The sequence below is a fragment of the Puma concolor genome, chromosome B3 (genome assembly GCF_028749965.1).
Source record: "Puma concolor isolate L17-30 chromosome B3, mPumCon1.1.hap2, whole genome shotgun sequence".
NCBI lineage: Eukaryota > Metazoa > Chordata > Mammalia > Carnivora > Felidae > Puma > Puma concolor.
Window position 1 is genome coordinate 36,302,410 of NC_141672.1, and position 144,179 is coordinate 36,446,588.

Genomic DNA, 144,179 nt, shown 5'->3' on the forward strand with positions numbered 1-144,179 from the left:
ATCCCCAGGGTGCCAGGTGTGCCTGGGCTCCAAGTCATTAACACGCACTGCCTAACCCTGTCCATCTTTATTTAACCCTGGGGAGAACATCTGCCTTGCATTAAAGATGGTTCTGGAATGAAGTTTAGAGAACAACTAGCCTAGAAAAAGTGAGAAAGCATGTCTCCTCCACTTGGAACTTTACAGGAGAGTTTTTAAAATCATTATCTTCCAAGCTGCATGGTATTCATCAGGCTTCAGCTACAAAGACCATCCCTAAAAGAAACACATTATCATAATTGAATAATCTTTAATTACTGATTCCAAAATGGAAAACAGCAAAACAAAATCCAAACCCAGCTCTCAATTTATGTTTAGTGAGGATTACATAAAGTTAATATCTTGTGGAAATAGCTCAGTAAGTTTAATTACTCAGCAGTGGTGTCTTATAAATCTGGAAGCAAATAGCTAAGTCAATTAGCTGCTCCAGCCTGGTTCACAATACCTTCTCCTTCTATGGGCAAGTATCTTTAGTGACCCTAAGCTGTTATGTCATAATGCTCAATCACACAGGCACACTCCTAGGGCTTTGAAAGGTGGTGACAGTCATAGGGACACATCATGTTCCTTTGATGAACCCCCATCACAGTAAGTCAGAGAGGACAATGAAGCCAAGTGCAGCCAGGCAACCTGGGGCAGGGACTCAATGAGAGGTGGAAATCAATGAGGCTCAGACAACACATTCGTGAGGTCAAGGCAACATTTATTCCCTTCTCCCACTTTGTCTCTGCCCTGCAAATCCGGATACCATTTAAAGATGTGTGTTTTCAGTGAGGGTTATGATGACATTTGCAAAGTAAAATAATTTTTTTGAATAGTGGAAAAATGTGAAGAAGAAAATAAAGATCACCTGTAATCCCACTACCCATACATAACTACTTTTTAATGTTTGGAAAACTTTGTAGTCGTTTTTTTTTGTTTGTTTGTTTGTTTTTTTTTTTTTTAATTTTTTTTTCAACGTTTTTTTAATTTATTTTTGGGACAGAGAGAGGCAGAGCATGAACGGGGGAGGGGCAGAGAGAGAGGGAGACACAGAATCAGAAACAGGCTCCAGGCTCTGAACCGTCAGCCCAGAGCCCGACGCGGGGCTCGAACTCACGGACCGGCGAGATCGCAACCTGGCTGAAGTCGGACGCTTAACCGACTGCGCCACCCAGGGGCCCCTGTAGTCGTTTTTAAAGAGACATACAAATTTTAAAAATCTGCATAGTTTCCTTTCTTGCTTTTTAATTGTGTCAAGAATATTTCCTCCTGTGATGAAAAGTCATTTAATGGATGGTCAGTATTCCCTTGTAAGGTGAAATCACAAGTTAGTTAACCAGTTTTCTATTACTGGATATATAGGCTGTTTACAACTTTTTGCTATACAAATAAATACTACATCTACATGCTTTATTTTACATAAATTGTTGTCCTATTTACTGATAATTTTCTTAAGATAAATTCCAAGAAGTAGACGTTCCTGAGCTAGAGAAGTACACATTTTTAAGTCTTTTTAGGCATACTGTTAAAATCACTATTTCTCTAGATACTGGACTGCCATGTTTCGTTGTATAGTTGGAACACTGCACAAAGGTGCCCAGCTGAGAGGTTGAATTAGGGCTGAAATCCAGTCTGCATTTCCTTTGCCCAGCCCGGCATCCTGCAAGTGGGGTACCACATAGCGAAAAGAATGGTTTTTTGCCTTGCCCCAAAGCTCCACTGATTGTTACACCATTCACCTATGGGGGCTCTACCTGATCAAAGGGGACTTGTCTTTTCACCTTGTCTGCCTATGTGGGGTCTTTTTGTAAATCATATGTAGATGCTGTACGTGCTCTTTCAAGGCTGACTTAACAGTATGATTTTTATTTTAAGTCGACAAATTGATAGGAAAAATCAGTATCTCGTTTAAATTTACATTGGATGTCTATTTCAGTGGTTTGGATCGCCAAAAGCCTCCCTTCACACCACCTTCACTATTATCTTGCGTCTCCTTATCAAAGCACCTTTAAATAATTGTTCTCTGATTACAAAATTCTCCAAATTGGGCTTCCAATCTTATCTCGGTCACTGTGATCCTAACACTAAAGAAGTATGTGTTTCTCATATTCACTTGGGTAGAGATGGATTTACTGTGAAGTTAATGTGGTTGAAGCTTTAGGGTCCTTTCCAGGGCTCTGGACCTAATTTGGTATTAGAAATTTTTTTTTACGATCACCCAAATTGTAGAACCATCAGATGCTGCAAAATATGGACTCGCCCCTGTGTAGAGACTACTGGTCTCATATATTCCCAGTCTCAAATTTCATTTGAATGTCTATTAGCACTAACTGGGATCTTTGGAAGCTATGGATATAGGAAACTGCTATTTTAAAATATTTTCTTAAGAATAGTATGTCCTTTTAGTACTTACTCTGTACTTTCTCCAGCTATTCCCTTAGGACTATAATCTCTTCTGTCCATAATGAGTCTAAATATCATATGTGTGTGTATATATATCTATTTATATCGATAGATATAGATATAGATGTATAGATATATATAAAACATACTTTTAAATAACTTTTAGCTTGTCTGTCCTTTGGCTGCCTATTCAACTCTAGTAAGCTTTAGCCCTGCATTGCCAACTACACACATTCTACATTTTTCTAGGATCGCCAAACCATCTCTGGTTAACCAAGTCGTCAGCACCCTCTGATTATATTCATGCTGACCTCAAGCCTTTTGGCCACCGCAGTTAACCTCCAGGTCTACTTAAATATATGCACATTTCCAGACTAATTTTTTGTGAGACATCTGTTCACAATTCAGTGGTGTTGCATGGTCTAATTTTGTTTTTAGATGTTGAATCTAAAGTAGTTTAGTCAAACCGTATGATGTTACATCTTGTCTTTGCCTCTCCTTGCTTGGGCAAAATACTTAGGTGAATTTTGGTTCAGTTTTCACATTGTTTTGAAAGCAACAATAGTTAGAATTGCCCTTTTGGAAGAGGATAAATTAAGATGAGACCTGTTTTGTTCATGCTATATCCCGTCCCTAGACTAGTGCCTGGCTCTTAATATATGCTCAATAAATGTTAGTGTTTAAATGAGTGAAAACACAATGTATATACATCCAGAACTTGCTGCATTTGAGCTGAAGTGCCCCAGAGAAATTGAAGTTGTGTTCACGAGACTGAAGCAGCGGATGGCTGATGCAGCAGTTTATGATCTAATCGGGGATTCTCAAGCCTTCAAGTGGAGAAAATCAATAACAAAGACACAATTTGCTTAAAGGAATCTGGCTGTTTTCTCTAGACCCAGGAAACCACTGTTGAGAAGTTCATGGTGCCAGTTCAATGGGCAAGCAGTCTTATGCTGAAACCTAGCCAGCTGGAGAAAGTGGGAAGGAGCTGGGGGGATGAGGATCACTCAGAGTGGTGCTCTCGGAGGGCACAAGCGCGAGAGTACCTGCCTTCAAACAGGGCTTCTGAGCCTCAAATCCCTAGAATCGGGTCTACTGACTCTGATTCTGGGGATCCCAGTACTTTGGCAATTCTTAAATAGTTCCAAGACCCAGAAAGGGTGAAGAATCATTTGAGTTTCTGCTTACAATCAGAAAGCTAGAGGGAGAAAGTAGAGGGTTCAAGGTGGTACCTGCCATGAACGTGCAAGAGGAAGCAGCAGCATTCTGCATGGCACCTTCTGTTGCCTCTGCCTTCAGGCAGGGAGAAAAAGGCTGCTTTTCAGACCAAATTGTGCCATTCTCTCCAGATTGGCACCTTTGGGTGCTCACCAAACATTAGCAAATCTTGCTATTCTTCCTAAGTCCTCAACTTGGTGATTGTCTTCTGCACAGGATTTAGACGAGACAACATGCCCTAAATGTACATAGCTGGCAGATAAGGAAAAATGTCTAGAGTAAGCATCTGTGACTGGAGGAAAAGAATGGATATGGATTCATGTTTATCTCATGTCATAGCAGGAGATACCTACATTCTTGTTTCCTTTATTTGTTTCACCATAGGAGATCTGGAAGGAAAAGCTTCATGCAAAGACATTGAAGGAAGGGGTTTTCAAGAGGGACAGTTGTTGACTTTGATGTGAAAGTTATGAAACTCTCCCCTGGTCATCAGGCTGGATTTTGATGACAATGAGACAGTTTCTTTAGGGCCAAGAGTTATCATGCAGGTTTAAATTTAATCTCACAGCCTCCCCAACTGCTTTTATACCCTGCAAGGGTGAAGGGATAGAGAGGAGAGAACAGATGTAAGAGGAAAGGCAAGCTCTGCCTTGACTGGGTAATTTTTGCTCTCTGTATGGAAGAGTCAAACTCCTTCTTTCTCCTGGGCTCTGTAGACATGGTCATCACTGGGGACCTCTCACACACACGTCTTGCACTGTGGAGAGTGCCCTCCATTCCCTGGGCAAGCCACATCCCAGTAGCCCCTGGCTCACTGGTGGTCCACCCCATGGTGTTCTGGAGCTGGCCCATACCACCTCATGAAGCTAATTGTGCATATCCATTCCTGACTGTATGTTCGGGGACTCCAGACTGGTAACTGGAAATTGGCCATAGTGAGAGTATTTACACTCAGGTACTCCATAGCCACATGTGGCTAGTGGCTTCTTTATTGGACCAAACATTTCCATCATTGCAAAAGTTGCATCAGACAGTGTTGATCTGGATGGATGGTGCTGTGAGAAGTTTAAACTGGTAGGGATCTATAATTTGGCTATTGTTGAAAGCACTGCTATAAACAGTGGGGTACATGTGCCCCTATGAATCAGCACTCCTGTATCCTTTGGGTAAATTCCTAGTAGGGCTATTGCCGGGTTGTAGGGTAGTTCTATTTTTAATTTTTTGAGGAACCTCCCCACTGTTTTCCAGAGCGGCTGCAAGAGCCTAAATGTCCGTCAACTGATGAATGGATAAAGAAGATGTGGTTTATATATACAATGGAATACTACTTGGCAATGAGAATGAATGAAATCATGCCATTTGCAGCAACGTGGATGGAGCTGGAAGGTACTATGCTAAGTGAAATAAGTCAATCAGAGAAAGACAGATATCTTGTTTTCACTCACATGTGGAACTTGAGAAACTTAACAGAAGACAATGGGGGAAAGGAAGGGGGAAAAGTAGTTACAAACAGAGAGAGAGGGAGGCAAACCATAAGAGACTCTTAAATAAAGAGAACAAACTGAGGGTGGATGGAGGGATGGAGGAGAGGGGGAAATGGGTGATGGGCATTGAGGAGGGCACTTGTTAGGATGAGCACTGGGTGTTGTATGTAAGTGATGAATCATGGGCATCTACCCCCAAAACCAAGAGCACACTTTACTCACTGTGTGTTAGCCAATTATATAAATTATACAAAATTATATGAATTATATAATTAGATAAAAAATAAAAATAAAATAAAAACAAAATGGTGGGGATGCTATAAAAAATAAGTAAACTGGTAAGGATCTGATATGAAAATGAAGGAGAGCCCTAATTCTAAACAAACTCCAGTGTACATTAAATTAAGGTCTTGAAGTTTAGTTTGTACAACTATATAACATTTCACAATCAAGATGTTATGAAGCCTCTAGAGAGGGACAAGAGACAAGATTGTACCATCTTATAGCCTTCAGTCATAGTGCCACAGAAAACAGATTTCTGGGCAAATGTCATACACATTTGTGAAGGTTGATATGTGTGTTTTTGACTTTGTCACTTGCTTTTAAATCATCGCTGGGTTTTTGACACTGTCACCCATCAGCTTTTGCTAATCTGCCTAGAGGTCAAAGTTGGGATGTGGGACTGAGAAGGGGAAGCTGAGGAGTCTCAGAAGGCAGCTTCTAGGCCAAGGGCCATTGAAATTTGGTAGTCTCAGTAGAGCTCATATTTTATGGGCACTAAGGAAAAATCTCTTCTCTACGAGGGTGCAGAAATTTTTCCTAGCTATAGAAATTGGGGGATTATTAGACTTGATTTAGAGGTCTTGGATTTTTACCACCCTGATTATTTCTTCCATTCACCTAGTGAGTGGATTCTTAAACAGTAGGTGGTGAGTTTTCCCCAGTCAGGAGTAAGAGGAATTGATATTCATGTTTCAGTGTAATGTGTATGAATGAGTATATATTTTGATCTGATCACCAGTTTTGATATCTGAGTAATGGGCCATGCCTGGGTAATACCCCAGAGCTATCACTATCAGCATTTGTGCAGCATTTGGAGCCCCCCTTTGACAGAGTCCTTGAGTGAAAAATGGCTTTGGTCTTAGAAGTGGCCTTCTGAGCACAACACATCAAGTCCAGTGCTCGAGGGGCCTGTGTGTGTTGTGACATATCTTTATAACCTGCAGCAGAGACAGCAGTGAGGCAGTTTTGCTGATGTATGTAGGCTTAATGGTTTTTATATTGTCATCCTGAGTTATGAAGCTTTTCCAAGGCGGATGGTGGTGCAGTGCCTGATGGCAAAGGAGGAAGTCAAGGTGGGGAAATGTGAGGAGCTCCAGTGGTGAATCAGGGAGACCACCCCAGACATGGGAGAGCTAGACTTGACCTGGAAAGGCATGTTTTCCCCTGGAACACACAGAAGTCTTTCAAGAAAGATCATTAAGCCACTGAGAGAGCAAGAAGGGAATGATGCAAGGATCACGTGGAAGTTGATGGTGAATGGAAGGTGGTTGTATTTTTTTTTTCTGGGATGCAAATGTGGAATGATCAAGTTGCCTGATTTCTAGCCACCACCCACTAGAGGCAGTCCCTTTCTTTATGTTTATGTTCTAGAAGATTTTCTCTGCCTTTTTTTAGGAATATATAAAGAGAACATGATTGCTCTTGGAGAATATAAAAAATAAATCAGAGTATATTCTTTGGAAAACATTTTTTCTTGTTTAGTTTTAAAGAGAGAGGTGTGTTATTATCTGCCTGAAGGGAGCTTTGGGAACACATCTCAGTCAGGTGGCTCCTGGTTCCTGCATAGCCTGGAATCAGACCAGAATTGATGCCTGACTCTACAGATAACACATAAAACTTGGAGCCTGAGTTAGAAGACCTGATTCTGTTATAAAGGCCTTCTTATGGGTCTCTGATTCTTTTTTTTTTTTTAATTTTTTTAATGTTTATTTATTTTTGAGAGAGAGACACACACACAGAGTGTGAGCAGGGGAGGGGCAGAGAGAAAGGGAGACACAGAATCCGAAGCAGGCTCCAGGCTCTGAACTGTTAGCACAGAGCCTGACGAACTCACAAGGCATGAGTCATGACCTGAGCCGAAGTCCGACACTTAACTGACTGAGCCACCCAGGCGCCCTGGGTCTCTGATTCTTGAACCTATTATCCAGATTCCTTTTTGGGATCTTTCACCCACTCTCATATCACTTCCATTGGGAAATAACAGGACTTCTATCCCATATTTCTATTTTTACTACATTTTTCTTCTTGCCACGTAAACTCTATCCCTGGATTCTCAATATCTGGATGTTTGGGTCTGGATCCTCAATTGAAATCTCCAGTTGCTCCACGGATCATCTGCTTCCAAAACTATTACAAAAAGGACACTGCATTTGCTATGGACACAAACTTAGCTTCTATCTCTGTAGGCTAGTACTTTGCAAACACCAAAGGGAAGAAAATGATAGCTTAAATTTTAATTAGATATATGAAACTGGAACACATGAAAAAGTAAATGATAATAATAATTAATTAATAGAAGTAAGTGATACAAGTACTAAATGCCTACTGTATGCCGGGTGATTTACATATGTCTTTTGAAATTACCCTACAAAGTATACTATACTCTTTGAAATTACCCTACAAAGTATGATTATCTGCATTTAACTGATGAGAACCCTGAGTCAGAGAAGGTAAGGAACTTTCTACAACTCACTCAGTTAACAAAGATGAAACCAAGGCCTGTCCCCAAAGCCAGAGTTCTTTCTTTTGAAATATATTACCTTTATATTTGTTTGTTTTAGTTAGGATAGAGATTATCGCTATGCATAAAACTGATGCTTAGTAAAAAGAGTTATAAGGAATCCTGAAAGAAGGAAAGTTCTGTGGCATGAATGGTTAAAGGATACTCTGGGTAGAGGTGGACTGATTTTATCTAAGATCTGAAGAACAAGTGGAAGGAATTTGGAAGAGGAAAGAGAGACCAGCCTATCTGCGAGGGGACTGGTTTGATATCCAGCATCCTGGAGTGGACTTGCAGGGTGCATTTGGAAATGTAGCTTAGCCTCATCTCAGTTCCAATTGAGAGGTTCCTTAAGGGCTGCAAAAGTCCTGAGAACAGGAAAGAATTAAGACTGTTATCCCAGTGCTTGGGTCACCACTCAATGCCAAGGTTCGCTCCTGAAAGGATCTTCCTAGTTGGTTGTTGTCTGTGACCGTATTCTAGATAAGCACAAAGGTTTTGGATGTTAAACAGTGTTGATAGCCTCCATTCTGTTGGTGCAAGTTCTGACGCCTGAGAATTGCCCTAGGAGTTGAATAATTACTGGGTTTATGGTTTCTTTGGCTTTACCAAAAATATTAGACTTTTAGTCTGTCTGTATGCCTCTGATCCAGAGCCAAAAATCTTAACTACACAGAGCTCTTAGGCAGAAGAAATGCTGTCTTGCAGCCATGGGCCTGTGCTCTGGTGTCTCCCAGGTTGTCAGCTTAATTGTTTTGGGGTACTACTTGTAATCCTATCCCATAATCCAATCTTTCCCACCTTCATTCTCACAACCACCTCAAGAGGTGGTACTATCATTATCTGGATGGCACAGAGGGTGAAACTGATTCTTACAGAAGTTAAGACACCAAACAGAAAAGACAGAGGTCATCGGGATTCTCCTTTCTTCCTAGGTTGGACCATAACCTGGTGTACAAGTTCTTTAGGTTTTCTCCAGATGCATTTCACACTGCAGTTCTTTCTGTCCCTTTTTCTCTGTAAATTTTTTTGCTTGTGAAGATTCTCTTATGGCATCCCTCTGTGATAGATCTGTGAAACCACAGAAACCCAGCCAGTCGGCATTAGACTGCCTGACTCATGGGTCCTCCTTTTCGGAAGTGGTCAGTAGTGTCTGAAGCATCTCAGAGTGCACCTGGCCCCCTGTGCCTGTCAGAACCACTGGGAATAAATCCCCTCTTTGCCCAGCAGTAATCAGCTCACCCCTTGAAGCATGAAATTTGATTAGCGCTTTTATCTCTGCTGCATCACTGGGACTGTTATTACAGGTCATAAAATTTACTTGTGTCCCACCCCATCTACCCCTCTGTCAGTGTGACCCTGATGTAGGACTCAGCGACCTCTGGGAAACAAGAACCGGGGTGGCTGCTTACTGGGGGAGGAGCTTCACTCTTTTTCATTTATGTGAACTTGTATATGGTAATGCTGCCAGAAAAGGGAGCTCACTTCTCAGGGAAACCTAAGGGTTATCAGGATTGGGTTTTGTACCTTTAATATATCTTAAATGAGGGTAGGAGATGATACAGGTGTATGTACTAAGATCTGCCTTATTGTATTTGCAGTGCAAACTTTGTCCAAAATTATAAAAAGAACTACATGCACACTGTAGAAATGAGTTAAGGGTCTGTATGTGGAATTGGCAGCCTATAGTGATTTCTCAACTGTTTTGCAAATTAAAATATTTTAGGGAGGTCTTAACAACACATGTTATCAGTCCTTATATCCTACCATTTACATGTGAATCCATATTTCTGAGAATTCAGCCCAGGAGTCTGTACTAGTCATGTTGGACCAGTGTTCTGGGATGCACTGATGGAAGGGGAGGCTGGCTGGATCTGCCTTCATTTGAATGCCCCCAAGGATCAGGCATATCAGAGCTTGGGTACCTTGGTCTGAGGATGCCTTTTCAATGAACACAGAATCACTGAAACTTGAGTAAAGAGGGTTTATTTTAAGAATTTAGTGAAGCATCCAAGGCCAGGAGAGAGTCCTGTTGGACCATGTGGGAACAAGGACTCTAAGTGGGACTAGAGTCAGGACAGAGTCTGTTCTCTGGTTCCTCAAATGCCATACTCTCTGCCTGTGCAGGACCCAATCTATTCAGGTCAAGTATCTACTGCACTGACTGGTTTCTTGTTTCATGGTCCCAATTCTTGAAAGATGAAAGGTGACTGGTCAGATTTGTCCTGGTCTGCCAGTGGTATGGCTTCTCCTGTGTCCTGTGACTGTGTCCAGTCAAACTGACTGGAGCTGAGGAAGCCAAGTCAACCAGGTTCAGCTATGGTCAGAATATGTCCCCCCAAATTTATATGTTGAAATCCTACCCCCCCCCCCCCAAGATGATGGTATTAGGAGATGTGGCTTTGGGAGGTGATTAGGTTATCAGGATGGAGCCTCATGAGTGGAATTAGTGCCCTTCTAAGAGAGACTCCAGAGAGATCCCTTGCTCCTTTCATGATGTGAGGATGACCCAGAAGAGAGACTTAGCTGACCATGCTGGCACCCTGATCTTGGACCTCCAGCCTCTAGAACTGTGAGAAATAAATTGTTTATAAGCCACTCAGTCAGTGCTACTTTGTGATAGCAGCCCAAACTAACTAAGACAGGCCCCTAGATCTTCCCCCTCGAGGGCTCTGAAGATCTTCCACATTAAAATAAACAGGACAATGAGAGTAACAGGTACATTGCTTATCATTTATTATACCACCAAAGATTGACATCTGTCATTTTAACAAAAACACAACTCTTACATGGTCCAGAAGCAGTTATGGTGGCATGGGTAGCACCTTCTTTTTCTGTAATTAGGATGCATGGGAAGTCAAGACAGAATCAGGCTTCTTTTATTGCACTGTTTTTCATTCATTGATTCATTAAACAAGCATTTATTGAGCACATATTATGTACCAGGTACTCTTTGGGGACTTTGTTACTATTTTAAATGCTTGGGATACTTTGGTGAGTAAAACAGGCAAAGATACATGTTTTTGAGGAGCTAGTATTTTAGGATAGAGAGTATTTTAGGATAGAGAGGAAGGTAGGTATGGAATAATAAAATAAATAAGTAAACTATGCAGTGTGTTAGAAAGGTATTAGTTCTTTAAAGGGAAAGGGGGAACATATGTCAGAGTAAAGAAGGTACAGAATACCAAGGAAGTGGGTTACAATTTTAAATATGATGGTTAGTATGGCCTAACTGAGATGACATTTGACCAAAGATTGAAGGAGTTTCAGATGTGTGGAGAAAGAGCATTCTAGGCAGAGAGCACAGTCTAAGCAAAGGCCCTGAGAGACGCCAGTGTTAATGGGATGAGTGAATGAGGCCACAGTAGTAGCAGAGGCTATAAGGACAACAAGCATATGGGTGGGCCTTGTAGCCATTTATGAAGACATTGGCATTTTACTCTGCATAAGATAGAAATCAAGGCAAGATTATAAGGGGAGAGATGATATGATCTGACTTATTTTTTCATTGACCTTTTGTTTGTTTTAAACTTTTTATTATGGAAATTTTAAACAAAAGCAGGCAGAATAGTATAATAAACCCTCTGTGGCCATCACTCAATTATAAAATTACCAACTTGTCAATCTTTTAAATACCCCCATTCACTGGGAGAAGATATTTGCAAATGACATTCAGGTAAAGGGTTAGTATCCAAAATCTGTAAATAACTTACCAAACTCAACACCCAAAAAACAAATAATCCAGTGAAGAAATGGGCAGAAGAGGGGCACCTGGGTGGCTCAGTTGGTTAAGTGTCCAACTTCGGCTCAGGTCATGATCTCACAGTTTGTGGGTTCGAGCCCTGCGTTGGGCTCTGTGCTGACAGCTCAGAGCCTGTAGCTAGCCTGCTTCAGATTCTGTGTCTCCCTCTCTCTCTGCCCCTCCCCTGTTCATGCTTTGTCTCTCTCTGTCTCAAAAATAAATAAAACATTTAAAAAAAAATTTTTTTAAAGAAATGGGCATGAATAGACACTTCTCTAAAGAAGACATGCGGATGACCAACAGACACATGAAAAGATGTTCAATGTCACTCCTCATCAGGGAAATACAAATCAAAACCACACTCAGATATCAACTCACACCAGTCAGAGTGGCTAAAATGAACAACTCAAGAGACTAGATTCTGGAGAGGATGTGGAGAAATGGGAACCCTCTTACCCTGTTGGTGGGAATGCAAACTGGTATAGCCGCTCTGGAAAACAGTGTGGAGGTTCCTCAAAAAGTTAAAAATAGCTCTACCCTATGACCCAGCAATAGCACTGCTAGGAATTTACCCAAGTGATACAGGACTACTGATGCATAAGGGCACTTGTACCCCAATGTTTATAGCAGCACTTTCAACAATAACCAAATTATGGAAAGAGCCTAAATGTCCATCAACTGACGAATGGATAAAGAAGTTGTGGTTTATATATACAATGGAATACTACGTGGCAATGAGAAAGAATGGAATATGGCCTTTTGTAGCAATGTGAATGGAACTAGAGAGTGTTATGCTAAGTGAAATAAGTCAATCAGAGAAAGATGGATATCATATGTTCTCACTCATATGTGGAACTTGAGAAACTTAACGAAGACCATGGGGGAAGGGAAGGGGACAAATAGTTTTGACCAAGGAGGCAAACCATAAAGCGTTCTTAAATACAGAGAACAAACTGAGGGTTGATGAGGGGGGCAGGGGAGAGGGGAAAATGGGTGATGGGCATTGAGGAGGATACTTGTTGGGAGGAGCACTGAGTGTTGTATGTAAGTGATGAATCCAAAAGCACACTGTATACACTGTATGTTAGCTAGCTTGACAATAAATTACATTAAAAAATAATAAATACCTCTATTCACTTCCCTTCCTTTCTAAATCCAGATATAATATCATTTAACCAGTAAATATTTCAGTTACATAATGTATTTTTGAGGCATAATTTATACTAAAGTGCAGCTACATGAATATTTTCATGTATATATAGTTTTGTAACAACCATCCAGATCAAGATATAAAATATTTCTAGTACCCAGGTTCTTTTGTCAACTTCCAAATCCATAACCACCGCCCCCCGCCACCATTTAAGGTAGCCACTATTCTGACCTCTATTAGCACAGATTTATTTTGCCTGTTCTTGAATTTCCTATAATAGAATCTTACAGTATGTAGTCTCTGTGTCTGGCTATTTTAGTTTACCATTTTGTTTGTGAGATTCATTGATGGGTTGGGAGTGGTAGAAGTTTGTTATTTTTAATTGATGTATTTCATTATATGGATATAACACAATTTATCAATTCTCCTGTTCACATTTGCTTTGTTTTTAATTTTTGGTTACTGTCAACATTCTTCTGTATGTAGACACATACACTTATATCTCTTAGATACATATCTAAGAGTTATTGCATCCGGGAGTACAATTGCATGGGGTAGGCAAGTATTTAACTTTAGCAGATATCTCCGATGCGGTTGAAATGATTTCACTCTCCCCTGTAATGTGTAAGAGTTCCAATCGCTCCACATACTCACCAAAACTTTCACTGTCAGTTTTAAAATTTTAACCATTCTGGTGGGCATGGGAGTGTCCAATTTCCTAATGAGTACTATTATTGAGTATCTTTTTCCTATACTTACTGTCCATTTGAATTCACCTTTTATAAAGTGCCTGTTAGAGCATTTTATTTATTTATTTATTACATACTTACTTATTCATTTATTTAATTATTTATTTATTCTTTAATGTTTATTTATTTCTGAGCAAAAGAGTTTGGGTGGGAGGGGCGGAGAATCTGAAGTGGGCTCTGCATTGACAGCAGTGAACCCGACACAAGGCTCAAACCATGAACCGTGAGATCATGACTCAGGCCGAAGTCAGACGCTTGATCAACCGAGCCACCCAGGCACCCCCTGAGCATTTTATTCATTAAAAAAAAAACAGTTTGTTTCTTATTGTTTTTTAGAATTCTTTTATAGAGTTTGAATACAAGACCTTAGTCAGGTATTTGTATTGTCAATATCTCCTTCCAGTCTGTAGCTTGCCTGTAAACTTTCTTTTTTTAAAAAAAAAAATTTAATATTTATTTATTTCTGAGAGACAGAGAGAGACAGAGCATGAGCAGGGGAGGGGCAGTGAGAGAGGAAGATACAGAATCAGAAGCAGTCTCCAGGCTTGAAGCTGTCAGCGCAGAGCCCGACTCAGGGCTGGAACCCACAAACCATGAGATCATGACCTGAGCGGAAGTCGGACACTGAACCTACTGAGGCACTCAGGCGCCCCTTGCCTGTAAACTTTCTTAGTAAATGAGATTTGATCAGCAAACATTCTTAATTTTACTAAAATCTAATTCATCGTGTTTTTCCTTTTACACTATGGTCTGGATTTCACTTTTAGGTATGTGATCTACTTTGAATTATTTTATGTGTATGGTGTGAGGTAGATGTTAGAGTTAATTTTTTTTCACCAGGTATCTGGGGGCTGCAGCATCCGTTTTTGGAAAGACAATTATTTTTCCATTGAATTGCACTGGCTTTTTTTTCTCTTCGGTAAATCAAGTGATCACCACATAGATGTGGATCTTTTCTGATCTTTTTCTGTTGATCTATTTGCCTACATTTACACTCATTCCACACTGCCCTAATTGCTGTACCTTCATAAGTCTTAAAATCTAATATTGTGCAATTTTCCAACTTGGTTATTATTCTTCAACATTATCTTTTCTTTTTAGGTTCTTTGTATTTTCATAAATTTTACAATGACTTTTTCAGTTTCCAGAAAACAATCTTGCTATGATTTTGATTGGGAATGAATTCAACCTATAGATCAATTTGGCAAAAACTGGCATCGTAACAATACTGAGTCTTCCATTAATATACATGTAATATTTATCTCTTGATTTAGATCTTTGATTTCTTTCAGCAATATTCAGTGGTTTTTAGTGCAGAGATCTTGAATATCGTTTGTTACATTTTTATTAGGTATTCGATCATTTTGATACTGTTATAAATGGTATTTTTTCACTTACTTGTCCAATTGTTTTTTGCAAGTATACAGAAATATAATTAATTGTTTGTATATTCACTTTGTAACTAGCAACCTTGTTCAATTCACTTATTAATTCTTTTTTTCTATGACTTTGACTATTTTTAAATTATTTTATTTTAATTCCAGTGTAGTTAATAAGCAGTGTTATATCAGTTGTAGATGTACAATATAGTGATTCAATAATTCCATATATTACTCAGTGCTCATCATGTGTACTCATAATCCCCTTGACCATTGTCACCCAACCCCTCACCTACATCCCCCTCTGGTAGCCATCAGTTTGTTCTCTATAGTTAAGAGTATGTATATGTATATGTTATTCAGTCATAAAAAGGAATAAAATCTTGCCAATTCGCTTATTAACTCTAATAGTTTATAGATTCTTCTGTAATTTTAACATACTATTATGTCATCCTTGAATTAAAGAGTTTTACTTATTCCTTTCTAATCAATAAACCTTATATGTCTTATTCTTGCCTCAGTGCACTGGCTAGGACCTCCAGTACTGTGCTGGAAAGAAATGATGATAGTGGACATCCTTATCTTGTTTCTGACTTCAGGGGAGAAAAAATTTCAGTATAACACCATTGAGTATGGTGTTAGTTGCAGGGTTTTTTGTTTGTTTTTGAAGATACTCTTGGTTTTATAGATATTTTAAGGAAGCTCCTTTCTATTCCTAGGTTACTGAGACATTTTTTTTAAATCAAAAACTGGTTTTGAATTTTATCAAATGCTTTTTTTGCCATCTATTGAAAATATCCTGTGGTTTTTCTCATTCTGTTAAACTGATAAATTACATTGATGGATTTTCAAATGTTAAACAACTTTCTCACTTTTAAAAAGGATTACTCTATTAGGTTGAAAACAGACTGAGAGAGGCCACAAATAGAAACAGGGAGAGCTGCTAAGGGATTGTTATGGTCATCCAGAAGAAAGAGAATGGTGGTCCAGACCAGTGTGGTAGAAAAGGAGGTAGTAAGGAGTGGTCAAATTCTACATATATGTTGCAATATAGGAATTTCAGACATATTTTATATGAAGAGTGTGAGGAAAACACTGGATCCAATAATGAACTCAAAGTTTTTGTGTTGGGTAACTGGAAAAATAGAGTTGCCATCAACTGAGATAGGAAAGGATGCACATGAAATAGGTTCGGGGGTAAAGTTTGGGGGTTAAGCTTTGGATATGTCAAGCGAAAATTTAGTGGTTTCCAGCTGACAGTTGGATATATGAGCCTAGACTAAAGAAGAAAGGTCTGTTTGAAGACATAAGCTTGGGGTCTAAAACAATGATTGGATCAGATCATCAAGGGAATGAGAGTCATAGAGAAAAGACTGATACCAACATTAAAAGGTTGGGGGGAAAGAAAAAAGAGCAAAGGAAGTTGTAAGTGAAGCCACTGAGGTAGGAGGAGTAAGAAAGAGACAGTGTTTTTTCCAGGAAGCCAGTGAACAGTGAGTCCAGAAGGAAGGCATGACAAATCGTGCCAAGTCCTGCTGGTAGATAAGTGAGATAAGAGCTAAAAGTCATTAGACTTAGGAATGTGTAAGTAACCTGTAACCTTGATAAGAGCAATTTGGGGAGCAAGAACCTGATTATTCAAGAGAGAATGGGAGGAGAGTGCTTAACTAGTATACATAACACTTTTGAGGAGTTTGATGTAAAGGAGAGCAAAGAAATGGGGCTGGAGCTAGTGGGGAAAGTAAGATTAAAAGAATGTTTGTTTGTTTGTTTGTTTGTTTGTTTGTTTGTTTGTTTTAAAGGTAACAGAAATAATAGCATGCTTGTACGCTCATGGTGATGACACAATGGGAGAAGAAAAACTGATGATGTAAGAGAAGGAAGAGGATTGCTGTAGCAAAATCTTTGGGTAAATGAAGAGTTTGGGATCTAGTCTCTAGTAGTCACATGTAGAAGGATTGACTTTAGATAGGAAAAAGAAATCAACAAAGACATGGGAAATCAATACCTTACAGAGAGAAAATATTTGTTGTGGTGGGCAAGAGTGGTAAGCATGCATATCCCAGGTATCTCTGGCTTTGTCATCTTGAGAATACAGATGTAGTACAGTAAGATCCAAATCTTCATGGCTCTGAGTCCCTCTTCTTGCTGCTGGAATCTCAATATTTTCCAAATTTATTTTCCTCAAATAGGTTTAGAAACCCAGAGTTGCTTCTTACATTTGTACGTATCTGGCTCCCATTTATTAATAGCTACCAGGACTGGATGAATATAAATACTACACATTCAAACTCCGATAGTTCTACAGGATTCAAGGCCAAGGATCTTTTATCCTTTCTCTGAAGAAATATTTTTTCTCAGTTATGCAGATTCCTCAGAGTAAGTTCACTTATACAACCTCTCTATCACAAGGCAGGCACGTGATTCAGGACAGATTCTCATGGTAATTGTTGTACATCACCAAGAACCACTACCCCTTCTGACATCAGGCCCCAGCATTGAGTTTAGCTCATTAGTGCATAATTCTCCCTCAGTTATGGTGAGTTTGTTCTCAACACTCCCATTATTGCCTCCATTAAGCCAGATTTTACTAGTTCCCTGCTCCCCACCAAATGACAAAGAAGTGGCAAGGGGCAAAGAAAGACCAATGTTTCCAGACACCCACCTATGTGGGCACCAGAAACTCACTAACTGCTAACTTCAGTGTTGTGTCAGCAGAGTATAGAGAGGAGACACACACACACACACACACACACACACACACACACACACACACACATACTACATTGTACCTGGGCAGTGTTTTTTTGAAAAAGGCTTGCTTGCTTTCATTCTTTCTTTCATTCTTTCCTTCATTCTCTTTCTTTCTTTCTTTCTTTCTTTCTTTTCTTTCTTTCTTTCTTTCTTTCTTTCTTTCTTTCTTTCTTTCTTTTCTTTCTTTCTTTCTTTCTTTCTTTCTTTCTTTCTTTCTTTCGTAATTTGACATATATCATTGTATAAATTTAAGGTGTACAATGTTTACTTTATTTCTATATTTTAATATGATTCTTTTTTTTTAATATGAAATTTATTGTCAAGTTGGTTTCCATACAACACCCAGTGCTCATCCCAACAGGTGCCCTCCTCAATGTCCATCACCCACCCTCCCTTCCCTCCCACCTCCCATCAACCCTCAGTTTATTCTCAGTTTTTAAGAGTCTCTTATGGTTTGCCTCCTCCCCTCTCTGTAACTTGTTTCTTTTTCCCCTTCCCCTCCCCCATGGTCTTCTGTTAAGTTTCTCCAGATCCACATAAGAGTGAAAACATACGGTATCTGTCTTTCTCTGCCTGACTTATTTCACTTAGCATAACACTCTCCAGTTCCATCCACGTTGCTACAAAAGGCCATAGTTTATTCTTTCTCATTGCCACGTAGTATTCCATTGTATATATAAACCACAACTTCTTTATGCATTCATCAGTTGATAGACATTTAGGCTCTTTCCATAATTTGGCTATTGTTGAAAGTGCTGCTATAAACATTGGGGTACAAGTGCCCCTATGCATCAGCAGTCCTCTATCCCTTGAGTAAATTCCTAGCAGTGCTATTGTTGGGTCATAGGGTAGATCTATTTTTAACTTTTTGAGGAACCTCCACACTGTTTTCCAGAGCGGCTGCACCAGTTTGCATTCCCACCAAGAGTGCAAGAGGGTTCCCATTTCTCCACATCTTCGCCAGCATCTGTTGTTTCCTGAGATGTTCATTTTAGCCACTCTGACTGGTGTGAGTTGATATCCCAGTGTGGTTTTGATTTGTATTTCCCTGACAAGGAAATGACATTGAGCATCTTTTCATGTGCCTGTTGGCCATCTGGATGTCTTCTTTAGAGAAATGTCTACTCAAGTCTTCTGCCCATTTCTTCACTGGATTATTTGTTTTTTGTGTGTGGAGTTTGGTGAGTTCTTTATAGATTTTGGATACTAACCCTTTGTCCAATATGTCATTTGCAAATACCTTTTCCCATTCCATCAGTTGCCTTTTAGTTTTGTTGATTGTTTCCTTTGCAGTGCAGAAGCTTTTTATCTTGATGAGGTCCCAGTAGTTCATTTTTGCTTTTAATTCCCTTACCTTTGGAGATGTGTCAAGTAAGAAATTGCTGAGGCTGAGGTCAGAGGGGTTTTTTCCTGCAGGGCTTTTTTCAGACTGGGGCCAGCTCCCTGTTCATGCACCTGGGGAGAAGGGGAGCCAGCCCTGGGTGCGGTAATATGATTCTTGTTATAGCAATATTTATCACATTACATAATTGTAATACCATATCATTATCTGTATTCGTTATACTGTCCATTAGATCTCTATGGCTAATTTACTATTCATTTCAAGTTTGTACCCTTAGACAACATCAATTTTATTCCCCCACCCCCCTCCCCTGGTAACTATCATTTTGCTCTCTGTTTTTTCCTGAATTTGACTTTTTTAGATTCCACACAAAACTGGTATCATATAGTACTTGTCTTTCTCTTTCTGACTTATCTGACATTATTTCACAATGTGCTCAAGTCTATCCATGTTGTCACAAGCGGCAAGATACCTTCCTTTTTCATGGTTGAACGATATTCCATTGTATCTATTTACCACGTCTTTGTAATCCCTTCATGCATTGATGGGCATTTAGGTTGTTTTAATATCTTCACTATTGTGAATAATGCTGCAGTAAATATGAGGGTGTGCATATCTCTTCAAAATCCTGTTTTCATTTCCTATGGGTATATACCAAGAAATGGAATCTAGATCATATGCTAGATCTTTGGTGGAATGTAAATTGACCCAACCAATATGGAAAACAATATGAAGGTTACCTTGGACACTTTGTATCCCCTTTTTACCACTGTACCAAGCCTCATTATTGTCTATGTTCACCAGCTGTGTTGTTTATAACTGAACCCCAGAATTTGAGACTTCACCACAGCAACTTTTCACCCTTTATGTAAATCATGGAATACACACGGATATATTGGAGAAGGTGGCATAACCTATCTCAGCCAGTTCCAACTCAAGCAATCCACATGGGATAAGAATAAGAAATGTTTGCTTAAGTGTATAAAGGTATAAGGCTAAGATCTTTTGATAAGGGCATCTGGGCCACTTAAATAAGACTTAAGTCTTACTTTTTCTAGGACACTGGTTTTATGGACACTGACAATGTTTGCCTTTATGGTTTTTTTTTTTTTCTAAGTGTCATGGATAACCAGCCCACATTTGTATAGTCATAGTTTTCCTTAACTCACGTCAATTAAATCAAAGGTGCGACAGCAATGTTTTGCTGGCAAAGGTGTCAGAATTTTAGGTAAGATTTAACTTCATGAATTCTAGAACTTTTATATTAATAACCCAAAGGGAGTGTTTTTTTGACAGAAATTGATGAGGCTTGTAAAAATCACCAGGAGAGAAGACTCAATGTTCCTTGATACCCCTCCTATATCTCCTGGATGATTCATGAATCTGTCAGTGGAATCCAGTTTATTTGCTCTAAATGAAGTTATCAATCTGTCTTTCTTTGGTACCCAAGCATATCATGTATTGTAATAGAAATTACAGTGTTGCACAATCATAACACTATTGTTACTTGTCAAGGGTGACATGAGCATGATTCCTATGGGTCTGGCCTTGTGGCCAACATGTCTTCCACTCCATGCCTTTGCATTGGCTGTACTGGTTTGTTCTCACCTGATTGATTTCTGGAGAGCTGGCTTTAGAGAGATGCTGTATTCCTCATGCCCTGTATGCAGACTGGGCTGAACTGGGCTCTAAGAAGCCACAGATTGGAACATCCATTGTTATTGCTTCTTTTGCATACTCTGTATCCAGATTCTACTGGCTCAGCCTAGAAGATATTTCTTCAACAGAGGAATTGCAGGCCACTGTGAAAGCCATTTAACTAGCACGGGAGAGCAGAATGTCTTCCTCTGACATCCACATCCCTGGGATAGATGGTCTGAGAAATGCATGCACCTTGTCCTACTATCTATAGTGCCATTTCCAAATATACCTCTATTTGTATGGTGTGGTAACAAAAGCTTTGAATTAAGATCAATGTGGTTGGTTCAAGTTCCAGTTTTACCACTTATCTTGTGACACTGGGAAAATGACTTTCTTCTTTATGATATACAATGTCCTCATCAGTAAAAAACAGGGCAATTATACTTTCCTCACAGTCCTGAATGAACCTGAGAAGAATCTGGAACATGATACAGGCTCAATAAATATTCATTTCCTGTCCTCTGAGAGATTTTTAAGGTCTAAGTTAGAGTCCCCATGAAATCCCAATGCCAGATAACCGCACAAGGCAGTAGAACTAGATAGGACCTTGCAACTCAAATTTTATCTTTTTTGGTGTTGTGAACATTGAAGGGCTGATTTGTCCAATCCTGGGCATGGGTGATGATAGAACAGAGAACATACTTGCTGATCAAAGCACCCTGAGGGAAAGTCTGTGCCTAATCCATCTATAGTTCTCTAGAAGGCACAGCATGGTGCCTACCATTGAGGAGGCCCTAGGTAACTATTTATAAATTAACTTCAGAATAATCTGTGTTTGAAATCTTAGACTGTAATGTGACAGTGTTTTGATTTGAATTTACTTGTCCACACAGAGACACAATAACAGCAGAACAATAGTCCTCTGGGTGATTAAAATGATATTTTTTTACATGGAATGATGGTTTATGGTTAAAGTGGCCTCACAAACAAAATCTGGTTAATCCCTATCCCTACCCAACCCTGAGAGGCTGTCCACAATAACTTGATTCTATCAACAAAGAAAGGTAGCCTGGGCGAGATGAAATGGTAAGACCAATGTCTCCTGTCGAGGGTAGTGAAATGGGACCCTATTGCTATAGCAAACTCACACTGGGTATTTTTCTTAAAATCCTAATAGACCAGTGGTTCTCAACTGGGGTGCGAACCCCAGCTGCAGTGTCACCTGGGTGTCATTTGCAATTACCCAGAGATATTTATAGTTGTCACACTGCAGGATGAAGTGCTCTTGGCATCTAGTGGAGAGAAGTCAGGGATGCCTCTAAACATTCTGCAATTCGGGGCGCCTGGGTGGCTCAGTCAGTTAAACGTCTGACTTCAGCTCGGGTCACGATCTCACTGTCCGTGAGTTCGAGCCCCGCGTCGGGCTCTGGGCTGAGGCTCAGAGCCTGGAGCCTGCTTCTGATTCTGTGTCTCCCTCTCTCTCTGCCCCTCCCCCGTTCATGCGCTGTCTCTCTCTGTCTCAAAAATAAATAAACGTTAAAAAATAAAAATAAAAAAACCCCCAACATTCTGCAATCCACAGAACAGCCCCCACAACAAAGAATTATCTTGCCAAAAATGTCAACATTGCCAAACTTGAGGAACTGCAATAGACCCAAAAGTAACTTTGCCAAAGATGAGTGAAAAATGTCTCCCAAGTTTTCTGAGTTCCCTTGAAGAGAGTTGTATTCTAAGTATGTGCTAAGCTACTGAAAAAAATATAATGTTCCTGTTGGCAGAAATGTCGTTTGCTTCTATAGCCTTGGGAAAGTTCTTGCTTTTATGTTTTGTCTTCTTTTTTGTTCACAAACTCTTGTTCTTGTTCCCCCTTTTGTGGGGACAAAAATGAACTCCTGTGGTCTCTTCATTTTTTTTGTATCTCCCCACAACACTGGATACACGACTCCCTAAGGACTCAGTACTTGTTACTAATGATAATCATAAAAATGAGAATTTATTGAGCATTTATTATGTGTCAGGCAATTATCTAAGCATTTTATATCTATCATATTGTTCTAATCCCTCAACCACCTATGAAACGTGTACTATGACATCTATATTTTACAGATTTGGGAACTGGGGCATCAGGAGTCTAAAAAGCTTGCACACAGAATTAGTAAGCAGTGGCACTGAGGTTCATAGCTGGGCTCTGGAGTTTCGGTGTGTAACTGTTTAGACATACAATTTCATGTGCTTGGACAACTTTTAAGACTGTAGTCAGCTTCAAAACCCTGGGTGGTTTTGGTAACCATTAACCATAACCATCAACCAAAACCCTGGAGAAAGGATCAAGCCCCGGTGACCTCATTTCTAGTGTGCTCTAGGGCTTTCTGCAGGGCAGGAATGAGGCAGGTAGGGGAAAAGGGCATGGAGCTCCTCTGGAAAGAACCTGAAGTAGAATCAGCAAAGCTGAGAACTGTACAAATGAACTCTTCCCTGGATGTCCTCTTTTCTCCATTCTTCTCTAGGGTAAACAACAACAACAACAACAACACGCAAAGGAGAAAGCAACAAAACCCCAGGCCAAATGCCCACACTGTGAGTCTTTCAGCTCGGTCCATTCTTGTCCCTGGAAGATGTGTCTGCTGCTGCCTCTGATCTGTGTGGTCACTGTTTTGTACACTTGAGCTGCAGTGGCTGTGACATATTTCAGCAGAACTCTCCACAGCTGATTCTTGTGCAGGTAGGGCTTGATTAATGATTTTTGCCTCTTGCTATTCATTAAAGGCTGTTTGCACTGAATGTACTGTCAGGTTTTGCAGGATACACTCATGCTGAAGAAAGAACAGATCAGAAACTTGGGAGGCACTAATTAGAAATGCCCATAAGAGGTATTGTGGACACTTGTCTCACTTCTTCTTTCATTCAGTCAGTCACATATTCATTCATGCATTCCTTTACCAAACATGCATCAAGTCCTGTGTGCCTGGACTTGTGTAGTTCCTGAGAAAACAAAGATAATAAAGGCATTGACAGGAAACACGTACATGTCAAGGAATGGTTGCCATCTAAGAATGTGATTGCTCTAATGAAGGCCGGAGAATGCAAATATTCTTGAGCACAGGCTACCGGCTTCATATCTTGACATGGTCACTACTCAGGTGAGCTTGGGCGAGTTATTTAATCACTGTGTACCTCAGTTTCCTCATTATAAATAGGAATAAATATTATTCCTATAAAATAGGATTCTTTTAAATTTTAAAATATTTTATTATGTGATCATTTAAATTGTAAAAGTGCTTTAATGATGCCTCATACATTATATGTGCTCAGTAAAGTTTATTTATTGATTGATTGATTATTCAATGTATACTGAATGAAAATTAGTGTCATCATGTATTGAATACAGTGAAAACAGAGGTGAAAGAGAACCTAATACTGTCCAGGGAGTCAAAAATGTTTCAGAGAAGGTAGCATGTGGGTCGAGACTTGAAGAGGAAGCAGTGGATTGCCAGGAAGACCAGCCAAGTGAGGGCATTCCAGACAAAGAAGACAACATAGGTGAGAGCAAAGAGGCATGGGGGAGGTGGTGTATTTGCGACACAGTTGTGGTTTGGAATGTCATGGTCAGAGAGTATGGTGGGGGAGAGGCTGGGGAGGAGAAAGGACAGGGAAACAGGGACCCATTTATATGCCATGATGGGGTTTGAGATCTGTCCTGTGGGGAATTTAAAGTCATTGAGTGATTCTGATCAGGGATGACACAAAAATGCTCTCAGATCACTGGGCAGCATTGGGAGGATAAGAGGAGAAGGAAAGAAATAGAGGCAGAGAGACCAACCAGAAGGCTCCCAGGCACTGGCAAGAAACGATGATGAGTGTGCTGAGGCACCAGCAAAGGCCAGGAGAGAGGCAACCAACTGAGGGATTTGCAGAGGCAGAACTAGTAAGAGCTGATCCGATGTGAGGGCTGAGAGAAGAAGAAACTTGAATGACTCCCAACAACAGGGCAGATGAGGTGGTGCCATTCCTAAGACGAGAAAGTTGGGGGAGGATCAGTGAGGTGGGTGTTAAGGTGAAGATGTTCAGTGGGGAGTTGAATTCATTGGCAGTCAAGGCTCCTCTGGAGAATGTAGAGGAAAGAGAGGCAAAGACAGAGCTCTAGGGGATACATTTTGAAAGCAAGAAAATGTCCCCCAATGTCAGCACCACAGCAGAGTGAAGTAACAGAGGACCCCAACGTTTCTCATTAGGTTTTTCAGCAGGTGGTGTTTATAAACTTGGTGAGAGGTTTTTAGGTGTGAGACCAGCAGCCAGACTGCAGTGGGTGACAAGGTGAAAACTAGGCAAGAACAACTTTTAGAAATCTGATTGCAAGGGGAAATTACTGGATTTTTTTGAAATATGTTTTTAAAAGATATCTATAAATCTAAAGTGCCCAACAGGGAAATCTCTGGAATGGCTTGCTGTGATAAAGAACAGAATACTAACAAGTAGGAAGCTCTGGTGTAGAGACAATTTTGAAAATTAATCTATGTTAAGTTAGGGCAATTTTATAAAGGAGAAGCATATTTTAGAAGCTGTTTACATTTTCATAAGCTCTGGCTGCTAGTGTGCTCGCTCTATCACAAGACTTATAATTTCTAGGACCTTATTTGTATATTGGATTCCCTTGGAACATAGTTTACGTCTTTTTCTGGCTAAACTTCTAATGAAGGTAGTTATCAGTAGGTACTGTAGTTTATGAAGTCTGATAGCAAAATCTCCAAATTTCAAATGAAGAACCCTTGTGGTATCAGATCCTCACACATTTTATATGTTCTGAGATTCATAGATTCACATAAATTTGCTACCCTAAGCTCATGAGACGAAGGCTCATATTTTGCATGGCACATTCACAGTCCCCTCTAAATCCTAAATTCTCACAAAAAAATCCAAAAAGTAATACTTTCTTTAGACCCAGACCATGTTTTGATTTTTCTGGCCAGAGTTTAATGAAATCACTTTCAAAAAGTGGTGACAGAGTATCAGACAAGTAGAAGAATCTCATACTTGAAAGCTATTTAAAATAGCTTGATTCCAACACCAGATTCTAATACCAGTGATGGCAATCTTTTCCCACTGAGGGAGCAGTAGGAGTCTCCATGAGGAAAGTTGTTTTTGAGGTAAATTTGAAGAATGACTGGAATTTTGATGGAGAAATAACCACCAAGAAACAAGAATAACACAGGCAAAAGCCCAAAGACTAAGATGTAAAAAACTAGTTGAAGAACCATAATTTAAAGTGTAGTGCTTTGAAAGAAGTATTTATGAAGAAAATAGTAGGGATAAGACTGGAAAGGGTGATTAAGTTCTGTTTTTCCAGAACAAGGATTTGGGGAGTTTAAGAAGGAGCTAGAAGCACATAATTACTTTAGTAGGGTGGGAAGTTTCTTTAAAACTATTTTGCAAGTGTCAGCCAAATTATGAAATCCAAGCCTGGTGGAACAGAAGCAAGAAAGCATAATCCAAAAGGATAGTTAAATCCTGGTTAGCAGAGAATGGGAAGAAGATGGGCCAAGGGAGCTACAGAGCTCAGTGGAGGTGGGTAGATGTGGTCATGCTGGGCTGCATGAGGTAGTTGTTTGCACTGGATTGGTCACGGTGGGGTGGTAATGACAGCTTTCCCCCTGAACTCTGCCTGACTCTGCTGTGGTTTCACAGTGTTGACAAAAACTTCTTCCACTTGCCCCTGAATGGTCCTGCAGGACATGAGTTTTCCTGCTTGAATCCATCACCTCTGACCTGGCTCATTCTCCAGAAGCAGAGATTTCTCTGTGTAATGCCAACTGGTAGATTTTTGAGCATTCTCTGGGTCTCTCTTCATTCTTCTGTCTGTGTATATAGATGAATATAGATAAATTCTCTTTTCCACTTTTATGAGACCAGGAGAAACTGTTAAGAGGTTAAGTCTAAGTTGAGGAAAACCAACTCATTAAATTTTGAAGTAGGTATCTATGGTTTTGTCTGCCTAGTTTCCCCTCCATCCTTCTTCCAGTGCTCCCTTTCCTTAGGGAAATGCCCATTTTTCTATATTGTGTGATGCTGGTGGGACAATTATTCATGATGCTCTGCTCCATTAAGCCATGGGTGTGGGCATGTGGCCCAAGTCTGGTCAATCAGTGCTCCACCCTCAGGTCAAAGTTATTGGACATGTGTGGGCATGTGTCTGAAGCAGGACCACGCAGAGTCCTTCTCTGGGCTTTTTGGAATGTATTGGGATGATGGTTAGAATTTTCTACAACTAAGATTTTTCTTTAGTCAGAGAGAATGAAGCTATCACACTGAAAGAAGTAGAGCTGAGGGAGAGAACTTCCCGGTGAGTTCCTAAACTTGGGTGTGTTGGAACCTGATCCCCCACTGTCCACTCTCCCCAGGTTTTCTTTGCTTGAGTTATTTTGAGTTGTATTTGGTCACTTCAACTGAAAGGCATGTCCTGATGGATGTAAAAATTATTTGTTGGTTGTTTGCTTTGTTAATGGTTTTGCCTTTATAACTTTTTTGGTCTCAGATAACCAGCAAAGCAAAGATTTCTGAGGGTAGGAACCCCTGCCCATTTAAAGCCCGGAAGGCACCCTTACTGATGTGACACCTTTTCAACATCATCTGTATGCTCAGTTCTGTGGAGTTACGCATTTCTAAAGAAATCTCACAATACTTGGTAACAATGTAGACAGGAATCCCTGCTCTTTGGGTTTAGTTTCACAACAAGAAAAATGGATTTTGCAGAGTATTTCTGAAAAACAGATGAAAATTGTGGTGATAACGTACATTACATACTAAAAAGAAAAGTGGTTCAGAGAAAAGGCATTATTTCTAAGAGTATCATTAAAGTGTTTCATTATATAGTAAATGAGATGCAGTTTCACACCCTCTGAACTTATATTTAGGATATGGTGTGTGTGTGTGTGTGTGTGTGTGTGTGTGTGTGTGTGTGTGTGTGTGTAACTTTGCTATGGAAAATAGGGTAATTTAAAACCATTGCAAAGCCTTCGATCTTTATATTAGGAAAAGGTTTCACTTGTTTATATCTATATCTATATCTCATATTATATATATGTGTGTATATAATATACAAATAAATATATTCGTTTCCTGGCCAGAAGTGTCATTGCTATCTAAATCCATGCTGCTCAGCATGAGTCAGGCTGGGAATGAGCTGAGCAGAAGGAAGAGCCAGGAAAAGGTCACTGAAACGAGATCATCTGAACTAGCCTAGCCACTCAGACTGCTCACTCAGAGTGACTTTGAGGGATGAGGTGTGGCATCAGGAGTAGCCAGGTACCTTGAATAGTACTTGGGGTCTGCAGTGGCAGCATTGTGGTTACGAGTGATTCCTCTCTTTGGAAGAGGACTCCAGGGGGTAATGAAAAACAGGGGACAGGTAAGGTTTCCTCATGCAGCTAAGGGAGCTGGTTGCTGGAACCAGAGCAACTAGAAACAAGACCAGATTAGGGAGCAGGTAAACATGGAGGAGGCTGAGGGAAAGGCTATATAGTTCAGGGGTCACCTGACACTCATCCCTGGGACACCGGCTCAGGGCAGCAAGCGAATACAGCCACTCTGTGACCAGAGTAGGCACAGAGCCCTCTATAGAGCCTGTGCACTGTGTGACTTAGGAAAAATGAGACCAAATATGCAGGATGGGTGTCGATGCTAGAGCCAAGAAGACACAGGGAAGGCAGGGACTGACCTGTCCCAAAGGAAGGATTGGGCTTGGAGCCTCAGCAGAATCCTGGGGGCGCATTCTGAGGCTGTACCTACTTCTCCTCATTTCCTCCCACCTACGCCTGCCATAGGTGAAGACTCATGGTGTAGGGAAAGGAGCTTAACCTGAACCAGAGGGAATAAGGCTCACCAGAGTCTCCTTATCTGTGAATCCTGACTCATCCATGTCAAAGGAACTCCCCTTCAACCACAGGGAGGGCCAGGTGCAGACTTCATGAGTAGGCCTATGGACTCTGACTAACACCTACTCTCTGTTAGCTCATGGGTGGGCCTACTTTTATCATCCTGTCTCAGGACCCACCCCTCCCCTTGTGCTATTTCTGAGACACTTCACTTTTCATCATGATGATTCAGTGATGCTGTAGGTTTAGTTTCTATTTACAGGGCTTAAAGTTGGGCCAGTTTTACCAGTAGCTAAACAGTGATTGTTGGGGTATAGTTTGAGGGACACCAGGACAGCAACCCCCCCCCCCCCGGCCATGTTCCTGCCTCTGCTTGGAATTCTTTCAGCATCATTTATTTACACTAAGTCATCATGTCTCCCCTACGAGACTGTGCTCCATTAGTTCTGTTCGCTGTTGTGCCTACAACAGCACCCAGCACATGATAGGTGCTCAATAAACATTGGTTGGATAAAAGGTCTTCAAGAGATACTGCATTAAAGTGCAAATACCTTTGGAACAGTGCACTGAGCTGTTATCAGTCCTTACCACCCTGGCAGGACTGACTGCTTTTCCTTTGTGTCACTGACCCTGAGCCATCCTTCTCTGTACCCTTGAGGGAGTCACATGCAGCCAAGGAGAGTCATAGATAGGAGTTGTCCCTGCTGGTGCACAGTAGAATGTTCCCATTCTACTCCTGTTTCTGCTTGGCCTAGAATCCCTGACTTGGTCTCTTATTTATGACTCTGCTCCTGCCCCTGGAAGCTGGCCTTGTCTCCCAAGCTTGGATTTCAGCTCTCCCTGAAGTGGGTGGCTCAGCCCATCCACATCTATGCCCTGGCCCTTCAGACTGCCTCCTCTAGGAGGATGCCTTACCCTGGAGGGGTCCTGGGCTCTGCCATGTGTGGTCCTTTCTGCAGCAGAGATGCTTGGAGATATGGCTGTGCAATCTGGGTGGAGGGAAGGTAGGGGTGGTGAGTGGTGTGGATTGTAACGGTTTTCTGGACGGTTTTCCCTCTCCTCCCACATTCCTCACTGGCCGCTCCTTCCTACTTCAAACTCAATGCTGCCTCTCTGAGCCAGAAACTGTCCTAGGATTTGATTGGTCTTGGAATATGAAGCTTCTCTCCTCTGACCTTTCTCCTTTGTGATTTTTTGCAGTCTCTATTTACCTGCATATTCCTCTTTGTGGTTGTCTGCAGCTCCTCCTCCACCTCCCCCAGGTGTATGTTTTAGCCTGCGTTTTCTCAGAGAAAGGCTGAGTCAAGACCTTTAGTGTGGGCAGCCAATTTGGGGAAATGATTTCTGGGGCACAGGGGTGGAGACTGGAAAGCTTGCAACAGAGAAGGTGGGAAGGGCACTAGAGGTGGTGTTCTTGACTGAGTCACTCCTGCAGGCTACTGGGACTCAGCCCCACTGGGCTGCTCTGAGGAGTCATGCAGAATGTGCCCAGAATTGTCTGTTTAAGTGACAGAAGGGAGGAACATCCATCGAGTACTTCGGTATTGCGCTGTGAGTTGTTAACTTCCTTGCAGATCCTGGCTGGACTGCATGCTGTTGTGTCCAAGAAACCCGGAGACATAGCACAACTGAGGCACAATGCTCTCAGCTTATCCCTGTGCAAAGCTGGTTACCATGGCAATGGCAGTAGGGAATGTGGGCCAGGAAGAAGTGAGGCAAGACGCAAGGATTAGTACTGCCTTGCCCTGTGCAGATTTAGTGATTTCTGCGTTAAGTCCCATTTGTCACAAGGACTTCAAGGTGTTGCCAACCACTCTCCACAAAAGACTTAGAACAGGAGGATTAGTGGAACATACTATGGTTTGTGATCTCACAAATGGTCTCAAGGCCTTGACCCAGATTCAGCAGCTATGTATGTCAGGGCTCCTAGACAGTCAACTACCTTTTATTTCTTCTTTCAGCCCAGTGAAACAGGGGTTAATGACTTTGTCCAAAGAAACAAAAGACTCAAATCCAATTAAAGAGGTCTCAAAAACAAGTCAAGCATAAAGAGTGTTCCAAAAACTCTCCAATTGAATTTTTTTCATTGACAAATGATCCTGCCATCATTGTAGATAGGGTAACATATCTAATTCCTATAATTCTATATCCTTAACTGAAGCCTGCAGGAGATGCTTTGATGGAAAGAAAGATCAATGGGACTGAAAGGAACATATTCCACTTCATTCCCTCTCTCTGAATTCAATTTCTCACCAGGTACTCTGATAGCTTCCCTCTTCCACCCCTGCCTGAAGCCAATTCTCATTTATCCAACCCTAATGAAGAATACAGAGCCAATGGATTCACCAAATGTCTAACCTAGCGAAGACCTCAGCCCTCTCCCAAAAGCAAACATCTTCCTCTTGGTAATTTTGTCTTATGTTCTTCAAACAGAAGAGGAAAATAAATAAACTGGAAAATGACCAGAAAGAGAAGAGACAGAGAGAGTATGGAAAGGCTTAGAGAGCTCACAAACAAGGGAAACTGTTTCAGTATTATAAAGTGTCAACTACACTTATTTTGTGTTTAAATTAAACTTTGACTCTTTTGAGCAAGCACCAGCATCCGAATTATTCACCTGGTAGCACATCTGTGGCCTCCTATGTGACACACAAAGCTACATATCGTCAGTATGCAGAATAATGGACTTCCTGCCTCCAGTACTGTGGGCAATAAATGTTTCTTGTTTATAAGCTACCAAGTCTGTGGTATTTTGTTATAGCAGACTGACTGGACTGAAAACCATTCTTTCCTTTACATGCTTATGGCTGGTGTTACCTGGCCCAGTCCTGTTTGTCTCCCTCCTGGACCATTTCCCGTCTTTGGATCTATGTTCTCTAGTCCACCTTGCACAGAAATGGAAGATTAGCCTTCCATTTTCTTGATCCCTCTCATCCTGGTTTAGCAGGACAGTGAAGCTAGCCCTGTCTCAAACCAGTGCTAAAACTGGATCTGAAGTTAATCCTTTCTTTGAGAATAAAGCCTAATTCTGCTTCTCACCACATGTTCCCAAACCCCTGGAAACCAAGGCCACAAAGAACCTCACATTCAGTCAGAAGCTCCTTTGTAACCTACTGTCTCTTTAAGAGCTGCAAACATCCAGCAGCACCAAGGGGAGCTTAGATGGGATTGGACTTAGTCTTCTAGGGAGGGATACACCAGCATCCAGGACTAAAACCCCATGTGATTCTTCCTGCACATCAGCGCTGTTTCCTGCCATCAGCTCTGACCAGGTCAGACTAAGCTTGTTTCCCTGGAGGCTAAACTCAGATGGAGATGTCAGAGAGGGTATGGAATTGGAGAAACAGGTCTAGAGAAGTGAAAAAATTTCTTTGTTTCTGAATGTTACTGTTAACTCAGAAGCTTCACTGGGCTTAAAGGCCCATAAGCACTGTGGCAGTGGTTTATCAAAATAACTTGCTTACAAAGTATCCATATTAGAAAGTAAGCTATTGTTCTGGTTGTGGGGGGTAATGTGATTTCTGTTTATTGTCTTTTAGGGATGATGTAAGTACTCATATAGCACTTTGAGATGAACACTTTTTCCCACATTGGGCCAAAGTTATGTAATAATAGTAATAGCAGCTATTATTTATAGAGTGCTTAATGATGCCACATAGTGTGCTAACTGTTCTGCATATAGTAACTCATTTACTCCTCACAATAACATCACAGGTAATAAACCATTATTACTTACATCTCTCAGATGTGGAAACTGAGGCATTTGCTCAGAGGTTTGCTCAAAGGGAGAGCTAAGAAGTAGCAGAGTCAAGATTTGAATGGGCAGTCTGGCTCCATAGCTCACAGGCATAGGGAAGGAAGGAGACCTGACTGAGTCCTATACTTGGTAGGTGAGAATTCACTCTAATTAGTGCCTAATTAGACACTGGCCAATTGGAAGAGTTTTATTGTAACTAAGGAAGCAGTAATGTCTCTGCAATGGGAGCCTAAACTTGAGACTCCTGACAAGTGACTCAGAACTTTCTAAGACAACCAAAGGCTCTCAAATTTGGACTGAAATTAGCTCAAGACAAAACTTAATGCATTCCTGATGGCTGATGGGTTATATGGGGGTGTGGGCCCTCAAGGCTGCTCCCAGTCAGGTCACAGGGCAAGAAGGAGAATGGTTAAGAATAACTGAAGATGGATAGAAAATTTCAAAATCTACTTGCTGGAATCAGGAATGATTTCTTTTCAATGATGCGGATTGCTTGAGGGCAGATAGAAAGAGCAGAGGCTTCATGAATGCTGAGTCTAAATTCTCTTGGTGTACAGATAAATTTAATGGATGTTCTGTGTCACAATGATGAGGAGAGGACCCTGGAGCTGTCCAAAGGGACTGGCATGCTGTTGACAAGTCTTATGCACTTCTCATGGCAATGGGGAGCTACGGGGGCTGTGTCTCAAAAGATTGTCATCCAGATGGGACTGATGTGTCTGGAGCCTTCTGCATTGTAACCTCTGCTTCCCCGGGGCCACACTAACCTTAAGAAGGACATTCAAAAAGTGTAACAATTAGAATGATAACAGAAACCATGTTTGACAATGAGTTCTCAGACAATGGGACTGCTGGGATCCCAAGTGTCTCTCTTCCCTGACACAGTTGCTGGTGGCCTCTGTGTTCTACTTGGCACCATTCAGTTCCTCCGATGGCCACCAATGCATAGCTTGGCTCTTGATGGCTGTGGCATCACATTCCAGCCTCTAGGGAAGGCAAAGTCTCCACAGTCAGTCCTACACCCTGGTTTTGACTGGCTTGAGGACCACTGATTTGGCTTAAAGAGTGGGTAGGATTTGGAGGAGAAGGAAAGAAGTTAAAAATTCTGCTTTCTAGGGAATTGTCCTTCTTTTGTAATATTTTCCTTAGTTATACTTTTGGGCTCCCTTCTTCCTGCTGTCATCTTCTTCCTCCCCGCTGGATTAATTTAAGAGAAAGTTCCTATGACCTTCTTTCCAGAAGCTGTGGGCCTGGGACAGCCTCTTGGTTGGAAGGCCAGCCCCCTGCTCATGTACTGCAAGCAGGAACAAAAGTGGGGCAGGAGGCAAGAGGAAAGCATGAACAGGCTTAGACCAGCTGTCCAAAGCCTGAGAGAGAAATGCCCTCTTTTCTTGTGTGTGTCTGGTGCTTCTTCTCACCAGCAGAGCAGCCAGAATTTGAGGCTTCAGTCAGGATGTAAGTCTCAGGGAAGAAGCCAGAAGGGCCACCTGACCTGCTTCTGGTTCAGCATACCAGATAAAGACCAGGTTAGGCCAAATGCCCAGAGCTGCCGTGTATGTTGGGCATGTTGTGCAAAGAACAAGTTGTGATTGGATGGCATCCCTGTTAGACATCTTTGGGTGGAAATGAACAAGGCTGTTCACCTCCAGGAGAGCAGCAGTGAGCAACTGGTGCCCACGCACCTTATCCTTGGATCTTTATTTGCTGTATCCTCTTATGTTCTGTGTAGGATGGCCTTACCCTCTTTCATTCAGCCTTCCCAGGACAAGCAGCAGGTGGGTCTCAAATCTCTGCTCTAACATTTGGCACCATTCAAGAGGCAATCTCATTAAAGGAAAGGGCTGAGAAACTAGTTTGAGTATTTTCTGATTACAATTTAACATTATCTTGGGTAGAAAATGGAAGGATTTTGGTGAAAAGCCCCTTTTGACTGATGTGTGTCTCTTCTAGCTCTGAACATTTCATTCACTGTCTTTATAAAAAGAATTTTATTGATTTGCGGCTTGGCAAAGGGGAATGCTCTACTTTTCAAAAATGGCTTCATAAAGAGTATGTGACTTCTCCCCCCAACTCCCAGAAATTGTTTGCATCTTCTTTTATGTCTAAAATCTCATGATGATATGCCTTGGTTTTTTCCATTTATTGTACTAAGTGCTTGGTGGGGCCTTTAATCTGAGAAATGGTATCCTGTAGGAAAAACACCTCAGACATTTTCTCCTATTACACTTCTTTGATAATTTTGCCCCCTCTGTTTACTCTGTTTAGTCTTTCTGGAGCTTGTAGTATTTGGTTGTTGGATTTCCTGGGCTATACGTATAACTTTTCAAAAATCTTTTCTCTCATGATTTTTCTCTTGGTTACTTACTTAATTTTAAAAATTAAAGCAAATCTCAACCATAAAAAAATTGCAGATATACTAGAAAGAACTGTTCTTTTCCTAAAGCATTTGAAAGCAAACTGTGGACATAATTCCATGAACTCCAAATGTTTTAGTGGGTATTTCCCACAAAAAAGGATATTCTCCCACATAACCACAATACTACAATAAAACTCAGAAAAATTAACATTGGTACATTTTTACCATCTAATTCTCAAACCTCAGTCAAGATTTTCCAATTTCATTAAGAAGACCCTTGATAGCAAAAAGATCCAACTTGGGTTCACATATTGCATTTATGTGTTTCTCTTAGTGTCTCTCAATCTAGAACAATTTCTCAGTCTTTCCTTTGTGACCTCGATACTTTTGAATAGTACAGTTCAGTTACTTTGTAGACTTTCCCCCAACTTGGGTTTGTCTGATGTTTCCTCTTGAGTAGTCTGGTCTTGCATCGTTGGTAGGAATATCACAGAGGGGTACTGGTGCTTCTTACTACATCCACTGCATGATTTTGACTTGTCCTATTACTGGTGATGTTATCTTTGATTATTTGTTGAAGGATGTATCTTCCAGGCTTCTCTGTAAAGCTTACCTTTCGCCTTGTAATTAATAAGTATTTTATGGGAAGGAATTTTGAACCCATGTAAATATTCTGTAAACTATGTAAATAGTGTAAATAGAAACTATAAAGAAAAATAGCTTTCAGGAAGAAACCCTTGGCAGCTTGCTCATGTTACTAATCTATTTTTGCATAATTGTTTCATGTGAAGGTATATGAAAGAACATTGACAACTTCATGGAATTGAGAATGCTGAGGAGTTGAGCCATTGTTGTATTCTGCTTCTCCATCCTTCCTCCTGGAAGCAGATGTTAGTGTATGTCAATCTTAATCTAAGATTTGAGTCTCTATTTTTAATACAACTATAGAATATAGATGTGTGTATGTGTTTATGAGCCCATGCACTGATTTTCTAGCTCTGCCTGCTGAGAGGGTCTAAAACATATGCACCCCAATGGCAATAATCACACATAGGGCTCACCCTTGTTTTTATATATCATTCTCTAGTAAAAGCAACTGGCATTCCTTGGAGAAATGGCTCATTCTAGGTTAAATTAGAAAAAGGATGGGATAAGCATGGAAATCTTATGGTGTCAGAAAGTGAGAAAGTGCTCAAAAAATGGTGGGGACATGTTGAAAGGACAGAGGAGCCAACTAAAAACAGCTTTCACTGGCCAGATCTGGGACAATTTGAGCAATGAAATAAATAATAAGAGCAGAATAAGGTAAGATAGAAGATGGTAGCTACACTTGTGGTAAGCATAGCATAACCTATAAACTTGATGAATCACTATGTTGTATACCTGAAATTAATATAACATTGCGTAGCAACTATACTTCCATTTAAAAAAAAAAGATAAGATAGAATAGAATAAGATAAATATCTGTGAGTCTATGCTGATATAAATAAATGATTTAGTAGATAAATAAATTGTTAGGGGAGAAGATAAAGCTCTAACTACAGAATTTCAATTAAATGGCACAAAAACAGACACATAGACCAATGGAATAGAATAGAAACCCCAGAACTAGACCCACAAAAGTATGGCCAACTCATCTTTGACAAAGCAGGAAAGAACATCCAATGGAAAAAAGACAGTCTCTTTAACAAATGGTGCTGGGAGAACTGGACAGCAACATGCAGAAGGTTGAAACTAGACCACTTTCTCACACCATTCACAAAAATAAACTCAAAGTGGATAAAGGACCTGAATGTGAGACAGGAAACCATCAAAACCCTAGAGGAGAAAGCAGGAAAAGACCTCTCTGACCTCAGCCGTAGCAATCTCTTACTTGACACATCCCCAAAGTCAAGGGAATTAAAAGCAAAAGTGAATTACTGGGACCTTATGAAGATAAAAAGCTTCTGCACAGCAAAGGAAACAACCAACAAAACTAAAAGGCAACCAACGGAATGGGAAAAGATATTTGCAAATGACATATCAGACAAAGGGCTAGTATCCAAAATCTATAAAGAGCTCACCAAACTCCACACCTGAAAAACAAATAACCCAGTGAAGAAATGAGCAGAAAACATGAATAGACACTTCTCTAAAGAAGACATCCGGATGGCCAACAGGCACATGAAAAGATGTTCAGTGTCGCTCCTTATCAGGGAAATACAAATCAAAACCACACTCAGATATCACCTCACGCCAGTCAGAGTGGCCAAAATGAACAAATCAGGAGACTAGAGATGCTGGAGAGGATGTGGAGAAATGGGAACCCTCTTGTACTGTTGGTGGGAATGCAAATTGGTGCAGCCACTCTGGAAAGCAGTGTGGAGGTTCCTCAGAAAATTAAAAATAGACCTACCCTATGACCCGGCAATAGCACTGCTAGGAATTTATCCAAGGGATACAGGAGTACTGATGCATAGGGGCACTTGTACCCCAATGTTTATAGCAGCACTCTCAACAATAGCCAAATTATGGAAAGAGCCTAAATGTCCATCAACTGATGAAGGGATAAAGAAATTGTGGCTTATATACACAATGGAATACTACGTGGCAATGAGAAAAAATGAAATATGGCCCTTTGTAGCAACGTGGATGGAACTGGAGAGTGTGATGCTAAGTGAAATAAGCCATACAGAGAAAGACAGATACCATATGGTTTCACTCTTATGTGGATCCTGAGAAACTTAACAGAAACCCATGGGGGAGGGGAAGGAAAAAAAAAAAAAAAAAGAGGTTAGAGTGGGAGAGAGCCAAAGCATAAGAGACTCTTAAAAACTGAAAACAAACTGAGGGTTGATGGGGGGTGGGAGGGAGGGGAGGGTGGGTGATGGGTATTGAGGAGGGCACCTTTTGGGATGAGCACTGGGTGTTGTATGGAAACCAATTTGACAATAAATTTCACATATTAAAAAAAAAAATAAAAAATAAAACCAAAAAAAAAAAAGAATTTCAATTAAAAATGTAGAAGGATACAGGAGTGCTGATTCATAGGGGCACATGTACCCCAATGTTTATAGCAGTGCTATCAACAATAGCCAAATTATGGATAGAGCCCAAATGCCCATCAACTGATGAATGGATAAATAAGATGTGGTGTGTGTGTGTATGTGTGTGTGTGTGTGTGTGTGTGTGTGTGTGTGTGTGTGTATATACACACACACAAAAGAACGAAATCTTGCCATTTGCAACAATGTGGATGGAACTGGAGGGTATTATGCTAAGTGAAAGAAGTCAGTTAGAAAAAGACAGATGTCAAATGTTTTCACTCATATATGGAATTTGGGAAACTTAACAGAAGACCATAGGGGAAGGGAAGGAAAAATAAGTTACAAACAGAGAGGGAGGCAAACCATGACAGACTCTTAAATACAGAGGACAAACTGAGGGTTGGTGGGGGTGGCAGGTTGGAGGGGGCAGGGAAAATGGGAGATGGGCATTGAGGAGGGCACTTGTTGGGATGAGCACTGGGTGCTGTACGTAAGTGATGAATCACAGGAATCTACTCTGAAAGCCAAGACTACACTGTATACACTGTATATTAGCTAACGTGAAAATAAGTTATTAAAACAGCAAGAACAACAAAAATAAAGTTGTAGAAGGAATGGTGGAAATCTTAAAAAATCACTATTTGGCAAACAACTCAGTAATAATTGTTATAATCAAGAACATTAGTGGATGATAAAATTAGCAAATTAAAGTGTGTGGGAAACAGGATATTTTGTTCCCCACAATATAGTTATTAATTAGAAAAGAAACAATAGAGTGGAGAATCCTGGCAGATATCACCTAACCAAGTGATTGAAGTTAACATAGCCAGTAATGAGATATATTGATATCATGTGCTTCCTAATATGATGCACTTAGAATAAACATTCTGGAATGTAGCTGACCAGTTCTTTTAAAAAATGTCAAAGTCATCTAAGACAGAGAAATAATGAGCATTTGTTCTAAATTATAGGAGGAGTCTAAGGATACATGACAACTAAGTGCAATGCATGGTCCTGGATTAGATCCCGGACCAGAGAAGAAAAGTTGGTGAAGTTTGAATAAGGTCTCTATATTAATTAATAGTATGGTATCAGTGTTAATTTCCCGATTTTGATCACTTTACTGTAGTTACGTAAAACATTAACGTTTGGGAAAGGTGAATGAAGGTTCCGTGGTAACTCTATGTACTGTATTTGCAACTTTTTGGTAAGTCAGATCCTTTCAAAATGAAAAGCTTAAAAATTTTTAGTGAAATAATTGTCAGATGCTGTGTCTTTCTATTAGCAGCCCTGAAATGTCATCATAGGTAAGTCTTTCTCTAGTGTTGTTTATTTTCTCCAAAGCACCTGTATGCCAGCTTTCGGGGAGGGGTTGAGACAAGGCTTGGAGCCTGACTGTCCAGTATGTAAACATTCATGCATTTAGTACTTTACCCTTTTTTGAACCTGGTGTCTCCAGGCCTGAAAACGTGTCAGCTCAGTTTCTCCAGGGAATATGTCTCTTGTTGACCATGAGAGGTAGAGGAACACTGGCCATTTGATTGCATGTGGTATGGGAAAGGACAGGGCTGAGGTGTAAATGCTCCTCATGAAGGCTTTTGCCTCTCAGGTTGTTTCCAGACCCACTCCCCATCCTTGCCTTTAGAGGTACTTGGTGCCTTCAAAGCCAAAGCCTTGTAGGGGCTCCATGGAACACATCTGCTTTCTTGTCATTGGCCATCTCTCTGAAGGCAGTTGGGTTTGAACTTTCTCTGACCTGCAGGTATCACTCATCCATTCACTTTCCATTGTCTTGATTCCCATCATCTTGCCATGCATTCTCTTTGACCACGTACTTTTTTTCATTATATTTCTTTTTTAAAAAGTTATTTTTAAGTAGAGATTATTTTTAAGTAATCTCTAAACCTAATGTGAGGCTTGAACTTACAACCCCAAGATCAAGAGTGATATGTTCTTCCAAATGAGCTGGTCAAGCACCCCTCCTTTACATTTCTGTACTGTCATTTTTGAGATCGTTCCATGCGAAGCAAAGCTAATTACATGTTTTCAATATCCAGGCTTTACTAGAAGTCCTCCCCATATTTTGTATCATTTCTCTGAGCAGGTCTATCTGACCCTCCTGCAGAAAAGGCCAACACTGTAACCTGCAGAACTCCTGAGATGTATATGAAAATTAGATGCCTCTGCTGGGGACTTGCATCCCTGAGATGTTGGCATTTAAAAAAATTTTTTTTAACGTTTTTATTTATTTTTGAGACAGAGAGAGACAGAGCATGAACGGGGGAGGCGTCAGAGAGAGAGGGAGACACAGAATCGGAAGCAGGCACCAGGCTCTGAGCCATCAGCCCAGAGCCCGACGTGGGGCTCGAACTCACAGACCGCGAGATGGTGACCTGAGCTGAAGTCGGACGCTTAACCGACTGAGCCACCCAGGCGCCCCGAGATGTTGGCATTTAAAAAGGACTTCCAGGGGCACCTGGGTGGCTCAATTATTTTAGCATGCAACTCTTGATTTCGACTCAGGTCATGATCTCATGGTCATGAGATCAAGCCCTGCATGGGGCTCTGCACTGGGCATGTAGCCTCCTTGGGATTCTCTCTTCTCTCTCTCTCTCTCTCTCTCTCTCTCTCTCTCTCTCCCCCCCCCTTCCCCTCCCCTGGTCACTTTCTCTCTCTCTCTCTCTCTCAAAAACAAAATAAATAAATAAATAAATAAATAAATAAATAAATAAATAAATGGTAATGTATAAAATTAATAAAAAGTAAAAAGAACTTTCATTCATATGAGACAGACCAATGTAGGTTTTAATTTCAGCAAATAGTGCATAAAATATTCAGATGACAGACCTCAAGGAGTGTTATAGAGATCATTTTCTTCTGATGGTTTGGCATACACAAGGTCACAGGCCCAAGACTTGAGGTGCAGTCACTCTGGGCAGGGAGGGCATGGAAGGAAGAGAGGGAAGATAGCCTGACAAAGAACATGTGCTTTGGGGCCTGGTTCAAATCCCTACTCAGCCATTGACTTGCTGCATATTCTCAAATAAGCTATTTATCCCCTAATATTTTCAAGATATTCACGTACAAAATAAAAATAATAATACTCATCTCATTGGCTCATTGTGAGGATTTAATAATATAATGTATATAAAACATAAATGATACCTAATATCACTATGCATTAAAATGGCTTATCTACTGGGCTCCCAAGGATGACAGAAGTAGTGGGAAAAAAATAACCTTGCCCTCATTTGAGAGGTGAACTACGCTCATCTCTGCATCTAGAACTGAGTCAAAAAGCAGGGGTCCGATGCTGCACTACCCCCAATTTTTAATTTCTGAGCCTCTCAAGCTGCAGGAGTCCCATTCCTTCTCTGTGTTCTTACCTGCAAGTGGTGCTGCTGTCTCCTTAGCAAACCAGAGACCTGTCAGGTCAGGCTTCTTCCCCAAAAGCTCCATTTTTGTTCTCTTTTGGAGTCTCTTCAGCAAAGAGGATTCTTGCCTTGTTCCTTTGGAGGTTAAAACTCATGAGTATCTCTGGTGCAAAGTGCTGACGCCTGACCTAAGGCCTTCCCAGTATCCAGATGGGAAGTCATGCCTGAAGGAAGCAGCTGCCTCAGAGGAGGGCCATTAGATACAGAGGAATGCTGTCCAGGCTCTTGGAGAGCTCTCTTTCTCTCTCTTTTTCATTTCCTTCTTGTGTAGTTCATTGGAGGAGGGGCTCATGGGCCCCACCTTGCATAGCTAGCTGGTGGCTGGCAGGGCGTCTTCTGGATCACACAGAGGTCAGGAATTGGTGGGGATCACTTTTGAACTTCAGTGGGTTCCCTCCAGGGAAGTTATAAAAGCCCATCTCAGTGCTGCCAAGAGAGTTGCTGTTACAACAATAAGAAAGAGCAGCTGTTGCCTCTGGGACTGTTGTTCCAGAAACTCATAACAGCACGAGCCTTGATTTTAATATTCTTTTATAGAGGGGCTTGGAGAAGACATTTTGAGCTGGCAAATGTTTTTAATCATAACAGGGTATGTGTTCACCAAGGAGCCCTACTGAAACCAAGGGAAAAGCTGAGTATGACCCGAAGCCTTGCAATTTCTTTGTGATAAAAGACATTTGACAGAGAGAAGAGGGCAAAGTAGGGAAGGAGAAGTGATAGTTGTTGTCTTAGAAGGCAGAATAGAGTCCAAATAAGGTTATTTTTGTTTTTTTTTTTAAGAGCGTACACTGAGGAGTAAGATTGTTTCTACTCAGATACAGGCAAATATTTTAAAACCTACATTCTCTGTAACCCATGGGTAAAACTTCAAGGAAATTATGGCTTATTCTCTGCATATGAGAGACTAACACAATTTCCCCTCTTGTGAGTGTTGATTTTTAAATTGTAACTGAAAAATTGTGGCGTCCGTGAAGTAATGCTGTTTTCAGGTCATGGATGATACTGATACAAATGGATGGTAAAGCCTGTGTGTGCAGCATGAATGAGGAATTCTTGCTCGTGTCCAAACATGTCTTGTCATGGTTTCTTCATTGATACCCAACTACTAGATAGGGGCCACCAAGTGGTTCAATGCATTTAAGAAAGTACCCAACTCTCTTGTTCTTTGATGAATTTGAAAAATCAACAGTTAGAGGAAGATCTGGGTAGGTCAGACCCATCCATCTACTGTAACATTAGCCAGTCCCCAAAGGAGAAGACTCTAAGAAACATCTTAAATAAATAGGCTGTCTTATAGAATGGAAGATGTAGGATATGATTTTTTTAATGTGGCCGGCTGGTGGCCCATGTGGGCCTCATGAAGTGACCACTAGGAGGACAACTTAGTCCAGCATGTGAGTCCTTAGCCTTGCAATTTGGGAACTCCCTTGCCTCCAAGGAGCACTCCAGTATGTGCTAGCTCTGAAGTATGGAGGGCCACTTTCGAAATTCATGAGACACTGATTTAGAGACACAATATTGTAGGACTCCTACTAACTGGATACTCATGTCCACTTATCTGGATCGCCTCCTTCACAGTGTCTTCCCTGGAGATCCTAAGGTTCCTTGGAGAACTGAAATCAAAGAGAGGGTTTACCTAGTCTCACAGGACTAGCTCTTCCAGAACCTGAAGAATTGTCCCAATTTTTTCAGGAAAGGACACTTTTCCACCAACCAAAGCCATAAATTGGTCACTCTTGGTTAGACTTATTTTCCATTTTAAAAAATTATTTTCTTTGAGTACAGTTGACATGCTATGTGACATTAGTTTCAAGTGTACAACATATTGATTCAACAGCTCTATACATTATGCTATGCACACCACAAGTGTAGCTATCATCTATCACCATGTGACATTATTATAGTATTACTATATTACTATATTCCCTATATTGTGACTTTTATTCCTTTAGATTTATTTTTAAAACCCTGACCAGGACTTTTCTATTTGTCTCCTATCTCTAGATTCCAAGGAGAGTTTTCCATTGTATTTGTCATTAGCATGTTACAATTTTCAAAATTATAGTTTATCTCAATAAGATAAGGTCCATTTGAGATTAGTAGTTTCCGGTGGCAATGCAGAAGTCTCCTGGGGCCCTTGACTGGTTTTGGGAGGCACTCCAGTCTTCTCAAAGATATGTTTGCTGAGCATCTCTGAGGTGGATGATTTACAGGGGATGAATAACTACAGGGGACTAATCCCATTCGTTGTATATTGATTTTTATCATTTCCAGTTTTCAAAGATGTCATTTTCTGACCTTGTTTCTAAATCCTAGGGCTAACTTCTGGAACTTTTCTGACTATTCAGAAGTATTACTTTTTTAGCATATTTCCTGGGTCATCAGGAACACAATTTGCTATAATTCTACTTAGCTGAGTTGCATATGTACAAAATCAATAAGAAATAAAACAATTCCATGACTTGCCCCTTTCAGCTTGAGGATTCTTCTTTCTCATTTAAAGTGGGGGCTGGGAGAATCTTGGGGATATCTCATAAATCAGTCTGTCCTCCAGATGTGCTCATGGCAAAGTGTCAGACCATCCCCACGGATTCAGGGGCCTGAGGCTATGGGACTGCCAGTATTTGGCCATCACCTGTGCACTTCTATTTGGAGACTCCACGGCCTCTCTGAAGAGCTCCTCTGCGTCTGTTCTAGGGACAGATAGTGGTCAACACCATCTGATAAAAGTGGACTAGGGGCTGATAAAAGTGTTGTAAATGTCCCTGGAAACAGTAGGCTTTGTCATGTCACAATGGCTGTGCTGAGATGTACATGTGCAACCTACAGGTATGTGTGATGAGAAAAACACTGAGAGCCCAGGAAAGGAAACCTCAACCTTCTTCAGGCCCTCCCCTTAGTGAGGGTTGTGCCTGCCTCTGATATATTTGGGAAAATCTTTTAATTTCCTGGAGAAAGCCCAAGAACTTTGACCTTAAGGCCCCATGTAAGAATTTGATCCAGGATGTTGGAAAACCTTTAAAGAAAAGCTTTATTTTCAAAGCCCTTACTGACTTTCTGCATTATTAAAGGTTGAGATCAAAATTCACTTTGATCCTTTTGTTTAGGGAAAAATCATTCTGTGGGAACTTTAAAAAGGAAAAACGTTATTTTTTTTAAACAGTTTTAGATTTACCCATCTCCTTCAACTTCTCTTGGCTGTGACAGTTTGTCAGCTTCTCCTCGTTTTTAAGGACCTTGGTCAGGCATTTTGGAGAATGCCCCTTTACTAGAATCTATCTAATGATTTTTTTCATGACGAGGCTGGGGTTGTGAATTTTGAGGAGGAAGATCCCAGGGGCAAAGTGTCATCTTTATCACATGATACCAAGGTTACATACTATTAGCATGATTTATGACTGTTGATGTTGACCTTGACCACCAGACTGAGATGAGCTTGTCAGTCTTCTCCACTGTGAAGCTATTCTTTTTCCCTCTTTCCCTGCTGTCCTCTTTGCGAGGAGGCCACTGTGCACAGCCACATTACAGGAGTGGGAAATTATGCCCTCCCTCTCTTAGGGCCGAGCATCTACAGAAATTATTTGGAATTCTTTTGCACGAGATTTATTTTGTCTCCTCTCCCTACCATTTATAATTTATTTATATTAGTGTGGGCTCATAGGTATCTATTTTATATTTGGATTATAGTCCAATACTACTTTATTTACGTTGTTGCTCACATTGTTCCAATGTTGGCCATAGGGAATTCTGTACTGCTTTGACATACACATCCATATGGGTTACTTCATGTTAATTTTTTTTAGTCCTTTTTTACTTTATGGCATTAGAAGATGCTCTAGGCTCATCTTGTATGTTTTACACCCTAGTCCTAGAATCAGCCATTTCTTTAAGGAGCCCTGGTTCCTTTTATTGGAGAATGGTATTAGAAATAAAGACGTGGGCATGAGGTATGCTCCTTGGTACTGGTATGTCATTTCTTCTAGGCCCTCTCAGCTGACAGAACAAAGAAATATGTGTGCATATATTAACCTGCGTGTGTACACATATCTATAAATATTCTATATGCCACCATCTGTGTCTATACTAAGCTAAACATGAGTTCATACTGCTGCCTCAAACTCTAATCCATTAACATATGGATTATTCCAGCTTCCTCCCCTTGCCTATTTGTAAATTTCAACTCCAACAGCGAGAAACCTGGTTCTGCAGGAAATTTTTTATGGAGATAAACAATGCTAACATTTGGGTGAAAATTTTCCAAACATCTCGGTATTCATCTCAGTTCATGTTCTTGCCTTTCTGCTAATATTTTTTTTAATATATATATTTATTCAATTTTTTGATTTTCATGTGTATGGTCCTTACCTTACATGCTGCTTCATATTGTGCTTTTTCCTACTTAACTACATATCAGCTATAACTTTTCAGGTTAATAAAGTCTGATGCCCATCTGTGTTTTTAAAAATATGTATTTGATAAATTAACTAGCCCCCTATTCATGAATGCTTTGGTTGTTCCCAGTTTTGTCACTATTAAAAATAATGCCATAGTGAAAAATCATTTTTCACATGTTCTCTATAGAACATATTCCTAGGAATATATAGAATATATAGAAAATATTCCTAGGAATAGAATTTATTCTAAGATGGGAGTCTTTGAATTTTTCAGAGCACTTCCAGGAACATGTGATTTTATTTAGACTGAACTTCTAGGAGTCAACCCCAATCTGATGGTTGATTTGGGGGCGTGGCAAGCACAAAGGGGCTGCTTGGTGGGAGTCGTCTATTTTCACCTCCATAGCAGAACCGATGCCTTCTCTCCTGCTGGCTGCCTTAGACATCACTGCTCTTCAGTCAGCACCTGGCTGGCTGACACCCTAAAGTAAGGGTGTGGGGCTTGAACTTGATTGTTCTCCAGCTTAGTCTGACTCTACCCAGGGGCCAACTGCTGAAATCTGTGACCCTCAGTCTCCTCTCTCCCCTATGCTCCTATACTCGAACATTTCTATAGATTCCACCCTGTCCTAATTGACCGTAAAAGCTCGGAGTGCGTCAGCCCCTGCTTGATTCCCAGAGCACCATTATCACATATCTTTAAGTATCTGGGGTGGGTGAGTCAATTTGCAGATCAAGCAAAAAAGAACAGAAATTAGATTAAATCTTCCCTCAAAACTTGGAACTAAACCCAGGGCAAGACCTACTCGAAAGTGCCAGGGAAAGGCTCTGTCTGACATCCTAGTGTGCTGATGCTACAAATCTCTGCCTTGGTGTCAGATGTTAAGCTGCTTGCTGAAAAGTGCATAGAGACCTTTCATAGAGGTGTTTTCATTAAAGAATTTCTTAAGGATTAGAAGTCTTCAATGAAATGTCAAAATGACAGGTACTGGGGCCTGGGACCCCTCCTGAACTCATACCATGTGGGTGGACATTTATTTCCCTTGTGCATTTGTTGTGAGGATTAGAAAAGATAATTTGGTGCATTTGGCATATAATAGATATTCAGTAAATAGTTTCAGCTTAAAAATAGCTAATATTTATCGAGGGCTTATTATGCACCAGACACTATTCTAAGTATTTTACATGTGCTAACTGATTTTATCCCCATGAAATACTGTGAGTTGGGTGGGATTCCCCCCCCCCCCAAATTTTATAGATGAGGAAAGTGAGGAAGGAAAATATAAAGCAATTGGGCCAAGGTCGCACAGACAGTAAAGGAAACGGCCAAGATTCAAGGTTAGCCACCATCCCCAGAGTTTGTATCTCCTTTCCAGCCCACTGGCTCTCAGCAAACAGTGTTCCCTGGTGGAATGGACACTGCCTTTGGAATCTGGGGCAGACACTGCTAGACATCCCCTCAATATTCATTTTTCCCTACTTCCTTACTCACTGAACCCAAATATTTTTGTAGTGTGGTATAACATGCCCAATTAAAACTACCTACGGGGGTACCTGGGTGACTCAGTTGGTTAAGCCTTGGACTTTTAATTTCAGGCCAGGTCATGATCTTGCGCAAGTTCTTTCCTGAGTTCGGGCCCCGTTTCAGGCTCTGCACTGCCAGTGTGGAGCCTGCTTGGGATTCTCTCTCTCTCTCTCTCTCTCTCTCTCTCTCTCTCTCTCTGCCTCTCCCCTGATAGTGCGTTCTCTCTCTCCCTCTCTCTCTCTCAAAAATAAATAAATAAACCTAAAAAATAAAAATAAACATAAGCACCTCCACAGACTTTCTTGTAGGTAGAGTGGTCGTGTGACCCAGTCTGACCAATGAGACGTAAGCCAAAGGGACAGACTCAGCTGGCCCTCACCTTTCCATCTTGTCCCCTCCCTGCTTTTACTGCCCAATTACAGTTGTGACGCCTAGAAGTTCAATAGCCTTCTTGTGAGCAAAGGGATGAAAGCCATATGGCAGTATAAAGAAGCAGAAAGACAGAGGGAGCTTGGGATGTCAATAGCATTGCAAAACCACTCAGAAGTCCTGGAGGGCTTATATCTGACCCTTCTGGGAAAGAGAATAATTGTCCCCCTTTTAGTGAAGCTACTCTAAGTCTGGTTTCTTTCTCTTACCTGGAGCCCACAGCAATCATAACTGATATAAAACCCCAGCTGTACTAATAGGTCTGTCAGGTGAGGGAGGTGTGTATGCATGTCTGTGTTTGACCTCATTAAGCTCTGAGCCTCAGTTTATTTATTTACTCTTATGTCTCATGTTGTATCTCACAATATCTGGAAAGGCAGGTGCACAGCCATTAACAGCATCAAAGAAAGGAAGAGAAAGCGAGGAGAGGAGGAGAGAGGGAACGAGGGAAGAAAAGAGGAAGAGAAGGAGCAGGGGGAGGACAGTGGGAAGGAGGGATGAAGGGAGGAGAGCAACAGGAAAGAAATTTCTCCCAGCTGGTCATGAATACCCATAGCGCAGAGTGTGGTGCAAAATAGGACTTGCTTCATTTCCCATCAGGCCACACAGAGTCAGCCTCAATGGATGCCTAGTAGTTTTGTGTTTCTGGGGCCTTGTCTTTACTCCCTCTTTTCTAGCCCTCTCCCTGTCTCTGTTTTATCTTAATGGTGCTTCCTGTGGTCAAGCCAAGGAGGCCTTCGATGCTATCTTACAAGGGCAAAAGGGGTATCCCCTACAGTTTTCTAGGTGGGGTCAGCTTGGTGGGTTCTGAGACTTAATAAAATCGACAGTGGCAAAAGCATGGATACAGGAACTAGACAATATGGATTGTTGTCCCATTCTATCACTTACCAGCTGTGTGACCCTGAAGAAGTTACTTAGCCTTTCTGTGCCTTAGATTACTTATCTCTAAAATGAAGATAATAACAAGACCTATTTCATTTAGTTTTTGTGAGTTTATATGTAAGACATGCAGGATAGTTGTTCTCAACTGGGGACAACTTTGCCTCCACCTTCACCCCCAAAGGGCATTTGGCAATGTCTGGAGACATTTTTGGTGGTCATAACTGGAGGAAGAGTTGCATTTACCTAGTGGATAGAGGCCAGGGATGCTGCAGAACATCCTACAATGCACAGAACAACCCCCCACACAAAGAATTATCCAGCCCAAATGTCAGTAGTGACATGGTTGAGAACTCCTCAAAACAATGCCTTGCTCATGACAAGTGCTATATAAGTTATTGTGACTTGATGTTTTATGCTAAAGATTCCTTTTCCGCTCAGAGTGAAGATAGAAGAGAATAAAAGGGGAAAAGGGGACCATTATCTCTGTTCTTCCACATATATGAGGGGAATAAGGATGAGAACTTCTAAAGAGGTTCCCGAAACTCAAAATGGTGTCTTTAAAATATCTCATGCAGTGCCTGGCATGTAGTAGGTGGTCAATAAACAAAGAGACTTCAGGACTATCCCACCTTCATCACTGATTGTAGGGAGGGTTGTTAATCTTTCTGTGAGCTGTAATGGCTTTGTATTTTCCTGAAGCCTTTTGATACCAAATAAGAGGTGTGTGTGGTTGGGAGCATGGAGTTAAGCACTGACAGGGAGTAAGTCCTTCTCCACAGACAATGCTGCCATTCAAGGAAGGGGAGTCACAGGCTTGGTCTTGGGTGGATTGTGGGGGTGGGGGTGGATGTTAGGACTGAATCATGCCAAGCCATTCAGAGCAGAGGTCAGCAAACTGTTTCTGTAAAAGGCCACATAGTAAATAATTTAATCTTCATGGGCCAAGAAGCAAAATCAAGAATATTATGTAGGTAATCATAGAACAAGAGGAAAAACAAATTGCCATAAACTTTTAAGAAAATTAAACATCTTATTTACATAATCAAATTTGAATTTGATATAATTTTCACATCATGAAATACTATTCTTTTGATTTTTTTTTTTTACACTTAAGAATATGAAATCCAATCTGTACTCCCAGGCCATACAAAAACAGGAGGTGAGCTAGATTTGGCCTGTGGGCCATAGTTTGCCAAACCACTCAGCCTGTGGCTATTCTCATGCTGAACCCCTTGTCTGGTTCTCTGTCACCAGTTCTGGTCATTCTCTGTCCAGTCCCCCAGGAGCAAACTTACCACAAAAGTGCCTTTGATTGCCTAGGGCTCTGGATTGGGCATACATGGGAGAAGTGTCTGTCCCTGCCCTGGCATTGCTCACCACTGTGGGGAGACAGCCACAAATCAGGACAGTAAGAGAAAGGCCATTGTTGCACAGTGCCACAAGGCAGAGGGTGCGGGGGTCGGAGCCCCCCAAGCCATCAGAGAGCATAGACATGTGTATGTGGGGGAGTGTCATAGAAGCCATGTGCTTGAGCTGAGACCTGAGTTTTCTGGGGGGGGAGGGGTGTAAGTTTTCAGGGAGCAAATGGTGTAAATGATGGCGGGGGCATCCTGTGTTCAGGGATCTAGAGAGAAGTGTTGTTTTCAACCACTGGGATGCAATTTGAGGAGGGAACAGTGTCTCACTAGAGGTGAAACCAGCAGGCAGGGGCAGTGTGAAGTCCTGTGGCTCAGCCTCTCAGACCTGCCAGGACCCTGCCTCATTCTCATCTGTCGCCCAAGGGCCTGGCCCCGCTCCTCATGCCCATGCCTTGAGGCTGTGCCAAGATGCCTGCCTAGACCTCAGTGAATCACCTCCCACTGGACGGGGCAGATGCTGCTCTTTGCCTGCCCGGCAGCCTGCCACTCTGTGCCCTGCTACTGGTCCACCTGCCCTGCCCCGGGGGGTTCCCGGTCTTCTGGCTTCTGCAGAAAGCAGCACTAATTTCTGGCTAATAAAATGGTTCCCCGGAATCTGGCCTGTTTCCGCTCCTTCTACTTCCCAATAAGATCTGGACTCCCCTTTTCTTGCCTCATCTGATTTGCAAGCGGGGGCCTTGGGGGCACCATGCTTGCACGTTCATACCTAACAGATCTAGGGGACGGGGCATAAGGTGTCCCTGCAATTCTGAGCTGTTCAGAAGCCCTGCTTCAGGGGCAGCTGCAGGGAGAGTGTCTCTCAGGATGTGTGATGAGGTGTTGGCTATCAGCTCAGGTTCGGCTGGAGGCCATTTCCCCATTTCAGATGTTAGATTTGGACTCCGTCGCTATCCAATTGGTTGTATTTTTGGAAGGTCTATAAGGAAGATACCAATATGAGGAGTTAAGACCCCTGGACTTCTGGCTTAGATAGCTAAGATTTCAGAAAGTGAGTGAATTGGAACCCTTAGACATTGCTGGTGGGACTGTAAAATTTAGTGCAGTTGCTGAGGAAAGCATATTGGCAGTTCCTCAAAAAATGTTAAACATTTGATGAAGCAATTTCACTCCCAGCTATATACCCAAGAGAAGCGAAACCATATGTTCACACAAAGACTTGTACACAAATTTCATAGCAGCCAAATATTCGTAATTGCTAAAAAGTGGTAGCGACCTAACGTCCATTGACTGATGAATGGATAAACAAATCGGATCGTCGTACAAAAGGATATCATTCAGCCATAAAGCTAGAAGGAGGTGCTAATGCATGCTTTAAGATGGATGGCCAGCAAAGCACCACGCAAAGTGAATGAAGTCAGACACAAAAGACCACATATTATGTTACTTCATGTCTATGAAATGGTCAGAACAGGTAAATCTACAGACGGTAAGTAGGCTAGCGGCCGCCAAGGGTTGGGACGGGATGAATGGGGAGTGACGACGTAATGGGTAGGGGTTTCCTTGGGGGTAATGGACACATCTTGGAAGTGGACGGTGGTGATGGTTACACAACATTGCGAATGTCATGAAAGTCACTAAATTATATACTTTAAAAATGGTTAAAATGGTAATTTTTATGTTGTGAATTTTATCTCAAAAGAAAAGTGAGCGAAGTCATCTTTCAGCCTCCTGTGTATACGGAGTGGTGAAGCAGTGGTGTTTCAGATGTCCTTCTGTCCTGGTTCTTACAGATTCTGAAGTTGGATGGGCCTGAATCCACTTTAGAATGCTCCTGCAGAATAGGACAAAATGCAAGATCGGCGTCTCTCTAATCCCAGGAGCAGGCAACGATTTCTCTCCTGTGACACCATGGGGACAAGGTATTGGTATTTTTATGTTTCATCTGTTTTTCTGATGGACTTTGGTGTCTGCACTCAATTTTCCCACTTGCCCTAGAGGCCCAGGACTTGTCCAGGCAAGATTCTAGGCCCACTGTGTGCCCTGAGTTGTCCCTGGTCTCTCTCCACGGTGTGTCTGCCCAAGAAGGAGCAATTCACAGGCTCACACCTTCCATGGACCCCTGTTCAGACTTTTGTGTCAGGTTCTGTCCTGGGCCTGAGGATCTAAAATGAACAAGATGGAGTTCCTGCTCTCAGGGAACCGGTCGGGGAGGCAGAAAGGTGCCTGAGAACCACTGGTGTGATAGAGGACATGCGTGAGGTGATAGGGGGAAGGGTCCACGGGGAGACACCTGCACGGAATCTGGAGAGACAGGCAAGAATTCGTCAGGAAGACAAGGCAAAGAGCCATGATGTGTGAAAGGGCCTGGAACACTGAGGGAAAGAGTTGAGAATGGAGTTGGGGGTGGGTAAGTAGACAAGCAGATAAAGTTGGACCACTAGATAGGGGCAAAGCCTGCAATGCCTCGTACACTAGCCTGAGTTTAGAATTTATCCTGATAGCAAAGGAAAACCACTCAAGGAATTTAGGAAGGGAAGTTCCATCATTTGATTTGCATTTCAGGGGGTAGGTCATCTTGGGAGAAAAATACAGGCTAGATCAGAGAAAGAGTGGCATGGGCGTTGGCAGGAGGCTGCCTCAGAGTCCATGCGAGATGATGGAGCCAGACAGAGGCCATGTGCATGAAGGAGACAGAGACAGAACTAGCTGGGCTGAGATGCTGATTAGCTGGTGGTGGTTCAGGAAGGCAGGAGGAATAGGGACAGAACAGTTCTGGGAGACCCCTGGACTTCTGGCTTGGGTAGGAGTCATCATGTGACAAGAGACCTAAAGGAGGAGCAGATTTGGAAGACAGATGACAGGATGAGTGTGGGGCAGGGTGAGCCTAAGTGCCTGAGGCACATCCAAGTAGAAAGGTCCAGCAGACCAGTGGGTAGAGAGTTGGCACCTAGGTTGGAAGGCTGGGTGACTTCCGCCTGTGTTTCCCTGTGTGCATGTTCCATTCCTCCCCAGGAGTTCAGTTTTGGGAACTGTGACCTGGAAGCTGCTGGTGTCTGCTCCTGTCAAGGTTATTCTGGTTTAAACTCTCTTGTCCTGTTGGCATGTGATTTCATGCTTTTCACTTCTCCCTTTAAATGGAAATGCAGAAAGAAAATGATCTTCGCCCTCCAGTGGGGATTGAGATTTTTTTTCCCCTCTCTCAGCTCTGACACCTGCTACTGTTTCACTCGCTATTAAAGGTCTGTGTGACCGGGTGGCTTGCCTCAGGCAGTGCTAAATGGATGTGTGGGAGGGCCCGGAGAAGAGTCAGGAAAGAGGTATTAGAAAGTGACTCACAAAGATGGGCAAGCTGGGGCTTGGGAGCCAGGGTGAGGGTTTCCCAGGAAGGACCCGTGGTATGTGCCCAAGAATAAAGCTGCCACCCCATCTCTGGTACCTAAGGCTCTGCAGCCCTTTCTAGGGCTCCTTCCTACCACTCACCTCCTCTCATCTGCCTTCTGGCCACGCTGTATTCTGCCTTGTCTAAGGTCACACAGCTCATACACAGTGGAACCAGAATACAAAGTTGGGTCGCAGATGTCAGTGTGCCCTTTATCCCTCCACTCCAATGCCTCTGTCACCATGACAAATGATTCCATCAGGGGGAGAATAAAGGGCAAGCTACCTGCCAACCCAACCCAGCCCAACCCTCCTTGGCTCTAACCATGAATGACCTGGTTGGGGGGGGGGGGTTCCACCTGTAAGGCCAGCCATTGAGAGAGAGAGAGAACAGGCTGGGGTGTTCTGTGCAGCCCCTTGTTCTGCTTCCTGTGGGAGCCTGCCACCACCTTGGTTTCCTCTTCCTTTTCAACCCTGCTCAGGCTGTAGAGCAAGGTGGGAGCCACCTTCTAGTCCCAGCTTGTTTGCCAATCTATTCTCTTGCAAACAAATCCTGCCTTGTGGTATTGTTGCTGTAATGGGAAAGAGGTTTATCTATTACCAATTCTGCACTGTGGGCAGACTTTTAAGGGATCTGTCTGTTTTCAGTTCCATATTAATCTGCTTTCTGCTATAGCTCCAAATATCTTCTGCTCATAAATGTGGGGTCATTTTACTTATGGGCTCAGGGTGGACAGGGGATAATATTTCTCTTCTTACATTTTCAAATGAGGCAAGGTTAAAGGAACTTGTCCTACCTCAAGACAATACCTGAAAGGATTTGGGCAAGATAAAAACCCAAATCCTTTACCTATGAAAAGTCTTTGCACAACAGAGCTGATAAGAAGCATATGTACTGTGTGTGTGCGTGTGCACGTGCACGTGCACACATGCAAGCATGCACATTAAAGCTGTTGAGATCTCAAACTACCCTTCTTGGCCAGCAGTACTTCCTTACTGGAAAGAAGAGGAGTCTTAGTGATGTTCAAGGCTTCTTTTTATCTGGGAACACTGTGGGTCTTCAAAGGACTAAATCAAAGAGTCGGAGATCCTTCCTCATGTTCTTCAGGCTGGCCGAGGGCACATTTTTCAAGATCTTCTTCCTGTTTCTCCCAGAGAGCTCTAGGCTGAGACCCTGCTGGTTAGAAATCCCGCATCACAAGGTTTTGCTGGAGTTTAATCTCCCTAATCCATATGATGTCAAGGCATTATGTCATGTTTAACAAATGAAAACCACACATCTTGGCCTCGGTGGGCAGACCAGTCAGAGGTAAGCTGTCGGAGGCCAGGAGTGTAATCTTGGAATGGAATTCTGCAGCCACCCACCCCACCCTGCATCTGCTGCCCCAACCATTTTTCCTCTTATGCCAGTCCCTGCTGAGTTTAAGGAGCAGGAAGGAGTTCTAACCCAGAAAGGAAGATTTAAATGTCCTTAATTCTCTGCCCTGAAACATCGTTCATTAAAACCCTAATGCTTCAATCTTTTTTTAGATTGCATTTCTTGATTTATCTCCCCTCTCCTCAAATGGGAACCTAGCGACTTGCAATTACCATTATCTGAGAGGAGATGTGCTTGCGTACATAGCCAGGGGCTTAGATGTGCTTATTATTTGCAGAGTGTGTTTTGTGCTTTCCCAGGTTTTTCCTTGCTTACGTGATGCTACTTAAAATCTACTGTGTAATCTTCACACTCTGGGTCTCATTTACTTTCAGGCTTCTGGGCCTTCAGATCTGTGTGTGGCCTGCCCATCTATGTATTATTCATAGACACACCTGTTCTCAAGTAAGAATCCAAATAGAGATTAATTAATTTATTTTTTTTAAATCGGAAGAGAAGGAATCACAGCTCTGGTTGTAAACCCACTGCCCCCTCCACTCAGAAGTTATTCCCAAAACATCTCTCAAAAGCCCTTCTCTCCACAGCAAAAGCCTGCCTCCTCTCCAAAGGAGATCTCCAGCAGGGTGCCTGCTGTGGGGACCTCTGGCCAGAGGCACGCCTCTGTAACCTTGGATGTTGTTCAGTTGTGTTCTTTGCCTGACAGGAATGGTTCAGCTGTGAGAGCAGGTCTGGAAGCACTGGAAAACCTTTAATTTTGATATAAAAAAATTTCCAGAATTTAGAGGAGGGAGCACATTGTATCCTAGGAGAATCTTGCAAGGCTTACGTTATTGTCAGACTTTAACCTCTGCTAATATTGATTAGTTTTGTTCCTAAAATTAACTTAAAACATATTTGACGTAGTCTTGCAATTGAGGATTACTCCTAATCTCTTAGTAATTCCTTTAGTATGTAGTTGTCTTTGAGCCTCTTCGTTGCACTGGCTCGAATAACACCTCATGCTATGGTAGATTTTTCTCCCAGAATGAACCAGCTGTCATTTTGTCACGAAGCAATGCAGCAGGTGGCCATGACCTAAGTAGCAGAGAAACCCAGGAAAACTCCTGACAGGAAGTTGATATTCTGAATTTAACAAAACTACAAAGATGTTTGTGACTTTGTAACACAGTTTACATTATTGAAAGTATAGCCCCTGGGGTTAGGACAGACTCTACCACATATTGGTCAGCAGACCTGGGACAAGCTATTTAACATCTCTAAAGGTACATAACCTCAGCTGGAGTAAGATAGAGAGACAGAGAGAGGGAGAAGATAAAGGATTAAATAAGATGTTACATTTTAGTAAGTGATAGAGATTGCATTATTACAGTTGAGTTTTTAAACCGAGATTTAAAAGCATGACACTGAATGGGAGAAGCTGACATGTGGCTAGAGCATAGGATGGTTTGTGGTGAGGATAGCCATCTCCATGACAACCACAGTGACTTCCACTTAGCAGGTTTCCTGGCAAATCACCCAAGGCACCATTTTGCTTATAGCTCAGATTCCCTGGCTCTTCCAGGAGTTTTATGAATAAAGATTAAGAAAGGTTTTCTTCTTTTTAGTGTAAGAATAGATTTCATTAATTTTAATTATACAAGTATTACAGAAATATATTCTCTTTTTAAAAACCTTAAACTTTACAGGTAAGGCTGATGTCTTCTTTGAACACCATGTCTAGCCCTCACCTCCACCCCAGGAAAGACTCACGCCATCAGTTTGATGTGTCATCTTCTATACACTTACCATGCATCAAACCACCTGTGGTATCTATACCCATAGAAAAAAATATAATATCATTTAATGTGCATGAGTGTGTTTATTTATGTTATCATATTAAGTGTCATATTACAGCTTGATTTTTATTCATACCACAATAGGTCTTAAAGATCCTTCCATGTCAGTACATATAGTACATTTTTTAAAAACTGCTATACAGGTGTGTGCGTGTGTGTGGTATGAATAAACTACACTTTATTTAGCCAATCCCATTTTGATGGTCATTTTGGACCATGGACTTGTTGCTCTTGCAAACAAAGTTGCCACAAAATTCTTGGACCTGCGTTCTGAGTACGTGGATAATTGTTTTTCTGGGGGAGATATGGAGAAGCTGAATCACTGACTCATAGCGTATGAACATTTTTAACTTTAAAAAAATGTTTATTTATTTTTGAGAGAGACAGAGAGAGAGTGCGAGTGCGGGAGGGACAGAGAGAGAGGGACACAGAGGGTCTGAAGTGATCTCTGCGCTGACAGCAGAGAGCCAGATGCTGGGCTGGAACTCACGAACCCGTGAGATCATGACATGAGCTGAAGTTGGACACTTAACTGACTGAGCCACCCAGGCACCTTGAACGTTTTTCACTTTAATAGATACTGCCAAATTACTCTGCAAAATGATCATACCAGCTTACAATCCCACTGATACAGCATGGAACATTTTTTTTTCCTTTTTAACTTTTTCCAATTTAGTAGGTAAAAAAAAAATAAATTCCCTCATGTTTGAATTTCCATTTTTCTAATTTACCAATATGGAGCATTTTGGTCACACATTTTGGAGCCATTCATATTTCCTTTTTATTTATATTTTACTTTTTTATTTCATAAATTTTACACTTATATTTTGCATTTATATTTCTGTGAATTAGAATTTTATATCTTTAGAATATTTTTATTGGATTATTTTGTTTTTATTTGATCTGTAGATGTTCTTTATATACTCTGGATACTGATCCTTTGCTGTAAGTATTTTCTCCTTTTTTTGTTTAATTTTGTTTATGGTGTCTTCTGTCATACAGAAGTTCTTATTTTTGAGGTAGTCAAATTTTTCAGTCTTTCATGTGTTTTTCTACCTTGTTTCCTTTTCTATACCAAGTCATGAAAAACATCTTCCTGCATCATATTAAAATATTTCTTTGCATCTAGGTTCTTCATGAGAAGAATATTCTAGGTATGTAAGGCATTACCTACATAGCAGGTGTAGCTGCCCAACCCAGGTGGGAGGTTTAGACCCTGACATCACAGAACTGTCACACAATCCTCACTGAAGACTTGAGCAATCCCAACAATTTCCAGCAGAGGACAGTGTCTGAGCGAGTGTGCCTCCCTATATTGGGACCCTCAGGGGTTCCCTGACTCACCAAAGGGAACATTTTAACTGCTCTAAAATTAGCAAGTGCCAGTGAAGAGAAAATATGTCTAGTCAGGAAAAAGATGAGGAGCAAAGTCTGTTGCAAGTGTGCTACATGGTGGGAAATAAAACAGGGCCCAGGGGAAAGTGTCCTGGTATAGTCTGTGTGTTATGACTGCATTTGGGAAAGAACTGATCAAAGTTAGCCAGGATCACAGAAGGTTTTCCCCAAGGGCAGCTTTGATGTCTGCTTATGTCTGGTCCACACACTTGAGATGAAATCTCAAGCTCTACAGAGGAAATGTGATTTACTGGACAAACAGCAAGCAGGATGGAAACATGCAATCCCCAAACTTATCCTTTTGATTCCATCAATAATGCAAGCCCTGTCTTCTTCAGAGGGGAAACTGAGGAAACAACAGGCAGTGCTATTCAGTACAGTTCCCACCCCACCTCACCCCAGGCACATCCTGGGCTAGCAGGTGTTTTCTGTTGTTTCTTGGTTTAATACCATCCAAGGTGGGATTAACTATATCATCATGAACCCAGAAGAGATTTGGTGGTGAAATTCATAGATTTTGATAAATATATTGAACCACACAAATTTGCAAATCTGACTCAGCCTCTCAGCTCACGTGCTGGGCTGTCTCTGTTGTCCCTGCTCATCCATTCTCCACCTTTCTGGCCCTGCCTTGTGCCCGGAGAGACTGCCTGTGCGAACTGAGTCGCAGTTCCTTCTTCGTTGGTTTCTGATTTGGATGAACTGATGAGAAGCACCTGCAAGAAGAGAGGTTTATGGATTTATTCCCCAGGCTCCCTGCCTGCTGGGCTGTGGCTGGCAGCAGCTTCATTTCTCTGCAGACTCAGGGTAGTCCTACAGCTATAGGAAAAACTAACCACTCTCTCTTCTTCCCCTCTCATGCCTTGGGGTGTTAGAGCTTTCCAGATAGCCTGGGTGCTTCCCTAACCCTGGGTTGGCCTCCTTTAGTCCTTTATTAACTTCTCTTTAGTCATCTCTTCTGAGTGTACTGTTTGATCCCTGCCCCAACCCAATCCAGACTAATGCAGAAACCTAAATCTATCTGGAGTCTTCATCCTGAAACAGATCAAATGTACTATTAAAATTTTATCATATGCACACACAATCTCCAAGCCCAGTGGTGCCTGCTGCCCACACGCTTTTCCAAGAGCCAGTACAAGTCATTGCAAACCTGCCTAAAAAACCCCTCAATAGCTGGGTTCATTTTCTGTAATTCTCTAGTGTTTAGTTATCAAATACCCCTTCCCCTAGGCTCACAGAAGTGTCTCATTGCTATAAATGCTCTTCAATTCCATTTTAAACTTTAAAGGCAAACAACCTGGAAGATGAAAGGATCACAAGAACCAATTTTGATGCCTTGATGGTTTGACTAATTCATTGAGAGATGGTTGTAGAAAGTTGCCACAGATGTAAATTATTGCATTTCTAGGCAACTCTCCCCTTCAGGGAGCGGATTGCTGTTCTGTAAGCTAAATAGTCACAATAAACAGGCACTGCAAGTAGATAGGTGCCCATCTCTCCACCAGATACACATGACAAAGTGACCTGGTGCCCCACCCCATCCCTTCTCTTCTCCTTCCACCTGCAGCAGAGGTATGAGTGAACAAAGCCCAGAGATCCCATTAGGAGGAAGGGACCCTGATCAATACATGAGATCACCAAGAATACCTGAGAGAAGTTTGGACACCTGCTTTAATTAAACACTAGGTGAGTTTTATTCGCTGAAGACTGTTCCAGTTATATCACTTGTCCTTTCTGGGTACATCACTTCTACAGTTGTAGCTGATCCACTCTACCTGATTCCCAATCCAGTTCCCACACCACATGCAGCCCTTATCTAGTGACCTAAGAGACACCCTTGATGCTTTTTCCGGCTCTGACCACATGCGCTCACTATCCATGCCCAAGGACTGTGTATTTCATCTACATCTCTGTACTCTGTGTTCTCCTCACTCCCACCACCAGCACTCAGCAGAACCCCCTGGACCACTCTACTGGCTTCATAACTGGTGTACCCTCCTGCCATCTGCACTCCCCTCTCCATGGCACAGCCAGAGTGAGGGTTACGACTTGTGATTCTGTCCCTGATACCTTTCTGCTTGAAATCCTTCAAAGACTCCCCATTGCTTTGAGGATAAAGACCAAAAGCTTTATAAACCTGCCAAGCTACATAACCTGCAGGGTCCCTCCTGTGTCATCTGATACCGTGCCTCCCTCTGCCATGGTCTGGGTCCCTTCCTTGGGTCTTCTTTCTGATCCTCAAACTTGCCATGTTCCATTTCAGCTTATGTCCCTGTGCCTTTGCCTGTACTGTTCTCACCACCACAACACTGACCTTTGCCTAGTAAACACCTTTAGACCCTGCCTCAAACAGCCCTATCCCCAGGGAAGCCTTCCCTTACCTGAGACTTGGCAGGTCCCTGTTACACACTCCCCTGCCATGCTCACAGGCTGTAATTATAAACTTAACTGAGAGATAGGTGCCCGTTTCCTCCACTAGAATGTACATCTTGTGAAACTGGGAATGGTGTCTGTCTTTGTTTACTTGGCATTGTGCCTGGCACATGGGGCAATCTGAAACAAGACTTGCTGAAAAAAATTAATGGATGTTATCATGCTCTTTCCTTTAATATCAACTAGTGGTGTCAGCACCTCCCCAGACCAAAGAAATGTAGGTCCAGGGTCCGGAGAGATGTAGACAAGGTACCAATCAGAGTTAGGGGGTAAACTAGATTGTTCTCTGACAGCCAGCAATTCTGTGACTTGGGGGATATTCATATCCTCTTGTCTCTTCAGTCTGTAGACACTCCCCCAATCTGGCTCTGTCTTGTGCCAGTGTTGTTGTGTCCATGCCCATACACACCCCCAGCCTGTGACCATAAGAGCCCCTCTTCCTTGTGACCTCAAGGCCTCACTTATTCTTGGCCTGGGAAACCTGAGCCTTCCACTTCCAAGCCTGCTTCTGAGCAGATACAATAAAGCACTTAAAAGCCAGTTGGTATCCAGGAACTTCTTTCCTCCCACATTATTGGCAATGCAAATGATGGATTAAAGTACAAGCAAAAAAGGTTTTGTTCAGAAGTTTGAGTTTTCAGAACCATCCCCAGGGTAATAAAATGGCAAAGGGAAAACCAAGCACACAAGCCTTTCCTTCCATTCCCCAAGTGTCAGCCAAGATTGCAGCCTAAGTGATGTATAAGAAGGAAAGGAGCCAGGGCTGGATGAGGGAATTGTCTAAACCAATGGTTCTCAAACTTGAGCATGCATCAGAATTACTTGGAAGGCATAGTAAACACAGATAGCTGGACCCCACTGTCAAAATTCCTGATTCAGTTAGTCTAGGGTGGTGCCCAAGAATCTGCATTTCTAACAAGTTTCCAGGTGAGGCCAAATGCTGTGGGTCTGTGGGGACCACACCTTGGCAACCACTGTGCCACACTACATTGTCTCCCCTCATATGCAAATTTTCATGTGTATTCCAATGATGTGGTTGTTGAAGCCTAGATTCAGATTGAGTAGGTTGGACTGGAGCTTGGTGCCCAGACTGCCACAGTGAGGACCACATACTCAGAAGCAAGGCTCAGGTAAGCCATCACTTTCTTGAGCCTTGGTCCTCTTTGATAGAGATCTCTTCCTCCCTTTATGCCTTCTTGGGATATTAGGGGATGTTTTGGATGACCTTAGAAAGAGGGGGTACCTCATTCTAACTGAAGTTTCCAAGGTCTCATTGGTCTAGCCAACAGGAATCCAATGTCTGCATGCCAAGGGAGGCTTTTATCCCAGAAGGAAACCTGGCCTTCCTTTATCCCCCTTTGCTGAAAAGCCCCTTACTCAGAGTGCTGATGGGTGTGAAGAGGAAATGCGGTGTAAAAGATATACAGATACACCTGGGATATGTCACGGGTTTGGTTCCAGGCCACCACTATAAAGCAAATATTTCAATAAAGTGAATTAAATGGACTTTTTGGTTTCCCAGTGCATATAAAAGTTATATTTACACTATACTGTAGTCCATTAAAGCTGTGCAACAGCATTGTCTAGAAAAATAATGTATATACCTCAATTAAAAATATTTTGCTAAAAAATGCTAACCATCATCTGAGCTTTCAATAAGTGATTCTTACTGAACAAATATATGTATATATAGATATAGATAGATATATATAACAAATATAATAATAATGAAAAGTTTGAAGTGTGAGAATTACCAAAATGTGACACAGAGACACAGAGTGACAAATGCTGTTAGAAAATGGTGCTGATAAACTTGCTTGATGCAGGGTTGCTGCAAGCCTTCAATTGATAAAAAACAAAACAAAACAAAACACCCCACAATATCTGCGAAGCACAATAAAGCAAAGCACAATGAAATGGGGTATGTCTGCAGTGGAAGAATCATGCTTCCAGGTCAGACAGATGGATAGTGTCTCTCTGCTGGGAGGTGGGTCTCACTGAGACTATACAAGGTTAGGGAGTTAATATGGAAAAGTAAAATTTTCTCCTTTGGAAGAGAAGATTATGTGGTATAGCATTTCATTTAAAAGCAGGAGCTCTGGGCTTACATGTTTAAATGAAAAAGAATTTGTAAACTGTTTACCACAGTGCTTGGCTCTCAGTACATAATGAATGATGGCTATTGTTATTTTGTTTAACAGGACGTACTAATCATAGTAGAATCAGAATCCATATCAAGAGGAAGATGGGTAGCCTAAGAGCCTATAGAATAAAACAGCAGGACTGTTCAGCCATTGGGACCTCCTTTCCCCTGCCTGCTCAACGCCTGGCCCACAGAGATGCTCGGTACACATTTGTTGGACAGAAGGAAGGGATTACACAAGTCTAGATAAGTTAGGAGATGGGAGGATTTGAGCTCATGGAAATCTTCCCGAGGGGAAGGATGATGAAAACACCCGAATTCTTTAAAGTGGGGGTTTTTGGGCCCTGAGGAACCTTGCTCAGTTTCTTTATTTATACAATTGGTCGTACCGCTACTTTACAGGGTTATTACAGAAACACTTGACAATGCATGCCAAAGTGCTGGGTTAATTGTAAAGCACAAATCAAGTATTAGCTGCTTTAATCAAGTGGAGCAATTACTGAACAGATCCTTTGGGCTGTGACAACTTCAATGCTATGCTGAGACCGAGAGTAAAGGTTTCCCGCCCTCAAGGCAATGACATATTGGCTTTGCCTTTTAGGTTGGCTCTTGTGTGCCAGAAAAATCTCTGAACTTCTTCATATTATTTGCTAAATGGGACATAACTCTCTTCAGAAGGCCTGCGTACAGGTGGGTGAACAGGTAAAGCCACCTGAGAAGGAAGAAGGGCCCAATTGGTGGGTAATACAGGGTGTCCCTGAGCCTGGCTGGTGAGGAGCTGCACTCAAACCTCCCTCCCTCCCTTCCACAGCCTCCTGCACCTCATTTATTGTTAATGCTGTTTCCACTGGCTCGTTTGCAAATAGCTTGAATAAAACATCAGAGCAGGGAGGGGGGCAGCACTCATAGTCTTCCATGACTGCCTCTGCTGTGTTCCTTCCCTCCTTCCTTTTTCTCAGTTTCCTTCTCCCTTCATTACTCTGATTAACAGTCATGATATAATTGGCTTCTCTTGAAACAGCCAAATAGGACTCACGGGCTCTTGCAGGGATGGTGAGGAGAATGGTTCAGACAGGCCCAGCATTTGTTTTTCCTTTCTGTTTTCCTGGATGGAGGGAGGAAAAAAGCAAAGGCTGAATTTGCAACCTTAGAGAGGAGATCTCAGGATCAAGTGGTGGCTCTGCTCCTCCCAGGAAACTGTCTCAAGACCACAGGAGGATGGCAAGGGCTCATCCTGGAGAGGACCACTCAGGCCCTGTCGGATGGGAAGCCCCATGGCTGCTACCACAGGGGACACCAGTCCAGCTAGAGAGGCAAACCTATGCACCATCTGAGACAAGGCTGATTAGGGAAAACACAGCCATAGAGACATATACTGAACATGAGGCTCAATCCATACCCCCAGCTGCACAGGGAACAGTTTCTGTTATTCTCTCTAGCTTAGCTTAATTACTGACTCTCCTGTTTCTTCCAGCAACCACTACCTTGTGTTTCCTGATAGCTTTCTCACTAAAAAGTGCATCCCTTAAAACACTATAATTTAGTACTGCCAATTTCTAAAACTGTGGTAGGTCTTTAAAATCATTTTTAACCTACAAATTCCACAAACTCCCTCTTATTTTTTATAAATTTTCTGTTTGAGATCCTGAGCCTTTTAACCTGTCAAGTTTCCCACAGTCTGGATTTAGCTGATTGCATATTCAAGGAACAGTTTAATATGTTCCAATGAGACTGTATTTCCTGCAAATTAGTAGCAGGATCCAAAGGCTTGATTAGGCTTAAGTTTGATCCCTTTGGCAAGATTATAGATGGTGGTGTGTTTTTCATCAGGAGGCACATCGTGTCTGCATGTCCCCTTTTTGTGATATTAGCAGCTGTTGATGGCTAATGCCTGGATCCACTCATTCACTGGGGTGGCAAAATGGTGATGTTCTATCATTTCTTTTTTAATTTATTGTTGGATACTTCCACAAAGAGATGTTTCCTCTCATCTACAATTTGGTTACCCAGTGGTATCATTCACAAAGGCAAGCCAAATGCTTGATTCTTTGTCTTTATGTATCAGTTTTCCAGATAATGAGTAAATTCTTCTCATCCTTCACTAGTGATCAATTAAATTTTTTTCACTAGAAAAAATCACTAGAAACTATGGCTTTAAACATATTTGATGGATTCAAATATATTTCTACAATTATTATCCTATTGAAATACAAACTTGCCATCTTTGGCAAGTGGGAGTTTCTTCAGTTGGCTCCTGAAACCTTTGGGCATGGTGCCAGTAGTCTTTGATACCTTTCTTGCTATTCAGGATGATGAGGTTCAGCTTATACACCTGCCCCAGACCCAAAACCAGCCCTTCCTCCAAGAAGCCCTGATTTCTTAGACTGGGATATGGTGCCAGTGATATACTCATTGCTAATTTGCTACAATATTAGTCACTGTTTTTAGTCCTTTCAGTGGACACACCTAAGGAATTAATGGGTGGGGGGGGCATATCTATGTACAGTCAGTTCTGCTATAATGCTTGTTTTGAAAATGTAAACTTGTTCAAATATGATTGGTATATTAAGGAACAATTTGAGCCTAACACAGATTTTGTGTTTGGCTATGGGTGGTTTCATACAGGAGAAATATTGGGTGAAGGCAGAAAACTGCACCCAGCTGATCCAAGCTGCTTAAGAATACATGAAACAGTGAAAAAACAATCAGGACTAATCTTTCCAACAGACAGAGAGAAAGCACAGCTATACGCAAAGGCCTTAAACCCAAATTGCCAAATCCTGCAGAAGTGGCATCTTTTGCTGCGATGAGTGGCTGGTTTGGTGGTTTGGAATATCTCCAATCTCCAGAATTTTCAGCTGTCAGGTGAAGCCACAAGTACAGACTAGAAAGCAGCAAAAGAATTTCCAGCAGCGACACAGAAGCTACCCGAAGAAGCTGTGCATCGGGTCACATTCTGGATGGTGATGAAACAGGTATCTATTATAAATGCAATGCTCAAACGGCCTCCATCTCAAAGGCAGAAAAACATGACCCAGGATTTAAGGCTACAAAAGATCTCGGAACTCTGGTGTTCAGCACCAATGCCCAACAGAGGCTAATGAGCCAGCCGCCCACACACAGCAGGTATTCCAACTTTCTACCCAGTTTCAACTAAGCCTCCTTCCCACTGCTTCACAATAACCAACAAGCCACACCCTTCCGATGCCCCCTTCCACAAGCAACCCTCAGGTCTTGTTCAAGGCAAAGTGCCATATTTATTGTCTTATTTATGTATTTCTTACCCATTTAACATGTATAGAATTGCGCCACCATCTTTGCTAAATGTCTACCCTTAAAAAAATGTCACCGATGAAGTGTTTGAGTGTTGTGCCTTTATTCTCATTTCTGCCATAAGCCTTGTGGCTTTTATGGAATGGTTTTGCACACGGCGATCATTCTTAGGACCACGTATATCATATTCTGCATGCATACACCTCATGAGTTCATACTCATCCTTCCAATTCAATTTCAGGGCTGTAAGATTTTCACTTACTTAGCCTCTTCCGTAGTACATCTGTATCTCCATTCCTCCATGCCAAAATCCTGATTCTCAAGGATGTAGGAGATGGTAGAACATTCCATAAGTACTCATTTGCTTTAGCCCATCTCACACACACAACATTATCAGAATAACAATACAAAAATTGCCACAACATATATAATTATTGACAGTTCTCCCAGGGGAGAGTTCCGAGTGGTCACTCTCGAGAGTAGGCAGTGTAAAGACTGCTCCGGGGCCCCTCAAGGCCTCATCCCAGACCCCTTTTCACTCACCGCTATTGGATTGGGCAAACTCCTTTCTAGATTCAGCTGCTGTTCTCAAATTGGCTGTACTTCTGTCAGCTTCCCCTCCCTCCTTCAGCTTCCTCTTATACACCTGCTAATACCTTGCAAATCTTGAAGCTACTGGTGATGTGCCCTGCCTACTTGTGTTTTGGGGTTTCTGGGGATACCTTGTCGCTTGGACTTGTTGGAAATGTTGTCCATGGCTTTTTAATTTTTTGCTCTCTACCTGATTCATCTTTGTGTGGGAATTCTGGGAGACTTAAAAACTGACCAACTGTCATTTGCTTTCCTCGTTTGATAAGCATTTTTTCATAGTTTGTCTTTGAATATTGACAATGATTTTTTTTTTTTTAATTTTTTTTTTCAACTTTTTTTTTTTTATTTTTGGGACAGAGAGAGACAGAGCATGAACGGGGGAGGGGCAGAGAGAGAGGGAGACACAGAATCGGAAACAGGCTCCAGGCTCCAAGCCATCAGCCCAGAGCCTGACGCGGGGCTCGAACTCACGGACCGCGAGATCATGACCTGGCTGAAGTCGGACGCTTAACCGACTGCGCCACCCAGGCGCCCCGACAATGATTTTTTTAAAATAGATACAGTGTTTTAAATTTTTATTTAGTCAAATCTATTTGAACCTCTATTATTTTTATGTTTAAAAAGTCCTTTGCCATATAGATGTCACATAAAAATCTTTTTACAATTTCTTATGATATTTTAAGTTTCATTGTGTGTGTGTATGTGTGTGTACATATGTGTATGTGTGTGTGTACATATGTGTATGTGTGTGTGTGTGTGTGTGTATACACTTCTCTCATATATCTCACTCATTTGAAATTATTTTATAAAATGCTGTGGGAGTAATATTTAAGTTCATTCTTTTCCTCCTGAAACATCTAATTACCCCAAATCCATTTGTTGAATTTGTAATTCCTCCTTTATTATAGATCAATTATAAATCTCAAGGTCTATATCTAGGTTATGTCTTCTTAATATGTGTATTTTTCTAGTTGTACCAAAATGTTTATTTATTTTATTTTTCAGCCTAATAGTATATTTTGAAGTCTAGGGCATGTCCCTCCTCATTATTTTTATTTTATTAAAAAAGAAAAGCTTAGTTGCTTTCTTTTTTTTTAAAGAATTTTTTTAATATTTATTTATTCTTGAGAGAGAGAGTGCAGGTGGGGGAGGAGCAGAGAGAGAGGGAGACACAGAATCTGAAGCAGGCTCCAGGCTCCAAGCTGTCAGCACAGAGCCCGATGCAGGGCTCAAACCCACAAACAGCGAGATCATGACCTAAGTCAAAGTCAGACGCTCAACCAACTGAGCCACCCAGCAGCCCCAAAGCTTAATTGCTTTCATCCACATTATTTCTTGATGAATTCCAGCAAAAGGAAAGTCCAAAGTCAATTTTTTGGGTAGCCTTTTGGTTCTCTGACAATTTCCTTATTTAAAATGTAACCATGTCTGCTTGTTTGATCTCTTCCAAATGTTGTACAATATCCTAAGAGGTTCTGTCCCTGGCTGCATCTCATGATGGGTTGGCAAGGCTCACAACAGCTTACTCAAGGCTCGGCAGAGAAGTGTGGGGTAAGGTTTAGACCTGACATTAGACTTGCTTAGGAAAATGATAGGAGAGCCATTGAGCTGGGGGAAAGTCAGGATTCAACCAGGCAGACAAGGCTTCCTATACCAAGAGACTTGACCTTTCCAGTTGTGATTCAGGAAAGTGCTCAACATTGGTAGGTCCAAGATGAGAAGAAATTCCATCCACAGGTAACAAGAACACAGTACCAAACTTCAGTTTAGAATAAATGTTTCTTACAACCAGTAACACACATTTGCAAGAGCTGAGTGAAGTTAGGACTATGGTATGAAACCATAAAACAGAACAAAGCTAATGGAATTATAAGAACATTAATCCATGATTGTGATCTCTCAAGGTGACTGAAACCAGCTGACTTTCACAGCCACAAGCCAGCAGTAACAGTACAACATATTTGCATTCTAGAGTTGACTTTTTCTAAATGGGGATTTCAGCTCTGACCTTGTGAGGTGAAGCCTGACAGTTTATAAATGCCTTCCTTTGTCTTCCTGAGACAAAAACAAAAACAAAATTAATATGTCCAATAAATGGAATGCAAAGACTCCCATCTTGTAAATAAACTTGGAAAAATATTCTGGAATATCTTCTATAAAATAGCAGCCTAGAGCCTCAGTTGAGATTCAGTAGATTTTATTTTATGCGCAGCCTGTTGTTTAAAGGGATAGGAGTCAAATAGTAAAACTCAGCCTTCAGGAAGATGCAGAGATACTAAACTGGAACAGGCAGCTCATGTCTGTCAGCAGTGAATCCTCTAGTGACACTGGCCCATGAATCTTCCTCTGTTTTTTCCCTTGCCATCAGTGAGAACCTTCAATGTACCTGCAAGAAAGCATATTCACTTATTCTCTTAACTTATTCAAATTTATAGCTTCGAAAACTTGCAAGGCTGACCACTTCATCTCCCTCATTTTGCAGCCCAGAGAGCAGACCTGTGGGCCTGGGGAGGTGGAAGGATTTCTGTGAAACTTGTCTGCAGAAAAGCCAGACCTGCCAGGACATTGCTGCAAAATGACAGCTGCATTCACAGAATCCACCCTTCTCAGTTTGCAGATGGGCCATAGAAAACCAACAACAACAGGAGACTTTTCAACAAATAACCGAGGGATGTTCTGGGAATTCTACTGGTAAGAAAAGCATCAGACTAACTCTTTAGAAGGACCAGACCTTATGAGTGGTCATTTTTATGTAAACTGCCCATAAGGCTCTCTCAGAAGGTGCAAGCCCTATAAACACCCACAACTAGAACAAATAAACAGTGCATTTGAATTATCTAAAGGAACCAGTAAGGAATGGTTTTAAGCTAGGAGGGCTGCCATAACACTGTAAGTAAAGTCAATACATTCCTGAGTCCATGAATTAATTAGTGTTTAAATAATAGAAATGACTATCAATTGCAAAACATTACCACAAATTACTTGCTGTGCAAACAGCTTCTTTTGTTATTATTAATAATTCTAGCTACTGATTTTCTGTAATTAAAAGCCACAGTCTTCCTTTGGGTGAACAGCAGAGCAGAGTTAGACGGCAGAGTCAAGTTCCCACTCACACCAATAAAAGTCACCTGGTGCCCCTGTCCCTTCTGCTGACCCTTTAAGGCTAGTTTGCTTCTAGCCTCCATTCTCAGCTGTCTGAGAAATCTAAGAGAGTCAGTCACTTGGTATTTGCTCCTTATGGTCAGAACCAGCTTTGATATTAAAATCAAACATCCAAGAAAATGCCCAAGGCAACATTTTCTGTTTCTGAGCCGTGACTTGCGCGATGAAATCATTCCACCTTGTGTGAGCAGTTCAGCAACGGTGGAGGGAAGATCTAGCTAGGTAGTAAATGACAGACAGGAAGCCTGGTGATTTATTAGGAGGCCTGAGCCTGTGGTTTAGAGGATCAGAGTTCAGGTCCCCACTCTTCAATAATCTCAGTGTGGGATTGGGGATGAGTTAGTTAACCAATGGGAGGTTTCATTCTCCCCATTAGGAGAAGTAGACCATGCTCCTTGCCATTTATTTCACAAGGAAATGAATGAGAATTACGACTGGTATTTAAACCCTGAATAAGGCATACAAGAGATGAAGAAAAACTTTGCTCTCCTTTTTCCATTTAAAGCAATTGTACATTAACTCTCGGGCCAATTCTGACGGGGTCGGCCACCCATTCTGTGTGAATAGGGCCCAAGGAACAAAGGTGCAGACCCTGGTGTTCCTTGTTCTCCCTGTCCTTTCTGAAACTCATACAGCGTCGGGTCCTGCCCTGGTAAGAGCTGGTACTTACCGAGAGCACCTGGTGGGAAAGCACTCCTCGGACTTTACGTGGATTTTCTCACTCAGTCCCCTCAGCAACCCGATGAGGCAAGTTATCTTCGCACACTTTATACACTAAAGAAATAGAGATACAAAAAGGTTATGGCCACAGAGCCAGCAAATGAGAGGGCCACGATATCAACACAGGAGAATTCTTCTCCACCCTGCTGGCCTACCAAATACACAACTGTCGTTCTTGGAATGGGCTTTGGTCCTGCACCTCTACCTTCTTTCCTATTCAGCACCTGGGGCCTAACAACTTAGAGGGCACTTATCTCACATCAAAGGGGCCTTCCGAGCAGCAGCCTCCACTTCCTCTGGGAAGCTCTTCCTAGTGCTCTTGTGGCACCCTGGGCCCACCCTGTCCTGACTCTCAGCTCAGTGACCCCGTGTGACTGGGAGCATCTGGAGGACAGAGACAATTCAATGTTGAGTCCTCATGCTCTCACCCAAAGTCTGCCACTAGTAGGTAAATGTTTGTATAACAAATAAGTCTTTCTGTCTCACACCATCCCCCCCAACATATGCACATGAGGACTCACAAACTTCAGCTGCCCAAAGTCCCAGAATTCCTCTCCAGAACACTCTAACCAATGATTCTTTCCTTTAGACTCAAAGATGGCTGAAGGGGGTGGAGGTGGGAGAGAATGGATGCTCTACTCTAATTCTTCTGGGGTGGCCTCCACCGTGGTGTGCAGTTTCCCCTCTGCACCTGCTTCCCCCAGGACGCTTGATATCTTTTTCCAGACCCTTCCTCCAGGAGACTGGCTGGAGTAGGCAACAGATGGAGTCCCAGAGAGCAACAGGATGCCTCTCTCTGCTCAGTCATACCCTTACCACTGCCTGTGAGTCACCCCCATCCTGCCAACCACACCACCATATCTTAAAAGTGACTGCAGTAAAGCAGGAAATAAAAAGCAGAAAGGCCATATTCTTTGGCTGATCGGTCTTCGTAATAAATGCTACAAGGTGGAACAGAATAAATTTATGAACTATCTGGGCTGCAATTCCGTGATTTCAAAGGAATCCAATCGTGGGGAAATGTCAGTTCCAATTGAAAAAGAAAACAAACTTCTGGTGTTCCCCAACCTGAGCAATCACTGAGGTCATAAATGTAGTAATTGTTTGAGAGCCCCAGCAGATCCTGTGTTGGGCACTGTGGCCATGTGTGTTTGCATGTGAGCCATGCAAGGCTTTCACTCCTCAACATGCTCACGTTCTCACCTCCTCTCCAGCGTGTCCTCCTGTCCTCCCTCAGAGGGGTATTGATATTTTAGCCCCCAGCTGGTCTATAGAACTCAGACTCCAGAACACAAGGGGAAAGAGCCAACTATGCTGTTGAAAGCAGGCATTACCATGGGTCCCGACAGCAGAAGCCAGGCTGGATTGATTAGAGGCTTCCAAGGCATTCAGAAAATTCACCCGAATTAATGGGAAATGAGTCATAGGGACTGTGGATAGCCCTGGCACCTATCAGACACTGCTTCTACTGGACTTGTCAGGCTTGCCAAGACCTCTTGGTAGAGTAGCATGGATGACATGGTAACCTGCTGCAGGGAAAGCAGAGTTCTTCTCCAATGCACCGCTCATCCAGAGGGACGAGGAGAGAATAATGTCTCAAAATGCCCTGAATCTTGCTTTTGCTCACTTTCTGAACATCTCAACGAATCTCAGCATCTGACCTTGGGGTTAGGACTATGTTGACTTTCTGGGGCAAAAATATCTTTCCTTTCTTTGTAAATTAGGTATATTCTTTGTGGTTCCTCATAAATTCTTTACCTCTTTCCTCACCAGTTTTCTGCACAATTGACCACACCCTCCTTTTTTTTTTTAGAGCCCTCTTATTCTTTGCTCCCAGACACTACACTCCCTGGGTATTTCTTTTTCTTTTTTGGCTACTTTTCCTTGGTCTTCTTTGAAGACTCTTGTAGTTTTGTCCTTGAGTGCAGCTTCCTTAGAATTCTATCCTCCACATTTTTGCTCTGTACTTTTCCTCAAGGGTCTTTTTCTAGGCCCATGGCTTTGTTGACCACCTGCATGTTCATTTATGGCTCAGATTAGACCTTTCCCAAGCTCTAAATCCATGTTTACTGGACCTCTCCTCTTGGATATCTCACAGATGCCTCAAATTCAACATAACAAAACACATCATCCTCCCTTTGTGCTCCCCATCTCAGTGGATAATTATCCAAGAAACAACCTCAGGGGACTTTCATAAGCAACTCCTTTCTATACCTACTATGTCATAGCAATTCTGTTTTCTCATATCTTTTGAATCTGTCTGTTTTTGTCCATCCCCATCCTCATTATCTTGGTTCAGGTGACTATAAGCTTTCTCCTTCAGCTACAATAGTCTCCTAATACACCACTCTGTTTTTAGTGTGGCCCTCTCTTAGTTAGTAGTTGTCACAATGATGCTGCATAGTGAAGAATCTCAACATCCCATAAAGGCAAAAACATTTATGAGTTTGTGGGGCAACTGAGTCGGCTATGCTTTAGACTATAGCAGCTGGAGTGGTTCTGCTCCACTTGTCTCCTCTCTTCCTCCTGGACCCAGTGAACCAGCCACAGCACGTTCTCCTCATGGCAAAGACAGAGGTACAAAAGGGCGACAGGAAATACCCAAGGTTTCTTAAGGACTCAGCTTAGAAATGGCACATGATTGCTTCTACCCACATGCCATTGGCCAAAACAAGTCACATGTCCTGGCCTAAAGTCAAAAGGTGGAGAAATATATTTGGCTCACTATGAGGCCATGGCAACAGTGTGGATGCAGGGAGCAGTAAGCAATAGGGCCAACAATACAGTCTACCACTGGACCTCTCTAATCCATTTTCCACCAACAGCTAGATTTAATTTTTATGTGTGGTTTTTGTTTTTTTTTTTTTTTTTGAGAGAGAGACAGAGTGAGAGCGGATGGGAGGGGGCGGTGGACAGAGAGAGAGGGAGACAGAATCCAAAGCAGGCTTTGAGCTGTCAGCATAGAGCCCAACATGGGGCTCAAACTCACGGACTGTGAGACAATGACCTGAGCCAAGGTTGGATACCCAACCGAGTGAGCCATCCAGGTGCCCCACCAACAGTTAGATTTCTAACATGCAAATCTGATTATGTAACTCACCACTGTCCTTGAGAGAGTCTGAATTCATGATGTGACTCCAGTCTATCTCCTCACACCACTAATCACTCTGCTCCTGCCATATTGAATTATATTTATTTTCAAAAATAAAGTCTTTCAAAAAAGAAGTCTTACCTCTAGGTCTTTTCACAGCTAGTTCCTTCATCTGGAATACTTCCTCATCCTCTCCTCACCCCATAACTTAGTCCCCATCTCATGCCTCATTTGGCTAACCCCATTTGTCCTTCAGTTATCTCTAAAGTGTCACATCCTCCAAACATTCTCCATAACCCCAACATAGGGCTCTCCTTGTTCCATGTACTTGCACCTGTAATAATACTTAACCATCTCTATTGTAACTATTCAAGGAGAGGAACTATATCTTAAACCTAGTGCTTAGCTCCTGTGCCAGGGATATTACAGGTATTTAATAAATAGCTTACAATGGATGATTACCACATAGGAATCTGTCCCTGGATACAAATTTTAATGTCTTTGCTTATTTTGGACACAAAATTAGGTAAAGTTAGACTAACTGTGTATATTACCATAATCATTCTGGTCCAAATTGATGAGAAGATTAGCTTGATATGTATCTCAGATCTAAACAAAAAACTTGTTTTGTTCTGAACGGAGAACCACCTACTTATGTGTTAGCACACTGAAAAATAAATAGCAGCTAATGTTTTTGAGACACACACCATTGGTTGTCAACCCAATAGCTATTCTCCTTCTTCTGTTTTAGGAGACCCCCAGTTCTACTTGGAGTGGCAATGTGCTCACCCCCAGAGGGACAACTCTGGTTAGTCTAGGCCAATTATGGAATGTCATTCCTCTTTGCCAAGAAATAGCCAATGAGTGGCATGTGACCTAACTGGCCCACTGAGAGTGAGATCTGAGGTGAAGTCTACTGGCTACTGTGGGAAAGTTTTCATGTCTGATGAAAGATAGCAGGAGGAGAAGAAAGGGTCCTCTTCCCCATGCTCACCTCTTGTACTTGGGATGATGTTCTGTAAGGACATGATTCTTGGAACTGTGGCAGCCATCTTACTACCACAAGGGGAGACATGACTGACCTGAGAAAGAGCAGAAAGATGAGAGAGCCTGGGTCTTGGCTGATGCTCAGCTGCTGCCCGCATGTTGGAACTACCTACCTCTGAGTTTTCTGTTACATGAAATAATAAAATGTCTTTATTGCTTAAGCCATTTTCATGTGGTTATTTGCAGTTATTTGCAAATATTTGCAGTTATTTGCATCTGTTATTTGCAGTTGAAATAATTCCTGGCACAAATAGCTTTAAGATTTACCCCCAGAATACCCCAAATTTGTTATTAGCAAATATCAGAGACTTCCCATTTCCTGAGTCTATTATTTAACATCGTTTTCTTCAGGCTTAAAATGTTTTCACAGCTGGCTTTTATTGATTGCAGTGGATGATGTGCTAGAGAATGGGTCTCACTGGCATGAGGATTCTACCACTCCTTTTGTTTATTAATCAGTGTTCCAATCCTCACCTCTTTCTTATTGTATTCCTTGAATCCTTAGAGGAACTGTCAGTTGTGGAGCTACAACCTCTTCACCTGTTTTTTGAGACTTGTCCTGGGAATAATTTACCAGTGCAGTAGAGAGAATAATGCCCCCACCCTAGTCCCCACAAACTAGTCCATGTGTTCTAATCCTTGGAACCTTTACAAGGCAAAAGTGACTTTACAGATGTGATTAAGGTAAGGTCCTGAGACGAGGAGATTATCCTGGATCATCTGAGTGGACCTCCATATAGTCACAAGAATCCTTAAATGTGGAAGGGGGAAATTCAGGAAGAGCAGGAAAGGAACATGTGACTATGGAAGAATGAGCAGAGAGATGTAACCTGTTGGTTTTGAAGATGAAGGAAAGGGGTGAAAGCCCGGGAATGTGGGCAGCCTGTAGAATGGGCAAGAGGCAAGGAATGGGATTCTCCCCCTATAGCTTCCAGAAGAGAACACAGTTCTTCCAACACAGTAATTTTAGCCCAGTGAGACTTGCTTCAGGTGTCTACCTGCAGAACTGTAAGGTAATAAATATGTGTTTAATTTGTGGTAATTTGTTATAGTAGCCACAGGAAACTGATACAAATAATTGGCTTTATTGACTGCAAAACTGAACACCTCTGCTTCATGCCAAGTGGCTGGGTGCTGCCTGACTGAGGGAGAAAATGATAAAACATAAACTTAAGCCCAAGCCAGAGGGTGGCTGGGCTCAGTTGTGGAGTTGATGTAGTTTGGGAAGTATCAAAGAGTTGGTAGTTCTCAAGGGAAAAGACCCCCCCCCCCCCATGAGATGAAAGATGAACAGGCCCACATAGCCTTGGAGTTCTAAAGTGTCCTTTAATACTTTGGAGACAAGGACCTTGGCTGAGTGCCCAAAGTGCATCACTTACGTCCAATGAGCAGTCCTCATAGGACATAAGGGTCTACTGAGCAGTCAGTAAGACCCTCTGCCAAAGTAATAAGGTGGAGAGTATGCTCAGACTCTGATCCACTGGAAGGATGCTGGCCTTTTCTCTTATCGACAGCAACAATTAATGGTCATTCACTCAATAAATATGAGTTAAGTGCCAATTCACTGCACAGTATGAGATGCTAGGGATACAGTGTTGTTGTATAAAACAGATATGTTCTCCATATTCTCCCCCGTCTTAGTAGGCTTGGGCTACTTTAAAAAAATTGTTTTAAATGCTTATTTATTTATTTTGGAGAGAGAGAGAGAGAGAATGAGAGAATGAGAGAATGAGCCAGGGAAGGGCAGAGAGAAAGGGAGACAGAGAATCCCAAGCAGACTGCACTGTCAGCATGGAATCTGACATGGGACTCAAACTCATGAACCGTGAGGTCATGACCTGAGCCAAAATCAATAGACGCTTAACTGACTGAGCCACCCAGGTGCCCCAGGCTTAGGCTGCTTTAACAAAAAATACCATAGGCTGGATGGCTTAAACAATAAATATTTACTTCTCACCATTCTGGAGGCTACAAGTCCAAGATAGGGTGCCAGTATGGTCAAGTTATGGTGGGGGACTTCTTCTTGACTTGTAGACAGCTACTTTTTCCCTGTGTCCTCACATGGCAGAGAGAGAACACTGCTCTCTTAATCTCTTTATACAGATGCCAATTTCATCATGGAGGTTCCATCCCCAAGACCTCCTCCAAAACTAACTGCCTCGCTCAAATTCCACTTCCAAATGCCATCATATTGGGGATTAGGGCTTTAACATAAGAATTTGGGGTAGGGAGATACAAACATTCAGTCCACAGCATGCTTCCACTTTCCTCTGGGGAAGACAGATTTCAAAGCAAGAGACAATGAATAAATCTAAAACACTTAACGATAAATGTGATGAGGGAGGACACTAGGATACTAGAAAAGAATAAAAGGGGGAACTAAATTTAGACTAGAGGACCAAGCGAGGTATTTTTATAGGAAACCATATGTGAACTGAGACCTGAAAGAGGAGTAGGAATTTATCAGGGACAAGCTGAAGGATGAGAGATCTAGGCTCAAGGAATATCATGTGCAAAGGCCCTGAGACAAGAAGGAAGGGGGGAGTTGCTGCGGCAGGTGTATGGTATAGAAAGGAGAAAAGGGCACAAGAGGAGCTGGCGCCTTTTTAAAGCCTTTGGTGGTTTCAGGCTAAGGTTCTGTGTTCCCTTCGTCAAGCTCCCTGTGGCATTAACTAAGAGTACCCACTTACTGAAGCAAAACCAGGATAGCTCTGAAGCTCCACAGTCCCAAGCAGTCTGCAGCTGTCTCCTCTCTCTGGAGGGTGCAGAGTGAGGCAGAGGTGAGGGGAGTCAGCACCTTCCTGTCATTTCTGTCCATCTTTTTTTCTCGCCCAGCTTCTTTGCTGTGACCTCTGGAGATTTTCTAAATTAGAATCATTACCTATATGGGAAGCCTGCAATGCAAATCAAATGAGAGGCCGCGGGCAAGCTAATGAAGGCCAGTGACCCGGGGATCTAATGAAGATGAACAGCTCTGTTACAGGGAGAGGACGCCACCATATCACATGCCGCTTGGAGCAGGAAAAGAGGTAAATTCAGGATTTTTATTGTGCTCTACAAGGCAGGTAAAATTGAAATATACCTCTATTTCCATTTATGTCTTACTTATCTCTATTTACATAAATATGTATCTATGTTCATCTATATATCATCTATCTATATCCGTGTGTGTGTGTGTGTGTGTGTGTGTGTGTGTGTGACAAGAGGAAGAAAATAATAATATGTCTTGGATAGGCAAAGGACTCTTCTTATGTGGCCCAGTTAATCCCATTTTCCCCATTCTCATTCAAGTTTCAGATGATGAGGTCACCAAAGGTCAGAAGATGAGCCTCCAAAGGAAATACAGAAGAATATACTTTGGAATGGCTGAGCAAAGTGTGGACATTGAAACTAAGGTAAAGAATTTAAACAGACAGAAAATGCAAAACAAAACAAAACAAAAAAAAACAAACAACAAACCAAACCATTTTGTTCTTTTATGTGTAAGGAAACATAAACACCTTATGTATACACACTTAAAAACTTTGATAGTCACATAAATATGTAAAGCTATTTTATTCATTCAAAAATCATGTATTGAATGCCTTTGGATTTTCTCAATATCGCATGTTTAAAAATCATAGGTAGTTTCTGAATATCACTTACTTCTAAGTTTGGTGACAATTTGGGAAAGTGCTTTCAATCCAACTGGTAGGCCATCATACTCAGAATCTATTTTAATGAGTTTTCAGATTAGGAACTCAGATCCAAAGCTAGAGTTTGTTTTTGTGTTTTCCCACTAATGTAGTGAGATTACAGATTCTTGGTTTTCTGGTATTTTGTTCATTCAAGGAATGCTATAGCAAGTGTGCCTAGGAGGTGCCTGGCTAGAACAGTGAAGATGTCAACCAACACTGCAGCTCAGAGTGAGCCAACAATAGACTAAGAGTTGGGGGATCAATTTTCCCCATTGAACAATCAAGAAAAACTTGGAGGCCCACAACTGGAAAACATTTACTTGAAAATCACTGATGCAGGGTTAAGTCAATTAAGCTAGTATTTTCTTAGCTCATCCAGTTTTGCTAGTCACATTTGTTGGTTAATTTTCATGAAAATTCAGCCTTGACTTTTATTCTCAATAAGTTAATAGATTTTATTTTTATATCTTTTTATCCTGGCACGTAATTCTTGATGTTCATAGATCAATATTAGGGGGAAATTTCTTTGCCAAGTAATGATCCATGTAGTCATAATAAAAGGGAAAATTTTCAAAGGTCTTCAGAGCCAGAAAGAATTATTGCAGATACAAGTGGGTCTATAATTGTGTTGTCCAAATGTCCCACCAAATTTATTGGCCATTTTCAGCTCTTTTGTGATGGAGAGTAAACCTTTTGGTGATTGAAGCTGGAAAATAATCTGTTGGCTGTTAGAGCTGGAAGTATCTTAGATACTGTATAATCCAATTCACACATTTAGGAACGAGAAGACAGACTGAGGCCAAGTTTATTGATAGCTCCCACCTGTTCAAAATCTTCTAGGTTAGGGTCATTGATTTCATAAGTTACACACAAGATTCATGCTTAACCGCTTGCTAGACCCTTCCCACAGCTTCAAATTATTTCTTGAGGAAGACTGAGGCTGCTCAGCCTGAAGTTAATTTGCTTCAGATGATATGGTTATGATAGAAATTAGACTAAAACTCAAGCCCAGGACTAATTTTTGTGTAACCAAAAAGCATCTGTAAAATGTAAATTTCTTCCCCTGCTGCACTGCTATGAGGATTAAAGAGGATGCACTGTGTGAAATCATTCTATTTACCTAAAATTCATTTTTCAGCAGGTAATCTGTCTAATCAAAAAGGTGAGTTTCTCAAATCACCTGAGGGCAGATTGGCAGGGCTTCAGGGAAGGAATGGAATCAGGGACTAGAATCCAACAGTGCTCTCTCTCCTCCTCCCTTGACATCTGTTTGATTCTTTTTTTACCGGCAGACAAATCCCTTCTGCTTTCCTGATCTACATAAATCATGGTCACCCAACTGACATGTGGGAGAGACTGAATCTCTCCCTCTCAGTTTCCACTGGGATTCTCAAGAAAGGGACTTTACATGATCATGGTTAAGTGTGGACCAAGTAACTGGGTGTGTTGGGGATGGAGTATGGGAGTGGGGACAGTTGTAGGGTTACCATATGTTTGGGAAATGTCAAGGAGTAGGTAGTTCTCCTCAAGGAAGAAGAAAACCCACAAGAGGAAGAAGACACAACACGTGCCCATCTGGTTTAGAGTTCCAAAGTTTCCTTTAGCACTCTGGAAACAAGGACATTGTACTCTGCTGACTGTTCCTCCTACTCTTTTCCCCTGTTAATGCCAGTGCAAGTTTCCAGAGTGCATCACTTACATCTTCCCGTGAGCAGTCCTGCATGTGATGAGTAAGAACCTGTCTTAGTCAACTGCTATAACAAAACACCATAAACTATCTGGATTATAAACCACAGAAATTTATTTCCTACAGTTACAGAGGCTGGAGGTCCAAGGTCAGAGCACCAGCTCAGTTAGGTTATGGTGAGGACCCTCTTCCTTCTTCAGACTGCTGACTGTGTCCTCTTAGAGTGGAAAGGACAAGGGTGTCCTCTCGGGCCTCCTGTATAAGGGCACTAGTCCCATACATGAGGCTCCACCCTCATGACCTAATCACCTCCCAAAGGCCCACCTACTAATACCATCACATTGGTGGTTAGGATTTTGACATAAGAATTTTATAGGAACATAAACATACAGTCCATAACAGAACCTCAATCCAAATTGCAGAGTGGAGAGAGTGCTTAGACTCCAGCCCACTGGAACGATGTCTCTCTTTTCTTTTGCAAAAATGGAAAATGATGGGTCATTCATTCAGCAAGTGTTAAGTAAGTGCCAACTCACTGCATGGTGTGAGACGTTGGGGATGCAGTGTTGTACAAAAGAGATATGGTCCTCATATTCTCCCCCTAAGTTCTTTTGGAGAAGACAGACTTAAACCAAAAGACAAAAATTAAATATGTAATAACACCTATGATAAATGTGGGAGGAGATTAGGATACTAAGAGAGAATAATAAAGGGGATGGTTTACATTGGAGGGCCAGGGAAGGTAATTCTTAGAAATGATATGTAAATTGAGGCCTGAAACTTAAATAGGAGTAAATCAGAGTAAGAACTGGGGGAAGAGACATCTAGGCCCAGGTACAGCATGTACAAAGGTCCTGAGGCAGGAAATTGGGGCTTTGGGCCTTCTTTAGGCACATATCCTATAGGATGTGATTCCTGGAGGTGGGGAGAAATGGTACTCAGAAAAAATGGATGGACCATTAGCCTAGGAGGTGTTCCCTATGACTATAAAACAGTGGAGACCTGAGAGTCTTATTAGAATCTCCATCCTCACATGGGCAGATTAATTATATAATTAACAACCTGACACTGGGTTTTTTGGGAAGCTATTGATATAACCAGTACTATGAAAACAGAGTGGGACATTCTATGGGCTGTGGTAGAAGAAGATGGCAGGACCCCATAAATTCCAGTATCTAGTCTGGACTTGACATTGGCCCTGTGGGGCAGAGGGGAATGATTGTCAATTTGCTCATCAGGTAAGTCAACAACAGTTTAGGTTTTTGTCTCTCACCTCTTTTCCCTCTATGAATACAGAGCAATTTACTTCCAAATACAAAATATTCCTTATAGAGCCTATATATATTCTATTACTAGGCTGGGGTGTAAGAGAAATGCTATTGGTTTAGGGTCAGGAAAATGAGGTTACCTAGTTCTTTTGTCTCCACTCCTCCCTCACTGAGGTTAACTCTGGAGTTCTTTGATAGGGTTCAAGAGTGAAGGAGATTGCTGGGATAACTATCCCAGGGGTGGGCAAAAGATAGCCCATAAGCCAAATCCAGCCTGTCACCTATTTTTTGTTTTTTTTTTAATTTTTTTTTTCAATGTTTATTTATTTTTGGGACAGAGAGAGACACAGCATGAACGGGGGAGGGGCAGAGAGAGAGGGAGACACAGAATCGGAAACAGGCTCCAGGCCCTGAGCCATCAGCCCAGAGCCCGACGCGGGGCTCGAACTCCCGGACCACGAGATTGTGACCTGGCTGAAGTCGGACGCTTAACCGACTGTGCCACCCAGGCGCCCCGATATTTTTTGAAATAAAGTTTTATTGGAAGACAGTCACTCCCATTGGTTTACCTTTGTCAGTTGCTGCTTTTTCACTTGACTGAATGGCCCACAAAGCCTAAAATATTTACTGTCTGGCTCTTTAAAGGAGAAGTTTACTGACCCTTAGATATACCAGATTGTCCATAAATTATTCTGTGAATGATGATTTAACCCTAAAAAGCTAGGGACAAGAACCAAACAGAAGTAATGTCAGTGCAATTATTTTCATCATTGAGAAAATTGTTCCATACTTTAAAAGAAAATGAGAGAGAGAGAGAGACAGAGAGAGAGAGAGAGAGAGGGAAGACAGGAAGGAAGCAAGGCAAAAGAAGAAAAAAGAAAGAATTGTTTCTATTCTAATCTGATTCTCTCCATTTACTAATGAGAACATGGAAGCTCAGAGACGTGATATGTCCCACCCAATATAATGTGAGTAGTGACCCAACTCCCCATCTCATGAATAGAGTGCTTTCCCTACTCCGTAGGGCCTACTATATCAATGTGCTACAGTTCTTTGCTCTAACCTCCATTTTGGGTGCTTATAAAAATGATATATTCTCCTTGCTTGGGAAGTACAGGAGTTAATAGCATACAAACCTGCCCTTTGGATAGTCAGAGAGTTGCCTGGATCCCTAAGACACAAGTCTCTTTCACAATGACAAAAAGGAAGAGGAAGTCCATTCAAGGACCATGTGTCTGGGGTCAGGGGTGACGGTGTGTGGGCTGGGCCAGTGTGAGCCATGATAATATTTGATTTGCTTCTTCCCTAACTCCTGCAAACATTAATCAGCCTTCCCAAACAGAGCTGATGGGTCTGCATAAATAATTTCAAGTACACTGCACACCAGCCATCTGAATGCAGTCAAGTCAAGGACTATTGGAGCTTGCATTCACGTATGCCACTCAACTCCTCTTATCTGCCACTGTCAGCAGCATGTCAGCAGCTGGAGGCGCTTAACGCACATTCTTTAGTCTCTCCCATTTCCTCTCAGTGCTGGGAAGGGTCAGACAACCTCCAAAATAGGTCTGGCCAAATTGCATGAGGCTAGGCTACTTGGCAGAATATCCGTTTTCTGAAGAACAAGTTGCAAGATGGAATCTGGGGCTGGGCTCATTCCCTCCTGGTCAGAAGGCTAGCGACAACAGCTGGGGACAGCCTCACCCCAGGTGAGTCACATAACTCACTGCCATGATCTCTGTTCTATGTCTCTGCTCTGGCTGCCCTCCACCCTCCACCAGGGACACTATGACTCTGAATATTTGTCCTGGCCCCTAAATGGTCACAGCCTTTTTGAACTTTCGGATGTTTGCTTGGCCCTTTCAGTTTATGGTCCTTTCTGTCAGGTAATTTTCTTTTTCAGGTATTTTAGAAGGAAGCCCCCAGTGCTGGGTCAGAGGGCATCTGGGGCTGAGCAGCCATTCCTGTCTCTCGCCCCCAAAGGCCCTAGCATCTGCTGTCATGTCTTCTTAGGCTTGCTCCTTTACTGCCACTCTCCCCTCCCCCCAGAACTTCTGAGACTGGAGCAGCCCACATGTATGCTTATAAAAGGGAGGCAGAGGGAGACTTGACCAATAAACAGGAGGATTCAATGTGATCATGGAGGCACCGAAGCTGGAAGAGGCAAAAACAGATTCTTCCCTAAAGCCGTTGTGGCGCACAGCCATACTGATATTCTGACTTCAACCCAGGGACACTGATTTTGGACTTCTGACTCCTGGAACTGTGAGAAAATGTTTTTCTATTGTTTTAACCCACCAAATTTGTGGTAATTTGTTATAGTGGCCACAGGAAATGAATACATCCTCCATTTTTCAGAGTAAAAGCCTGTAAAACTCAGGGTCCCCGGGTGGTTCAGTTGGTTAAACCTCCAACTTCAGTTCAGGTCATGATCTTGCAGTTGGTGAGTTCAAGCCTCGAGTTGGGCTCTGTGCTGACAGCTCGGAGCCTGGAGCCTGCTTGGGATTCTATGTCTCGCTCTCTCTTTGCCCTACCCTCACTTGCACTCTGTTTCTCTTTCTCTCTCTCAAAAATAAGTAAAGTGTTTTTAAAAATTAAAAAAAAAAAAAAAAAGCCTGTAAAATTCTATGGAATCTAGCCCCTGTCAACTCCCTGAGTGCCCTCCTACATCTTTTCCTAGCCTCCCCAGCTCCAGGCACACCTGTCCTTGTCCTTAAACAGACCATGACCCATCGCCCCAAGGTCTTTTCTCTAGCGGCTCCCTCAAGCTGATGCTCTGGGACCTTCCTCACATCCTTCAAATTTGCTCAAGTGAGGTCTCTCTAGACCACGCTGTTTAATACCACACTGCCCTTCACCACCCACTCCTGATCCTCTTTGTCCTAATCTTTTTTTTTCTTTTTCTAAGTGCTCATCTCCTTTGAACCTGCCATGGAATTTACTTATTTATTATTTATTTATCCCTTATTATTCTTGTCCCCTATTAGAATACAAGACTCTCAAGGGCAGAACTGATTACCTATTTTATTCTCCACTGTGTCCCAAGCTCCTAGAATAGGTCCCGACACATGCAGGCATCCAATTAACATGTGTGGAAAGCATGAATAGATGTCCTCAGAGTTCCTGTGACAGTAATATTAGAGATGCCCTCTTTTCTCCCCTTCTTCCACCTCCTTCCCGTCTTGGCCCTCACTATACTGGCAGAGCCAGTTAACACAGAAAGACACAGAATAGTCAGTTCAAGATGGTAGAGAACAGCTCGGTAGGTTAATGAAGGCAAAAGGTTCAACCTTCTCAACCTCTGATCCGGGGGGGCGGGGGGGAGGAGTGGGGGGGGGCTTTTATACACATTGATATGCAACACTCGTGACCTAACATATTTTTGATGGTTAGCCTAGAGACTTGTCTCTGTAGCAGGGAAAATAATTTCAGGCCACAAATCTCAGGTGTCCAAAACATAAGTTTTAAATTTCTGTGTCTTGAGTCCCATTCCACCTAGTAGCAGAAAACACAATCTCACCAACTCAGGATAAACTCGGTCACTTCAGGGTTACTTCCTTAACCCACTTTCCCTGGCATGGTCTCTATGCCTAGGGGACTAGTAGAGTTTTGAGGCATCAGGAGTTGGCCATGGAGGTACCTGTACAAGCTGTCATTTCCTGAAATGCCCATCCTTTTTTGGGCCTCAGCAATTACAATTCATAGTAGCTCCATCAAGGGCATCTTCCTGTCCCAGTTAAGAGGCCAGATCCAAGAGTCACACCTGTGCCACTCTCAGCCACAGGAGAGAACAGCAGCTTGCCTCAGTTTGGCTGCCCAAGCAACCAGGTGATCTGCAAATATTTCTGAAGCACCCTCAACCCAGGTACTGGGGAGGGCAGTGCACAGGTCTGACCGTCTCTGCCCTCCAAGATTATAGTCTATAGGGAGGACCCAGCTCATAGGCACAAGAACAAAATAAATAAGAAGGGGTGATGTGGGATACTGTAAAGGGAGCCACAGGTGGGAAAGGTCTGTCATAGACATGATATTTGACTTGAAGCAGAATGATGCGAGGGAAGCAACCACACAAAAATCTGGAGGAATGGATTTTCAGGGGGAAGAAACAGAAGCACAAAGTCTCCAAAATAGAGATGATTTGGCCTTTTTGATGGAGTGAAAAAGGATAGTATAGCTGGAGTGTAGAGAAGGAAGAGAGATTGGAGAGAATTGCAGGAGAGAGGTGGCCATAGTGACATCAGCTATGAAAAACTTTGGAAACACACAAAAATGATTGCTTGGGTGTCCTAGCTTTGGTGTCCCTCTGGTTCATCTTTCATTGTCTATAAACTATTTGGCAATGCTGTCAGGATGTGGAATACTGATAACAGTGCAAGTGATTCCTGCCTGTAGAAAAGCAAACTGTGTCCAGCAGGGAGGCAGGTGACTGTTCCCCTGTAGATATTGACCAGTTTGGCAACTATATTTACTTTCAGCATTCTTGGTGGTCTATGTATGTGTGGTTTTTTTTTTGAATCCTCCTCTGAACTAGTCGTAATATCTTATTAGTTCCCTCATTATAGTGACATGTTCATTTTATATTTGCGTAAGAGTCAAGATTTCACCTTTTATAAATAAGTATCTCTTGGAAACCTTAACCTCCTTTCTTGTCTTCCTTCCCTGATGGCTTTCTCTTATTCTCTTGTTCTGAACAAATCGTATGTCTTGGAGTAAGTCAGAAGCAGATGGCACCCTCCTCTGTGCAGAGAGAACACAGTGAAGACTTACCCTTGGTTCGCTCACTTCTGTCCTGGTTTGCTCACACAGGAGGGAGAGGAGAACCCCAATGGGTTCTTTAGGAAATGCATTGAAGTAGTTTTGGGAATGGGAAGTGGTCTATTCCCAGAGATATAAATGTCCTACAGTGCCCAAAATAGTGCCCCAAAAGGAATATATCCTATCCCAAATACCGCAAGCACCCCCAGGGAGTAACATTGCCCTTGGGTGACATTGATCTACAGAATGTTGCTCTTGTATGTGGGGGCCTTAATGACTGCCCCCAAGAGTCCTGCTGGGACTCAGACAACCATTGATTTCATTTACCAAATCACTAAATAGAAGCCAGTTTTATGGTCATATTTCCCCTCTGGCACGCAGAAATGTTTATGGCCTTCAATAAAGACTGCTCTCTATTGAGAACTGAGTTGAGTATATATTGTTTTAAACTTCAGCATCCTCCAATAAGATTTATATTCTTGTTTTGCTTAAGATTCACATTTTAATGTGGCAATAAAAACTAGTGAGATTGTTTCATTGTAAAGGATCCTATTTAGTTAATTATCAGGCCCCATGCCACAAATCACTGTATTGGGCTTCTTGTACCAGGGAAGGCTGTTATTTCTCCCTCTCCTCACATGAGTCACATGAGCCTAAGTTGTGCTGATGAGAAGAGCTGAGGTTAGAGATGGTGGGAAGAGAAGAGAGGAAAGAGATAACATTCCTGTACTGTGAACCCCTCCAAAAGGCCACCATGCATGCATTAATTCAGGAGGCAGTGTCCAGATTCTGGGGTCAGATCTTGAATCCCAGCTCTGTGACCTCAGGCACATTATTTACTGTCTCTGAATTTCTAGTCCCAAACAGGTTATAATGATGCTATATTAACCTCCTGCCTGTGTTTTGAAAATGAAATTAGGTAATGGATTTAAGGAAGCTGGCACCAAGAAAAGCAGGGAGAAAGTGTTGGATCTTTCTTTAGTAGAGGCTGACATCCTTGAATATGCATCCAGCATAATGTGCCTGATGTTTGCCAGGAGTCACCAGAACTGCAGACAAGTATCCAGATAACTGGGAGTAGACAAGAAGGCATCAGGAGGTTAGGGATTCAGGTGAGAATTTGAGCAGCGAGGAGCGATGTCTTGGGCAAGGGTCACGGCCAAATGAGGTCAGAAGCAACACATACCAAGAAGGGTGATGGCACACAAGTGAAGTGCAAGAGTGGGGCTTGTTATTAAACTGGTTAACTTCTGGGGGATTTCTGGACCAAGAGCATAAAGCCCAGAGACTGCAGGTAGTTGACAGTGGGCTGCTTCACTTGAGAAGGAAAGTGGGCTAGGTGAGGTCCGGGACCACCAGGTGAAGGCAAATCAGATAAGTCCTTCTGCAAGGCCCTTCGGCTGAAAGCAAGCTCCTCTTCCCTTGGACAGACTTAAGTTTCCTACCTTCCCCACCCACAGGGCAACGAGGTAGTATTGAGAGCAGTCCTGACAATCCAGGATGGAAGCTGTGATCAATCAATGGCTCAAACATCAGTTCAGGGTGAGCTTTTCTGCCCTGACAATGATCTGGATAGCCTCAGAGATTTCAGATGGATTTTTCTCTCTGATGTCAGCTCTGAACAATCAGTAATGGCTGCCTGGAACGCTGTCTTGAGAAATGGCTTGAAGGCCACATTTGGGAAGAATGCTGTGATTGATTATTTATGTCTGCCAAGGGCTTAGAAATGATGAGTGAGGTATACTTGCTACCTTTTAGCTGGAAGTAGCACAGCCAATTCCCCCTGGCTTACAGCTGGAGCATGCCTGTAAGATGTTGGTGGAGGAGTTTACTCATTCATGTATTCATGTATTCAGTATTTCCAGAACAGCCCCCATGGAGACAGCACTACTGCACTGGAGAGAGAAAGGGTGCCATAAGAAAAAGTTCCAAGGAATCTCAGAGCTATTTTACAGACCCAATAATGCTTTGGCACTTCATTTAGATTCAAATCAGCAAACAACCCCCAGGAAGTAAAAATTATTATCATCCCAAATTTGCAGACTAGAAAACTGAGTCTTATCTCCATTTTGGTAATACTTGCTTTAATAATCCCTGCTGTAATAATTGTCACGTCCTCAAATGCACAGTCTTGCACATCCTTCACTGAAGGCCTAGAAAAGGATGAGATAATGCAAGTACAAAATCATTTGCCCTCTTTGTCATTTAACAGCAGCCCTCCTGACACATTGGCCAGCCCTCAGCCGAGCTCTGAGTGTTTCCTAAACTGAAGGAATGCGTGTTCGGTGAATTGGCCTATATTTTATCTCCCTACAAAATAGCTATTTAAATATCCCTCGAGTATGCACTTTCTGAATCATTAAGGTCTCAGGGTGCATCAATTACACTAATTTGGGAAAGTGATCACATTCATGCAGGGCTGTTATTTTTAAAGAAAAGACATTTCAGTGTATTGATGGGGAATCGGTGTCCGGAGTATATAGATTTCCAGTTATCCCCTGTCATGGCAAGAGTCCATCGGTTTCCTTTAAGAAATGAAGAACACATTATGCCTGGTATTAACAAAGATCAATTTCAGTAAAGGAAGACATCCAACACAAGGGAGTTAAACAGAGCTGGGAATAAATGACGTAATGTTTGAAGCGATAAGGGATAAGTCATGCTGGGACTCCAAGTTCTTGTATAAGTGATGATTAAATGGACTTTTTGTCCCTGCCTTTTGCTAAAGGTGATATTTCTTTACTGTAAAGTATAATGTATCTATTTTGGCATCGTCAGTGAAGTATGCAGTTAATAATTGGGCTTCTTAAAGATTTCAGAATTCTTTGGTCTTAACGTGAAGGGAGGGCCTTATCTTTACTGCTAACTCATTTCTGTTCTTCAAACCGAAGCGACAGTCTTTTATAAGAATTTGGCTTTGGGTGTTATCTTTCAAGAAAACAGTATTCCAAACTTCAATACAGTGAATAGAGTCAAACAGACACCATGAGAATAATATGGGAGATTTTGGAAATAGAGTAAAGATAAACTCTCTGCCGAGATGTGAGATGCAATGAAAGAAAAGGAAATGATGAGGTGAATAGGAACAACACTGGTGCAGGATTTCTCTCAGCGTCTCTTAAAAAAAAAAAAAATGACAACGACAACTAAACCAGACTTTTCCTTTTTCTTTTGGGGTCCATGAAAGCTATTTAACAATTTAAGTCTATTCATATGTTTAAAGCTGGAAGAGACCTCGGATATTTCAAGATGAGAAAGCCCAGGGAGGTAGTGTGACTTACAGAGGATCACAGTGTCCCTTTCTCCTGGCTGGTAGCCATTTCTTGGTAGCTAAATTTTCATTTTTAAGAGGAAAATTCCGTTAAAACAAAACAAAACATTGTCCCAATTTTTTGAATTCTGTTTTTGATGGTGCTATTGACTTTTGAACATGCACCAGAAAATGAGCACTTTGATTGGATGCCAGGAATGTTAACTGGGGACTAAGCAGAATGCTGAGATTCTGATTCCGTGTTGCTTGAGGACTGGCACTTGTGACATCTCTAGCTCAGACACAGGGTCATGGAGGAGACAAGATCTAACCAGGAGAAAAGAACAAAGAACCTCACCTAAAAAAAAAAGAAAATGTCCATTTCATCATTTTTTCCAGGCTAACCTCTAGGTAGGTACTTCTAAGGACTTCATCTGGAATGAGAAGGTGGATCAGGAGTCAGGATTCTCAACCTCATAGACAGAGATGCACCCCAGGGTCTTCCTGAACAGGGAAGGGGCTGCCATCCTGACACCTGGAATTTGAGACCTAAGTGGGGCTTCCTACAGTTTTCTCCACTGTGAGCTGGTGCCAATGTTAGCAGGATGGGGGGGCAGTGCTTCTTAATGCAGGGAACACAAAAGAAGGGAGCCCAGAGGCCTGGGCTCTAGTCACTGCTATTTACCAGCTCCATGTTCTCTGGAAAGATCTGTTCCTGCCATTAGGCTAATTGACCTCAAGGTCTACAAGGACTGGCCACCGATCAGCCCAGTCCAGACCCCTCCCTCCCCTCGTCCACCAATTGCCATGGCCACACCCTAAACCAAGCCACCTCCTCCCTCTCCCTTTGTGCTGCCTGAAATTTGGTATTTTCACTCCTGGCTGTCTTCCTATTTCTCTCACATGTTACCAGCCTCACCAGACACATTTTTCCATCCCTCAAGACTTCTAGTTCTCTGACTCTGCTGGGCCTTCTAGTCCATTGGTGCATTCTGACAATCCCTCCTTTTGGACCATTATGTTTTTCATTGGTAGTCACTTCACAAACACTCTTCCCAATCCTCTCCTCTGCCCAGTGAGCTGTCATCTTTCCACTGATAATCAGCACCTTGACAATCCCAACTTGAAAAATCCAATCCAACCACCCCTTCCTCAAGGTCTGCTGTTTAGTGGTGCCTATGAACGCCCATTGTAGGGCCATCCTTATGCATGAGCAATGCCAACCCCTTAGCACCTGAAACTTTCTAATGACTAATTTAATCCTTTATCAGTTGCCTCAGTTTCTCTACCCTGTCCCTATTTGTAGTTTCCATTCCCTTATTTGCAGCAGATGGCTTGGCTTTATGTTCACTGAGAAGGACAGCAGTAAGGCAGTTCCTAAACTATCTCCAAGTTTCATGGAGTCTGAATGACCTGAACTGGGAAGGCCAGAGGGAAGTTCAGACAAGTGTAGCCTGAGCCAGAGGGAAGACAAGCCAAACCATAGCAGAGAATGGGAAACCAAAAGGATAGTCAAGGTAGGTTCCAGTGTAGGAGGTCCTGAAGCTGAGACAGCAGGATTCATGTAGACCCCTTCATGAAGACTGTATCTGTGTTTCATTGGACTTCCAGTTCATTCCAAATCTCAGCTAAAGACATTAGTGTCTCCTTGACCTGAAACTCTCAAATTGTCCAAACCACAAATAAATTTGCTCTGAAAGAATTTTTAGATATAGAGTCATAGATGCTGTGTAATAAAGTTGTATTCTTCATATCAAGTTAGGCTGAGGGAACTCATCTCTGAAATTTTGCAGCTCAAATACAGCCCCAGCTCAATTATTTTCCCATTTGTTTTCATCATCTGACTTCCTAGCAGGTATAGAATTTTAGCCTGGGGAAAGATTTTCACTCAGGCATCCTGCACAAGGCATGGAGTTGTAAAGATACTGACAGATCAGGAGTATGGTAGGTTGAGTGGCCCTTCTATGGTTAGCCTCACCCTCGCCTTGTGTTTACTCTCCTTTTTTTTTTTTTTTTTTTTTTTTTTTTGGTGCTTTACAGAATCCCTAAGCAGGGTGAAAGAAACTAATGACCCAGAGCAAAGGGCATCTGCTCATTGGATTTCTCTTGGTCATAAGATTTTGATGTCTTTTGGCCTTCCCTGATGCAGGAAGATAATCAATAGCAAGTTATATTTTTAGATGCAGCTTTTGAGAATCTATTTCTCATTGTGGAAAAAGCTCAGTGCACAGACAGGCCTCAGGGACCCTATGGCCAATGTGAAGGGCTTTGTCCTCCATGAAAGTTCCTGGACAAAGTTATTGAGCCTTTCTCTATGGGCATGTGTAGTGAGAGAGGGATTATGAAGCAGACAAGAGAAAGTTTCTATATAGAAGAACCACAAGCTTCTATCCAACCTCTGAGCTGAATCAACAACCCTGGAACTCCAGTTGGGTCACTGGGCCTCCCTTCTTAAGAGATAAAGTGGAGAATAGATATTGGGTTAGTGGTCAGGGGGCAGATGAACCCACCACCAAAGAGAAAAACTACTGGTCAGTAAGGAAGCTGTGGGTCAAGGCTACTTTTCAGGTATGTTTATCTAGCCATCGACATGTTTAAGTTTCAAAAAAAAAAAAAAAGGGAAGTCAGAAACCCCTTTAAATGAGCATATATTCTTCAATAAGCCAAATGTTTGTTATTTAAGGAAGCCTTGACAATTTATTCTGGAATAAAGTTAACAAACTCTGTGATGTCAGTAACAATGTTTACCTGTTAAGTTAGTTGATTTATAATAGATACGTTCACTTATTTCCAAAATAGGCTTAAGAGAAAACAACCAAAAGATTTATGGTGGCATTTTTCACCTCTTACCCTCTTTTTTTGAAGTAGGACTGAGTTTCTTATTGAAAGTGACCCTGAGTGACCCTACCTCCATGGCTTTAGCTCTCACTGGGTTCTGGTCAGAAGCCTAGAGGTAGCAATGGCTTCCCACTCTTTGTAGTCTCTGGGTGCTTCAACATGCCTTGCTGTTTCTCTTAACCCTGACCACACCTTTGTAAGAAGGCTTTTTGTTCAATGAGTGTCCTCATTGTATTTTGTTTCTTGCTAGGACTCTCATTGCTATAATCTCCAACATGGAAAACCTGTATGGTTGTAACACTTAAAATAATCTCTGTTTTTGGACCAAGTATCATCAATTTACTAAAAGAACTTGTCCTCTTTGCACTTGTACAGTGTGATATTTATGTGAGCTTCCATTCATGAAGCATCACTGGGGAAGTAATAGGCATCATCAATCCCATCTCACAGGAAAGGAAATGGAGTCACTGGAGTTTAGGAATTTGTTCAAGCTCCATGACTAATTGAGGTTACAGTGGCTAAGATCTCAGCTCTCCAGCAGGCTCTTCTAGCCCAAACGGTTCTGACCCACCAGCAGCCAAAGGAAGATGGAATCTTTATTATTTACCCTTCATCACTTTCTAAAGACTTGAGAGAAATGTTTCTGCCAAAAGGCCACCCTTAGCGCAACTTCCAACTTCAAAACAACAGATCTCCTTTCAAGACCAAGTGTGATCTTCTTCCCCTTTATTGCCACATAAGAATCCCCACAGCTTTTACAAATCATCAACATTTTACATTTGGTTCTATTTCAAAGATCCTTCAGAAATGCTGACTGGGAATGGCCAAGCTGACGTTAGCAAATAAAAAGAGTTCTCATTTAATCATTTCAGGTATGTTTCTCTCTTTATTTATCTTACTCTCTGCCTGTTACCCTGTTTCTGTGCATCCCTCTCTCTTTCCTCCTCCTTCTCATTCTATGAAAGAAAGTCATAAGAGGCCTCAGTTGGACAAGCTGACAGTCCTTTGTATGTTGAGGCACCTAGACACTAACAGTGGGAAGTCGTTGTTGCCTCTAGGCCTGTGACCAGAGCCCATGAGAACTGTAATCATGGAGGCATAATGGCTCAGCCCCTGCCAGAACTATGACACTGAAGCAGGGAGAAACAGGAAAGAAATACCCCAGTCCCTCTGTCCTCTCACCTCTGGTCTCCTGCTGGTGCTTCCCAATGGCCAAGACCAACTGTAGGCCAGAGGGCCAGGGAGCCTGGGCGATGCAACCCATACTGGTAGCTTTTTGGGCTAACAGCAAAGTAGAGATGAGCAGACAGTGAATGAAAGCAATATAAGGGGGCAGCAGATGGGGAACAAATAGCAAATAGCCAACATAGAGATGACTCTACCTACTGACAACAGTAAGACTTGTTAGTGGGATGAGTGAACAATATTTTAGTTCTTTACTTCAGCCCCTCTTCCTCCTTCCAAAATAGTGTTGATTCATTTCTTGATGAGTTTTAGGGGCCCAGTGAGAGATTGTTTCACTCTCTGGACACTTCCGTTTTCTCTACTCTCTCTGTGGCTTGTGCTCTGTTAGGTGGAGCAATTGACTTTCTTCTTTCTTGAAGTTGTGTTGGGAACTGAATCTTCTTCTTTCTCCTGTGTTCTCCTCCTTTGCTAAGTGCTAAACAGGAAGACTGATTTCCATAGATAGACCCTCAAGCAAGCCACGGCAGAGGTCTATCCCAATGGCAACCACAGATGTGGCAGGCTTGCTTCCATCCATCTGTGGATCACCTGACACAAGAGATACTCTTACCGTGAAGCTAATGAAGTTTAATTATCAGCACACCCATCCCACTCACATAGGTCCCTCCAAGGGCCTTGCAAGGGCCCCAAAATTTCATATTCATAATGTGTTCTTTTTCTTAAAGAGGGTCCTCACAATTATATAAACTTCAGGGCCAAAAAACTTGGGCCTATCCATTCCTCTATATCTTTGCCCCTGAAGACACCTTTTCTACCCATGACTAGCCTGGCAACGTTTGCAGAATCCAAAGCAGAGCCAATTAATATACGATAGATCTATTGGCAGAGACTCCTCAGACATATGGTCCAGTCAATGGGCCCAAACAAAGGAGCAATGGCAAGGTGTCACCGCATCCTAATAAAGCTGTGACAGTGAAACACAGTCAGTGACAACGGATGACAAAGGCAGGCTGCTGAGGATTGGCCAGTCACAAATGAAGCTCTGATGCTCTGCAGTTTAATAAACCTTACATGTGACACCAGGGGGGCAGTCACCTCCTCTGATGGCCAGCCAACTTGTACACCTGCTTTTTGGGGAGGTGCGGTGAGGAGAGCACAAGCAGGCTTGTTCTGCTAGCCTTGCCAGGACAGAACCTGGTCCAGGCTGCGGGCAGCCAGCGGGTGCTCTACACCTGGGTGTATTGTGGATGCCAGCCCCGGGTTAGGTCACAGAGATCGAGTTGTGGATCATTAGTTCCAGCCCCGGCTAACACTGCCAAGACCTGGGTTAAGTCCTCGCCAGTCAGGCTTCTTTTCATTCACAGTCACAAAGTACCTGTTAGGTCTCATGCTCGTGGTGCCTTCAAGAGTGACTGAGTTTAAGTCACTTAATGCTGATCCTTCCCTCCTCAGAAAAAAACGGCCAAAGATGCCATCCAGGTTGAGAACTTAGTAGGTGACAGCACTGGTGATGAAAGAAAAAACAATGAACAAACATTTCCTTTTTTGAGAGAGAAAGAGAAACAGAGCATGTGCGCACAAGCAGGAGAGGGGCAAAGAGAGAAAGAGAGAGAGAGAGAATCCCAAGCAGACTCGATACAGGGCTCAATCTCATGAACCATGTGATCATGACTGAGCTGAAATCAAGAGTTGGACGCTTAACCTACTGAGCCACCCGGGCTCCCTGAAAATTTTCTTTATGTTGGCTTATCATTTCAGTACCTACCAGAACCTTATTTAGGGACAGAAGAGGAAGAAGAGAGCTGGAGGAAAGAGGAAGGAGGGATGAAAGAATGTGACACTCACAAGAGGGATGAAGAACAAAGGCTCCGGAGGGGTAACTAGCTCTATGACCTTGGGCAAGAAACTTAACATCTCAGGGCCTTAGTTTTCCAATTTTGTAAAATAGGAATAAAAATAGTGCTTACTTCCTAGGAGGCTGTGAGGATTAAAAGAATTAACACATGTAAAACCCTGTGTGTGTTCCTAGCACAAAGGAAGAGCTCCATAAATACTAATAGGATTTTTTTTTATGTACTTGCATAACCTCTCAGGCTAGGAGCTACCATCTTTGTGGGACTAAGCTCTGTCTTTGCATAGAAAGGACTAGGGCTCTGAGCTTACCAGCCACAGGGCATTGACCCCTTCACTATCCCCTTCAGCACCTTCCATCTGTAAAGTAAGAATGCCAATAATCTCCGTCTTAGCAAGTTTGTTCCAAGAAGCAAATGAGGCAGGAATCATGCCTGAGTTTTTCTTCCCTGTGAAGGACGGCGGAATGGCTGTGTTATTTGGAAATCATAAAATTAGTCAGACACTTGTAGTTTGCCCGAACCTTTTATGCATGAACCTCTGTCCTGTGACGCGTGTTGCCATACTGGATGCTCAGGCTCCCTGAGAAAAGCCAATCTTACCTCTGCAGGCTACTGATGCCCTGCAGGGCTCCATCCTGGAGCGAATTCACTTCAGAAGAGTCACTCCATGGTGGGGTGCTAAGGACTGGTCCCAAGCTCCTGACATCATGAGTCGCTTCGAGCTGCACGTTGTGTCCACGAGCTCTCTAGGCAGCTGGGCTGCAAGGAGGTGCTCTCAGCCTCGAGGACAAGGACAGGCTCACCCTGGCACATGTTTGCCTACTCCTTTCCAGCTGGCAGCGCTGCTTAATGAACTGCGCCCAGTGTCACAAGGAAAGGGGCTTTTTGATGGGCAGAGTTATTAGCGCTTCGTTCTAATTATGCCTCCTGGTGTTTTCTTCACTGTGCCCCTCTCACTTCACCTGACGGTGCTGTTAGCGTCACCCAGACACGTTGGTGACGAGCACACTGAACCACTGCCGATGGGGATGAATATCAGGCCGACTGGAAAACAAAGCTTGTTAGCCTTCTCTTTCTTGTGTGAACCCCGTAGGCCTTTCTGGCCTTGCCTTGTGGGGGAGCCCAGAAAGGGCCTCTTTTCGGAGATTTCTGGATGGAATCTGATTTCTAACATCTGGTGCAGACAGCCCATTCAGGAAAGGAAAAGAACAATCCTTCAGGGGGCTCCTTAATGTCATGTCAACAATGTGATAAGAGAAGGGAGAGAAGAAATACACCCAGCCCTTTCAGGTAGCTCTGGGCACATGGGACTGAGACAGGAAGTGCGAGAGGGACAGAAGGGAGGCGACCATCTTCTCCTGTAGAAACGACTCCTGCCAGTCTCTGGATCAGCACTGTGAGAACTGTTCTCAGAATGAGAGGGATCGCTCAAAGGTTAGAGGTTATTGAAGGAAGGTTCTCATGGTGGCGAATTCTCTTGACATCTGTCTGAAAAATGTTTTTTCTTTCTCTGTATTGTCGTGAAAGACATGTTCACAGGGTATACCATTTTCGATTCTCAGCCTTTTGGAGCTGGTTTTCCTCTACTTTTGGCTTCTGTGTTGCTGTTGGAGAGGCTTGTGGCTGTCAGTTGCCGTTCCTATGATCCAAGTTCCCTCTCTGGCTGTTTTTAAGATCTGTTCTTTGCCTTCGGGGTGAAAGCAATTTTACAAAAGTGTGTCAAAGTGTGGATTTTTTTTCTTTGTTATCCTGCTTGGGATTTATTGTGATTCCAACCTGGAAAGTCCTCAGCCTCTACTCTTCTAATACTGCTTCTTCCTATTTTCTATACCATCTCTTTTGGGAAACTCTGCTTGACTTTGTGGTTGACCTTCTCTCTCCTCTGCATGCCCGTTTCTCAGGCCTGTATCGATGGGAACCCCAGGAGACTGGGGCTGACAAAGTTCTGTTCTTCCAGAAAGAATTTGCATTTGTGCTGCTGCCATCTGCCAGGGTGCTTTCAACATCGGGCTGAACTAATTTCCTGGTAATTAATCTCCATGCTTTTTCGTATACAGAGATAGTGCAAATTCAAGCCCCAGACCTGCCTGGAAACAGTTCTGTGGTTGGGATACTTATTTGGTAGAGATTTTTCTTTTTCCAAGGGCCAAGGCAGGCTGAGACAAGTTTCCTCGTTTGTGTCCTTGTGAAGCAGAATTTTCTTTCCTTCCACTGAGGGAGTAGTGTGTGGGGAACCCCTGCCATTCCAACTGCCCGCCTTCCACAGCATGGCCACGAAACCCAAGGCACTGAAATAGATGAAGGGGTCCGAGAAACCCTTAAGGACAGTTGCTGTCTTCCATGGCCACTTTATCTTTATATCCTGAGTCTTTCTCCACTGCCCCAAGGGTTCTGAATTTTTAAAACATATTATTCATAAATAATTATTTAAATTATTCAATTTAAAAAATTGTTGTTTGCTTGTTTAGTTTGGAGTGGAAAGGTTTTCAGGATTTCTGGTCCAGTACATCTCCAGAAATGGAAGTCCACATCTCCACGTATAATCCCCTCTCTGAAGAATTCTCCAACTTCTCACTCACTTGATCTTCCTTTTGTTCTCTGTAGGCTGGCATGTGAGTAGCTAAAGCTCTTCACCATTAGCAGAGATGGCCCTCATCACAATAGGAGGCATGAACGGCAATCTCGTATCACGTGGGAACAAAGTGTTAGAAGCCCTGTACGTTTATCTCAGACATTGCTTAGTTTCCTTTTTTTTTTTTTTTGTATATGCTTTATCACGTGCACATTGTGTTAGTATGGTAGTACATGCTTGCAATCTATTAATAAATAAATATACATTTGTTTTAACTGATAGGAGTATATAGTCATGAGAGTTTGGACACTCCACTACCTTCTGAAGTCGTTGGAGGTCATTCTCTCCATTCCTACGACTTGTATGGCTGGAGAGAAAACATTCATTCAGAACTTTGCAGACACTGAACTCTACTTCCTCAGTCCAAAAACAAAAGGTCTGGCATAGATCATGACAACATTATATTATATGTTTATAATATACTGGGTTCTCCCAGTACCTTGCCTGGGGCTGTGTTCGCTCTGAACCTCCACTGCCTTTCCAGGTCTATTTGATGCATTTCCTTGGCCCGTCCATCTGTGTTCCCTGTCTGGGGTATGTTTTCAGGCCTCTGAGGATACATTTCACCCTGGAAGTGGACACAAGCAATCAGAGTTCAAGGTAACTACGCAGCCAAATGACCACTGCCAAGGCTTTCTACCAACAGGAGCTAGAGAGTCAAAACTTTCTTCTCCGTATTGAAGCTGAGTTCCAGTCTTGAAGTGCTTTCCTGATGGTGATTCTAGAACCCTCAATTCACAATATGACTCCAAATGGGTCATATTGCAAGAAAATAGTCAGTCTGGAGCTATTTACTGTTCTTAGTCTTAGAAGATAGTAAACAGAAGGCTTACATGACAAATATTATAAAATATATGTGTGTGTTTGTGTATAAATTGGCATAATCCGTAGGTTTCATGCCATCCTAAGAAAAGCTTTTAGATACAGAATTGTGGTACTCTGGTTTATCAGTATGGAGAACTTACAGTACAAATGAACAAGAAATTTTGTGCTATAGTCCTTGTGTGCACTGTCCCCATCATCACACAGACACATGAATTGTGGGCATGTCATAGCTGGGTCACTCCCCAAGTCATTCAAAGCTGAATCTGGCATCATTTTGTTCTCAGAATCTTTGAGAACTCTGGGTCCATTAGTGTGGATGAAAACAGGTTTAGACCGCTTTATGACAGTGATGTTATCACCTCCTGTGTGGTCAAGTGAAACAAACGTGGTCTCCAAATAGGCTTGTGTTTTCTGAGCTAACAGCCCTCCCCTGTTTATATTTTGTCCTTAAGGAGGATATTTTTTAAAAGCCTATTTCACAGAATCAATTTTAGTGGGCCCTTTAGAATGGGAGGTGAGCTGAAGGCAGTTCAGTTTGTTTTAACAATAACTTTAGCTTATTGAAGCAAACATTAGTGTATCACGTCCCCATATGGCAACCATTAGAGACAAGGGAAGCTTAAGAAGTGTATTGCTCTGAGATAGCTCATAAAAGAATTGTAGACATTTTTATAGGACCTAAAGATACCACCAATAGAATAAGGACAGAACCCATTTGTAGATGATAGGTGAGAAGAGGAAATCTTTGAGGAATCAAAAGGTCTTCCCTCTACAGTATACAAGGTAGAAAAGAGTTCAGTTGAGAGGTCTGTGGTTCATGTGCATATTAATTAATTTATTTTCTCAGTCAAATCAGTCAACCGACGTTGATTGACCACCTACTATGTTCCCAGATGTGGTGGGTTCTGAGGATGCAGGGATGAACAAGACACAATCCCTGCTTCAAGGACTTGCACACAGTTGATGGACAAGGAAGGAGGCCACTGAGTGAAAGGGGAGAGTGTAAGTAGTAGACTGGGTGGGGGTGATGTGCCAATACATGTGGGGGATACATGGATGCTTCATACCTGACCTGCCAGTGCAAGTCTGTGCTGTGGGTTATTCCAAGCAGGCAGAGCTGGAGGTACAAAAGCTGCAAGAGGGAGAAAACAGGGTGTCCTTGAGCAACTTCAAGTAGTTCTTTTTTTTTTTTTAATGTTTCTTTATTTATTTTGAGAGAGAGCTCAAGCGAGAGAGGGACAGAGAGAGAGGGAGAGAGAGAATCCCAAGCAGGTTCTGTGCTGTCAGTGCAGAGCCTGATGTGGGGCTCAATCCCATGAACGTGAGATCATGACCTGAGCCAAAATCAAGAGTTGGACACTTAACCAACTGAGTTTACCCAGGTGCCCCTGCAAGTAGCTCTTTATGGCTTCCACTAGTTTTAGGAAGGGAATGTCAAGAGGTTACACTGGAGAGGTAAGCAAGGATCCAGACCACAAAGAGACTTTGGTGATTCCCAGCAGTGGAAAATCATTGAAAGCTTCTAAGCAGAGGAATGAGGTGATCAAATTTTCATTTTAGGAGGATGGTGTTAGTAGTAGTATGGGAAATGGCTTAGAGCCGGGAAAGGTGAGGATGGGAGGCAAGTTAGGAGCCTGGAAAGGCAATCAAGTCAAAGGATAAAAGTGGCTTGAGCTAAGGTAGCTGACGTTGAGACAGAGAACAGTGAACGACTGACGATGTGTTAGGAGGGTAGAATTAGCAGGACTTGAGAATGAGTTGAATGTGGGAAAAGGAAGCAGGAGAGAAGCTAAGGCTAAATAAAGCTTGTGTTACTGGCTGGGAGAGATGTAGTGTTCACTTACATGGCAGACACTGGGGAAAGAGGGGGTCTAAAGGGGACACCACTGCGTTAAATTGTAGAGATCTCACATTTGTCTCTGGGCTCTCCAACAGACTCTTACACATACATTTCTCAAGCTTGGTACAGGGAACTGGCAGGACTTAGAAATGTGGGAGTCCCCAGCCTATGGTTGGTAACAGAGACAATGGGAATGGGATGAGATTATCCCAGGTAGAGAGTAAAGAGGGGGATCTGAGGACAGACCCTGAGGGAACCAGCCTAAGGATCATGAGGCAACCGGAGGATCAGCAGAGAAGTAGGAGACCAGGAAAATATGATGCCAGAGTGAATATGTGAAGGGGTAAGAGGAGAAGGGGGAGAGGGGGGGAGAAAAAGGGTGAAGGAGGGCAAGTGTCCATGATTCTGTAACTAGCAGATCTCCAGTGGCCTGGGCAGGAGCAGTTTTGGTAATGTGACAGGAGAGCAATTGCAGAGTGACTGGATGGTGGGAAGTGGAACCTGGGGGCAGGGCTAACTTTCTCCTTCAATATTCTACCTGTAAAGGGAAGGGCAGATGAGGTGGCAAGTGACACACGGATGATAAGACACAAGGAGCAAATGATAGGAGAGACGAGATGATTCCAGTGCTGATGAGAAAAGAGCCAATAAGGAAGAAGGGGCTCAGGAAGTAGGAGTCAGGGTGATGATTAGAGAGGGGTCCCTGACAAGAGGGCTTGCCTGGGTCCAGAGTGCAGGGGTGGGGCAGGCTTTAGACAGAAGGGCAGACCCAAGAACCACGGAATCCCAGGCGCATTCACCAGTGTTTATGCTCTCACTTCTGGAATCAACTTGGGGTCAGCGAGGTGGCTTCACTCACTGATCTTGGCTGGACTTCCCTGTCTGAGACTCAGCAGTTGTCAGCTAATCTGGATGAGTTTGTGGTAACTGGAGTGACTGAAGTACTCTGTTCCATATGAACCTCAGCCTCATCCTGGGACCAGTGGGCTAACACAGCTTGTCATCCTGGTGATTGTGGAGGCACAGGGGAGCAAGCTCCAGTGCCCACACCCATTTGCAGCCTGTTGGTCGCGTCTGCTAATATCTCTCTGGCCAAAGCACGTCACATGGCTGAGTCACCCTCCCACCACACATGTTGCAAAGTTAAATGGCAGAGAGCACAGGTTCAGGGCTGGATGAAGAATTTCTTAACACAAAGAAAAATACGGTTTTGACATTTTGTCAAACACAAGAAGAAAAAGAAGTTTGCAAGTATCCAAGGGAAAAAGACAAATTAAAGGCTTAGTCATTCCCTCTTCCATTCAGGCCAAGGTGCTGCTGTATTATTTATGTCTGGAAAGGTTAACACTCAGCTGTGGTTAATGAGTAAAGCAGTCTGGAGGAGAACGGTCCGTGATAGGGTCAGCACTACCTTATAAAACTTGACGACAGCAAAGTCAGCTTTATTGCTTTTGTAGAGAGGGGGAAAGCCCTCTACCACCTCGATGGAGTAGGTTGAATCTGCTTTTGGGCAAGAGAAAAAAAATATTCTCTCCAAGTCTTGTTTACAAGAAAAGAGTATTGAACTGTGGAAGAGTTTAAGAGCGTGTGTGGGGAGATAGGAGTGTTTGCCAAAGAGAGGACAAGACAGCTGTGGGTTGCATCCATATTATACCTGGACAGGCAAGAAATGAGCTCCTATCTACAAAGCCAGATCTCCCAGGGCCAAACTGAAGGGTTATACTGGGGGTCAGGAAGGCGAGTCTGTGATGAGGATGTTTTCCCCATCGGCTTCAACCATCCCAAGTGACCATCACTTGCCCTTCTCCTCCTATTTCCAGGCAGATCCATTCTACATATACCCACCTCTGCTTTGGAAGCAGAACTGAAGCGTGCTGCTGTGAATTTTATAAACAATTCGCCAAGGTGTACACGGTTGTCACCTATGGACCTTGTGCTGACATAAATTGGGGCTCTACACGTGGCATCTTTCACTTCAGTGTAGTGTGAAATATGCCCTGTTGGGACATTGATGGAATACAGTACCTGATTTTAACTAAACTAACTCTCAGAAAATAAACACTTGGCTTTAAAAGTTTCCTGCCAAGAAATAGCAGTTGGAAGATTTATGCGGACAGACAATGTGGAAATGGCCCAGCTGACCATGAGCCCAGCACGTAAATGCGCTCTGGGTCAGCCATGCTGCGAGGTGCAGCAGTGGTGATCTGATCACTTCTGACGAGACGTCAGCCAAATGAAAAACATGGAAACGATGATTCTTTGAAATACATGTTTACATCCACTGTCATTAATCTGCCTCAAATGTTAGGCTGCATGTGAGTAGGAAGTCACCATGAGTAGCAGAATGTCCAAAAAGTAAGCATTCAGAATGAAGACACAAACTTCTAAAATAGCGTTGGCATTATTTTAGGTTGGGTGTCACCCAATCCACTATTTTTTTTAAATGTCAGTGTACAACAATTAAGAAGCATCTTTAAGGATTTCTTAGAAGAAGCAAAAGATCATGCATATTTTTTCTGTGTTCTTCCTTCTATGGTAAAAATGGCTGAAACAGATGTGGAAAAGAATATGTTCACAAACTAGAATGGATTCCTTGATCAGCAAATAGTATTTAAAGATGCACAGAAAACATGGTTGAAGGTTAGAAGAAATGTGTACAGACGAATTATACTGAGTGGGAGGTTTGTTATGCTTTGGGGTGAAAGTACAGATGTCTGAGTTAATGGTATTACTAGGTTATTTTTCAATAATGAACTTTGTAAGAACAAAGTGTGTGTGTGTGTGTGTGTGTGTGTGTGTGTGAGAGAGAGAGAGAGAGAGAGAGAGAGAGTCACTAATGGAATGAGGCACTAAGAAGATGTATTCTCCATAGAAAATGGCTTCTTGAAAACTTAGTGAATGTTAGCACCAAAGGAACAAGTGGTTTGATTGGAGGAAAAAAGGATTTGCAAGTCAGGCTACAGATTTGCCCCATGTGTGAAATTCTTTAATTCATTTGTCCTAAGCAAGATATTGCAGCAAAGAAATGAAAGCCAAATGAGTGCCTGTGTGGCTCAGTCAGTTAGTAGACAGACTCTTGATTTTGACTCAAGTCATGATCTCACTGAGGTGGACTCAAGCCCCAAGTTGGGCCACATGCTGAGGGGCCTGCTTGGGATTCTCTCTCTCCCTCTGTCTTTGCCCCTCCACTGCTCATGCTTGCTCACACTCTCTCTCAAAATAAATAAATAAATAAATAAACGGCAATCCCTATCAAAATAACACCAGCATTTTTCACAGAGCTAGAAAAAACAACCCTAAAATTTGTATGGAATCAGAAAAGATCCCAAATAGTCAAAGCAATCTTGAAAAAGAAAACCAGGGGCGCCTGGGTGGCGCAGTCGGTTAAGCGTCCGACTTCAGCCAGGTCATGATCTCGCGGTCCGTGAGTTCGAGCCCCGCATCGGGCTCTGGGCTGATGGCTCGGAGCCTGGAGCCTGTTTCCGATTCTGTGTCTCCCTCTCTCTCTGCCCCTCCCCCGTTCATGCTCTGTCTCTCTCTGTCCCAAAAATAAATAAAAAACGTTGAAAAAAAAAATTAAAAAAAAAAAAAAAAAAGAAAAAGAAAACCAAAGCCGGAGGCATCACAATCCCGGACTTCAAGCTGTATTACAAAGCTGTAATCATCAAAACAGTATGGTACTAACACAGAAACAGATGCTCAGATCTATGAAACAGAATAGAGAACCCAGAAATGGGCCCACAAATGTATGGCCAACTAATCTTTGACAAAACAGAAATAAATATCTAATGGAATAAAGACAGTCTCTTCAGCAAGTGGTGCTGGGAAAACAGGACAGCAACATGCAGAAAAATGAACCTGGAACACTTTATTACACTACACACAAAAATAAACTCAAAATGGATGAAAGTAAACATAAGACAGAAAGCCATCAAAATCCTCGAGGAGAAAGCAAGCAAAAACCTCTTTGACCTCGGCCACAGAAACTTCTTACTCAACACGTCTCCGGAGGCAAGGGGCACAAAAGCAAAAATGATCTACTGGGACCTTATCAAAAGAAAAATCTTCTGCACAGTGAAGCAAACAATTGGCAAAACAAAAAGGCAACCAGTGGAATGGGAGAGGATACTTGAAAACAACATATCAGATAAAGGAATAAAGGACTAGTATCCAAAATCTATAAAGAACTGACAAACTCAACACCCAAAAAACAAATAATCCAGTGAAGAAATGGGCAAAAGACATGAATATATATACTTCTCCAAAGACATCCAGATGGCCAACCGACACATGAAAAAATGCTCAATATCACTCATCATCAGGGAAATACAAATCAAAACCACAATGAGATACTACCTCACACCTGTCACAATGGCTAACATCAACAACTCAGGCAACAACAGATGTTGGTGAGGATACGGAGAAAGAGGATCTCTTTTGCACTACTGGTGGGAATGCAAACTGGTGCAGCCACTCTGGAAAACAGTATGGAGGTTCCTCAAAAAATTAAAAATAGAACTATCCTACAACCCAGCAATTCCACTACCAGGTATTTATCCAAGGGATACAGGTGTGCTGTTTTGAAAGAGCACATGCACCCCAATGTTTATAACAATATTGACAATACCCAAAGTACAGAAAGATCCCACATGTCCATTGATGGATGAGTGGATAAAGATGTGGTATATATATGCAATGGAGAATTACTCAGCAATCAAAAAGAATGAAATCTTGCCATCTGCAACTATGTGGATGGAACTAGAGGGTATTATGCAGAGCAAAATTAGAGAAAGACAAATAGCATATGACTTCACTCATGAGGGATTTAAAATACAAAACCGATGAACACAAGGGAAGATAAGCAAAAATAATATACAAAAAGGAGGAAGACAAAACATAAGAGACTCTTAAATATAGAGAACAAGCAGAGGGTTGCTGGAGGGGTTGAGGGAGGAGGGGATGGGCTAAATGGGTAAGGGGCTTAAGGAATCTACTCCAGAAATCATTGTTGCACCATGTGCTAACTAACTTGGATGATAAATAAACAAACAAACAAAAACACAAACTTACAAAGAAGTAGAAGTCAGAATTTCATAGGGCAATACTCTCAAACCTGAACGTGTGTGTGAGCCACCTGAGGTCTTGTAAAATGTAGATTTTGATTCAGTCGTCCTAACCTGTCCTGGATTCTGCATTTCTAACCAGCTTCAGGTGATGCTGCTGCTGCTGGTCAATGTACCACACCTCGAGTAGTGAGACCATACAGAAACAGAGAATGTAAGGGTTGGTATTAATTTTACAAAAATGAGATCATCTGCAATGTAGTAAAATATTTCTTTTGTAATGACACGTGGAGTGATCATGCAAATCATTTGCACTGCGGAGAGGTTAGCTGGTTATCTTGTGGCAAAGTCCTTAAGAGTGGTCATACAGGAGGTTGTGTTTTTGCAAAAATGCAATTTTGTGTTTTGCTGCTGGTGGTGTTTTTGCAAAAATTCAATTTTGTCAAATTTCTGATCTTTTAAATAATGTCAAATAACGATTAGATTTCTACCTAACAAGTAGAATACATACATATGTAATACACACACACACACACACACACACACACACACACACACACACACCTAATCTGTTCCTCAATGTAAAAGTGGCAATTTAATAATGAGTGAGAAAGTAACCGACCTTCAGAAGAAGCTGGTGCTATAGAGAAACCATTGTTTTCATCATTATGTGACATTGTTGAACATGACATAGGCACCACCTATGACATCTTTCATGTCTTCACACTAAGACACTGGATTTTCTAGCATTTAAAAATCAATCACACAATCTTGAACACATTTTACAAAAATATAAAAACATAGCTATATTCCATCAGTGTCCCTTCTGATTCATTCATAAGAAAATTAGGTTGAGATCAGAAAACACAGAAAGGTATTAGCTGAATTTCCACAAAACATTTGCATAATTGGTGAACATGACTGAGCAAAGAATACCATGATTTAGTAAGAGAGGCTGATGGTGCAAGCCTTCCATTTGGATCTATCAAGTGTGTTTTTTACCTCAGACAGCAATTAAAACCTAGTAAGAAAACAAACCAAACTTAGGACGAAACCATTGAATGATTGTATCACAAAGTCCTAAACCAAGATTTTAAAACAGAAAGCAGCATACTGAACTGCATTGTTCCCACAAAGAATATTAATAATATGTAAAAGATTTTAGTGAGAGTAAATATTGCCAATAACAAAATAATTACTTAAAAGTATTACTTGTTTCTTTATCTTATCCTTTTTAAAATTTATATTTTTGTGTATATCTTCATGTACAGAAAACATTACTACTGTAGTATATCTGAATAACTTTTAAATAAATAATATACATTTTGAGGTTGTTTACTTTTTTAATGTTTATTCATTTATTTTGAGAGAGAGTGTGAGCAAGGGAGGGGCAGAGAGAAGGAGAGAGAAAGAATCCCAAGCAGGCACCCCAGTGTCAGTGTGGAGCCCGACACGGGGCTCAAACTCACAAACCATGAGATCATGACCTGAGCCGAAATCAATAGTTGGACACTTAACCAACTGAGCCATCCAGGCACCCAAAGGGAATTGTTTACTTTTTAACTAATGGGGTGTGCAATACAAAAATATCAGAGGACGCTGATATAAATTAACACTATGAACTCTGGTCATTTTCCTTCATTCATTCAATCAACATTCACTACACACCAATATTGTCCTAATGAGTGGTGATTGCATATACATATTCTAAAAGACATTGAAACTCAGGGTGATCAGATTTTGTTAGCAATATGCAAAAACTGAGTAGGCCATCACCATAGAAAGAAGAAAAAAATCACCCTTTACGTTGGATTGGGCAGCTGTGCTGTGGAATGCCCTGGGTCTGGATCATTCCTGTTGAGCACTCAGTGAGCATTTATTGAACTCCAGCATGCCTGGTGAAGGAACGTGGTCCCAGAGATATTAAAGTGACTTCCGGTGGATCTCTGCTGCTGATTCATGAGGTTAGCCACCGATTGGGACCAGCACTCTTCAGAGGAGCTTAAATGCCCAATCAGGAGCTTTGTCTAAATGTTGCTTCATTTTTCCTTTTAAGAGCGCTATGTCTTTTGTTAGAAAAAGAGTTTCTGGGGAACTCTTATCACAAAAAATGCTTTGTATAAACTGCCTCTTGTGGAACCATTGCTATGGCTTCGCTAAGTCCTGTTGTACATGATCACTAGTTTAAAGAACTCCCAGTGGGAAAACAACATAAAGGGAGATATTTGAATCTTATTTAAGGACAAGTAGAAATTACTTTCTTTGTATTAGGAAGAACCTGAGGCAGAATCATGTGTTCAGGATAAAGGAATAGGTGTTTTTCTCCCTCTTCCTAATTTTGTTACAGGGAAGAGAAATAAAAGAGTTAGGGTTGAGAAAAAAAGGAGTTGAAACACAAGGGGAACTAAGTCATCAGCAGGCTTTAAATGAGGATGCAGCTAGCATCTGAGAGAAGCCACAAAGCTTTGCAGTATAAATCTAGCCTGAAGGTCCAGCTCCACATGTCAGCCTTGAAGCATACTGGCTAGAAGATGGAAATTACAGTAAAGTAAAAAGAACATACTAATCAGAGCATGGCTATGGGAGAAGAGTTATATTTAATGGTAACTGATAACTAATGTATACACAGAAAAAAATAATGTTTCTCTAAGAAAAATGGGGTTTTTTTGTTTTTTTATTAAAAAAATTGTTTTACGTTTATTCATTTCTGAGAGACAGAGAGAGATAGAACATGAGCAGGGAAGGAGCAGAGAGAGAAGGAGACACAGAATCCGAAGCAGGCTCCAGGCTCTGAGCTGTCAGCACAGAGCTCAACGCGGGGCTGAAACTCACGAACCATGCGATCATGACCTGAGCCAAAGTCAGACACTCAACCGACTGAGCCACCCAGGTGCCCCTAAGAAAAATGTTTATTCTCTGAGAATAAACAGCTTTATTGTCTATTGTTTCAAGTCAGCAATTTTAAGAAGTATACTAAGGGCTCCTGGGTGGCTCAGTTGGTTAAGTGTCTGACTTTGGCTCAGGTCACAATCTCACAGTTCTTGAGTTCAAGCCCCACATCTGTGTTGACAGCTCAGAGTCTGGAGCCTGCTTTGGATTCTGTGTTTCCTTCTCTCTCTGCCCCTCACCCACTCATGCACCACCCCCTCCCCCCCAAGAAAAAAGTATACTAAATAGTTAATAACTAAAAAGTAGAAAATAAGTTACTATGTTTGGACTTGGGCAAACAAACATCATTTGAATCTAAAGAAAAACATTGCCCAATAGTTTGCCCAAAATGATTAAGACACTGCCACTTGGTGGCAATGTGTACTAATTGCAGGAAAAGAACCCACTGTGTTTTTTTTTTTTATCTCAACTTTGAGAATGGAGATTGAGTTTTTCTTCTTTTTGGTCCTGTCTTCTAAGGTGATATGGATTTTCAAAGCTATAAAAGTAAACACTGCACAGCTAATTGTTTCAACAAATCATTATTGAGCACCTACATGTCACCAGGTACTATTCCAGGTACTGGGGACACAGGGGTGAATTGGAGAATTAATAGCTATGCTTTCATGTGTTTCAATTCTGGTGAGAAAATAGGTAATGAATGAATGGATGATTCCTTTTTTTTTTTTTTTTTTTTTATTAAAAATTTTTTTTTTCAACGTTTATTTATTTTTGGGACAGAGAGAGACAGAGCATGAACGGGCGAGGGGCAGAGAGAGAGGGAGACACAGAATCGGAAACAGGCTCCAGGCTCTGAGCCATCAGCCCAGAGCCCGACGCGGGGCTCGAACTCACGGACCACGAGATCGTGACCTGGCTGAAGTCGGACGCCCAACCGACTGCGCCACCCAGGCGCCCCTGGATGATTCCTTATATTACTAAGGTCCACATGAGGATAAGACAGGTGGGAAGTAACTGGGAGAATTACTTAGGGAAGGCTTCCTTGAGAAGCTGACATTTAGACTTAGAGACAAAATAGAACTCAGCCTCCCAAAGCTCTGAGAGAGAAGCATTCTAGGCAGAGGAAACAGCAAATACAAAAGCCCTAAAAAGAGAACAACTGTTTGTAATGAGCCAAGGAGAGAGCGGTAGTAGGTTAATTTAGAGAGAGGGGGCAGGGCCATAAACAGCAGGAAATTTGAACCTCGTGCTAAGTGCAATAGGAAGATGTGGGAAATTGAAAAAGGGAGGCACAATATTTTGCAGCTCTTCTCTGCAAGAGTTAGAGTGTATTTTCCCATCTCGGAAATCCGGGCTGGCTTTGTAACTTGCTTTGACCTAAGAATGTGGCAGAAATGATGTGTTAATTTCAAAGGCTCAGCCTCAAGAAGTCTTGGAGCTTCCACCTTCACCTTGTTGGAATGCTTCTGCCACCACATAAGATATCGCTGGCTGGGCTACTAGACAGGAAGTGACCTTGTAGAGAACAAGGCCTGGCCAATAACCAGCACCAAAGTCCCAGATGTATGAATAAGGGGAATTTACCCTCACAAGTCCTCATATAGTTGCCAAATGACTACAGCCACATGTGTGAGTCCAGACAATTCCCACAATAAAACTGCCCCCCAACCTATGTTACTGAGCCCAACCTACGTTACTGATCCACAGAACTATGACAAATAATTAATAGTTTTTTAAGCCACTATGTTCTGGGATGATTTGCTCTACCATAACTGAAACAGAAGTTCTGGAGAAAATTCTGTAAGGAAGCCTAGGGCAGCCATGGAAATACGGCAGCACCATACTCCTGAACAGAGCCAGGTATCAGTAAGAACAACTTCCAACAAGAGAAATGGACTTGGTAAAAGCCCGTGAAGGTCTCTGTCTGGCTGTTTTGTGAGCTAATACTTCCCACGGTGCTGAATTGGACCGAACCCTGACTGTTCCCTGGAGGCTTTGGGGACGATGTTGAGTTGGGATTCAGGGTCCAGAATGGAGTGGAGTTTTAGATCCATCCACTTGTAAAATGTATATAAGTTATACTTAAGGTAGCCTCATTCAGAACTGAGTGGAGAGGGGAGGATTCTGGACTCCTCACTTACGTTTGGGGTATGGGAATTAAGCAAGTTCATTGCCCTTTGACACCTTGAATTCCCTTATCTCTTAATTATAGTTACAAGCTGCATACCGCTTGTGGTAGAATATTCTTTTCCCTAGTTGATATTCCGAGTCTATGGAATTCTAGGTACTAATGAGCAACCCAGCAACACTGGATGTTTAAGAAGAACCCACTAGCCAAGATGCATGTAAAGCCCAGATTCTTCTATGCTCCTTTGAAGATGGCCATGAGCTCACCGGGGGACCTTCCTAGCAAACATCTCTGAGAACAGAAGGAGGGTCTCAGCAGCAGTCTGACACATACCCATCTTCCCTGATAAGAGTCCCCATTCCCTGTCACGCAACATGGAGGATGTATCTGGAGGCAGCTGAACTGCAGGGAAATTTACTCTTCTGTGAGCCTTGTTCATGGAATGTCCTTTCTGAAGCTAGATGTGAAACTCCCATATCCTAGTTTCCTTGGCATGGCAGGAACCATTCCCTTCACATCCCTCCTAAGATTCCACAAGATTATGGGATTTACATCTTGTTTTAATTTGTCTTAAGCAACCCAGGAGTCACATCTGCTAAAAGCCAAGTCCTGACTCCATTAATAGTTACAGCCACCCCCCAGCCACAACCCAACCCAGAAATATCTCCTTCTTGTCCTTGGACTACCTATTGTGTACTTGGGCTGGAACAGTTTCACTATGTGTTCCCTCTGCCTCAACCATCTCCCCTACCCTTTTCCAGCTGTGTCCTTTATTGACCTCATGGCAGCCTTCTCTTCTCCTCCTATATTCACAGTGTCAGAAGCAACCTTCATGTTCAGGCCAGGTCTTGGGGCCTCTGGGTTTGACCCCCATGTCTCTTTCTCCTCTCTCTAGAGTGTTGTCTCTGGATCTGATTCCACCTGAGTGGTTTCCAGTCTCCTCTTCGATTGCATGGTTTATATTTAGGTTTGGCTGCAAATGAGCAGACAGATGATGCAGAACCACCTCTCTCCCAGGGGGTGGGTCCTTCTTTCTCTTACTGACATTCTAGGGAAGGAAGTGTTGTCTGGCGGCCAGGAAGCAAGAGAAGCATGGTGAGAGGTGAGAGAAGTGATTTGTAGCTAAAAGGAAAGGGTAGAGAGTTATGAAAAGGGAAAGTAGAAAGTGAAGCATTAGGAACTGGCTAAGCACAAACTGTAGATCTCAAAACAAAACAAAACAAAACAAAACTAAACTAAACTAAACTAAGAAAGGAAAAAAAATCCTTGTGTCTTTGGAACTTGGGTTGTGATATAGGTTCAACCAATCATTCAAACTTAATCAAATACCTACTCTGTACCTAGTATAGTCCATGCCCTTAAGAGCTTATGTCCAGTAGAAGAAACACATTTAAATAAAAAATTATGATGCAGGAAGAACAAAGGCTAAATGACTGGTCTGGGAGCTCAGAACCAGCCTTAAGCAATGAAAGAGGGTGTGTCCTAGAAACTGACCAAGAACAGGTTTTAGGACTCAGTATATAAACAGCATTGTGCATCGTATTAAGGGATTTAGACTTTATCTTGTAGGGAATGGGGATGGAGTCAAAGTTTGTAAGCAAAGGGGTGACACAGATAGATGTGTTTTAGAAAGATAAGTCTCTGACAGCATGGCTTAGAGGATAAGAGTTGAGGTCAGGGAACTATTTGAGGTACACTAGCACCCCACAGAGGAACGTGTTTATTTTAAACTAAGACCAGGATGGTGATTTTGGACTGAAGGGAATAGATTTTGAGATTCAGTTTCAGAGCTGGAATCAACAGGATTTGTTCTCCAGGTGGGTGTGTGAGTTCTGAGAGAGGGACAACAAAGGATGATTTCTAGGTTTCAGTCTTGACCACTTACTTAGACCTTTATACCACTGACTAACATCTGAGATATAGGAAGAGGAGAAGTGGTTGGGGATACCACAAATTCACTGTCCCATGAGCAATATTTTAGGAGTCCCAGAGTTACAAAACATCCCATTTTTGATGAATGAATATGCCATACTCCACCCCTATTTCTGACCCACTTTTCTTTTTTCTTTTTCTTTTTCTTTCTTTCTTTCTTTCTTTCTTTCTTTCTTTCTTTCTTTCTTTCAGAATGAGTGCATGCAAGTTGGGGAGAAGGCAGAGAGAGAGGGAGAGAGAGAGAATCCCAAGCAGGCTCTGTGCTCATTGAAGAACCAGACATGGGGCTCTATCCCATGACCGTGAGATCATGACCTGAGCTGAAATCAAGAGTCATATGCCCCCTGGCCCATTTCTCTATTAGCTCCCACCCCAAAAGCAAACTGAAGCATAGGAAGATGTGAATGTTCTCTTCACCTCAAGCATTCATTTACTCGGCAGCCGAGAGGAAATGGGTACTCCGGTCTTACAAGCTTTCCAAGTCATCAGTGAACCTGTGCTGCATGCAAGCAGTCCTTTAGTCGTTCCTCTTCTCCAGTAAACCACAACCCACCCTCCTTGAAGTCAGGAGCGATTACAAAGGAAAGGAAAGGAAAGGAAAGGAAAGGAAAGGAAAGGAAAGGAAAGGAAAGGAAAAGAGAGGGGAGGGGAGGGGAGTGGTGGGGAGGGGAGGGGAGGGAAAGGGAAGGGAAGGGAAGGGAAGGGAAGGGAAGGGAAGGGAAGGGAAGGGAAGGGAGGGGAAAGGGAAAAGAAAGGAAGGAGGGGTCAGGAAATGTGTCTACCAACTAGGGAGCAGGGTCTGTTAGGGTCTGTTTCTCTTGGAGCTGTCAACAGGGATGAGGCAAAGATTCTCTACATCTCAAGATGGGATTCTCCTTTCTAGGGCTGCAGGACGTGACCAAAAGGATTGTCTACCCATCTATACCCTGATGCTCTCCCTTTTGGAGTTGTTCTCTCACTTTCATGTGTCTTTGAGTTGGGCTCAGGAAGTGAGAGTCCAGACAAGGAGAATTATACGTTGGTCATCTTTTCCTCCAGAAAGGCCTCTATATGGTTCATACTGATTTGCACTAACAGGAGCATCTCCTCACTTAGACTCATCTCTTTGCTCATAATGACACCTAACAGGTGGCCTACTGAGAATACCTGTCATCGAGGAAAGAGAAAATTTAGTTCTATAAATTATATAAATATAATACTTTTGAAATATTAACTGATGATCTTTTCCCTCATCTCCTATCATCCAAGAGACTCTAATCCACCCTACATTTAGGCAGCCAGGCCATTCAGCTTTCATTTTCTTGGGAAATAAATGCAACAGCAGAAGGCAGGAAGAGTAAAAACAAGGGCTTTTTCAGACTTTGGCGTTTTAAAAGCCTAGGCCTTAGGAAACAAGATAGGATTCATGTCACAGATGAAACATCAGGGAAAATATATTAGAAGTTAAATATTTCCTGGTCTGGAGGTGGGGGTAAGAAAGAAGAAGGAAGTGAGCAACTTGTGAGTACGTATTTATTGGTAAGTTCCTATGAAAGGAGGAGGGGGGGGGGGGGGAAAGCCCTGAAGAAATCTGGTTGTTCAAAGAAATGAGGGCTTTGCTCCAGGCCCTGAAATTTAGAGGGGGTAAAAATATGAGATAGTGACGTTTGAAGATTTTACCAGTTTCAAATTCCCCATCCCCATCCACTCCCACAACTGTGACACCCCCACTCAACTTCGCCAGGTGAGATCAGCTTATTTTTTTGCCTGACTTGCCCTTTGCCACCTCTACCAGCCAGACAGATGCTTGAAGTGGGAGCCTCAAAATGAAAAGGGGACAGAACACTCTCTAGTCCTCAGAGCTATGTCCTCCTCTTTCCCCTGCTTTCCTTACTACTGGTTACCTTCCCTGATGGCAGGACAGACCCAGTGCCACCTGCACGCATCACTATTTATGCCCCAGATTTCAGGTATTCTCACAGGTGTCCTCTGCAAAACTGGTGCCGGGAGCTTCTTCTGGGTCACCCAGAAAATGCGCTACCTGTGCTGGGGTGGGTATTACTTCCACAGGGTATGGGCCTGACCCTAAGCTCAGCTTCCCATGGCACCAGGGGCTTCTTTGTGCCAGAAGGTGGCCTGTAATATCCCGGGAACCCCAAGTTTTCCAGTCCTAAGCAACTGTATTCAAAGAGAACATCTGTAACCAGCTGTAGCCCAAACCCAAGCTGCCTGGCCCTGCACTGCCTGTCTGTACAGGTCATTTCTCACCCTTGATCTGTGAAAAGGCAGAAATCGCAGAGGAGCAAGGTGCCCTAGCACCAACACATCTCCGGTGGATTGATGATAGACAGAAACCTGTTCTTTCTCTTCTGCTGTTTACCTGAAGCACTTCCATTTCCTACCAAAAAAAAAAAGAAAAAACTATTCCTTATTCCACATCAGGTGATCTTGAGCCATTTGTCCCAAACCTGACACACAGCAGATAGTGACTCAGATGGAACACAGCTGGCAGAATGCTGCATTTAAGAAATTAAGAAGTCATGAAATGTAGATGAACTAGCACAGGCTTTGACTCTGGATTTCGAAGCTAGCTCTGCTCTCTACTAGCTGTCTAATATGGAGTAAATTTACCTCTCAGCCTCCATTTCAACGTGTGTAAAATGGGCAAAATGAATATCATATTCGGTGGATTGTGGTGAAAATCACATGAGATAAAGCTCCTATTGTGCTTGGCAGTGTAATGTCCTCATTGCTATAAAGAAGTGGACAGTGGGGAAGCATGCTTCAATCCAGGCATGATTGCTCCCTCTCCTGGGGTTTCTCTACATGGATCAATTTCTCCTATGTTCTTTGTTAGAAACATGCAACTGTTCTCCTGGTGATCAGTTTATCCTTCTGTGAAATGGCACAGTTTAAGGAACCATTAGGAGTCATAAACAGTCACTTACCTGGTGGTCTGATCTCTCACCTGGTAACCTTGTCCAACCAGACCTTAAACCAGGCTTTGGAAGACAGTGACAAGGGCGTCTGAGCAGCCAAAGTAGGCATTCCAAGGTCCGCCCATCATAGCTCACACAGGTTGGGAGCAAAAGTTCCCTGGGTTTAGAAAAGTTTCTGGCTTTGAAAACAAATAAATTCAAACCCAACTTCTACCATCTATGTCACCCTGGAAAGTTGCTCACCTTTTTTGAGGCTCAGTTTCTTAAATTTAAATCAGGGTGACAGGATGTGGTAAGGGTTAGGTATAATGTTCCCAGCCCATAGAGGCTCCTTAATAATTGGGCTATTATTATTTCTGTAAGGCCAGACTCCTCCAGCCCTTGTTGATACTTAATAATGGTCAGTAATGCAGTTGCACAAAGGTGAGTAAGTTTGCTTCTCTGGTCACTGAAGCAGTAGGTTCAGGCAACTAGGAAAATGTCTTCAGAAAGCAGGGGTTCTCAGCCTTGGCTGCACATTAGAATCTGGGGAGCTCCTAACCCTCTAGTGCCCTCACCATACCCCCAGACCAATTACATACAAGCGCTCTGGCCGGCACCCAGACATCAGTACTTATAATGCTTCCCAGGTGATACTGATGTGCAGTCAAGGCTGAGAACCTTAAGGCTGCTTCCCCAATGTCAATGTGCATATGTAGCACCTGGGGAACTTATTGAAATGCAAAATCTGATTGAGAAGGCCTGAGGTGAGGCTCAGATTCTGAATGAATTTCTAGTAAGTTCTAGTAAGTTCCCTGGTGATGCTGATGCTACTGAGTAACAAGAGCTAGAGGAAGATTTCTCTCTTCATCAAGATATGATAGCTGAGAGTCTAGTATCATGAGAAGAGATTAAAAAAAAAAACTGTAGAGTCTTGAGCTCCAAAAGCAGAATGGCCTGGGACTATTTAAGCAGAGGCATGTAGCCCTATATTTGTTAGTAGTTCCAAGGAGTATCACTGTTTTGTAAAAAGCCCAAGTTGATGGTCATAATTACAACCCCAAATCTCTGAGAAAAATTTGCATTATATGTAAGAGCATTTATTTAAGAGACCAGGAAACATATCACATATTTTAGAGAATCTCCTAGCAAAAAACATATCTCCAGTTGTAAGAAGTGAGCTTTAGACAAATCTTCCAATGAAAAATAATCAATGTCTTGTCAATGCCCATTACTGGGTTTACCAGAAGATTGTCATTCAAAGGCAACTGACACTCAACCCTAGTCATGAACTGACATAGGCAGTGTTACTGTTCCCAATTACTTATTCTCCTGTCCCTATAAAAGGATTATAATGTCCCACTCCATTGACACTGGGATTGGCCATATGACTTTTTTGGCCAAAGGAACATGAGCACTTGAAACATACTATGTGCTATATACAAGCAAAATGTAAGCACCATTGCATGGTTCCTTTGCCTCTGCCACAAGACTCTATTAGGGGGTGCTTCTTCATTCTGGATCCTAGAATGAAGAAAACATAAGCAGGACTTGCAGCTGACATGTACAGGACTGAAAAATAAGCACTGCAACAATTGACTAATACATGAGCAATGAAGAGAGGGTTGCAAAACACAGAAAAGACACCATTCCTCCCCTCATGGACAGTGAGGTGGTTATGGTATGAAACAGAAAGTGAGTGTGGCCAGTAGTGAATGTGGCTTCACAAATGCAGATCCTGAAGGGATAGGTAAATGTGGGGACAAGGAGAAAACAGATACCTCCTGGTAGATTTGGGCAGGTTTCTTAGAGAAAACACTCTCTGAAGTGAAGAGAGTGTCTGGAAGAAAGTAATAGAGTGAATTGATGTAAGACATGAGAGGGTTAGATATTAGATTTGGGTTAGATATTATATTTGAAGCCCAACTTTAGAGTTAGATTGAAGGAGGGGGCAGAGAGGGGCAAAAAGGGGAGAGGACTTTGCTATAAAGAGTGACAAGTTTTTTCCTACTAAAGATATCCAGTCTTCAAGATGCTTCTTTCCTAGACTATCCAATGGAGAGAAGACAGTCTCTTTAGCAAATGGTGCTGGGAGAACTGGACAGCAACATGAGGAAGAATTAAAATGGACCACTTTCTTACACCATACACAAAAATAAATTAAAATGGATGGAAGACCTAATGTGAGATATGAAACCATCAAAATCCTATATGAGAAATCAGGAAGCAACCTCTTCGACCTTGGTTGCAGCAACATCTTACTTGGCATGTTTCCAAAGGCAAGGGAAATAAAAGCAAAACTGAACTTTTGGGACCTCATCAAGATAAAAAGCTTCTGCACAGCAAGGAAACAATCAACAAAACTAAAAGGTAACCGACAGAATGGGAGAAGATATTTACAAATGACCTACCAGATAAAGGGTTAGTATCCAAACTCTGTAAAGAATTTACCAAACTCAACACCCAAAAAAGTCCTGATTTCTTAGAGTGGGATATGGTGCCTGTGATGCGCATTGCTAATTTGCTACAATATTAATCACTGTTTTTAGTCCTTTCATGGACAAACCTAAGGAGTTAATGGGGAAAAAATCTACATACAGTCAGTTCTGCTGTAATGCTTGTTTAGAAAATGTAAACTTGTTCAAATATGATTGGTATATTAAGGAACAATTTGAGCCTAACACAGATTTTGTGTTTGGCTATGGGTGGTTTCATACAGGAGAAATATTGGGTGAAGGCAGAAAACCGCACCCAGCTGATCCAAGCTGCTTAAGAATACATGAAACAGTGAAAAAACAATCAGGACTAATCTTTCCAACAGACAGAGAGAAAGCACAGCTATACACAAAGGCCTTAAACCCAAATTGCCAAATCCTGCAGAAGTGGCATCTTTTGCTGCGATGAGTGGCTGGTTTGGTGGTTTGGAATATCTCCAATCTCCAGAATTTTCAGCTGTCAGGTAAAGCCACAAGTACAGACTAGAAAGCAGCAAAAGAATTTCCAGCAGCGACACAGAAGCTACCCGAAGAAGCTGTGCATCGGGTCACATTCTGGATGGTGATGAAACAGGTATCTATTATAAATGCAATGCTCAAACGGCCTCCATCTCAAAGGCAGAAAAACATGACCCAGGATTTAAGGCTACAAAAGATCTCGGAACTCTGGTGTTCAGCACCAATGCCCAACAGAGGCTAATGAGCCAGCTGCCCACACACAGCAGGTATTCCAACTTTCTACCCGGTTTCTTTTTTTTTTTTTTTCAACGTTTATTTATTTTTTTTGGGACAGAGAGAGACAGAGCATGAACGGGGGAGGGGCAGAGAGAGAGGGAGACACAGAATCGGAAACAGGCTCCAGGCTCCAAGCCATCAGCCCAGAGCCTGACGCGGGGCTTGAACTCACGGACCGCGAGATCGTGACCTGGCTGAAGTCGGACGCTTAACCGACTGCGCCACCCAGGCGCCCCTACCCGGTTTCAACTAAGCCTCCTTCCCACTGCTTCACAATAACCAACAAGCCACACCCTTACGATGCCCCCTTCCACAAGCAACCCTCAGGTCTTGTTCAAGGCAAAGTGCCATATTTATTGTCCTATTTATGTATTTCTTACCCATTTAACATGTATAGAATTGCGCCACCATCTTTGCTAAATGTCTACCCTTAAAAAAATGTCACCGATGACGTGTTTGAGTGTTGTGCCTTTATTCTCATTTCTGCCATAAGCCTCGTGGCTTTTATGGAATGGTTTTGCACACGGCGATCATTCTTAGGACCACGTATATCATATTCTGCATGCACACACCTCATGAGTTCGTATTCATCCTTCCAATTCAATTTCAGGGCTGTAAGATTTTCACTTACTTAACCTCCTCTGTAGTACATCTGTATCTCCATTCTTCCGTGCCAAAATCCTGGTTCTCAAGGATGTAGGAGATGGTAGAACATTCCATAAGTACTCATTTGCTTTAGCCCATCTCACACACACAACATTATCAGAATAACAATACAAAAATTGCCACAACCTATATAATTATTGAAAACTCTCCCAGAGAAAAGCCGTCCAGTTCTCCCAGCACCATTTGCTAAAGAGACTGTCTTTTTTCCATTAGATACTCTTTTCTGCTTTGTCAAAAATTAGCTGGCCATATGTTTGTGGGTCCATTTCTGGGTTCTCCATTCTATTCCATTGATCTATGTATCGTTTGTGTGCAAATACCAACTCAACACCCAAAATACAAATAATCCAGTGAAGAAATGGGCAGAAGACACGAATAGACACTTTTCCAGAGAAGGCATCCAGATGGCAAACAGACACATGAAAACATGTTCAACATAGCTCCACATTTCATCAGGGAAATACAAATCAAAAGCACATTGAGATACTGCCTCCCACCAGTCAGAGTGGCTAATATTAACTCAAGAAACAACAGATGTTGGCAAGGATGTGGAGAAAGGGGAAGCTTCTTGCACTGTTGGTGGGAATGCAAACTGGTGCAGCCACTCTGGAAAACAGTGTGGCGGTTCCTCAGAAAATTAAAAACAAAATTACCCTATGATGCAACAATTGCACTACTAAGAATTTATCCAAAGGATACAGCAGTGATTCAAAGGGGCACATGCACTCCAAGGTCTATAGCAGTGCTATCAACAATAGCCAAATTATGGAAAGAGCACAAACGTCCATCAACTGATGAATGAATAAAGAAGATGTGGTATATATACACAATGGAATACTACTTGATGATGAAAAAGAATGACATCTGGGGCGCCTGGGTGGCTCAGTTGGTTAAGCGTCTGACTTCAGCTCAGGTCATGATCTCGCAGTTTGTGAGTTCGAGCCCCGCGTTGGGCTCTGTGCTGACAGCTCAGAGCCTGGAGCCTGCTTCGGATTCTGTGTCTCCTCCTCTCTCTGCCCCTCCCCTGCTCATGTTCTGTCTCTCTCTGTCTCTCAATAATAAATAAACGTTAAAAAAATTAAAAAATAAGAAAAAGAATGAAATCTTGCTATCTGCAGCAATGTGGATGGAACTGGAGGGTATTATGCCAAGCGAAATAAGTCAGGCATAGAAAGACAGATATAATATGACTTCACCCATGTATGGAATTTGAGAAACTTAACAGATGACCATAAGGGAAGGGAAGGAAAAATAAGATACAAATAGAGAGGGAGGCAAACCATGAGAGACTCTTAAATACACAGAACAAACTGAGAGTTGATGGAGTTGTGGGGTTGGGGGGGTGGAATATGGGTGATGGACATTGAGGAGGGCACTTGTTGGGATGAGCACTGGGTGTTGTATGTAGATGATGAATCATGAAAATCTACTCCTGAAGCCAAGAGTACACTGTATGTGAGCTAACCTGACAATAAAAGACAAGAAGAAAAGAAGAAAGAAAGAAAGAAAGAAAGAAAGAAAGAAAGAAAGAAAGAAAGAAAGGAAGGAAAGAGAAAGAAAAGAAAAGAAAAAAGAAAAGAAAAGAAAAAAAGAGAAAAGAAAAGATGCTTCTTTCCTGGTCTACCTGGAGAAGGCATCGAGGACCACTTTCAACTCCTCTTCTTTACTCTCCGGAGAGGAGCCATGGGTCTGATTCACCAGACTCCTAGGCACTGATTTGACTTTTTCTTGCTCTTTCTCTGGCTCTATTTTCTCTGGTGCTGATGGATGTGGTTTGTAGTTAAATAACAAAGTCGCTTAATTCTCTAGCCTAGGACAAATGAGGTACCCCAGGACTTAATCCAGCTCCTTCAAGTTTGGCCCCAGGCCCTAGAGTAACAGCCCCAGCTTTCACAAAGTGTCAAAGTGTCGCTTGGTCAGCCATTGTCCTGGGCTTCTATCTCCCTTGCACACCTCACCTGTAGGGAGAAATAATTAACATGGGAAGGCTTATATTCCTGTGTCCTCTGGCCAAAACTCCATCTTTAATACCATTTTAATACTAAACCCCCCTCAGACTTCTAAGACTATGTAACTTACTCATGCCTGCTATTCTTGTGACTATCACCTGAGAGCCAGAGAGATATTTTCAGCCAGAGTCAAGTTTTAAATAATTGTGTGTGTGTGTGTGTGTGTGTGTGTGTGTGTGTGTGTGTGTGTCTTTTAAGAACACCATGACATGCTGTAATTATGACGATGGGGGAATTGTTTCCTAAACTTCCTCATCAGTTTATCAGAATCCAAACAGGAACATAAGATCTGAAAACAGGTGAATTCAGCTCAGCTCTCCTGGACATAAAAATAGTGCATCTAAAGAGTACATGAAAAAAAGAGTGAGTCCCACAGAAGTAGAAATGGCCACAGCAAAAGGACAACTACAAAGAAAAGAGAAAGTCTTAGAATGAGAAAGTCAGCTAGGGACCAAATAACTTGAGCGTCCGCCCCCCTCTCCCCCCCCCCCCCCCCCCCCCCGCTTCTTTCCCCTCATCTGTCCTCCATTTGATGAAGCAGACAATTTTAGCTTGTAAGATGCTTGGGCTGAGGGGGATGTTTCTTTGTGTCACAAGCCAACAGAGGAAAGAGTCTTGCAAAATCATTTTCTTTCTCTTCTCTGCATGTAAAATCCATTGTAAGGCTGAGGCCATGTCTCTACTCTAGAGAAAAGAAAAGTATTTACAAAGAAGGCAGAAGAATGTCTTGACATGTACACAAAAGAGAGGGCCAATTAAAGCCCACAATAGGGGAGAGCTTTGTGAGCTTATTTCTGGCAGGAGCAAAAACTCCTGGCCATTGACCATCTATCTTCCTTTAGACCAGCAACCAAATCCAAGTCACAGGGATAAGAGACCTGAAGAGTTGATCAGAATTTGACATCCACTGGCTTGTACTCCATCATTTTCCCACAGGCCTTATCATGATGGCACCAGACAGAATGGCCCATGGGAAGCAGAATTCTCCTGATACAGCGGGTATTTTTACCCAGAGCAATTAGATCAAGAGGACACGGTTTAATTCTTTGTTCACAGAGCCACTTACTTTCCGCTCTGCACCCTTCATTCTTTTTCTACTCTTCTATTTTCTGGGTTTCTTTTTTTAATCCTCAAAAAATAAAATCTTCTTGTTTCCTTCTAATCACTACTATCTGCAATTAACAGGAAGGGCTCTCCTCAGTTAACTACTGTTCCCAGAGTAGAGTGCGCATGCAGGAAGCCAAGCCGGTGAAGCATTAGGAGAGAAGGTAGGGTAGGATGCAGGCTGGGGACAGAGAAGGATAATGCGAGAGCTGAACTTGGGGAGAAGACTGGAAGAGGACAAGACTTGCTGGAGGGAACTGGGCCACTGGGAAGGGAAGATAAAGAAATATATATGCGCCACACTTTAAAGTCAGAAGCTGGGCTGCTATCTCTTACCAACAGAGAGGCCATTGTTATAGCAAAGGAATGAAGAGTCTGACCCCAACTTTCGAATTCTGACTGCTGACAGCTTTTAAGCCTCACCCCTCCCTCTTCCTCCTGTGCCCAGAGCAGCTGATAAGAAAGTTTGGGTGCCCCTACTTTTGGTGAGGGCAAGGGATTTGCACTGAGCAAGGCCATGCCTATGCAGGAATTCTCACTCCGGTCCCATTCCTAATCACAACAAAATCTCTGTGCCAGATGCTTCGTCTGCTTTCTGAGGCATTTCAATCCCACCTGAGTGGCCTGCCCTGCCCTGCCCTGCCCTGCACTGCCCTGCCCTCTGTTACATAATCCAAACCTTTTCATACCCTCTTGGTATGCAGGGGCCACTGTCAGTCTCCATATCTGAACCAAAATTTGAGTAGGCATCCACCTGCATCTGCGGGTAACCAGAGAGGAATAGATCCAGGAATTCTCTCATAATCCATGGTGATATCTGGTAATGATATATACAGGCAAAACAACAACAAAACAACTTCAGAAAAGCTGGACCAAGTTGACAAAAAGATGGTCAAGGATAGAGGCTGATATAACTTACAGGGGATAGAGATGGAGATGGCACTGACTCAAGTCAGTATTTCTAATCTTAGTTTATTGATCAGGGTCTATCAGCTGGGCCACTTCCATGAAGTTGAACTGCCTGCAAAACCACACGCTACAAGCACATAAAATGTGAGCTGGGAACATTGACCATGGTTCTAGGAGAACTGCAAACCTCCATTTATCTCACTTGTTCTGACCCTTTCTCCCTGAGTTTTCAGTCTCCATCTGGCTCTCTCACTGCCTCCAATTTTTATTTTATATGTCCATGATTTGATAACTTGCTTTGGATATGACAGTCTGATTTGAGCATTTCCCCCCTCAGATTTCAGCCAAAATTTTATTTTGGCCACCATACATTAGGACTCTAGGTAAGCAATACCTCTATACATACGATACACACACACGCACACATGTGCACACACACACACACCATACACACCAGGAATGGAAAGCTGACTAGTGAGAACAGAGAGCTAGTGAGATATATTCAGAATCCAAACTTCCCGGATATCTTAACCACCCCACCCAGGGTTTACATCAGACTATATACGTTACAAGAAAATCACATGCATAGAGAGTCTAGCAGCACTATCTTGTTTTCTCTGAAATTAGACCAGGACAGCTAAGATCATTGGAGAAATAGTAATTTGGTCAAAAAACGAGAGACAAGTACTTGGCCCAGTGCTCTCTATTTTTCAGTTCATCAAGACTTCGTGGTTAACTGAAAAGTGAGATTGAAAATATTAGATTCGAGCTGTATACAAATCAGCACAAAAGATGCTCTGTAATAGTGGAGAGAACCAAATTGGAAGTTCCAGTTTTAACTGTGTCACTCTCTCTCTCTCTCTGTGATTTTATGTAAGTCACCTTATTTTTCTGCACTTTAGTTTCCTTCTGTATAAATTGGTGCATTTAGACCAATATCTAAGGTTCTCTAAACTCTAAACCCTTAGTGGTTATGTTAGTCAGGATAGTCTAGGCTATGTTACAGTAACAAATAAACTAAGAATCTTAGTGGTTAAAACCTAAAGTTTATTTCTCAAAATCTGCTCTTGTTCTTAGGGCTCCTGAGGGAAGTTCTTTCCCAAAGATTCAGGTTAATGGAGGCTCTGTCATTTAGTAGTTGTACCATCTAGAAGACAAGGCCTTTAAGGCCTTTGTAGCAAGCATAAGAGAAAACTACGGGTCAAGCACTAGCTTTTAAATGTTTTGGTCCAGGTGTGACATATATCACTTCCACTCACAGCCAAGTGACCAGTTAGCTCTGTCCAACTGCAAAAGGGTGGGGCAGTGTGGAGGAGCATATCTCTGCTGTGGTGGGTCTAGGGCTCTAGGCCAAAGTCATAGACACCAATTATGTATCGCCCAGTTACCACGACATATTTTCCAAAGGCCATAGACAATATCTCCAAGGAGGAGGTGCTATCTTCCAGAAATGGCTCAGAGCTCACAAACACACTAGCATGTGAATGACCCCAAACAGTCATCACCAACAGGACAAAATGAACACAAAGCACAAGGTCTTCTGACAGTGCAACCAGAAATGCTCAGATGTTTTGTCTGAGACCTAATAGGGGTGGGAAGAGGATCCTGTGTGTAACTACCAGACCACATAAGGATTGAAAACGGACCCTCATCTCATGATTCTTGTATTCTACTTCACCTAGTACACTGGGCCAAAAAAGTGGACAAAATACGTTGCATAAATTGCTCTTTCTGATGCAGCAGAACAGATTCTGGTTGCAAACTAAGAAAAGCTGAAGGCAGAGAAGGCATCTGCGCCCAAAAAACATGTGTCTACTGGTTTGCAACCTGGCCAGCTCACTCAAACTCAGCAATCAAGTGTGATTCCCCCATGCTCCCAACTAAGCTGAAGAATCTTGGTGTCTTTCACAGATTCTGAGTGTGCTGTGCAGCCGGGTGAATTTCTTGGGGCTCTGCCTTGCAGAATTAGTCCAGTATGCAGGATAAAGTAAAGAAGGTTGGAGCAGATCCACCTGCAGCCTGGGGCTACCACAGCTTGCTCATAGATTGTGCAGGAGTCCTCCTTCCAAACCTTGGAATAAATCTTGCAGCTTGCTGCCTTCATAATCTGAACAAATTTGGCTTTACAAGGCATTAAAGGGCCCAGGAGATGTGGAGAGGAAAGGAAGAAAAATGGAATGGTTTTCCAGGTAGCAATTCAGTTTTTCTTTAGGCTGAGAGTTCAGCCATCTCTGCATCTTCCAAAGATCCACTAGGGAATGTCTTCAGAGGGTAACCTCCCTTTTGCCTTACTGAATGGCTATCTAGAAAATAGATGTCTCACTAGGCAACACCCAACTCATCTAGATGATTCCATGTGTAGTTTCTCTTGGGGAAGCCACTTTTATAAAGCGGCGGGGGGGCGGGGTGGGGAATCTCAAATGCTGGACCATTGAATACTGGAAGCAAGAGACTCCTGTGCTCCCCTTTCCCCCACTTCCTCATGCCCTATTGTATCTCCATTGTTTGGAAGATCCTCAATCCATTGGAGGAGCAGCCAGGTCCAAGCCTGAGGTTAAGCTATGTCTAACTTATGAGGTGGGCTTATCAGAAGTCTATTAATAAGTATCCTCAGAGGTTATCCATTCTAGGGAATACAGAAGCCACGAACAACTAGCTTTGCCCCGTAAGAAAATCTTAGTGGTGGGAGAAGGCTCTGAGTTCATTTAGAGCTGACCACATGATTTTATTTCCCAGCCAGCCCTCTCAAACTCCTATGAGTTTGATAATATGAATAAGAATCATTTGCTGACCAAGTTATGTGTCAGTCACTATACTAGTTGCATTATTATGTATGAATATGAGCTAGTTCCTAATAACGTACCAAGCATGCAATTAAAGATTGTCAAGAAGCCAAAGTTGGATATTTATGAACAAAAATGAGCAGTTTGTGGAATTTCCTAAGGACTTTACAGGAGACCACCAAGAAATCTGACCATGGCCATGTACACTCAGGAAAGTGGGTGAAGCTCAGATGGTGGATATGCAGAGAGCTGGGTGAATATGCAAAGTTCCTGAAACTTTGGAAGAGGAGTGTGTTATCAATCTGGCCTCATTGTTGTCTTGAGTGGGTCATAGTTTTTCATTGCTAATCATGAATTAATTAAGACACCTGCAGACTCATGCTTGTTGATTATTTTGTGTTTAAGTCAAGCAGTGGTACATTCTGGTCGTTACTATGTTCTCACAAGGCTTTAGCATCCAGTTCTTATGCCATCTGAAAGTGGGACCAAGTCAGACAGGTGCTCTTGTCCCCACTTCAAGGGCTGGGCTTCAGCGATAAAGGAACCCCAACGACCAAAAACTGTTAGACAAGAAGAGAAGTTACTTGAACCAAAATGGGAACCAATTTTGGCCACAACAATTTTGAGTAACGAGGCTCTGGTGTCCAGACCCACCGTCCCACCAGGCACCACACGCTACTGGGGTAGGACCACCAAATCATGGCGTGAGTGCTAGTGATGTGAAAGCAAAACCTTTTGTGGAGCCAATAAGTGTTCCCTCTACCTGCGGAAAACAAAAAGTCACGTGAAGAAGAGATTGGAGAGATGCCCCTCACACTCCCATCTCACTTTCCATGCATTGTCATGCTGTTCGCTTTCCCTCCACTCTTCACTCAGTGCCATCTGGTCTCCTTCCCCATGTTTTGGGTCAAATAGCATCCTTACAAACCCCACTAGCTACTTCCTAACTTCCAAACCCAATAGTCTCTGCTCGGTCCTTGATAATAGGTTGAATTATGTCCCAATAAAAGATATATTGAAATCCTAACCTTCCGATGCCTCAGAATATGACCTAATGTGCAGATATAATTAGTTAAGATGAGATCATACTGGAGTAGGGTGGGCCTTTAATCCAAGTTGACTATGTCCTAATAAGGGAAGAACAGGTGAAGCAGAAAGGTACACTGGCAGAAGACACTCATGTAAAGACGGAGGCAGAGATTGGAGTTATGCTATATGAGCCAAGGAACTCCTGGGGCCACCAGAAGTCAGGAGAGGCAGGGAAGAATCCTCTCCTAGAGCTTCAGATGGTGCATGGCTCTGCCAACACCTCGATTTTGGACTTCCAGACCTGTGAGAGAATAAATTTGTGTTTTAAGCCACCCACCGCGTGCTACTTTGTTATGTCTGCTTGGAAACAAGTGCCGTCCTCCTCTTGCATTTCCAACCTATTCCACTTACCTCTTTTCTGTCCCAAAACTCTCCCTTACCTTGACCACCTTAACCCAGTATTATGTTACTTCTTCATTGCTCTGCTCTTGTCTGTGCTGCCCCTAGATGCCTCAACCTAGATGTGCATGCATGCTCCTGGTAGTTTCCCCTCTAATTTTCCTCTTTCTCTGATAAGCCTCTCCTTAGGTTTCAGCTAGCACACTCATGGAGATCACTCTCCAACTGAGATTATTCAGTTATTGAGCACCTACTAAATGTTAGATACTACAGATATGGGAGAAAGTGGCACAGCTATGGGACTAGTGAACTGTTGAGTCTTAATTTCCTGTCCTCCAGCTCCACTTAACTATCTCTGTATCTAGCACCTCACTCGAATTCACCAGCTTCCCCAGGCTGTTCCTCCACTGGGTTTACTATTTGGGTTAATTGCCCCATCAGTCTTCTATTCCCCCAGGCTGGTGACCTTGGCTTTGTCTTTGATTGTTCCTTTTCCCCATAACAATCAATCCATTATCATGTCCCCTAGATTCTACCATTATCTTGTTCCTCCATAACTACCCCTGTTTAAACCTCCATTAATTCTCATCTGAAACAGTCTGGCAACCTCCTCTCCATTTTCCCTACCTCTCACCTCTCTCCCTTCTGAGTCATCTTACGAGAATAATTCCTTTTTCTCAAGCACAGCTGTGATTAAACATTTTTTAACCAAACCCTCAATGTCTCCCCACTGACTGACAAATTAAGTATAAATTGCTCACCCTTACATCAAAGGTCTTTTATGACAAAGCCCTGATCTACTTTTTCCTCCAACTGTTCCACACTGCACCTTACACATTAATCAAATTAGTTGACTTCTGATACTTCTCCATCTTCATATTTCTGCTTATGTTATTCCCTCTGCCTAAAAAGTCTGGAATTCTTTTATTCCCACTCCACCAGCCGCACCTGATAAAATCTTACCCACCATCCTTCAAGGGCTACTTTGAACATCACCTCCTTCATGTAGCCCTTCAGCATATGGGGTCCTGTCTCTCTTTGATCTCCTATTACTGATGGTTTGTACCTCACTTGACTTCATTGTATTTGTGCCATTTGCATCTTTGTCTTGTCCCCATGCTGGACTGTATCCTATCTACCACAACAGATGAAGTTCTCAGATATATGGAGAATGCACCAGAAATGGACAGTGTGGGTTTCATTTCAGCCTTATTGAATTGTTAACACTCTAGGAGTGACAACACTCTAGGACACAAAGATATTTCTAAAAGTTCTTCATTAAAACACAGAAAAAGGACTTGATATGGATTGGAGATACTACAGTGACGTGTCCTTTGAGATTTAGTGGAATCTGAAAGGAAAGGAAAATGGAATTAAAAGTGAAATGTGTGCCCAATAGGACACTGACATCTTCACAGCATAAAATTATAAAAATAACAGTCAATACTCATATATCACTTACTACGTGACAGACATTGTTCTAAATGTTCTATATATGTTAATTCATTTAGTCCTCACAAAACCCATTTTTCTGTTGAGGAAACTGAGCACAAAATGGTTAAGCATCTTGCCCTAAATCACAGTTAGTTAGTTGATGGAGTTGAACCCAAACCAACAGGCTTCCCAATGCATGCTTCCAATCACAATGTTATCTAGCCAGCTTCTCACTGTACTATAGAGACAGGAAGTGGGCCTTCTCTCTCAGAGCTAAGCTAAGTCCCCAGGACACAGCTATCTTTTGACTTGCATGATTCTGTCTAGTAAGTCACCCCCACATGTAAACCAGTGTCTCTAGAGTCTCCTGGGAGATATGTTTCACACCAAGAGCCTTAAAGGGTGACCTCATCATGCATGGGGCTACTGCCTCTTTAAATATAGAAAAGGGCCACAATCCCTGACCAGAGAATGGATACCAGCAGGAATGGCCACTCAGGAAGTAGTAAAGGGAAGTAGTAAAGCTTAGATGCTCTGAAGAAACATGCCTCACTGTGTCTTGAGGTTAAGGTGGCTGCTTAAGCTGCATTCTTTCCCCCCAGATACCATCTGGCCCTTCCCATTCTAGCCACTGCCCAGGGATATGAGGTGAGCCGGGCTGAGACACTGTGTTGAAGCCATTTCAACCCTGTTCCACTTACAGGTTCCCAGTTCTCCACATCCACTCCAGTTTCCCATCTACCATCTCCTCTCCTTAAAAAGTGCCATGCTAGATGATGGACCACAGTAGGGCAGAGTGTAGAGATGCCATGGCTGGGAGAGTGAGCAGTAGGAAGCACATTTGCTCCACTCACTCCTGGGGTCATACAAACTAGCATGGGTCGAGCTCCCATTGTGTGTCAGGCACTGTTCTTTACTCTTTTTATGTATTAAATTACTAATCTTCATGACAACTGCTCACTAAGTTGGTCCTCTTTTTTTTTTTTAATTTTCATTTTATGTATAAGAAATCTGAGGCATAGAAAATATGATAATTTTACCAGGTCACACAGGTAGTTAGCGAAAAAGCCAGGATTTGAATTCGTCCATATCCCTGGTTCTTAACCATTAACCTTCACTGAATGCCTCCCCTAAAAAGATGTGAAATAGCCCTGTTAGAGCACGTTTTAAAAATATTTTTTTGATATAGAGAGACAGAGAGAGAGAGAGTGCTTGAGCAGGGGAAGGGCAGAGGGTGAGAGAGAGAGAGAGAGAGAGAGAGAGAGAGAGAGAATCTTAAGCAGGCTCTACACTGGGCATGACACAGGGCTTAATTCCATGAACCCGGGATCATGACCTGAGCTGAAATCAAGAGTTGGATGCTCAACCAGCTGAGCCACCCAGGTGCCCCTAGAGCACTTTAGAATCAATTAAGGAGCTTTCCAGATACCAGAAGCCAAGCACCACCCTCAGAAATTCTGATTTCCTTGTTCCAGAGTGGAATCTGAAAGTACATACACATATTTTTGAGCTCCTCCAGTGGATTCTAATGTTTAAACTTGGGGTGGTTTTGGCATCCACGTAAAGTGGATTCTTTCTTTTGTCCATCCAGTCGTCAGACATCACCTGTGCCAATCTGTAAGAAAACCTCCAAATACACAAGTGGGAAGGAATCCCACTGAGTTGCCAGCTTGAACCTACAGGCTTTTAGAAATACAAATAATATAATCAAAATATCTAGTCACACTTAATTCTTTAGTCACACATATATTTTTAAAATTATGCATTACAGAGTAGCATATTAATTCAGAAACATTGCTCATACTCCACAAAACAACCTTAGTTTGACTTCTCACACACACACCACCACATTCTCGTCTTCACATCGCCAAAGCCTCATTTGGTGACATGTGCACAGGTGTCGGGCACACACCACCTGCATGGCTGTTCACTGATCGAAATACACCGCTTTTGCAATCCTGGTATCAGGCGGTCGCTGGACGTTTTGTCCTGTGCCACAAAAGATGCATTTGCGTAACATTAAGGCAGTTGACTGTCTGTGTGTGTTGTGGGCAGGGCTGGCCGACTGCTGATAGGCGAGGCTGACACTTACTTCATTCTGATTGCTCTGCACTTTGTTCTGATCAATTTTTAGATTTTTCAAATATTACTCCTGCTTATGAGCACAGTCTTGATTTTTACAACCCACCAACCCCTTCCTGTACTGTTCCTTCAAGTGAGTCTTGAAAAAGCTTATTTATGATGATGAACCACACTTGCAGTTGTGAGGTTACCCATTCAGCAATAATAGATGGAGCTAAAACTAATAAGTAACAGCTAAATAATAATGGAGCTGAAATTGTGAAATTACACACTCAGCGATGTAATGGAGTTTAAACTCCATTATGTTTCTTTGTCTTCTGTTCCTTAACTGAGTCGACCAGAGGTTCCTCTCCAGTGTTTGGGGTTCAAAGTAAGGTAACTGAAGGACATGCCCTCTACTGTGAGATACTTTGTAAGGGTTCCATTATTAGGTAAGTGACTCTCTTCCAAAAAGTAATTCGGAGACAAAGAGGACTTCACTTTTTATCCGGGTGCAGACAGTTTTTTACTAGACATCAGACACTAAGGCCCTGCTGCTTATATGTCTGCTCCCACTGGCATCATACCTGGGGCTGCTTGAGTTCCTGTCCCCTCTTTCATCATCCTCAGACTCTGCGGTGACAGACACAGGAGAGCTCTCCTCCTCCCACCACGGCTCCCCCTCCTACCCTCTCCCAGCCAGGTGTCCGCATCTCCCCCCCCCCCCCCCGCCACCCCCTCCCCCTGCTCCAGCCTCAGCAGGACTGTGAGGCATCCCGGCAGCTTCTGGAAGGCACCCGTGTTTGAACAGGGATGAGGCAGGCCTCCCTAAGCTGCTTATTCTAAGTTGGGGATTGTTCCTCCTAGTCAATTGATACTGGAAATAATTACTTCTTAGAATCTTTGAAAACCCAATGTGTAAAGAGAAATTAAAATCTAATTAAATGGATGTAGGCAGTTCTGTCTGAGCTGACAATTCTTAAGCCACTGCAGTTTGTCAAAGGTTAGGTTATCTGTCCCTGGGTGCTTCTGTCTCCACTTGGCTCTGAGCCCAGAGCTCTGCTCTCTCTCTAACACCCTCTCGTCAGCCCTGTCCTGGGCCCAGGATCCCGATTGTTCTTGGGCAGAGATGTTGGCTAACAGGCCATCTGTCGGTGGGGTTGCTGAAGGGCCTTCTGCAGAGGACGGCATTCTCCCTGATCTTGGAGCCCAAACCAGTGTTTGTCAACAGGGGTGCTTCTGGCATTATGGCGGGACAATTCGTTTTTGTGCATCTCTGGCAGGGGCAGGGGCCAATACCACCCCCAGCGAGAGCCACCTCTTTGTGCCAACCCTATTCAGCCACCAGCTGTAGCTGGCAGCCAAAAACCAGAAGCCTCAGACCTCTCGACTCTGCTGTGACAATCTCTTAGACCAAGATTACCCTGATCTGTGCACGTGTTACCAGCGGTATGAGATTCCTGAGTTAAGTGGCTGCAAAGCTTTTATAGCAATTTGACACTGCCACCACATTGTTGCTGCATTTCGTGAATTGGGAAATCAGTTTGCAATGGATTGGAGGGGAAAAAAGTGGGCAATCCCCACACGTTTGGACAGTTCTGTCCTGGGTCTCCTTGCCTATTCTGAACCCTGTTTGTGTCAACTCCAGCTTCTCCAGGCTCATGGCCAGAGGCTACATCCTGATGTTTGAATGTGTTTTTTATGGCTCTATTTGAAAGGTGGCTCTTTCTGCCCCTGGCCGCATTCTTCCAAGGAAGCATTTTAGGTTGCCAGAAACAAAGGCTCATTCAAACCACCTGGAGCAAAGGCGAGGTGAGTGTGGTCACTGCAAAGTGCACCTGGAGAGAAGCTGGATGCATCTGTGAGAATTGACAGGCTCCAAGGCAGGTGAGATCCTAGGAGCGGGGGCTTTCTCCTCCTCCCTCCAAAGCTGCCTGACTCTTCTCAGCCTCTCTCTGCTCTGTGTTGTTGGGGGGGTTTTCCCTCTCTCCAGCTGGCCCCTCTGTGAGCTCGTGCTTTCTGCTCCTTCTCCACTCCGCTTTGCATTGGCCCTTCATGGCTTTTCCCAACCTCCTGACCTCGGTTCGACCCGCCTATAGCCCAGGCTTTGACATCTTCTAGCCTGAGGTAACACGAGCTGGAATCTGATGGGCTCTGAGCACTTTTTCCTGCCGGGCCTCAGTCTGAGCAGACTATGGAGAGGCTGTGCTTGGGTCCGTGCCCTCTTCTGGGCCTGTTGATGTCCTCCTAAGAGGAAGGGAACAGAGCCGCTTGGTAGAATGCAGACCTTCTAAAGAGCAGGCGCCATGGGAGGGGGAGTTTCCCAGGAAGGTGTCCTGGCCTCCATCCATCCAAAGCACAACTGCTTCATTTCCTCTTGCCCAGACTGGGCGACACCAGACAGTCTGACTGACTCCTCGCCCACCCTGGTCCTTGGGCGGGAGTCTGTTGTGGGTACTGGACAACTACAGGGGCCTCACCTATCAGATTCTGCGGTCCCATGAAGTGCACCTTCATGGACATTTCCCACCTTGGCACCAGCCCAACTCTAATGCTCACTGATGAAAGGGGCGTGCAGAAGATCGCTGGGAGCATTTCCCAGTACGCAGCCCAGCCTCGGCAGTAGATAGCTCTGCAGGGGTTAATTGGTTTTTGGCTGATGAAATCACAGCAGAGTTATTCATTGTTGAAACTCTTTGATAGCATAACAGTTATTACTCCCTGGACACTTCCCCATTCCCTTCTGAGCCATTTTCATTCTCTCAGTCTTGTCGGAAATGAGCATTTGCATCAACATGTCAGTGCCCCCTTGTAATAATGCCATAATACTATTGTTTTCACACCGCTGGTAACAGTGGGTGCTGCAGAGGCTGACACACACACACACACACATACACACACACACACACACACACACACACACATGCCAGTTTGCTGGCTGAGCCCAATTGGGGCTCAGAGCCATCACTTAGCAGAATGCCCAGTGGAGAGGTCCCTCTGCCTCCCAGTGACCCTCTCCAGAAGCCAGTGGCCAGCAGGGGACCTCCTGACCAATGTGGGTGCTCCTGTCACCATGACAAAGCCCCGGGAGTTTAGACCTCATCCTTTGCCCTTCTACAAGTCTGGGACAAAATGCCAGTGGTTGGGCAGAGCCCTAGTTAACAAGCCACAGTCTCCTTCACACACTGAAGGCTCATTTGGCCCATAGGGGGAGCGCAAAGCCTCCCTCACTCCATTTCCAAAGGAGAAGGGCACTGCTGCTCCTTGCCTCTAGGGATTAAATTTTGAGGCTTAGGATCTGACTTTGAACCTAGAGACAAAAGTGAAAAACAAGACCCTTGTACTGTGGTTGGTTTGGACTACAGGGGCCTGAAAGAGCCTTGGCTACCAGTCAGGTGTTCATTAGCGTGACACAGAGGTCCTCTCCTAAAGACCACAAGGGTGGGGGTGACTCCTCCTCCTCTCTTTCTCAGAGTCTTTTCACCTTAGAGATGGTAACAACTACTTGTCCCACTTCTCTTCTCCTGTCTTGGACCAAGGTGAACACTGGGTTACTTTTGCCATCTCTTGGACCAGTATCTTCCATTCTGGTTCCTTCCCCTAGAAGGAAGTTAGTCCTGGGACAATCTTTGAGAGACTACCACCCCCCCAGATCACCACCCCCTAATGCAATGCAATACCTAGCCTTCAAATAATGACCTACATTTTCCCTGATTATCTTTACACACTGGTAAAATGTGTACCAAAAGATGGCTGAAGAGAACGCGTTTGCTATACATTGTCAACCTAAAATGAAGCCATCTAGGTAGACTCCCCTAGTGAGGCAGAGGGAAGGGGGCCTGCGGATCCAGGGGGCGCTGTCACAAGACATTGACTTCTTACTGTCAAGCAGTTGCTTTTTGCCTTGGTGCGTGGGAAGCCTCGCACACCTCGGCTGGATGCTAAATAAAGCAGCTAGTGGCTGAAAGTACGCTGGGGCTCTGTGGCACTATTTCCTAACCCAGACATCTGCTGTTTAGCATGAGACTAATAGAGATAGGAAGGGCGCAGCGCTCTGCAAGGGAGCCATCCCCAAGGACAGGAACTAGTCAAGGACACTAGGCCAGGTAATCTGTTACCTCTGGGCAAGATATAACAGTGACTAATCACCTCTAGGGTTATGGATGCATTTACACATCTGATATTAACACCCAATACATTATTTATAAGCCCCAATATGAATAATTCAGTGTGTCTACATTTAGCAGGTTTCTGCCTAAAAACCAACTTTGTACTGGGTCTTGGCTCCTGACAATGGACCAGGAAGGACCTGGAAAGCAACAGCTCAGCTCATGCGCCTAGGGAAGCTCCACTGCTCACTGTGGGGAGTGTTTCAGTCCAGGCCCCGCCTGACATGGGGCATTCATTTAGCACCTCTGTTACCCTAGCTTGGTTTATTCATCTGTGTAATGAAGGTAGTTGGGCTTGATGATCTCCAATGTTGATCCCAGTCTTAAGATTCTGAGAAGGAGAAAAAGAACTAACAAAAGTGGTAAGAATAGATCCAGTATTCATGGTTGCACTTGGCTACAAGCTGTGCCCAGGTCATTGGTTTCAGGCTATGATTTGCCAGACACAAAGTCAGATTTGTTTGATGGCCTAGTTCCCTAGGTGTCTACATGTTTGCACCACATGACTCTATGACCCTCCTGTTTGTGAGCTCCCTGAGGCCAGATATTTATTTAATATCTTTGTCTATTGTTCCTCTGAGGACAGTGCTCATCATGTAGTGGGTCCTTACATGTGAATGTTAAATGGAAAGATTGATGAGGCAGAGATAAGGTAGACGTAACTCCTACTCCTTTGCCAATTTAGTCCATCTCCAGGATGGGGAAGAAGAAATTTTCCATTGTGGCCTTCCCAGAAGTCCAGATCTCTGTCCTTTGCTCCAACAGCGTCAGTCTTTCCCTTTTACTCTTTTAAGCTCAGGGGATGGAAAAAAAAGAATAAACTTGCAGCTTGAGAAACTCACCCATCTTTTGCCTGTGGTTGAAATTGAGCTGAGCTCCACTCTTCCTAAGAGTTGATCTTCAATTCCTTGTCTATTAAGGAGACGGAGTAACTTAGGCAGTGTCAGGAAACTGCTGGCTTGAGGTCTGGGGCAGGTCATTTCCCCAAGCCCATTTATTCATGTGCAAAATGAAAAGGTCATTTATAAGGCCGTTTCAACCCAAAATTCTTTATGAAAACCGGGTGGGGAGAGAGGCAGTGGGCCTGCCTTGAGTAACCCTGAGTTTGGTGGCACTCAGAATGTGCAAAGTGAAATTGCCCATGACCTCTTAGATGGTGGAGCTATGAGCTCCAGACCCTGTGAGCCAATTGCTCGGTCTCGTGGCCAGAGCTGGCAGCCACAAGCCTCGGGATTGGGCCAATATCTGTGAACCCAGCAAGCGCTGCTAAATCACACCTGCTCCTGTGTGAATGACTCCATGTGCCTTCCCGTGGGGGGTGTGAGGGGGGAAGCCGAAAATGCCCCAACACCTGATGTATAACTCTAGGCTAGAGACAGCATTGAGGAATGGTGGGAGTCAGAGTTGGAAGTCACCCGGTTTAGCCAAATGTCCCCGAGTGCACCTGTTCTTAGATCATGTAGTAGAAATGGAATCGTTCTGTTTCCAAAGATATGAGCCAATGGACTCAATTACCTCTTTTGAAAGCCTGTTCTAGCTTGTGATCATGGGCACAGTTTTATTCTAATTGAAATCTCTCTTGATGAGGCCTATTTCTTCTTCTTCTTTAATCTTCTGAGTTGATGGAGAAGTACAGACCACAGTTAGAAATCAGCCTTCCTAATTGGGTCTCGTCTTTCTCCAGGAGACACTACCCTTGTAATCTTAGGGTTAGAAGCCATTCTCCTATTTTCCATGTCTCTTTTCAGTGCCATTTTCAACTGCTGCACCCTCTTTTCTTTTTTTTTTTTTTTTTTTTTTTTTTTTTTTTAATATGAAATTTATTGTCAAATTGGTTTCCATACAACACCCAGTGCTCATCCCAAAAGGTGCCCTCCTCAGTACCCATCACCCACCCTCTCCTCCCTCCCACCCCCCATCAACCCTTAGTTTGTTCTCAGTTCTCAACAGTCTCTTATGCTTTGGCTCTCTCCCACTCTAACCTCTTTTTTTTTTTTTTTTTGTTCCCCTCCCCCATGGGTTTCTCTTAAGTTTCTCAGGATCCACATAAGAGTGAAACCATATGGTATCTGTCTTTCTCTGTATGGCTTATTTCACTTAGCATCACACTCTCCAGTTCCATCCACGTTGCTACAAAAGGCCATATTTCATTTTTTCTCATTGCCACGTAGTACTCCATTGTGTATATAAACCACAATTTCTTTATCCATTCATCAGTTGATGGACATTTAGGCTCTTTCCATAATTTGGCTATTGTTGAGAGTGCTGCTATGAACATTGGGGTACAAGTGCCCCTATGCATCAGTACTCCTGTGTCCCTTGGATAAATTCCTAGCAGTGCTATTGCTGGGTCATAGGGTAGGTCTATTTTTAATTTTCTGAGGAACCTCCACACTGCTTTCCAGAGCGGCTGCACCAATTTGCATTCCCACCAACAGTGCAAGAGGGTTCCCGTTTCTCCACATCCTCTCCAGCATCTATAGTCTCCTGATTTGTTCATTTTGGCCACTCTGACTGGCGTGAGGTGATATCTGAGTGTGGTTTTGATTTGTATTTCCCTGATAAGGAGTGACGCTGAACATCTTTTCATGTGCCTGTTGGCCATCCGGATGTCTTCTTTAGAGAAGTGTCTATTCATGTTTTCTGCCCATTTCTTCACTGGGTTATTTGCTTTTCGGGTGTGGAGTTTGGTGAGCTCTTTATAGATTTTGGATACTAGCCCTTTGTCCGATATGTCATTTGCAAATATCTTTTCCCATTCCGTTGGTTGCCTTTTAGTTTTGTTGGTTGTTTCCTTTGCTGTGCAGAAGCTTTTTATCTTCATAAGGTCCCAGCAATTCACTTTTGCTTTTAATTCCCTTGCCTTTGGGGATGTGTCGAGTAAGAGATTGCTACGGCTGAGGTCAGAGAGGTCTTTTCCTGCTTTCTCCTCTAAGGTTTTGATGGTTTCCTGTCTCACATTCAGGTCCTTTATCCATTTGGAGTTTATTTTTGTGAATGGTGTGAGAAAGTGGTCTAGTTTCAACCTTCTGCATGTTGCTGTCCAGTTCTCCCAGCACCATTTGTTAAAGAGACTGTCTTTTTTCCAGTGGATGTTCTTTCCTGCTTTGTCAAAGATGAGTTGGCCATACGTTTGTGGGTCTAGTTCTGGGGTTTCTATTCTATTCCATTGGTCTATGTGTCTGTTTTTCTGCCAATACCATGCTGTCTTGATGATGACAGCTTTGTAGTAGAGGCTAAAGTCTGGGATTGTGATGCCTCCTGCTTTGGTCTTCTTCTTCAAAATTACTTTGGCTATTCGGGGCCTTTTGTGGTTCCATATGAATTTTAGGATTGCTTGTTCTAGTTTCGAGAAGAATGCTGGTGCAATTTTGATTGGGATTGCATTGAATGTGTAGATAGCTTTGGGTAGTATTGACATTTTGATAATATTTATTCTTCCAATCCATGAGCAGGGAATGTCTTTCCATTTCTTTAAATCTTCTTCAATTACCTTCATAAGCTTTCTATAGTTTTCAGCATACAGATCCTTTACATCTTTGGTTAGATTTATTCCTAGGTATTTTATGCTTCTTGGTGCAATTGTGAATGGGATCAGTTTCTTTATTTGTCTTTCTGTTGCTTCATTGTTAGTGTATAAGAATGCAACTGATTTCTGTACATTGATTTTGTATCCTGCAACTTTGCTGAATTCATGGATCAGTTCTAGCAGACTTTTGGTGGAGTCTATCGGATTTTCCATGTATAATATCATGTCATCTGCAAAGAGCGAAAGCTTGACTTCATCTTTGCCAATTTTGACGCCTTTGATTTCCTTTTGTTGTCTGATTGCTGTTGCTAGAACTTCCAGCACTATGTTAAATAACAGCGGTGAGAGTGGGCATCCCTGTCGTGTTCCTGATCTCAGGGAAAAAGCTCTCAGTTTTTCCCCGTTGAGGATGATGTTAGCTGTGGGCTTTTCATAAATGGCTTTTATGATCTTTAAGTATGTTCCTTCTATCCCGACTTTCTCAAGAGTTTTTATTAAGAAAGGGTGCTGGATTTTGTCAAAGGCCTTTTCTGCATCGATTGACAGGATCATATGGTTCTTCTCTTTTTTTTTGTTAATATGATGTATCACGTTGATTGATTTGCGAATGTTGAACCAGCCCTGCATCCCAGGAATGAATCCCACTTGATCATGGTGAATAATTCTTTTTATATGCCGTTGAATTCGATTTGCTAGTATCTTATTGAGAATTTTTGCATCCATATTCATCAGGGATATTGGCCTGTAGTTCTCTTTTTTTACTGGGTCTCTGTCTGGTTTAGGAATCAAAGTAATACTGGCTTCATAGAATGAGTCTGGAAGTTTTCCTTCCCTTTCTATTTCTTGGAATAGCTTGAGAAGGATAGGTATTATCTCTGCTTTAAACGTCTGGTAGAACTCCCCTGGGAAGCCATCTGGTCCTGGACTCTTATTTGTTGGGAGATTTTTGATAACCGATTCAATTTCTTCGCTGGTGATGGGTCTGTTCAAGCTTTCTATTTCCTCCTGGTTGAGTTTTGGAAGAGTGTGGGTGTTCAGGAATTTGTCCATTTCTTCCAGGTTGTCCAATTTGTTGGCATATAATTTTTCATAGTATTCCCTGATAATTGTTTGTATCTCTGAGGGATTGGTTGTAATAATTCCATTTTCATTCATGATTTTATTTATTTGGGTCATCTCCCTTTTCTTTTTGAGAAGCCTGGCTAGAGGTTTGTCAATTTTGTTTATTTTTTCAAAAAACCAACTCTTGGTTTCATTGATCTGCTCTACAGTTTTTTTAGATTCTATATTGTTTATTTCTGCTCTGATCTTTATTATTTCTCTTCTTCTGCTGGGTTTAGGCTGCCTTTGCTGTTCTGCTTCTAGTTCCTTTAGGTGTGCTGTTAGATTTTGTATTTGGGATTTTTCTTGTTTCTTGAGATAGGCCTGGATTGCAATGTATTTTCCTCTCAGGACTGCCTTCGCTGCGTCCCAAAGCGTTTGGATTGTTGTATTTTCATTTTCGTTTGTTTCCATATATTTTTTAATTTCTTCTCTAATTGCCTGGTTGACCCACTCATTCGTTAGTAGGGTGTTCTTTAACCTCCATGCTTTTGGAGGTTTTCCAGACTTTTTTCTGTGGTTGATTTCAAGCTTCATAGCATTGTGGTCTGAAAGTATGCATGGTATGATTTCAATTCTTGTAAACTTATGAAGGGCTGTTTTGTGACCCAGTATATGATCTATCTTGGAGAATGTTCCATGTGCACTCGAGAAGAAAGTATATTCTGTTGCTTTGGGATGCAGCGTTCTAAATAGATCTGTCAAGTCCATCTGATCCAATGTCTCATTCAGGGCCCTTGTTTCTTTATTGACCGTGTGTCTAGTTGATCTATCCATTTCTGTAAGTGGGGTGTTAAAGTCCCCTGCAATTACCACATTCTTATCAATAAGGTTGCTTATGTTTATGAGTAATTGTTTTATATATTTGGGCGCTCCGGTATTCGGTGCATAGACATTTATAATTGTTAGCTCTTCCTGATGGATAGACCCTGTCACTATTATATAATGTCCTTCTTCATCTCTTGTTACAGCCTTTAATTTAAAGTCTAGTTTGTCTGATATAAGGATGGCTACTCCAGCTTTCTTTTGGCTTCCAGTAGCATGATAAATAGATCTCCATCCCCTCACTCTCAATCTAAAGGTGTCCTCAGGTCTAAAATGAGTCTCTTGTAGACAGCAAATAGATGGGTCTTGTTTTTTTATCCATTCTGATACCCTAAGTCTTTTGGTTGGCGCATTTAATCCATTTACATTCAGTGTTATTATAGAAAGGTATGGGTTTAGAGTCATTGTGATGTCTGTATGTTTTATGCTTGTAGTGATGTCTCTGGTACTTTGTCTCACAGGGTCCCCCTTAGGATCTCTTGGAGGGCTGGTTTAGTGGTGACAAATTCCTTCAGTTTTTGTTTGTTTGGGAAGACCTTTATCTCTCCTTCAATTCTAAATGACAGACTTGCTGGATAAAGGATTCTCGGCTGCATATGTTTTCTGTCTAGCACACTGAAAATCTCGTGCCAATTCTTTCTGGCCTGCCAAGTTTCAAAAGAGAGATCAGTCACGAGTCTTATAGGTCTCCCTTTATATGTGAGGGCACGTTTACCCCTTGCTGCTTTCAGAATTTTCTCTTTATCCTTGTATTTTGCCAGTTTCACTATGATATGTCGTGCAGAAGATCGATTCAAGTTACGTCTGAAGGGAGTTCTCTGTGCCTCTTGGATTTCAATGCCTTTTTCCTTCCCCAGTTCAGGGAAGTTCTCAGCTATTATTTCTTCAAGTACCCCTTCAGCACCTTTCCCTCTCTCTTCCTCCTCTGGGATACCAATAATGCGTATATTATTTCTTTTTAGTGTATCACTTAGTTCTCTAATTTTCCCCTCGTACTCCTGGATTTTTTTATCTCTCTTTTTCTCAGCTTCCTCTTTTTCCATAACTTTATCTTCTAGTTCACCTATTCTCTCCTCTGCCTCTTCAATCCGAGCTGTGGTGGTTTCCATTTTGTTATGCATTTCGTTTAAAGCGTTTTTCAGCTCCTCGTGACTGTTCCTTAGTCCCTTGATCTCTGTAGCAAGAGATTCTCTGCTGTCCGCTATACTGTTTTCAAGCCCAGCGATTAATTTTATGACTATTATTCTAAATTCACTTTCTGTTATATTATTTAAATCCTTTTTGATCAGCTCATTAGCTGTTGTTATTTCCTGGAGATTCTTCTGAGGGGAATTCTTCCGCTTGGTCATTTTGGATAGTCCCTGGCGTGGTGAGGACCTGCAGGGCACTTCCCCTGTGCTGTGGTGTATAACTGGAGTTGGTGGGCGGAGCCGCAGTCAGACCTGATGTCTGCCCCCAGCCCACCGCTGTGTCCACAGTCAGACTGGTGCGTGCCTTCTCTTCCCCTCTCCTATGAGCGGGATTCACTGTGGGGTGGGGTGGCCTGTCTGGGCTACTTGCAGACTGCCAGGCTTGTGATGCTGGGGATCTGGCGTCTTAGCTGGGGTGGGTAGGCAAGGTGCACAGGGGCAAGAGGGGCAGGCTTAGCTTGCTTCTCCTTGGGTGATCCTCTTCAGGAGGGGCCCTGTGGCAGCAGGAGGGAGTCAGATCTGCTGCCGGAGGTTTGGCTCCGCAGAAGCGCAGAGTTGGGTGTTTGCGCACGGAGCGAGCAAGTTCCCTGGCAGGAACTGGTTCTGTTTGGGATTTTGGCTGGGGGATGGGCGGGGGAGATGGCGCTGGCGAGCGCCTTTGTTCCCCACCAAACTGAGCTCTGTCATCCGGGGGCTCAGCAGCTCTCCTTCCCTTTGTCCTCCAGCCTTCCCGCTTTCTGAGCAGAGCTGTTAACTTATGACCTCCCAGACGCTAAGTCGCGCTTGCTGTCGGAACACAGTCTGTCAGGCCCCTCCGCTTTTTGCAAGCCAGACTCGGGGGCTCTGCTTGGCCGGCGAGCCGCCCCTCCGCCCCGGCTCCCTCCCGCCAGTCCGTGGAGCGCGCACCGCCTCGCCGCCCTTCCTACCCTCTTCCGTGGGCCTCTCGTCTGCGCTTGGCTCCGGCGACTCCGTTCTGCTAATCCTCTGGTGGTTTTCTGGGTTATTTAGGCAGGTGTAGGTGGAATCTAAGTGATCGGCAGGACGCGCGGTGAGCCCAGCGTCCTCCTACGCCGCCATCTTCCCTCTCTCCCCTGCACCCTCTTTTCAAATAGAGTGATTAAGTGTTGTAGCCCCCTCCAATAGGCAGAGAGTGTGTTTTCTGTTACGCTGCCCCCAAACTGCAGGTTTGCTTTTCATAAACACCAGCTTCTGGAGCACCTGGGTGGCTCAGTCGGTTAAGCGTCTGACTTCGGCTCAGGTCATGACCCTACAGCTCGTGGGTTCTAGCTGTGCGTCCGGCTCCGTGCTGACAGCTCAGAGCCTGGAGCCTGCTTCGGATTCTGTGTCTCCCTCTCTCTCTGCCCTCCCCTGCTCATGCTCTTTCTCTCTCTCTTCAAAATAAATAAACATTAAAAAAAATTATTAAAAAAAATACCAGCTTCTAACTTAAGTCAGTTGCTATGTCACTGTGATTCTTAGATTGTTTCCTCACCAGAAATGCCTGTTTTAATCGCGTGGTGCTCAGCTGTTATAAATATAATGGCCTATAATGACACTGAGAAATAGTGGCCAGTGACGTTAATTGATAATCATAATGAAAGGAAAAGGAAATGATTACGTGGTGATGGTGACAGAGAATGGTATTCTTGGAATGCACTAATGCCTGCAGAGCATACCCTCTGCTGGGGCATTCCTGTCACAAGAAGCTAAAGATGGTCCCAGGCAATTGCCAGCACTCAGCATTATTCTCTGACAATTTGTTTGGTCACAATTATCTCTGATCTCCTGGGGCGTTAATGCTTATTTGTAGGCATTAACACATCCTGATCTTACTCAAACACTTAGGAGTTTCTCACTGGTTTCATACGCAGAGAGAGAAGCCAGAGAGGACAAAGGTAGAAGGAAACCTCACTGAAGGCTCTGCAGCCAGAAGCCCACCCCTGGAATGGCTTCCAGGACTAGTGGCTGCTTACTTAATGCGGGGTGGAGGGCAAGTGCGGTACTGAGGCCATACAGGAAGCCCACACCGAGACTGTCAGCCTGCCCAGACTCCTCTCCAGGCCTCAGTTTCCCCACACAAGAAAAGGGGAAGGTCATCCCTGCCTCAAAAGTTACTCCTCTCTGGCTGGTTGGGGGTGTGGGCAGCTGGTGGTTGTGTTAAAGATATTTTTGATGCATTCTGGAGTCTCTTTCCATTTATTTCGGTAAATGTTTATTGAACACCTGCCAGCCAGGCACTTTGCTGGGCACCAGGGGAGGGAAAACAAGGACAAAGATCTTGCCCCAAGCTGTGGGATAAGCTGTGGGAAAGGAGAGAGTGGAAGGTAAAAGTGCAGAGAAACACATATGAGGAGAACTCAGTGCTGTGATTCCAGAACAAAGAAAGCCTGTGAATTAGCTGAAGAGAGAAAGATTACCTTTGATTTGTGTGGCATTTGAATTGCACTTTGGAGAACTTCTTTTTTATTACAGATGTTTTCAAACATATTAAAGAAGAGAGAATAGTCTAATAGACTCCCATGTGCACATCACCCATCCTTAAACCTCAACACATGGTTTCACATAAAACCCTTCCCATTTCCTACTAGAACCCCCATGGCAACATTTCCACTCAAATCCCAGAAAGCATATCATTTCATAGGAATGCACTTCAGTAAAGACTTTTTAGTAATATAAGCACAATACAATTACCATACTTAAAACAATTTCCTTAATGTCATCAAATATGCAATCAATACACAACTGTCTCATAAGTTTTTTTATAGTTGTCTTGTTCAAATCAGGATACAAACCCGGTTGACAGGTCTTTTAAGTAGTTTCCTCCTCTCTTTTTTTTCTTGCAATTTGGTGTTGTTGCAGAAACTACACCACTTGTCCCACAG

The 144,179-nt window shown here is 42.7% G+C and overlaps 5 long non-coding RNA genes across 7 annotated transcripts; 3 read left to right on the forward strand and 2 right to left on the reverse strand.

Moving 5' to 3' along the window:
- The first annotated feature begins 4,895 nt into the window (after positions 1 to 4,895).
- On the forward strand, positions 4,896 to 24,305 carry LOC147579889 (uncharacterized). Its single transcript, XR_015251837.1, has 3 exons — positions 4,896 to 5,028; positions 23,173 to 23,805; positions 24,054 to 24,305. It is a non-coding gene; the product is annotated as an uncharacterized LOC147579889 (long non-coding RNA).
- An 8,483-nt stretch (positions 24,306 to 32,788) lies between these two features.
- LOC147579890 (uncharacterized) lies at positions 32,789 to 50,086 on the reverse strand. The gene is made up of 3 exons (XR_015252279.1): positions 49,635 to 50,086; positions 41,059 to 42,719; positions 32,789 to 33,057 (listed from the first exon to the last, which is right to left on the reverse strand). It is a non-coding gene; the product is annotated as an uncharacterized LOC147579890 (long non-coding RNA).
- Positions 50,087 to 51,286: 1,200 nt separating this feature from the next.
- LOC147579891 (uncharacterized) lies at positions 51,287 to 83,981 on the forward strand. The gene is made up of 6 exons (XR_015252282.1): positions 51,287 to 51,616; positions 68,606 to 68,814; positions 76,979 to 77,172; positions 77,435 to 77,538; positions 77,975 to 78,160; positions 82,822 to 83,981. It is a non-coding gene; the product is annotated as an uncharacterized LOC147579891 (long non-coding RNA).
- LOC147579892 (uncharacterized) lies at positions 68,304 to 70,811 on the reverse strand. Of its 2 annotated transcripts, none has more exons than XR_015252281.1 (3): positions 70,527 to 70,811; positions 69,956 to 70,059; positions 68,304 to 68,509 (listed from the first exon to the last, which is right to left on the reverse strand). It is a non-coding gene; the product is annotated as an uncharacterized LOC147579892 (long non-coding RNA). The 2 variants fall into 2 exon arrangements; XR_015252280.1 differs by having other exon boundaries at positions 70,576 to 70,810.
- Positions 83,982 to 85,321: 1,340 nt separating the features above from the next.
- Positions 85,322 to 102,237, forward strand: LOC147579893 (uncharacterized). 2 transcript variants are annotated; one of them, XR_015252283.1, is made up of 4 exons: positions 85,322 to 89,188; positions 97,770 to 97,885; positions 99,004 to 99,112; positions 101,771 to 102,237. It is a non-coding gene; the product is annotated as an uncharacterized LOC147579893 (long non-coding RNA). The 2 variants fall into 2 exon arrangements; XR_015252284.1 differs by lacking the exon at positions 85,322 to 89,188 and adding an exon at positions 89,195 to 90,294.
- The last annotated feature ends 41,942 nt before the right edge of the window (positions 102,238 to 144,179 follow it).